The sequence below is a fragment of the Mus musculus genome, chromosome 12, assembly GCF_000001635.26.
Source record: "Mus musculus strain C57BL/6J chromosome 12, GRCm38.p6 C57BL/6J".
Lineage (NCBI taxonomy): Eukaryota > Metazoa > Chordata > Mammalia > Rodentia > Muridae > Mus > Mus musculus.
In genome coordinates this window covers 77,737,725-77,881,903 of record NC_000078.6, presented here as the reverse complement: position 1 = coordinate 77,881,903, position 144,179 = coordinate 77,737,725, and the positions used below count along the sequence as shown (strand labels likewise).

The window sequence follows — 144,179 nt, the reverse complement described above, 5'->3', positions numbered from 1 at the left end:
TTCGTCCAGGTTTTCCAGTTTTGTTGAGTATAGCCTTTTGTAGAAGGATCTGATGGTGTTTTGGATTTCTTCAGGATCTCTTGTTATGTCTCCCTTTTCAGTTCTGATTTTGTTAATTAGGATTTTGTCCCTGTGCCCTTTAGTGAGTCTAGCTAAGGGTTTATCTATCTTGTTGATTTTCTCAAAGAACCAACTCCTCGTTTGGTTAATTCTTTGAATAGTTCTTCTTGTTTCCACTTGGTTGATTTCACCCCTGAGTTTGATTATTTCCTGCCGTCTACTCCTCTTGAGTGAATTTCCTTCCTTTTTTTCTAGAGCTTTTAGATGTGTTGTCAAGCTGCTAGTATGTGCTCTCTCCCGTTTCTTCTTGGAGGCACTCAGAGCTATGAGTTTCCCTCTTAGAAATGCTTTCATTGTGTCCCAAAGGTTTGGGTACGTTGTGGCTTCATTTTCATTAAACTCTAAAAAGTCTTTAATTTCTTTCTTTATTCCTTCCTTGACCAAGGTATCATTGAGAAGAGTGTTGTTCAGTTTCCACGTGAGTGTTGGCTTTCTGTTTTTTTTTTTTTGTTATTGAAGATCAGCCTTAGTGCATGATGATCTGATAGGATACATGGGACAATTTCAATATTTTTGAATCTGTTGAGGCCTGTTTTGTGACCTATTATGTGGTCAATTTTGGAGAAGGTACCATGAGGTGCTGAGAAGAAGGTATATCCTTTTGTTTTAGGATAAAATGTTCTGTAGATATCTGTCAGATCCATTTGTTTCATCACTTCTGTTAGTTTCAGTGTGTCCCTGTTTAGTTTCTGTTTCCATGATCTGTCCATTGGTGAAAGTGGTGTGTTGAAGTCTCCCACTATTATTGTGTTAGGTGCAATGTGTGCTTTGAGCTTTACTAAAGTTTCTTTAATGAATGTGGCTGCCCTTGTATTTGGAGCATAGATATTCAGAATTGAGAGTTCCTCTTGGAGGATTTTACCTTTGATGAGAACGAAGTGCCCCTCCTTGTCTTTTTTGATGACTTTGGGTTGGAAGTCAATCTTATCAGATATTAGGATGGCTACTCCAGCTTGTTTCTTCATACCATTTGCTTGGAAAATTGTTTTCCAGCCTTTTATTCTGAGGTAGTGTCTATCTTTTTCTCTGAGATGTGTCTCCTGTAAACAGCAAAATGTTGGGTCTTGTTTGTGTAGCCAGTTTGTTAGTCTATGTCTTTTTATTGGGGAGTTGAGACCATTGATGTTAAGAGATATTAAGGAAAAGTAATTGTTGCTTCCTGTTATTTTTGTTGTTAAAGTTGGCATTCTGTTCTTGTGGCTGTCTTCTTTTAGGTTTGTTGAGGGATTACCTTCTTGTTTTTTCTAGGGCATTGTTCCCGTTCTTGTATTGGTTTTTTTCTGTTATTAACCTTTGAAGGGCTGGATTCGTGGAGAGATAATGTGTGAATTTGGTTTTGTCGTGGAATACTTTGGTTTCTCCATCTATGGTAATTGAGAGTTTGGCTGGGTATAGTAGCCTGGGCTGGAATTTGTGTTCTCTTAGTGTCTGTATAACATCTGTCCAGGCTTTTCTGGCTTTCATAGTCTCTGGTGAAAAATCTGGTGTAATTCTGATAGGCTTGCCTTTGTATGTTACTTGACCTTTTTCCCTTACTGCTTTTAGTATTCTATCTTTATTTAGTGCATTTGTTGTTCTGATTATTATGTGTCGGGAGGAATTTCTTTTCTGGTCCAGTCTATTTGGAGTTCTGTAGGCTTCTTGTATGTTCATAGGTATCTCTTTCTTTATATTTGGGAAGTTTTCTTCAATAATTTTGTTGAAGATGTTTGCTGGTCCTTTGAGTTGAAAATCTTCATTCTCATCCACTCCTATTATCCGTAGGTTTGGTCTTCTCATTGTGTCCTGGATTTCCTGGATATTTTGAGTTAGGATCTTTTTGCATTTTCCATTTTCTTTGATTGTTGTGCCGATGTTCTCTATGGAATCTTCTGCACCTGAGATTCTCTCTTCCATCTCTTGTATTCTGTTGCTGATGCTCAAATCTATGGTTCCAGATTTCTTTCCTAGGGTTTCTATCTCCAGTGTTGCCTCACTTTGAGTTTTCTTTATTGTGTCTACTTCCCTTTTTAGTTCTAGTATGGTTTTGTTCATTTCCATCACCTGTTTGGATGTTTTTTCCTCTTTTTCTGTAAGGACTTCTACCTGTTTGATTGTGTTTTCCTGTTTTTCTTTAAGGACTTGTAACTCTTTAGCAGTATTCTCCTGTATTTCTTTAAGTGATTTATTAAAGTCCTTCTTGATGTCCTCTACCATCATCATGAGATATGCTTTTAAATCTAGGTCTAGGTTTTCGGGTGTGTTGGGGTGCCCTGGACTGGGCGAAGTGGGAGTGCTGGATTCTGATGATGGTGAGTGGTCTTGGTTCCTGTTAGTAGGATTCCTACGTTTACCTTTCGCCATCTGGTAATCTCTGGAGTTAGTAGTTATAGTTGACTCTGTTTAGAGATTGTTCTTCTGGTGATTCTGTTACCGTCTCTCAGCAGACCTGGGAGACAGATTCTCTCCTCTGAGTTTCAGTGCTCAGAGCACTCTCTGCTGGCAAGCTCTCTTACAGGGAAGGTGCGCAGATATCTTGTTTTTGGACCTCCTCCTGGTCGAAGAAGAAGGCCCAAAACAGGGCCTTTCTCAGAAGCTGTGTTGCTTTGGCAGTTCCCAGAAGCTGTCAGCTTCTGTGGTGCAGACTCTCACCTGTGCAGACTAAATTCCTAAGCTCCAGGGAGTCCTGGAACCAAGATGGCGACCGCTGCTGCTGAGGCTGAGGCCGCCTCCCAAGCCAGGCGGACACCTGTCCTCTGGTCCGGATGGTGGCCGGCTGTCTGCGGCCTGCCAAGGGTGCTGCCTCAGCGGCTCTGTGCTTCCGCCTGTCCCAGAAGCTGTCTGGTTCTCTGGCGCACCCTCTAATCTGTTCAGACTAATTTCCTAAGTTCTGCTGAGTCCCAGAACCAAGATGGCGACCCAATTATGTTTTATATATGGGATTTATTAGAATGACTTACAGGCTAATGGTCCAGCTAATGAAACAATGGCTGGTTATGAATAAAATGTCCAAGGATCCAGAAGTTGCTTGATTCAAGAGCCTAGATGTCTTAGCTAGTCTTCAGTAGACACTGGAATCCCACATAAGTAGGCTCTAATGCCAGTGAAGGAACAGACTTGCTAGCAAGGCGAGAGCAAGCAGGCAAGTCTTCCCTTTTTCATGTCCTTACATAGACTTCCAGCAGAAGGCGTGGCCCAGATTAGAGGTGTGTCTTCCCACCTCAAGACCCAGATGAAAGGTGTGAGTCTTTCTGCCTCCAAGGTCTGGATTAGAAGTGGATCCACCCACTTTAAACCAAGCAAGGTGTATCTCACAGGTGGATTCCAGATGTAGTCAAGTTGACAACCAAAAATAGCCATCACAGATGAGATTAATAGTCACTATTTATACTACCAGTTTTTATTTTTCAGATCTAACGGAGGAATCTTAAACACCAAAGCCAGAGAGCTCAAGGCTACTGCTGAATAAAAGGTCAAATTAACATGGCTGGGGACCAGAAGTATAGTGATGTCTGAAAAATAAACAGCTCCTCAAAAGATAATAGGGAAGTTACAGAAAATTTCCCAGACCTGAGATCAGATCTATACAAAAGTATGCATGTTGGAGTACACACTGTTTGTAATGTACAATAAAAGACCAAATACATGTATTTATAAAGTATAAAAATCTGCCCTTAAAGCCAGATAGACTTCTGGGTTACCCAGGAACCGCATATCACCATCCCCCCAGAGCGTTTAGCTTGTCAGTCTAAATGCCTCTTTAACTGGGCTCTGCAGCTGGCCTCTTGCACCTCACCATGCCACCCCAGAGATTCACCAGCAGCTGGCCTCATAAGCCAGAAGTCATTACAGGATGCTTTACAGGATGCCCAGAGGCCAGCTGTGAGTTTGTTTCCTGTAACTCACAGAAGACTAATGAAAATCACCACGCAGGTGAAATCTCCAACACAGGAAATTCTTTACTCCTGCAACCATGGCAGGAGGGAAGTGGGGTGGGGATGGGTCGGGGAGGGGGATGTAGACTGGGGAGGGAGGCAGGATTACCGAAGTTTTAGGTCGAGGTTCTCTAAGCTGTCCACCACTGCCTTTAATTCTCTCTTCATATCTTACATGTTAACAGGAGACAAATATTAAAGTTCAAGGATAAAACAAAATAACAAGTCAACAGAACTCAACTGCACAATGACTTTCCCAGTGAGGGATGGATTTTTCTAACTCTCCCAAGCAGCTTCATGAGGCTTGTTTATGTGAGAAAGGAGTGGCTTTCTCATCCTTGCTATGAGATGAAAGACTTTGAAATCTGTGTTTAAAAAGCTCAGTTTTATGGAGTCTAACTTCTTGAGTTCTTTGTATGTTTTGGATATTAGCCCTCTATTGGATGTAGGGTTGGTAAAGATCTTTTCCCAATTTGTAGGTTGCCATTTGTTCTCTTGACAGTGTCCTTTGCCCTACAGAAGCTTTTCAATTTTAAGAGGTCCCATTTGTCAATTGTTGATCTTAAAGCCTGAGTCATTGGTGTTCTGTTCAGAAAATTTTCCCCTATGCCAATGTGTTCATGGCTCTTTCCCACTTTCTCTATTAGATTCAGAATATCTAGTTTTATGTGGCAGTCCTTGATCCATTGGACTTGAGCTTTGTACAAGGAGATAAAAACATGGATCAATTTGCATTCTTCTACATGCCAACTGCCAGTTGAAACAGCACCATTTGTTGAAAATGCTGTTCATTCCCCCAACCCCCTCCCCCACACATTGGATGGTTTTGGCTTCTTGTCAAAGAACAAGTGACCATAGGGGTGTCTGTTCATTTCTGTGTCTTCAATTCTATTCCATTGATCTACTTGTCTGTCTCTGTACCAATACCATGCAGTTTTTATCACTACTGCTCTGTAGTACAGCTTGAGGTCAGGGATAGTGATTCCTCCAGAAGTTCTTTTATTGTTAAGAATAGTTTTCACTATCCTGAGTATTTTGTTATTCCAGATGAATTTGAGAATTGCTTTCTACCTCTGTGAAGAATTGAGACTCCAGAGAACCAAATAACCCTATTAAAAATGGGGCACAGAGCTAAACAAAGAATTCTCAACTGAGGAATCTCAAATGGCCAAGAAGCACCTAAAGAAATGTTCCTTGGTCAATAGGGAAACACAAATCAAAACAGCCCTGAGATTCCACCTCACACCAATCAGAATGGCTAAGATCAAAAATTCAGGTGACAGCAGATGCTGACAAGAATGTGGAGAAAGAGGAACACTCCTCCATTGCTGGTGGGATTGCAAGCTGGTATAACCACTTTGGAAAACAATCTAGCAGTTCCTCAGAAAATGGGAAATAGTTCTACCTGAAAACTCAACTATACCACTACTGGGTATATACACAAAAGATGCTCCAACATATAACAAGGTCACATGCTCTGCTATGTTCATAACAACCTTATTTATAACAGCGAGAAGCTGGAAACAACCCAGAAGTCTCTCAAGAGAAGAATGGATAAAGAAAATGTGGTACATTTACACACTATAGTACTACTCAGCTATTAAAAACAATGACTTCATGAAATTTGCAGGCAGATGGTCCTAAAAATATCATCCTGAGTGAGGTAACCCAGGATGATACTCACTGATAAGTGGATATTAGCCCAAAGCTCATGATACCTACGACGATACAACTCACAGATCATATGAAGCTTAACAAGAAGGAAGACCAAAGTGTATATGCCCTAATACTACTTAGAAGGGGAAACAAAACAGTCACAGGAGGTATCGGGAGGGAAGGACCACAAAGAGAGAGGAGAGGAAGGGAAAAAAAGGGGTGTGTGTGGGCAGGATCAGGTATGGAAAGAGACAGGAAAGAAGTCCAGAGGGTTAGGAAAATGAATAGAAATTTGTAGCAGTGGGGGATGTGGAACTGGGGGAGCCACTAGAAAGTTCTAGACTCCAGAGAAGTGAGAGGCTCACAGGACCCAATGGGGATGACATTAGCCAAAATACCCAACAAAGGGGAGAGAGAACCTGTAGAGACCACCTCCAGTAGATAAGCATGGCCCCCAGTTGAGAAATGGGTCTACCCACCCATCTCAAAATTTTTAACCCAGAATTGTTCCTGTCTAAAGGAAAAGCAGGGACCAAAAAATGGAGTAGAGACTGAAGGAAAGGCCATCCAGAGATGGCCCCTCCTAAGAATCCATCCTAGCTGCAGACACCAAACCCCGACACTATTGCTGATGCTAAGAAGTGCTTCCTGACAGGAGCCTTGTATATCCATCACCTGAGAGGTTCTGCCAGCACCAGACTAATACAGATGCAAATATTCATAGCTAACCATCAGATTGATTCTGAGGAAGGGGAAGGACTAAAAGAGTGTAAAGGGATTGCAATCCCATAGGAAGAACAACAATATCAACTAACCAGACCACCCCACACACCCCCGCCCCGAGATCTCAGGGACCAAACCACCAACCAAAGAGTGTATGTGGATGGGTCTATGGCTCCAGCTACATACATATGGAGCAGAGAATTGCCTTATCTGGCAGCATCCGTGGGAGGGGAGGCCCTTGGTCCTATGGAGTCTTGTTGCCCCAGTGTAGAAGGATGCTAGAGGGGTAGAGGATGAGTGGGTGAGTGGGTAGGTGGGGGAGCACCCTCTTAGAGGTAAAGGGGAAGGAGATGGTATAGAGGGTTGCAGAGGGGAGACAGGGAAAGGGAACAACATTTAAAATGTAAATAAATAAAATAACCAAAAAAAGCATGGTTTTAATTTTTTTTTTTAATTGATAAACACCTGTTGAACATCCAGACAAAGGAAGACCTGAAAGCCTCTTGTTTCCTGTCACCTCCTGCTTGGTACATTTTAATTTCTTCAGGTTGTTTTAATATAAAGTTTTTAAAAAGCAGCAAAAAAGATGGGTTCTTAGAAGGATGGCTTCTTGGAGCACATGGAGGTGTAAAGTGAGACAGATAGATGGACAGGGGTCTTCAAGGCTTTCTCCAGATCTTGCTCTTCTGCTCTCTAGAGGAGCTCAGCCAGGCCCCTCTCTCACCACCACCCCCACCCCACCCCCGCTGTCTGCAGTGCACTTTCCTGTTCAACAGTTAAACCCAGGGGTCTCTGGAGAACTTAAAACACATGTAGAATCAAATTCTTCACTTCTCCAAACCTTGATTCTCTTTCAGTCTTTCCTACCAGAGAGTCTCTTTATCCAATAGTTAAATCTCAATCCTGGGAGTCCATTTCCACCTCTCCCTTCCCTCTCATTACCATTCTGTTTCCCATCCATCTATCCATCCATCATTCATCCATCCATCATCCCTCCATCCATTACCCACCCACCCACCCATCCATCCATCCATCCACCCACCCACCCATCCATCCATCCACCCACCCACCCATCCATCATCCATCCATCCACCCATCCATCCACCCCCCATCCATCCATCTATCCATCCATCCATCCATCCATCCATCCCCCATCCATCCATCTATCCATCCATCCATCCATCCATCCATCCACCCACCCATCCATCATCCATCCATCCATCCATCCATCCATCCCCCATCCATCCATCTATCCATCCATCCATCCATCCACCCACCCACCCATCCATCATCCATCCATCCATCCATCCATCCCCCATCCATCTATCCATCCATCCATCCATCCATCCATCCATCCATCCATCCATCATCCATCCATCCATCATCCATCCATCCATCCATCCATCCATCCATCATCCATCCATCCATCCATCCATCATCCATCCATCCATCCATCCATCCATCCATCCATCCATCCATCATCCATCCGTCCCAAGCTTATGTGAACTCCCACAGAGCTCTCAAAGCCACCTGATTGTGGTGGACCAGTCTGACTCCATCTTAAGATTAAAAGTCATCTGTTATAAGGTCAAATTAACTTTATTCCAGTTTTCTGTAAAACTTCAGTTTGACCAGGTCTTGACCCATATTCTGGAATTTGACATATTCCATACCCTATATACCCTGACCTCTGCCTTGATAATCAGAACACTTATCCTGACAAATAATTTTGAAATGTTCTGTCATGTAACCAAAACCCCTTGGGTACCAAACTGCCTAGCCTTGTAGTGGTGTGTGTATGTGTGTATGTGTGTGTGCGCGTTTGTGTGTGCTTGTTTGTTTTTGCTATATAAGCCCCACTATTTCCCATGTTTAATGTTATTTTCTCAAACCCTGATTTAGGGAGATAGCCCTGTTCGATAAAAAATAAAGCTTGCTTAATTTGACCAAAGATCATTCTTTGGAAAGTATTATTCTAGTAGCTTCCAAATGATGATTCTTTCATAAACTTAAAAATGCCATCCCTTGTTCTGCCTCAGGACCTATGCATGTTATTATCTTTTGAAATATTTGGACTAAATCCTCTCCTTTATAGCTACTTAATGGTCTTTCTTTGGGTATCAGACCAGACTTTCATTTCTGAGGTACATCTTCCTTTGCCTTTACTCCATTCCTGTTCAGATGTTCTTGTGACATCATACAGTACTCAGCAACACTCAACATTCTGTGTTCGTTTGTATTATTATTTAGTGTCTGTCTCCTTCACTAAGCAATAAGTGCAGTGCGTGTTTTTGATGCATAATGCATTTCAAATGTCTGCCTAACATGGACCCTGGTATACTCCAGCTGTTAGTTACATGGAATTGATTGAAAGGATGGATGGATGAATGATCCCAGCAGAATTTTTGTGAGGATTAAACAAAATAAGATGCATAAAATTCCTAAGGTGTTCCCCTTTCTCCACATCCTCGCCAGCATCTGCTGTCACCTGAGTTTTTGATCTTAGCCATTCTGACTGGAGTGAAGTGGAATCTCAGTGTTGTTTTGATTTGCATTTCCCTGATGATTAAGGATGTTGAACATTTTTTCAGGTGCTTCTCTGCCATTCGGTATTCCTCAGGTGAGAATTCTTTGTTCAGCTCTGAGCCCCATTTTTTAATGGGTTTATTTGATTTTCTGGAGTCCACCTTCTTGAGTTCTTTATATATATTGGATATTAGTCCCCTATCCGATTTGGGATAGGTAAAGATCCTTTCCCAATCTGTTGGTGGCCTTTTTGTCTTATTGACGGTGTCTTTTGCTTTGCAGAAGCTTTGCAATTTTATGAGGTCCCATTTATCGATTCTTGATCTTACAGCACAAGCCATTGCTGTTCTATTCAGGAATTTTTCCCCTGTACCCATATCTTCGAGGCTTTTCCCTACTTTCTCCTCTATAAGTTTCAGTGTCTCTGGTTTTATGTGGAGTTCCTTAATCCACTTAGATTTGACCTTAGTACAAGGAGATAGAAATGGATCAATTCGCATTCTTCTACATGATAACCGCCAGTTGTGCCAGCACCATTTGTTGAAAATGCTGTCTTTTTTCCACTGGATGGTTTTAGCTCCCTTGTCAAAGATCAAGTGACCATAGGTGTGTGGGTTCATCTCTGGGTCTTCAATTCTGTTCCATTGGTCTACTTGGAGAAAGGGGAACACTCCTCCATTGTTGGTGGGATTGCAAGCTTGTACAACCACTCTGGAAATCAGTCTGGCGGTTCCTCAGAAAATTGGACATAGTACTACCGGAGGATCCAGCAATACCTCTCCTGGGCATATATCCAGAAGATGTCCCAACCGGTAAGAAGAACACATGCTCCACTATGTTCATAGCAGCCTTATTTATAATAGCCAGAAGCTGGAAAGAACCCAGATGCCCCTCAACAGAGGAATGGATACAGAAAATGTGGTACATTTACACAATGGAATACTACTCAGCTATTAAAAAAAATGAATTTATGAAATTCCTAGGCAAATGGATGGACCTGGAGGGTATCATCCTGAGTGAAATAGCCCAATCACAAAGGAACTCGCACAATATGTACTCACTGATAAGTGGATAATAGCCCAGAAACTTAGGATACCCAAGATATAAGATACAACTTGCCAAACGCATGAAATTCAAGAAGAACGAAGACCAAAGTGTGGACACTTTACCCTTTCTTAGAAATGGGAACAAAACACCCATAGAAGGAGTTACAGAGACAAAATTTGGAGCTGTGACGAAAGGATGGACCATCTAGTGACTGCCATATGTAGGGACCCATCCCATAATCAGCTTCCAAATGCTGACACCATTGCATACACTAGCAAGATTTCGCTGAAAGGACCCAGATATAGCTCTCTCTTGTGAGACTCTGCCGGGGCCTAGCAAACACAGAAGTGGATGATCAGTCAGCTATTGGATGGGTCACACAGCCCCTAATGGAGGAGCTAGAGAAATTACCCAAGGAGCTAAAGGGAACTGCAACCCTATAGGTGGAACAACAATATGAACTAACCAGTACCTGGGAGATCTTGTCTTTAGCTGCATATGTATCAAAAGATGGCCTAGTGGGCCATCACTGCAAAGAGAGGCCCATTGGACTTGCAAACTTTATATGCCCCAGTACAGGGGAACGCCAGGGCCAAAAAGGGGGAGTGGGTGGGTAGGGGATTGGGGGGGTGGGTATGGGGGACCTTTGGGATAGCATTGAAAATGTAAACGAGGAAAATACCTAATTAAAAAAAAATTTCTAAGGTGGAGTAGAGTCTTAACAAATATTAGTGACTTCTGTGTCTTCCTGCCTCTACCTGGGACTAGGCTTTCAATAGTAGGTAAAATGTTTGTACTGAGCACAGATTTGTCCCTGAAAATGACCTATGCCGTAAAGACTGATTCCCATTTGAACTTTACTAGCGCTTCTATGCAAACCAGTTTTCAAAGAACTATAACTACAACATAAACTATATTTCTTTATTTATCTGTTGTGTGTGTGTTGAGATGAGCTTCTGTTACTTGGTTTTATAAATTAACCCCCTCTCTTCCAGCAGTTATTAATGAGCTTTCTGCAGACAATGACTCCTAGGTCTCCTAACTCTGCCATTTATCATGCTGCCATATAGCTGCTGGTGTAGCTATCTTCTTCAGGCAACTTCCACTGATGTCCCCTAGGGGCAGGCAGAGCAATATTGGTCAGATTCATATATCTCAAGATAAATGAAGGCTTCTGACTCAAGATGCCAGAGTTGTGTTCATTCGTAGGCTCCCCCATCATGAGACCCAGAGGAAGCGCTGGGACAAAGATGAAAAGGAATAAGCTGATTTCAGCAAATACTCTGGGGAGATGAACACAACATTTCAAGAAATTCCCAGAAGTAGGTAAATTAAAACCTGTTGAATGAGCAAAGCAGGGGAACCAGATTGGGGCCTGCAGGGAGGTGAGCTTCTCTGGGAGAGTTAAGAGGCTCTGGCCTCTGGGTCTCTGGGTCTATCAGGTGGAAGCAGTAAGGTACTGGAAAAGGAAGAGCTGCTGGAATGGAGTTATACAGCTCAGTGGGTGCTCCCCTCTCCCTGGCCTCCACTTACAGAACAACTAGTGGCCTGGGTTTGCTGCTAGACCAAAATCTAAGCCCAGCTCGCAACAGCAACAAAACAACAGGTGATTCCCTAAGGAAAGGGATAGATGCTTAGAGAGCAACATGTTCTTGGCATGTATCGCTGCCCCAGAGAATGTCGTGTTTTCTTGTAGCATTAGACTGTTCCTCATTGACCTTCCCAAACAAAAACTGTCATCAGATATATCCCATCCAGACACACAGAGCTTACAGTTCTGTAGGAAGAAGCCTAGATAGTTAAGAACACAGAAGATGAACCTAAGAACCCTTCAGCTATAGAGAGAGTGAGGAGATGGATGGATATAATAAAGGATTATCGCATCATTATCTTTTGCAATAAAAAACGTTTGGCTAAAAATTTAAAAATCAATATCAAGTACAAAGTCAAGGCGCTCTAACAAAATAGAGAAAATGATAAATTTTAAAGTAGCAAAAGACCAATGTAGTGCTCAACATACAACCAATAGGAGATTTATGCTATATGATATAGATTGTGTGTGTATAAAATTTCCAGGAGTCAATAAAAGTCACAGATCTTCTATTTGATGGGGTTGGTCAAATACTGCACCATACAAAAGTGAAAAGATCTATGCTTAAGAATAATTTCATCAGATTTTGAGTTGCCAAAATAAACAGAAGAAACTAACAATTTCAATAGTAAAACAAACTAGCAAAGAAGTAGCTTGCATTCTGTCTAACAAATATCCAGCTGACGTCAGCACTGCTGGATGCTACAAGCTATGGAGCATTTCTGTAAAGTTCTAAGGGAAATTGTGTTGACCTGGATTTCAGTTGACCTAGAATTCTGTATCCTACCAAACTGTCAATCTAGTGGGAGGATAAAATATATTTTTAGCCCTAAACGGACTCAGAATACTTGCCTGGGAGAACAAGAAAATAATTTTAGCAAAGTGGGGAGGGAAAAAAGCCATCAGCAAAGGAACATTGTGTCTTAGGCAATGAGTGGCGAAGGAAGACTCCAGTGTGGTGGGGATGTCCTGCCAGGAGAAGAGTTAGTCTACAGGGAACAAGAGGGATTTGAGGTCACCTCTGAGTCAAGATGGAGATTCCATCAAGTTTTTTTTTCAATAGGAGGTCGAAAGATCTCAGAGATTATTTTGCAGTAGATTAAGTAGATATCTCAGCAATTAAGATCTGCACTTGCAGAGGACCTGGGTTGAGTTCCCAGTATCCAGTGGTGGCTCCCCACTGTCTGTAACTCCAGATCCAGTGGAATCCAGGGTCTTCTGGCCTCTGTGAGGGGTATCAGGCATATACATGTTTCACATAAAAGTAAATAAACTCATAAAACAATTTCAAAGCAGTTGGAAATATCTTGGAAAACCAAACATCACGAAGTTGTGGGTGATGAGTCGTGTCCTGTGCACAAACTGGAGCAGTGCTGGGGTACAGAGATGCGGAAGCTCTCTGAGCTTGGTCTTGGTAATGTTCTTCTCCAAATGTCCCACCCGAGGGTTATGGCATTTTACCTTCAGAAAAGGGAAAGCCATTGTGTGATATCATTTAGGTGTTTGATGAACAGTATCCACATAGCAGTTTAAGTCAAAAGGCATTTAGGTTTAACTTAGAGTGTGTCCGAGGCGTAAGATCATAGATATTAAATATCAGTATTCCCAGCAAAGTACAGAATTATGAAGACACGAAGGAGCTAAGGACAGTAAGATCCCAAACTTCTGATGGGAGATGGTTGTTAGAGACAAACGTTAAATGTTGATGAAATGAAAATAGCACTTTATGTCTATTATTTAAAACTGCTCTGACAGCTGCGGTACTGTGAATAGCTGGGTGTTATTATTTATTCCTGATGGGAAACAGAAGGTACTGGAAGAAGACTGCTGTCATTTATTCAGCTCATCACTAAGCAATAAATAATCATGCTCATTTCTAAGAATATTGACTAGGGAATATTTTTAAATTAATGAGCACAGACATAGCATGCCTTTCAATTATTAAACATTTACTCTAAAGGGCCTCCCATGGGCACCGACTTTAATGCTTTCAGTGCTTGAGGCCCAAACAGAGTGAAGGGTGCAAACATTTCAGGTTTCCAACTGCCCTGATTATCTTTGGTAATCATCAAACGGCTGGAGAAATGCCCCGTTAAAAGCTGAAGAGGGCCAATTTCCAGACACACCACTGAGTACAAGTGTGCTCGCTCTGTCAGCTGGTTTGATTACAGTAGCCTCCTCTGCCTAGCTCAAGTGGATATGGGCTGGAGGCAGCAGTCCCCCTCTGAAGGCAAGGAAGGCACAGAAGCATTGGCTAGGCCTCTGCTGAGAAAGACTGCTCTTTCAGCCTGACTGTCTCCCTGTGCTGCTTGCTGGGGAGCCTGTCTTATACATGTCTTACACCACACATCACTGACCCATGTATGTGCTCTTCATTCTGACCTCCAAGACACTGAGACTAAACAAGTGCCAAATACTGTTCTTCTTGGGCAAGTTTTCTTCTGAACTGGCCTAGAAACATGAGCCCCTTGTTATAAAGGAAACTATTCGAGGAGAATACTGCTGTGCTCTTTGGTGGATCTTGAGAAGTTGTCAGACCTGCCTGCCATCCTTAAGTGGGAGGCCCTGTCTAAGTTTCTCTTCCTGATGCTTAGATAAAACAGCTCAATAAAAGCAACTTAAGGGAGAGTTTATTCTGGATCACAGTCCTTCATGACTGGATCAGAAGTCATGAAGGCAGGAGCTTCAGGGAGCTGGTGACACCGCATCCTCAGTAAAGAAACAGAGCTTCCTAGAGTTTTCACTCTCTCCATCTTAGGCTGCCTAAGACATTACTACATAGTCAAGGTGGGCCTTCCCACATCAACCCATGCAATCAAGGTAGTTTCTCAGAGGCATGCTCAGAGGCCCACCTTCCAGCTCATTACAGATTCTGTCATGTTGGCAATTGGCACTAGCTATTCTGTCTTCTACCCCACATCCAAATCTTCTTCACTGCTCCAAGATGCCTCCCATGTAGAAGTAGAAAAACCACAGCTCCCTTCCTTCTTAAAACAGAAGAAACCTTTTACAAAATAATGAGTTGCTTTATAAAAATGTTTTAGGGGTGACCACACACACACACACACACACACACACACACACACACACACACTACTCATCAGCTTCTCACATATGAAGGGCTTTCTGTTCAACTTCCAATCATCTGTAATAATTTTACAGAGGAAGGCTTTCCTTGTTAAAACTCAAAGATCGCCCAATTTGTCTAGAAAAGGAAAAGAAAACTCTTGGGTTACTGTTCCTTTCCAAGACGATGTCCCTGCCCACTAAAGGCTAGACATCAGAAGAGATACGCAGAGAAGAGATCTCACTGTGCTACCCTGCTTGTCGGCCTGAGGTGGACTTGTTCACATCATGGTAACTGTGTGCTATTCTACTTCTGTTCTTCAAACTGATCTGCCTGCTCTCTCTAATTGAAATGTTTGGCCGAGTATTAATGCCATGTGACATCACAGGCCACTGTTCAGTCAAGAGATTGGTAAGGTATACATCAGACCTCCTCTGCTAGTCCAATTGCTTTAAAATATGGAATTTCCCATCATACAGGCTTTAAGCAAGACGTCTATTGTTAAAACCAATGCAAGGGAATACCTCAGTAAGGGTCTGAGATCAAACTTTTGACACCATAGCTATTCAAATAGGTATATTTGAAGTGATTAGCTATGCATAAGAGTTATAAGATATATATGCATATAAATATGTATATATATGTATGAATGTGTGTGTAGATATATATCAGTATATCTATACTTGAGTGTGGCCTATGCACACATGTATGCTCTTGTGGGCTAAGTCTGCCTCTAAGCCCATGCTTCCTTTCTTGGAATTGGGCAATGATATTGATGGAGTGCACACGGAGCATAAAGCATCATGTTAAGTATAAATAATCTGGTGGAATTTCTGGCATTTTCCTTGCTTGAATCTCAAAGCAAAGAGGAGCAATGTAGATTAGACACACATCAAATAAATTCTGTAAAGCGAGCCAACAAACTGTGAATTCAGACCTATTAACTTCAGGGACACCCTAGGTAAGGCCTTTCCTCTTCAATGATCTGGTTTCAGGGGAAGTGAAAACCTGCAAATGTCTCCTTAATGTCTCTTGATGGTACTCAATTGCTGCCTACTTTGTGTCTAACTGAAACTCTGCAAAAGGCACAGAGTAACCCCAGGCTCTGGGGTACGATTTCATTTTGGATTCTTTCTCTTTCAGGCCCTCCTATCTGTCACCTGGAGTTGAGAGCAGTCCTCCTTTCTTTCTTCTGGTTTTCTGTTACTGGTGCTAAGAGTCTTGACATTTTAGACCTCATCAGAAAATCTTGGTTCCTGAGTTTCTAGAGTTTCTAAAATAGATGTGTAGGACTGACTCATTTCTAAGACCCCTACTTGCCACAGGGGGCTGCTACTGTACTTGATACACTTCATTTGCTTTGTATAAATGTATATGATGTATATATGTCCATGTATATATGTGTATACATTTAGTGGCCTTTGTGGAAGATGGGGGAAGACAGGGTAGAAGTCTCCTTCCTTCACTCAGCACTTCAAACTCGGGGTACCCAGGACTTCCTTACACAACATATCACCTGAACACAGAGAGCACCTCACAGAATGGTTGGGTTCTCATTTCACAAGTGTGGCAAACAGGCTCGGAGAGGTGGAAGACTTAATTCGGGGCCGTAGAGCAGAGCTGAAAATGGAAACCAGATTTCCAGTTCCTTCTCCATGGAACAACTAGTCCACAGATGTGATAACTATGAACCCATCTATCCCTATGTCAACAGAGAGAAAAGTACCAACCACATTCCTTGCCTTCAGATTCCACACAGCTTGGCTGAGTGTCCATGCCTGTTTTTGTATGGCGCCATGATAAGCAGAATCCCAGTCCCTGACCTCGGAAGTCTGCAGTATGAAGTCAGAGCCAGCCCTTCCTTCCCTTGTAAGAGTCAGAGAAAAGTAAGACCCGGTTTGTCTTTGTTCAACATTTTAACATCAGGCACAAAGTGGGATTAAAACCCCTCTTTAGGTCTTAAAGGTGACTGTGGCTTGTTTTCCACCAGCTGTAGCTCTTCTCCATGGTTTTCCTTTATTCCCTGACTATAAGCTGGCATATACAGCTTATTCTCCCTTAGTTAACACAGGAGATACTGGAAGTAGTTTGAGACTCACACTGTTGCATAGAGACATTCCCATTTCTTCCACAGTGTCCATCAGGTTTGATTTAGATGGGGGATAAAAGAAGGATTGGGTCTGGGAATAGGTGGTGAGAGGCAGAAGAGGGAGGCAATGGGCTGAGTGTAGCATCTTTCCTTGACTTGTTCTATGAACTGGCCTCGAACTCCCATAATGGATAAAAATTGCCCATGGGGATGTGTGGTGTGCAGCCAGAGGCTCACAGAAGACTCATGAATACTGAGGCTCTGAGCATTACAGGGAGTGCTTAGTTTCCCATAATGGAAGGTCCTCAACTGGGCATTAAGACACTCTCCATGACTGTACTGGATGCTGCTCCCAGCACTCTGCAGGACAGGCTGGATGATCAGATCTTGGCCCAGAAAGGGCCCCTTGTGGTGAACATAAGCTGCATCAGCTATAGGGAGGATGTGGCATAGTTGCAGTTACAGGTAGGTAGGGATAAGAGTCAAATGCTCCACAGCCCACATATCCCATCATAAAGCATCACTGGTTATCTCAGCCAGAATGGTAGACTAGGAATGAATTATTGTCACATGGTCCATGTGATATTTGAAGTATGCTGTTATAGACTATCTATCTATCTATCTATCTATCTATCTATCTATCTATCTATCTATCTATCTATCTATCATCTATCTATCTATCTATCTATCTATCCTCTTTGTAATCATCTTTCTAATTATCTATCTATCATCTACCTATCTACCTAACTATTGCTGCACTGGTGATCAAAGCCTGGCCCTTGAGCACATTCATTTATAATTGGACCTCTACATAGGAAACAGAGTAACTCTAGACTTTGGGGTATGTGTTCTTTTTGGTTCCTGGTTTTCTCTTCTTTGGCTTATTATCTAGATTAGAAGACAGCCACCCTGTTTTTCTCTATTGTCTGCATCAGTAGTATTTAAATTATAGAGCTACCCCTCTCATCAGGAGACATTGGCCCATGAGTCCCAAAGGGAGCACCCTGCCACTATGTTGCACTCCACTAATAGTCTATCTTAGTTCATGGACTCTCTGGGCACTAGTACAATACAAGTAGTTTCAAAAGATTGGGTAGAAAGTCTTGTCTATATCAGAATTTTTTTCTAATTTTATCTATTCTTTCTGAGAACCCCAAGCCCACTTCATACACTTGTCTTGTGCCTCTGCTGTATACAAAGCAACACATTCTAGTTCTGATTTTTTTCTTAGCAGGTTTGGCTTACTCTGGTCATCTCTAGATGTTCTGAGCAAGCATCACATACCACTCAACATTTTTCTCTGAGACCATTCTCAGAGACTTGACTTCCAACTCTGACTCTCCTGATGGATGTCCAAGGCAAGACTGTCCCTCTGAGGTATTATCTCCTTTCTTTTCTTCACCAAAGTAAGCCCTACCGCTCTGAGACATCAGTGAGGTGATGAAGGTATTTGTCTTTGTAAATGTCTATGTGTTACTGATTATCACTACTGTCTCTATAGGACATACGCTGCCTCTCCTGATGCATCTTCTTGCTTAAACTTTATGATCATGTACTCTGACCCCACCTCCGTGCCCCAGGTCCCCATGACCCTGAACCTATTCCCAGGTTTTGCTCTAGAAGAAATTCCCATTCTCTGCTAGGTGATCCCCCTCAACATCAGGCACATACTACAGCAGTGCCCAGCTTAAACATATTACCCTCTCTTAACCCCAATTTTCCTTTTCATTATAACCTCTATTCCCTGCCTTTCTTTGCAATTCAACTACTGGGAAAAAAAAATCTATACTCACTGTCCTGACTTCTGTTTCATTTCCTCTGGAGATCACCCTAACAGGCCTTTATCTTCCCACTCCAGCCTTCTGTAGATCACCAGAGACCCAATGTTAAGCCTTAGCCCAGCTCCTCTCATTTGACCTCCTAACAGGGTTTGACACTTCACTCACTCCTGGCCTGTTATAGCCCTTTCTTCCTTGGCCTCTGGGACACTGCTCTTCTAGGTTCTTTTTTCAGATGTTTTTGCCTAGGCCCTGCCTCCTCCAGATCTCTAACTATCACTAGCTTCAGAGCAAAGTCCCACCTCTGTTCATCCCATAGGAAATCTACCATTGTATGTGTTAGGTAATACAACAGTGCTTTCCGTCCCTATGAGCTCCAGACTTGTACTTCCAGCTGCCTACACATCATCTCCATCTCACTTTCTCCTGCATCCCACGTCTAACACATAAGCAAATCCTTTTGGTTATTATCTTCAAAATATGTTATTCAAAGACCAGATATGATGTTTCATGCTTGTAATCCCAGCACTTCTTTGTGAGTTTGTGATATATCACAGGAAAAGAAAAGAAAGGGATGTGTTCCCACAATGACAGCTTTCCTTTCTGAGTATTTTTTATATTTTAAGAGAAGGTCCCACACCATAGGCAGATGAACACAGAACTCATCACATAGTTTAGTCAGGCCTTGAACTCCCACGTGCTAAGATTACTGGTGTATGCTACCACACCCAACACTGAGTACTTTAAAAATTATCATTACTATGTAAAGTAGGTATTATTTTTAATTTTCAATACTTTTGAATAGTAAAATAGGTCATAAGAATGTTCCATGCCAAGGGCCAATCCTTATAATTTTTGTTGACTTGGTAGTATTCATTTGGAAGTATTTACTTTAACTATTCTTTTATTATTACTTTAAACTCACTTGACATTTCATTATTACAGGTAATACCTCATATATATCATTTCCCCACTGAATGATCACCCCAGAATACAGTCTCAGAATTATTATTTTAAGGTCAAAGATTATGAGTATTTTAATGAATATTGATACTGCTGAATTACTTTCCAGATGAACTTCCAAAATAGTTCATATTGCCAGCTAGCACAGGAGGGTAGGTCCATTCATTCAGTCATTCAGCAAATATTTAATGTGTACATATTATGCCCCAGCACTGTCTCCACTGCTGGAGAATGTAATTCCAAGTGAGGAGGACAAAAAAGCAAGTCAGTTACAACTGGTGGGCCCTGAAAGTTCCCCAGGAGACCATGCAGCAGATTAGCCGTCAGATGTGCTGTGGCTGTGTTTAGTAGGCAGAAACATCTGCCAATGGCTTCTACATGGTGGTTATACAGACAATGATAATTTAGAAAGTTCAGTTTGCCCATCAGTTATCAGAGGTGCCAAAACCAAAGGCTCTATGACTTACATGCGACTGAGATCCTCAGTGTTTCATTGTGAATGGGATGGGCTCATCTAAGGCGCCCACCCTGAGGTAAGGAGCTATTGACAGGTAATGGCTCCTGGTGAAGGGAGTGTCATTTTTCTTCAGTGGTATTGTCACTGGTAACTCACCCTGGCTTAAGTAAATAAACTCCCACCTAGGTCCAACTCTGATCCATCCCAGTAGATTGCTTACAAAAGCAAAATATGAATTGTTGGGACAAACAAGGGTTCTAGAGGGGGTTGGAGTGGGAGAAGAGTGGGTAATGGAGGGGTTGATATGATCAAAATAAATCACAGACAGGTATAAAATTGTCAAAGAGTAATTAAAACTGTTTTATAGGGAGGATTCCTAAAGAAAGTAACTAGAGGAAAGAGCAGGGGGCTGGGGGGGGGGGGGAAGAGGAGAAGGATCACAACTGACTTTAACGCCATTTAACAAGTTAGGAGAAAATGTTTAATCTGAAAAAAAAAAAGTCATAGTACAAACAGGAAGTATAATCAGACCATTAGGGTTGACAATTCCACACTGCAGATGGCTGATAGACTTTGGAGTCTAATTGTGACACCCGCCAGTCCTGGTCTAAGTCATATACAACCTGATGGTTAGATAATCATGTGGCCCAATTAGTATAGCTGTGGGACTCTTAATGTCTATATTCCTAATTTTCTGACTACTTAGAAATATGCCCTAAACGCTACTTGAAGCTAGCCTTTTGCATCCTGTGTATGTAGTGATTTTCCCAGCCTGCTGATGGCCTTGCGTCAGAATAGGTTCTGACCGACTGATACATTTGCTCTTACAATGCTGTCACAATTTACTGCTGCAAATGAGTGTTAGTGGCATCGAAACGCTCCCCCACAGCTTTCACCAGCTCTCTTCATAAAGCAAGGAGGTCGTAAATCAGGCAGATGTTAAACATCCACGTTGAAGCTGCATCTCTGGTTTGGGCCCAAAGTCTCTGAGCTGGCACGGATTTAAGTAGGATTGGTTTAATCGTGTCTTCCTGCTATGGCATATGGGACAGCACTAACCGAGAATTATAGACTTGGGGTCCTGAAACCCCACAACACTAATGAGCTGTAATGTTTTAACAGAGTTGAGGGAACAGAAGAAGCATAATTTAGGGAAATGGTTTGTTTTTTAGTAACGCTTTAAGCCACCATGTTGTCTGCTTCTTTATATGTGCGTGGGGGTGGAGGTCTACATGGAGTTGCCTCTGCCCCAGCTCTGCAGGGGTGGTGTGTGTCATTGCTAAGAGCCTTTCAAACTAGTGAAATGAGATTGTTGAATATTCAGGAGACTTTGATTTGACTTAAATAATTTAATGTCTTGTAAAATGAGGGGCAAGTTCAGAGAGATCAACATCTACCTAAGAGAAACCGGCATTGTCCAGACGGTTCTCTTAGCTTTCCATTAGTTTCCAACTATTTTTGTAATTTCTCCACTTTAAAGAGTTTTTTTTCCTTTTGTAATTTCTACAGCCCACACGTATTTTCTCCCGTGGGTGGCTCTTAGAGCACTGAGAACTTACTGTTTCCTAAGTCTGTCTTGGTAATTTCTGTATAGTGTTTCTACAAGTTTATACCTATCTTTCACCAGCGACAAAAGAAAGCAGGCTGGTTATTAAATATTACCCATAGTCACAAGCTGTCAGTGGCTTTGTTCGATATCAGAATGTAAATCTAACACTCTATCTGACATCTAAAATGTTATAAAATACTGTAAGTCCAGCTTATTTCCCTCAGCAATTTTGCAGCATTGATGTTTTCTCATGTCTATTTGCATACAGCACATTGTTATAGGATCTTGTCCCAAGAGTGGTGAATGCCTTGCTGGGCCTCAACCTGTGGCTCTGCTGAACCTACAGGTCTGGCTGCCAGTTTGCAGAGAGTGGACAAATCCCCTCTGCTGCAGGCTCAGACTTTGAGAAGCTTTGTTGCTGAGTCTGGATCCCGTCCTGAAGCTGAAAAACATTACGAAACATTTCTCCATCTGGCAGATGAATCTTCCTGTCATCGTACCTGTCACAGGCTGCATCTCACATGCCCTCGGCTGTCCTCTGAAGAAGGATTGCCTCTCTAGATGACTGGTAGGCCTGAATCACAACTGCATACATCACCCAGGCAAATCAGACTGCGCCAGGAGTGAATGCATACCCTGGGGAGAGATCTCTTCAGACGAAATGTGTAATGTCCTGTGGCTGCTCCAGGGCTTCCAGAGCTTATCATGGCAGCCTCACTAGCAGTGCCCTAATGGCTCCGTGGGAAGAGAAAGAACTTGTGAGAGGGGTTGAGAGTCTGCCTGTCCCAAGGAAGGATGGTTTTATCGTTTCATAGGAACTTTTGAAAACCTCCAAACTTAGGGGAAATAGGAAAAGGAAAGGTCACATAGCATCTAAATTAGATTCAACAATTATTAAAGTTTGCTTCATTTATTCCTAAAAGCCCACCTCAGAGGACATATGTGAGATATCATCTTATAGTTCTCCCAGAGAAGAGGAATGGACAAGAGTGATCTCAAACCCCCTCTGTTTTCTCAGCAAACAGATTCCTATTTTTGGTAAAGACACTAAAATTAAAACGTACCAAAAACCGTATATGAGACAATATATAAGAAAGCATGTTTGCTCTTTGGTGCTCAGTCAATGGTTTTGAACTCTATTGAAAATAATTAATCTATAATTGTTTTAATACTATCAAGATTAGGTCCTGGTCTTCCTTTAAGGATCTCTCCACCTCCCTGTGTGAAATGACATTAAAAATAACAGGTGCATTGAATGTTTCATATTCCACAGGGTCCTGCTACCAGGCCCCGAATGCAGGCCTAGAATTACCTTGTCCTGCTGGGATTTACCGTATGAAGCCACGAGCTTCCTGTTTTGTTGCCATCAGTGAAGCAGTAGGGTGGACTGGGACTTTGTGTCTCACTGATGACGCCTTAGTTTGGCAGCTCTGTGAGCTGCCTGCTTGCTGGGGTTGTTCTGATTTCTAACTCAGTGCAAATCCATAGAGTACCTCCTGCCTCGTTCCAGAAAAAATAATGCATTTTGACATCACTGTTTCTAGAATTTTGAAGAAAAGGGATTGATGATGATACCCAAAGTTCTCTTATGACAACAGATTGTTTTAATATAGACTCAAGATCAAAATATTACCAACAAAAGGTTTTCCTTTTGACACACTCAGGATGCTGGTGTATGCATGTGCATGTGTGCATGAGCACGCATGCTCACACGACAGGGGTTGTGCATGCATGTGTCCCTCAGGGTCAATGCCTGCCTGAGTCAGAAAAATATCCCTGGTTCTGCATGAGGAGAAGGATGCATAAAGTAACAGAAAAAGGCCTTCAGTTTTGTTTTCAATTAGAACAATGTTGGTTGTTCTCAGAACTGTATTTGATTTCCCTCAAAATTAAAACTAATTTTCTTTTGGATAAGGTCCTGGTCTGAGATAGTGGCATGTGAAGACAAAGAAAGAGAAACCATTAGGCAGTAAGACGAGTGGTACCCAGTGGTTTACTAGATCTCTGATTAGGATGGGAACCACAGGTACTTGAGGAAGAAGAAGGAATGGAAGAAGGTTATATGGAGTCTGAACTAGGAGAAGAGGCCATGGGTGGCATCACAAAGAATTCAGAAGGCGCAGCAAGTGCTAACTGCTCACAGGGCACTTGGCCTCACATAGCTCTGTGCATTGTCTAATCTCATTGCTGCTATATTTCAGCTTTGCAGGGAGTGTCTTGGGAATTTCATGGGTATGTGCTATTTATTTGACCACACTACCCAGTGTCCTGTTCTAGACACTGTGGATACTAATGATGCTCACTAAAGCAGAGACCCCAATGATCCAATACCATCAAAAAAGTCCATCAACTAAAAAGAAATTTCCAAATAACCGTATTTTTTTTAACTTGCTATTCTTGGTCAGTTTAAAAAGGAATCGTAGTCTCAGAAAACATTTCTCTTTTTAGAATCCTTTACTCTTCCATTCATTTTTCTCACATGTTATAAATACTCGCTCACTACTCTTAGCTATTCAAACACCAAGCTCATCTGTCTTTCAACCATGTTCAGATCCCTCGTGCTCTTCTCTAGATTCTAACTACAGAAGGGCAGAGGGCAAGAGCAGGCAGAAGCTGATCAGACAGACAAAGCCAGACCCCTCTTTAGCAAGCAGGGAGAGTGAACAGGCTGGAAATATACAATTATGATCTTGATTTCATTACACAGAGATGAATAAGCCATCTGTGATGATGGACACTTTGGTCCTCAGAGATGTGTATATCATAACCGTTTTATGTTTATTTTTGTTGTAGGCAACTTTCATCTTGTGGATGGCAATGCCAGCATTATAATGAGCCAGGAAAGCTTGCTTACTGGAAAAGGGGTTGAGGGCAGCTTGTGTTAGGGGAACTGTCTCTGCCAAGAAACTAGGACTGTCTGTGCTTAGCATTCACACTCCAAGATGATCTTGGCTGGCGCTTTAGGGTGGTGTTTGGGGGTTGGCTCTCTCGAGGGCAGAAGAATATGCAAGCAGCTGGAACGTGGCCCACAGGTAGCTCTGCCTCCCAGGCTGTCCTTGTTGCTAGTAGCCTGTGCCTGCTACCCACTCATCCCCCATTCCCAGCTTTGTCTAGTCCCTGACTTTGTCTGGCCTCTGGCTGAGCTACTTGCTCCAGTTGCTCCAGGGCCTTTGAGGGATCCTTTTCCACCCTCAATTATTTAGAGAATACATTATTAATTTCTATAATCAGACGCACATAGATAAGATTTCACACATTTAATACAGTTCATTACCCCTTTACAAATGGAAGAATTTAAGTTTAACATTTCTAGACCAATATGGCTGTTAATTTCTGTACTATGCCAACCCAGCATGATATACTGGGATATTTTTTTTTTCACAGTTGATAGCACAGCTGAAGTTTCTAAAAAATCGTGTGTGTGTGTGTGTGTGTGTGTGTGTGTGTGTGTGTGTGTGTGTGAATCCAAGGATCTCAACAGCACGTGCTGGGTACTCCTTAGCACCTAATCCCACTGCTGCTTTGATCCTGCACTCGGGATGATCTTGCCTCCCTGGAACCCGCTGCCTTCTGCTTCTGGCATCACTGTGTAGAACCAGAGAACACTTAGCCATAGGTGACAAGACAGTCGAGTGTACTATAAGGAGAAGGACCACGTGCACCAAGCTGGTCTGAAGAGAATGTAACAGTGGGAAATGTGTAGAGTGTGGGATTTTAGCCTTGGTGGCCACTGAGCTATGGAAGGAGATTTAAAATGGGGAGTCAGACAAAATGAAATGGAAATTACTGGAATTGAAACCTGGGCAGACCAGCCTTCAAAGGTGGTCCCCAGCCGTCCTTTCTACAAGTGTAGATGGTCACAGTGACTTGCTCCTGATGGATGGAATGAGATGGTAGGAACAATATATGATTGAAAGTGAGGTCATAAGAGACAGAGTGACCTGCTTCAGAAAGATCCAAATGCATTGCTGTAACCCAGCAGAGAGGCCCACATAGTGAAGACTCTGAGCATCCCAGTGTGAGTTAACCTAGAAATATAGCCTCCTAATTCAGTGGGGCTTCAGGTGACTGCAATGCAGGAGACATTGGATAACTGCAGGAGAGAATCCAATGGGTACCTCTGTGTCTGTTCCTGACAGTTACAACACTTGCCAATATCACAGTACCCTCCGAGGATCCTGGAGTTAACAGCCCCGTTTTACAAATAAAGAAACCAAGGCTTAACAAAGCAAAGTTACCAAAATTAGGAAGACATCAGACCTCATTTCATTTAGAAGCCTATTTCCTCTGCCGCCGCTTTCACGGCCTTCTGGATCCCATGAGCAAGAGCTTGGACTGCAGAGAGCACTGCGCCTTCTGCAAAGCCAGGAGCCGTAATTCGCCGGCATGTCAATTTGTATCTGGATTTGCCTTCTGCTCCAGTGGCTGCTAAGTACTCGCCAGAAGGAGAGCTGATTACATGCTCACCAGGGATGTTATGCGCAGCAACATCTAGCACTCCATAAACTTTGTGGGAGAGGCCTGAGGCGAGAGTGGTTTGGGAGGGAAGCAGCCAAGTTAGACTATGCAATCCTGTTCGTTTGACACAGAAGGGCCTCTCTCCTCAATGTCCGGAGAAGATTTGGGATCTAGTGTTCTAAGCCTTCACATCCCCCTCTGGCTGCTGTACATCACCACTATGATGATTAAACTCAAAGTATCTTCTGATTTCCCCCAGAGAGGTCCAGGTTGTACTTGGCTCCAGGCCTCTACATACATGGTGTTGAGATACCTGTCTCTGAGCCCAGGGATTAAAAACAGCTGGGCATGTAAAGATGATGGCAAGAAAACACATTGAGAAGGTGTATCTGTGCAATAACTCCTTCATTTGGACCTTACAGAAGTGTTTGTTTGTTTGTTTGTTTGTTTGTTTAAGATAGGGTCTCTCAATTCAGTATAGGCTGGCCTTGAATGAGTTAATCCTCCCATCTTTGTTCTAAAGTGTTAAGATTTCAAGTGTGTACCACAGTGCTAAGCACTCCCACTATTGTTAGGATTGGGGTATCTATACCTCATTGGTAAAGTACTTTCCTAGCATATGCAAGGCCTTGGGTTTGATCCCCAGCACACACAAAAAAGCAAACAATTAAAAAAATGAAATATTATCACCCAGGCTGCATAGTGTTCATCAGGCCTCAGCCACAAAACCATGCCTAAAAGAAACGCATTATCATAATTGAATAATCTTTAATTACTGATCCCAAAATGAAAAACAGAAAAACAAAACCCAAACCCAGCTCTTAATTTATGTTTCACGAGGATTACTTAAAGTTAATATCTCGTGGAAATAGTTCAGTAAATTTAATTACTCCGAAGTGGCGTTCCATAAATCTGGAAGCAAGTAGCTAAGTCAATTAGCTGTTCCAGTCCAGCTCGTAGTAGCCGCGTTACCTTCTCTGGCGGATCTTTAGTGACCCCAAGCTGTTTTGCCTTAGTGTTCAGCACGTGGAGCTATTCTGAAAGGCAGTGGTAGCCAGAGGCAATTCCTTCGACGGCCATCCATCACTGTGGGATGGAGGGTAACGAAGCACAGCCTACCCAAGCAACCCAGGGAACAGACTTGAAAGGAGTGGAAATCAATGAGGTGAGAGTAATATGCCCATGAGGTCAAGACCGTGTTCACTCTCGGCACCCATCTGGCCTCTGCCTCTCAAGTCTGTATACCATTCTAAAGTGTTTGTAATAATGCTAATGATATGCCATGTATGAAGGATAAAAATTAACATAGAGAAGCATAAAGAACAAAATTCAAATTGCCTGTAATTCTACACCAGGTAGATAACTACTTATCAACATTTTTGTATTTTCTGGTCTTTCATAGTATACATCTTAACAATCTGCCTTTTTGTTGGTCTTGTTTTGTTTGAAAGGAGGCCTTTCTGTGTAGCCTAGCCTGGCCTTCTGCCAGCCTGGTCCTTCTGCCTCAGCCTCAGCCTCAGCACTGGGATTACAGGTATGTATACCACCATCTGGGCGCATTTTTTTAAATGCCGGTTTTTTGTTTTTGTTTTTTAATATTGACGATTGAACCCAGGCCTGAGCTTGCTAGGAAAGCACCTATATGAAGCCTGGATCTCCACCCAAATTTCTTTTCATTTTGTTTTGAGGCAGGGTCTCTGAGCTCCTCGGGGTAGTCTTGAGGTCACTTAGTAGTCTGGGCAGCCCTTGAACTTGAGCTCCTTCTTTTCTTTCAGCCTCCAAGTAGCAGGACCACAGAGAGTACTTTGTTGCAAGGTGTAACCACGAGTCCATGAATTAGTTTTCTATTATTAGACATACAGATGGCTTTGTTGTTGTTTTCTTCTGTTTATACTATAAATACAATGGGCAGATTTTGTTTACCTATATTGTTATCTTTCCCACTGCTGGTTTTCATAAGGCAGATTCTAAGAAGTGGAGTTTCTGAGTCAAAGAACTATGTTTGTAGGTTCTTTTAGGGAGGCTATAAAATAGCCAAGCTTCTAGGTGCAGGGCTTGCCTCTTGGACAGAGAGGATTGCAAACAGCATAGAGATGCCTCACTGGGAGGATGGATTGGGGTTCCCATCCACCTTTCATTTCCCTGGCTCGCATTTCTTCCTGCAAGTGAAATCTCCCAGAAAGAGATGGGAATTCTTTCTCCTTTGCCGCAATGCTTGACCAGGCTGTGCAGGCACCTAGGTTGGAGAGTTGGAGCAACACAGCCAAATGGGATTCATCTTTCCGTTTTGCCTGCCTATGTAAGTGTCTTCTTGTAGTTTGTACATGGGTACTATAGACACTAGCTGGCTTAATTTTAAACACTGACAGGCTAATAAGCAAATATTGGTCTCTTGTTCAGATTAACTCTGGGTGTCTTTCTCAGAGACTTGGATTGCTCAAAGCTTCCCTGACAACAGCCCCCACCATTGTTCTGCATCTTTTTTATCAAAATGCCTTCCAGTAGTTTCTCTATTCTGCAAAGGTTGCTCTCTCAGTCGGAGCTGTCACTACAGCCAGATATTAGCCACACGTCTTAGCAGCACCACTCTGACTCCACCACCCACTTGGGCAGAGTCAATTATGCTGTAAAGCTAGTACACCTTTTGCTTCTGGCCCTTTCTAATACCCAAGATCTAACTTTGATAGTAATAATTTTTTTTAAGGACGGTCACTCAAATTATATAACCCTTAGACTTCTTTGTAAAACACTGAATTGTCCTTTTGGAGGAACCGCCCCTCTCAATGCCCCTCCACCCCCAGTCCTGTATTCTACTGAGTTTCTGGTAGAACAGAGGCTTTTGGAAGTTACCAATATGAGAAATAGAGTTTAAAAAATATTTTCTTCATGCCAGTCAGGCGTCTTAGTACCTACTTTTTACATTCTTCATTTTTTTTTAACCTCAAAAATAATCTGTGTCTACCAAAGTTATAAATAGAAGTATGTATATAATTTTAAAGCATGTGTTTATAACTTGGGGCTCCTTTGTTCCCCGACTGCCAGCTTGATTCTAGCAATCCGGAGTCTCACATTCCTATTCATCTACATCATCCTCTTGCCAGGATCCTCAGTCCCTCCCTGGTTAACAAAGCCGTCAATACCTTCTGATTACATTCCTGCTGACTTTCAGTCTCTTGGCAACCACAGATACCCCCGGGGTTACTTAAATACATGCACATTGCTGAACTGATTTTTTTCTGAGACATCTGTTCACATTTCAGTGGTGCTAAAGGCTCTAACTCTGCTTTGTAACTATAACCAGGGAGAGATGTTGATTCTAAAGGTGTTTTAATCAAACTGTCTAGTGTTATATCCTGTCTTTACCTCTCTCCAGTTTGAATAAATTCCTTGGACTTTCCAATGGTCCTATTTGCAAAATAAGGCTAATATCAATGCTTAGCTCACTGAGTTTCCTTAAAATGTAATGACAAAACATATAACATATTTAGAGCTGGACTTTTCACTTATATAGTTATTCTTAGTAATTATACAATAGTTTTGAAGGAGAAAATAGACCTCGAACTTAGGATAAGGTCTGTTTTATTGTTTCCACATTTCTGATACTAAGTACAGCGCCTGGCATTAGATGCTCAATGGCTATTGGTGCTTAACTGAGTGAAAAAATGAAGTGCATATCTCTAGAACTTCTTGCCTCTGAGTTCAAGGGCCCCAAAGAAATTGAGGTTTGGCTCAAGAGATGGAAGCAGCAGATGGCGGATGCAGTGTTTTATGATTTAATCAGGGATTATCATGAAAATGTTCAAGTAGAGAAAATCAATAACTAAGGGTTTGCTTCAGGGAATTTAGCTGTTTCCAGCAGACCCAGAAAACAACTACTGATCTGTCCATGGTGTCACGTCAACTGGCCCAATCATGTACTGAAGCCAGCTAGTAGGGGAAGGCAGGAAGAAGTAGGGGAAGAGGGAGTAATTGTCCAGGGTGATGCTATTGAGAGGTATTAGCAGTGGAGGACCTGTCTGGAACAGGGTTTCTAAACCTTGAACCCACAGACCCTGGTCTATAGATTCTAGTGGCTGGAGATAGGAGCCCCCTTAAAAATACATTAAAAATAGGGAGGGTTATCTAATTGTATATTTGTATTTATATCATTCTGACGATCTTGGTATTTTACAATTCTCAAAATGTTCCAAGATCCTCAAAGGATTGAGATGAGATAGAGGAAGATGGTGGAGGAGTCAGAGTGACAGCTATGATGGATATGGAAAGGGAAGCAATGGCAATGTGAGCATCCTGTGTTCTGCCTCTGAGACCGGAGGAACACACACTCAGCCATCTCTCCAGTGTTACACTTTGGATGCTCAGCAAGCATTAGCAAATCCTTTCTTCTCATATTGTCAACTTGCTGTTCCCCTTTTTCAGGGGCTCTTTCCAGGGCAGGAGGTGAGCTCTAAGGAGACACACACACACACACACACACACACACACACACACACACACACATCACAGGACAGGCACCTGGACAGTGTGGAAACCACACACCCTTTTCCTTTTCTTTAGTGGTTTCACACAGGAGAGCTGGAAGGAAGAGTTCCTGAGTAAAGACGTGGAATTTGAGGAAGAGGTTATCAAGATGAGTAGCTCCTGACTTTGTTGTAAGAATCATAAGCTCTCTCTCTTCAACCATCAGGAGAAACTTGAGTGATCCTGTCTTTACTGCCTGGCTTTGATGGAGGTGAAATGGTCACTTTAGAGCCAGCAGATAGCATTCAGCAGATATAAAAAGCTATAAACTGGGTGTCAGAATACGTTCCTATAGGTCCAGTCTAACCTGTATTTGGGGTCCTTTACATCTGGCAGGCTTGTGTGATTTATTGGTTTTGTCTTAAACTCTCTGAGGTAGTTCAGATTTGGCCAAGGGTGTCTGGACTGCATGATCTGTCACCTTCTACCATGTGGGGGTTTTCTTTGAAACTGTAAAATGAACAAATATTCTCTTTATTTATTTTTGATCAAAGGTTTTGCTATTGTGTAAGTCAGTCTCCAGGGTGCTGGGATTATAGACATGTGCCATTATACCTGGTTCTTACTTGGTTTTGAGAACTTTGAAATACTTTTTTTTTTTTGAAATAAGTAGCTTTTTTCATTACAACTTTTTTGAAGCTAATTACTGTTATTTATTTTTGTTGGGCTGGGATTGAACACAGGGCAGCTCAAATGCCAGGCAAGTGTTCTACCACTGAATACACACTCCAACACAAAAGCTGTTTTTCAATGAGGCATGAATAAGTGCCCATATTCTACCAGGACCACTCTGACTTCCAACTTCTTGATTTTACCATCATCCCAACCTCATTCTCCAAGTAGACTTGTTATTTATATAAGAAATTCTATATTATATGATTTGCCTATATATGAATGAAGAGCAACATGTCAGGTACTCTGGTGATAATTTTTTTTAACACTGTGAGAATGAATGTGGGGGAAGGGGTATTTTATAGATCAGGACCTGGCTATTACGTAGCAACAGCATAACTTTGACAATATCAGTTTTTGCCCATTTTTTATTGAGAATCTCATACATGCTGATCTATGATCAGCATGATCAGCGTGATGCAGGCTGAGTAAAGACACAGAATCCGAGGAAGCTCAGTTTTCCAGTTATGACTTCCACAATAGAAAAACCTTTGATCAAAAATAAAGAAAGAAAACAGTTGTTCATTTTTCAGTTTCAAAGAAAGCCTCCACGTGGTAGAAGGGGACAGGTCATGCAGTCCAGACATCCTTGGCCAACTGCTGGGCTCTTGTTTGATCAATACATTGAACAACCCTCAGGGATTTTTTTTTAAAGACAGTACCAATAAATAACACAAACCAAGTCCACCTCTCATTTCCTCTTCACCAGTCCCTTTCCCCTCATCATGATTCCCTCCTAATTCTATGTGTTCTTCTTTTTTAAACCCACTGTCCAGTCAGAGCAGCCAGTATGTGTATGAGTGTAGGGTCATCTTATTGGCCCGTAGGTGGCCTCTCAGGATCACACCCCAGAGGAAAACTATCTCCTTCTGTGCCAGCAGCCTTGAGCTGTCAAAGCTCTTCAGGTAGTGGTGGGACATTTTGACCACCTCCCCACTCCATGCTCAGATTTTTGCCTGCTTGACTTTGTCTAGGTGTTGTGTGTGTTGTCAACTACTGTGAGTTCACATACGCAACTGCTGTGTTGTGTCAGGAAAATGCTGTTTTGCAGTAGTTATCCACTGCCTCTGACTTTTCAATCTGTCTGCCCCTTTCTCTGCAACCACCCTTTTGCACAGTCACTATCCTTCAGTTTTCCAGCAACTCCAGAAAAGCTTTCCACATAGAAAACAGTCACTTAACGTCCCAACAACCTAATTTCAACTCTGTGATTGGACTCACTCTATCCATGAGACTAGTCAGTACCTTAATCTCCACTCAGAAAGTTGATGTTTCCGCATTGATGCTATAAAGCCAGGAATTGGCAACTGCCTGCCTTTGAGATCCTGCTCTTTTGTCCACTCATCCTGTGAGCAGATCACAAACTGCCCTTTCCTATGCTACAAAGGCTAAAGGAGCAGAGAGCAGGATCAGGAGTCAGGAAAAGGGAACACTATTTCTTGGAGTAGTTGTGATGAGTAGCCACACTCATCCGTAGACCTCACAGGCACTACCTGTGCCTACTACTACTACTTCTTATGTAGCCCTGGCCCATGTGTTATGGTAAATCTGGCTTACGCCTGCACATCTGCATATAAGAACTGTTTGGGGGCTGGAGAGATGACTCAGCAGTTAAGAGCACTGACTGTTCTTCTAAAGGTCCTGAGTTCAATTCCCAGCAACCACATGGTGACTCACAACCATCTGTAATGGGATTTGATACCCACTTCTGGTGTGTTTGAAGGCAGCTACAGTATATTCATATAAATAAAGTAAATAAGTCTTTCTTTTTCTTTCTTTCTTTCTTTCTTTCTTTCTTTCTTTCTTTCTTTCTTTCTTTCTTTCTTTCTTTCTTTCTTTCTTCCTGTCTGTCTGTCTGTCTGTCTGTCTGTCTTTCTTTCTTTCTTTCTTTCTTTCTTTCTTTCTTTCTTTCTTTCTTTCTTCCTTCCTTCCTTCCTTCCTTCCTTCCTTCCTTCCTTCCTTCCTTCCTTTCTTTCTTTCTTTCTTTCTTTCTTTCTTTCTTTCTTTCTTTCTAAAAAGAACTGTTTAGGCCTGTATCAATTCCTAACTCTAAATTCAGGGACTTCAAACTGGCAGCTGGAAATTACTCATGGTAGAAATATTTATACTTAGAAAGTTAGTTCATGCATATACACATAAATGTTAAATCACATTTATGATGCGCCTGTGTATGTATGTGTGTGTGTGTGTGTGTGTGTGTGTGTGTGTGTGTGTGTGTTCAAGTTTTCTTTTTTCTAGAGAGTTATGGTGTTACAGCCCAACATTTCCCAGCATACCGCTGGGTCCACTCTGCCCCCGGTTTATGCTGCAGGTGACTTCTTACTCTTGCCTGTACTTTTAGGTAGAATTTAACCAATTTTGGTTTGTTTCTTCTCCAGTGCCTTCAGAAACCCTTCCTCCTAACAAACTTGGAGATAGATCAGGTGGTGACAAGCAGTTTTTCCAAAGAGCCACTTCCTGACACTCCTGAATCTCACTGGCTAAAGGGCAAGAATCGTATCAATCGATTGTTTTCTTTTAAAACCCTTAATCGAGGCTGTCTCTCACATGTTTTAGTATTTTATGCATATGAGCCTAGTTTAATGCTTCTTCATCATCATCTATTTGTCACTGTGGACTGAGTTATTCTCCTAGGGCTTTTTAAGTGCCAGGAAAGCAAGTGCTGTCCCATATCATGAGCACTTAGCATTTGTGATACCCAATCTGGTAGCAGCTGACCTTCTGTGGATCAATTTTTTTGTCTTTGTTTTTTATATATTTTTAAAATTTTGTACTTTTGAGATTATTTAAAAATGAATGTATTAAGTTGGTTTTTTGTTTGTTTGATTTTTTTTTTTTTTACAGTAGGCTGGGTTGGGGTTATTTAAAGAAACATGAGCAACTTATCAGTGGCTACACCACTGAAAATGCCCCCTCCCCATAACTACTAATTACCTATAGACCTACAAGGAGGCCTGAGGCCTCCAGTTTCTCCACCCTCCATGACAGAACATTGGTGGGCTCACTTTTGCACAACTCTTGTATCATTTCTGTTCCCTCTTCCTCTACGTTCCCTGAGCCATGGAGGGAGTGGTATTCATACTCCATTTATGCCAGAGCATTCAACAGTTTCTTATTCTCAGCTTTTGACCAGTTACGAGCCTCTGCAGCAACTGCTTCTTACTGCAAAATGCAGCTTCTCTGACCAGAGCAGACAGCAGCACCAATCTGAAGAATTCACACTTAAAGCAAACGCAATTTAGTAGCTCAGTTGTTCTGTCACATGCTGTGTGGTGAACAGCCGTATGTAGTTGATGGCTTTCCTTTCATTCCCCCAACATAATATTTTTATTAATTACTTGGGAATTTCTTACAATGCCCCCCTGATCACACTCACTTTCCCGTCCTCCCAGGTCCACTCTCCCACCCCTGCACCGCTCCCCCACAAAACCCCACTAAGTCCCATTTGTATTGCCCATATACTCGCTGGAGCACGGCTCCCAGGGGCCAACCCCTTAAAGATAACGGATTCCTTTCCCTACCCGATCCCCCTGCCGCCCTGCTCCCCTGTACCCGAAGCCACCCACTGTGAAGAGCGTTGCTTCAGCATCCTTATCTCAACTTTTAAGAGTTCTTTTCAATGGCTTCCTATCTAGACTATTTCTTTTTTTGAAGGTGTCACCAGAAGCTTTCTATGTCTCTCATTCTCAACTGTGTCTTCGGTCATCAATACCACTGCAAAAGAAGCTGCCTTGACCTTTCTACATGGTTTCTGGATACATCATGGACCTCTGCATCGCTATCTGTAGTTCTGCCATTCTACCCCCACTCACCTGGCTCCGTTCTGCCATCTTTCCTTCCAATTTCATGAGTCCACTTTTTTTTTTTTTTTATCACTTAACAGTTTATTTTTTTTTTCCATTTTTTATTAGGTATTTAACTCATTTACATTTCCAATGCTATACCAAAAGTCCCCCATATCCACCCACCCCCACTCCCCTGCCCACCCACTCCCCCTTTTTGGCCCTGGTATTCCCCTGTACTGGGGCATATAAAGTTTGCAAGTCCAATGGGCCTCTCTTTCCAGTGATGGCCGACTAGGCCATCTTTTGATATATATGCAGCTAGAGTCAAGAGCTCCGGGGTACTGGTTAGCTCATAATGTTGTTCCACCTATAGGGTTGCAGATCCCTTTAGCTCCTTGGCTACTTTCTCTAGCTCCTCCATTGGGAGCCCTATGATCCATCCATTAGCTGACTGTGAGCATCCACTTCTGTGTTTGCTGGGCCCCGGCATAGTCTCACAAGAGACAGCTACATCTGCGTCCTTTCAATAAAATCTTGCTAGTGTATGCAATGGTGTCAGCGTTTGGATGCTGATTATGGGGTGGATCCCTGGCTATGGCAGTCTCTACATGGTCCATCCTTTCATCTCAGCTCCATGAGTCCACTTTTTAAAAGTGTCTTCCTGAGGAACTGCCCTTCTCTGATTTTTTTTTTCTGGGGACCCGTGGGCTCTGTAGACTCATCTACTGCCGTCTCCCTTTGAAACCTCCATGGGTCTCTTAGGCTCCTTGGAGGTGCTCTGTGATGGCGGGGCGCTGGCTTCAAGCACAGCCATGCTTCAGATTTTCATTCTCAATGCCGATGACTTGTTCCTGGATCTGCAACACTGGATCCTCCACCCTCTCCAGGAACTCATAGATGGAATAGATGTTGGGGTGGATCAACTCAATTTGCTGGATCCGAACCCAGATGGCAACCAAGTTGGTCAGCCCGTGCATGGTTTGTCTCAGCTAATGGAAATAATTGGAAAGAACATTGCCAATGTTGCAAAGGTTGTTTTGGCCTGAGGTAATTTATATGGGCATAGGATGAGACATTTAAACTGGTGGGGATGTGACATGATAATGAAGGAGAGCTCTAATTCAAAATAGAGGCCACTGCATATCAAATCGAGCACTCTGGAGTCTCAATTCAGTCTGTGCAGGCTTCACAAAATTTCACAATTAATATCCCACCATAAGGCACCAGAGAGGAATATGAGACTGGGATTGGCTTGCCCTATAGCTACTGATTATATCACCACAGAAAGTGGTACTGGCTAATGTCACATAAGCCTGGGAGGTTTTGTATGTTTACTCTGATGGTGTCACTTGCTTTTAAAATATTAATGCCCATTTGACCGTGTCAACCTTATCTTCAACTTCTTCTAGTCTGCCTTGAGGTGGAACTTGGGGTGTGAATCTCAGAGGTCCTGGCCAAAGACAATCAAAAGTTGATAACTTCAATAGACTGCAAGTCGATTGAAAGATGGTCTTTCTATATGAGAATTTTCAGGGTAATTATATGTGACCTGAGAGTCTTGATTTAAACCATCATAAACTAGTGAGCGGATTCTTGCAGTGTAGGCTGTGGGTTTTCTCTAATCCAGAGGAAGGAGGGGTCATTTGTGTTTCAGTGGATAGAGATGAGGGAGTTTGTGTTTGGAGGTTGTTATGCTGGATCTGATCACTAGTTTTGAGATCTAAGCGATGGGCCATGCTTGGGTAATATCTCAGAGCCATCACCATCCAAGTTGCTGTGCAGCAGTTTGAGGCTCCTGTAGATAGAGATCTTGAGTAAAAAATGGCTTTGGTCTTGGAAGTGGCCTTCTGAGGGTGTCAAGTCCACAGCTTGAGGGGCCTTTGTGAACTGTGAGAAATCTTTATAGCCCAGAGCAGAGACAGCAGTGAGGCAGTTTTGCTGAAGTATGGAGGCTTAATGGTCTCTATATTGTCATGCTGAGTTATGAGGCTATCCCAAGGCTGATGGCAATGCAAAGCCTGATGGAGAAATACAAGACCCCAAAGGTAAATCAGAGAGCCCACCCTCTGGACATGGGAGGGCTGGGCTTGTCCTGAGAAGGCCTGTTTCTCCTGAAACACACAAGAGAAATCGTTAAACCACCAAGAACAAGAGGGAAATGGCTGTAAAGACTTACAGGTTGGTGGGTGTATGGATATTTTTTAAGATGCAAATGTGGAATGATTGATAGAATACAAAAGTAGCCTTATCTCTCCACATTTATGATCTGGAAATGCAGTACTCTCCTGTCTTTTTTTTTTCTTCAGGAGAGAGGGTAGTATAGAAAGATCATATGGCTATTCTTAGAGAAGTCCAAAATTAAAAAAGATTATATGTCTCAGAAGGGTTTCTGGTTTTGTGTTGTTTTGACTAAACTGTTAAACTTTTTATCAATTTTATTTTATGGGTATGAGTGTTTGTCATAATGCCTGCCTGGTACCTCAGGAGGTCTTATGAGGGCTTTGGAATTATGGGTGGTGGTGAGCCACCACGTGAGTGCTAGGTACTGGGTCATCTGCAAGAGTAATGTGTGCTCTTAAATGCTGGGCCATCATCTCTCCAACCCCTTGCTTACTTAGTTTTTAGAGAAGAACATGCGTCTATTTACCTGGAAGAAGTTTAGGATACACACCTTAGCCAGACGCTTTGGATTCCTACTTACCCTGATAGTCAGATGACAGTTGATGCCTAACTCCATAGATTCCAAATAAATGCCTGGATGTGGACTCAGAAGACCTGATCTTGTTAAAAGACATTCTTGTCACTGGTCTCTGAGCCTTTAGGGGTCTTTCATAGACTCTTCTCTTTTCCATTGGGAATGAAAACAAAACAGAAACAACAAACAAACAAACAAACAAACCTAGTCTGTGTTACAGATCTTTTTTTTTCTGCTGCATTTTTAATATGTAATACAGAGTCCATATGTCAATTCTCAATATCTGGTCCACTGGTCATCTGGTATTAAATGGAAGACACTTACTATGGACACAAACAGAAGCTTACTGTCCTTTTGCTAATAATTTGGAAATACTAAGCAAAATGACCCTATTTCAAATGTTACCTTGATCCTTAGTTAGAATTATTTCATAGATACTTATACAATTAATATGTGAAAAATGTAAAAATTCATGAGGCTAAACTCTATTTTTAACTAACTTAGACTTCAAATACACAAAATAAGAACATAAGAATAAATATAAATAGCAGCATATAAAACACCCATTTTGGGCCAAATGACTTGTCGGTGTTTAAATCTTCAAAATTGTTCGATAAAAGTTTGATTTCCTGATTTTAATAGATAAGGACCCCAAGTGATAAAGAAGGAACAGAACCCTCCGAAAATCCATTTGGTATCAGTGGTAACACCAGTACCTGTCTCACAAACCGGATCTCTTTCTTCTAATGCATCGTCTTTCATCATCTAAGCAAGGGCGAAAATAATCTCCATGCACAGTATTGATGCTTAGTTTAAAAAAAATTACTTAAAAAAGCATTCTGAAGATGGAGAGAGTTCTGTGGTGTGAGGGAGTCGGGGAAGAGGTTGAGTAGAGGTGAACTGATTTGATGCAAGGTCCAGAAGTGAGTGGTGCTGCTCAGGAAAGGAAAGAGGAATCAGCTCATGCATAGGACGAGTGGTTTCAGCCCCAGCATCCTCTGGTGAGCTTGAGGCAAACTCTACAAGAGACAGCCTAGTCCTAGCTCAGCTAAACTGAGGTTGGGGGCATTCTGGAAATAGGAAAACCTTGTAAGTCATTGCCAGGGTTTGGTCACTCTTCAGTGTCCACATTGGCTCCTGGAAGGATCAGATACCTGTTTTCTGTGGACTGATTCCAGGTGGCCTGAGAAAAAGAAATTTGGGGGTGTCAAACTGTTGTCAGCTCACTTTTTGGTAATGCAAGTCTGGAGAATTGCCTTAGAAATCGAAAGGCTGGTAGTAGTCTCAGGAGTTTTGGAGTTTGGGGTTCCCTTAAAATTCTTTAGGCTTTGGGTCCATTTGTACACAGCTGGTCCAGTCAAAGCTGCTAATAACACACTACTATTTTGAGTCTAAAAATTGCTGGTTCCCACTCAAGGACTTGGACTTTGGTACCTCCCAGATTGCGAGATTAAGAGTTTGGGTCACCTCAGAATATCAAGTTACTCATCAGACACCTCAAGAAGTAGGCAATATTGTCATCCTGATTTCACAAATGCTGAGACTGATAACAGTTAAAACACATAAAAAGGGTGCAGAGGTACCACTTAGGTGGCAGAAGTTTGCCTTGTATGCTTGAGGCCCTGCATTCCTGGCATTGCCCACAAACACCTTTGACTTTTGAGCATGTTGATGTCTGTCTGTATTCCCAGAACTCAAGAAAGGGATCAGGAGTTCAAGGTCAACATGAATTACATAGTGAACTTAAGGTCTATAAGACCCCACCTAAAAAGAAAAAGAAAAAAAAAAAAAGGAGCAGAGATCTTTAAGGTTCTTTGTCCTTTCCAGGTTGAGACAAGCATCTGGCACACAAGTACTTCACGCTCTCTCCAAGCACATGATGTCTAATCTCGATCTATCATTCTCAGCAAGCTACATCCCTGTAGACGGTCTTTCATGGCTTTTCCCTGTCCTTGATTTGAGAAACAACAGAAGTTGAACTTCCTGGCTTCGGGCCTTCTGTCTCCTGGAGCTTCCCCCTTAGCAGTGCTCAACAGTGTGCAAATCTCACAGAGTGCACCTGATCCCCTGTGCCTGTCGGAACCACAGGGAATAAAGCCCCTCTCGGGCCAGCAATAATCAGCTCACACCTTGGAGCGTGAAATTTGATTAGCCCTTTTATCTCAGCTGCATCGCTTGGACTGTTATTATGAATCATAAAATGCACTAAGCTCCCATGTGGTCCACTGTTTTGTCAGTGTGACCCTGGTGTAGGATTGGGTGACCTCATGGAACAACAGGCCCAAGGCTGACTGCCTACCATGTGAGGAGCTTTGCTCTTTTTCTATTTTTTTTTTTTTTTCATACACAGACCAAGGTAATGCTTCCAAAGAAGGGAGCTCATTTCTCAAGGAAATCTGAGAGCTTTTGAGATAGTTTTTTTTTGCACCCTTGATAGACTGTTTATATGGAGGAAGGAGATGATACAGTTATATGCAAACAAGACATGCCTTGTACTTGCAATGCAAATTTTTCCCCAAATTATAAAAAAGAGCCCCATTTAAGTTCTAAAATGAGTTGAGGGACTGCTTCTGAAATAGTAGTCTATGTGATTTCCCAAGCTGCTTTGCAAATAAGAGTCTAGGGAGCTGTTAAAAGCACACCTCCCCAGTCACCTACTCTTTTTTTTTTTTTTACATTGTCCAACCATATCTTTATCACCAAAAGTAAAACACGTATCAGAGTTGGCCTTGATCTTGCTACTTGTCTAATCCATAGCCTGCTTGTAGTGCTTTATGAATGACTACACAGGTCATAATACACAGTAAATATTGGGGAGAAAGAACAGAGAAGAGATTGTCTTACACCTATATCCTAGACTGAGCTCAGGCTTTCTACTAAAGACTTGCCTAATGAATGCCTGGGAAATTTCAGTGAGGCAGTCACCTACTCTTATTTCTGGATTCAGCTCTGGAATCTATCTACACTTACCACTTAGATCAGTGTCTGGAATGCACTAGTGTGTCTCAATCTAATGTCCCATAAATGTCCTGCATAGCAGGGCTTGGGTATATCCTGGTTTAAAGATGGGAATTCAATGAACAGGGAGTTCCTCAAACTTGAATGGGGGGAGGTGGTATTTTGAGGAAAGAGACTCTCTGGAAACATCTAGGAACTTGAATTTGCAATTAAGACTCAGGACAGAGATTGTTCTCTTACTCTTCAAAAGCTATGGATTCCTATTGGGCCTCTCTGTGTGTGTCTCTCTCTGCCTGTGTACAACCTAACGTATTCCAGTTAGGTGCCCATCACAATGAATGTTTCAGTGTTTTGTGACCTAAAGTCTAGAGTGACAGTCAACAGTCATTTGCTTGCTCAAGGTCTTGCTCCCGCCACCCTCAAGTCTCAAGTTTCATTCAGTGAAGCTAACTGGAACTAAGAACGCAAGGTCCATTAAACGTCTATATTTCTTTCTCCCAAGTCTTTGAAGATTTTCTCCAGTAATGTATGGAAATAAATAAGCACATCGCAAACATGTTTCTTATACCACAAAAGGCTGCCAGAGCAGTTTAGCAACAGACAAGTCCTATATAGACCAGCTGCAGTTCTGCTGGTTCTTTCCAAATAGTCCTTTCTTGACACCTGATGCAAGGAAGATGAAGGCTGAGCTAGGCTTTTGATTGACTGACTGTTTATTGATTCATTAATCTAGCCTTTATTGGCACATATCATATGCCAGCTAATTTGGAAACCTTAGTACTGTTTAGATGTTTGGAATACTTTTGTAAGCAAAAGAAACTAAGATAGTATTTTTCAGTGGCTTGGGTTTTAGGGGAGAGGCTAGAAGAGGATTGACAATAAGCAATGAACAACAGAAACAAATGATTAAAATAAAAAATAAGCTAATTGTTCACTGTGCTAGAACATGGTCACTTCTTTCAGGGGAAAATACACGAGGACAGAGGATGCTGAGAGTGACAGGAACAGGAAGGTGAGTTACAGGTCTAAGTAGACCGGCAGCATGGTTCATTGAGATGGTGACTGAGCAGAGCTGGAGGAGATGGCAGTGCATTTGGGCAGAGAAAATAGCCTATGCAAAACCCCAGCTGTGAGAAGGGCACTGGGATGGATGAGTGAGGAAGACAGCAGAAGCTATAGAGAAAGCAGGCTGGTCTGCTGTAGCCATCGTAAGGGATGAGGTAGGTGTCACTGACAAGCATCAAGCAAAAGCATGAAAGGATTTGAGAAACTTTTATTAATTTCTGTTTACTCTAAACTTTGTATTACTGTAATGTGAGACTAAAGAAACAAACAGAAACCCACCGACAACAAAAATTCTCATATTCTATCACCCAATTTTCTCATTATCTATCTACCATTTTTTTATAACTATGCATCCTGTCTATTTCAAATCTTTCCTGAATTATAGAGAGAATATAATTTGATTAGTAAGCATTTTGGGTGCATTTTTTTATTACCAAACAGGCAGATTGTGTTTGTTTTCATATGCATTTGTCTTGTGACCGTCATCCAGATTATGATGTGAGCTATTGCTTGTTCTCAACATTGACCTTGTCATTTCCCAATCTATAACCTCACAATAATTTCCAAAGTAACTACTATTCAGGCATTGAATCACTGATTAATTTTGTCTGTTCTTTAAGTTATTCTAAAAGGATTAATGTGTGGGCTTCTGTGTCTGGCTACTTCAGCTCATAATTTGTTTGTATGATTTATTAATGTGGTTATGTGGGAGAAATCTTGTCTTATTGTATTTTAGTCTTTTATCATGGGCATACACTACCATCTCTCCACTCCCCCGATTATAGTTGAATTGTTTCTAAAGTCTGTCTACTGTGAACATCCCTGTGAGATTCTTTTGGTAGATATCCCACGCACTCCTCTAGGATGAACTTGGCATATTTCATCAGAGTGCAAGGGGCGGTACACATGGCTCAGTCTGTATAACAGTGTGCCCGCACTAGTTTTGCACACTCCTGCAATGCATGAAGGCTGCAATCACTCCATGTTATCATACACACTTAGTATCAACAGTTTTACATTGTCAGCCATTTTGATGAGTACCAGAATGTGTGCCCTCTGTGCTTCATCATGGTTTTACTGGCGATTTGAATTAGTCTGTCTGTCTGTCTGTCTGTCTGTCTGCCTGTCTGTCTGTCTGTCTGCCTGCCTGTCTGTCTTTCTGTCTGTCTGTCTGCCTGCCTGCCTTTCTTTCTGTCTGTCTGTCTGTCTTTCTTTCTTTCTTTTTTTCTTTCTTTCTTTCTTTCTTTCTTTCTTTCTTTCTTTCTTTCTTTCTTTCTTTCTTTCTTTCTTTCTTTTTTTCTTCCTTCCTTCCTTTCTTCCTTCCTTCCTTCCTTCCTTCCTTCCTTCCTTCCTTCCTTCCTTCCTTCCTGTCTGCCTGCCTGCCTGACTGCCTTCCTTCCTTCCTTCCTTCCTTCCTTCCTTCCTTCCTTCCTTCCTTCCTGCCTGCCTGCCTGCCTGCGTTTGTTTGTTTGTTTGTTTGTTTCTTTCTTTCTTTCTCTTTCTTTCTGTGAAATGCCTATATAAATATTTTTTCTTGTTTAAAATTGTTTATTGATCTGGTCTGTTTTGTATGAAATCTTTAAGCATTTTTAAGCTTCTAAATCTTTGCAAAATGTTTGTATTGTAGATATTTCTTGCAGTTATGGTTTATTTATAGCCTTTTAAAAGAATATATTTTTAAAGCTTTATTGCATTCTACTTAGTGTGTGTGTGTGTGTGTGTGTGTGTGTGTGTGTGTGTGTGTGTGATTTGTGTGTGTGATTGTGTGCATGTAGAAATCAGAGGATAATGTTTGGAAGTTGGTTCTTTCCTTGCACCATTTAGGTTCTGGGGATTAAACGCTGGTCGTCAGGCTTATCAACAAGTGCCTTCACTTGCTGAGCCATGTTGCCTGCCTTGCTGGCTTGAAATTTCTTTTTCATCCTTGAATTCTGTGTTTTCTCTCTTTCCCTCCCTCTGCCTTCCCTCCACACATGTGCAGGTCTCTCAGCTTTGCTTTACTGACCCACTTGTCTGCAGGTGTGCCCACGTCATACTGCCCTAACTGCCATAACAGCTCTGCATTTTCTTGAAATTTGGTAACATGAAGTCCTCCAAGTTGGTTATTCTTCTTCAATGCTGTTTTGATTATACAAGTTTCTTTATATATTTATAAATTTTAGAACTACCTTGTCAATTGCTAGAAACAATTATTTCTTTGATTTTTATTAGAGAACTGAACTTATAGTTCAATTTAGCAAAACTTAACATCCAGTATTGGACCTTCTATCAATGTACATATTTCCCCATTTATTTGGGTCTTTAATCATTTCCAGCAATTTACAGATTTTCATGTAGAAGACATTCTTAGATTTTATTAGACTTTTGATGATTTTATATTACTGTAAATCATAACTTTTTCATTTAACTTGAATTTATTTAAGATGCAATCTCAAGTAGCCTAGACTGACCTTGAACTCAGTGTATAGGTGAAGATGACCTTGAATTTCTGATCCACCTGGCAGCACACCCTGAGGGGATGATAGGCATAATCTACCATCCCCAGATTACAAGGTATTGGAGCTCAAGACCAGGTCTGTGTGTATGATAAGCACTCTATCAACTAATTTACACTAGTAGTTCCTTAATTTGAGATTGTTGTAAAAGTATAGAAACAGAAAAATAACTTTTTATATTCACGTGGTATCTGAGTCCTTGCTCAGTTAACCTGTTCTAATAGTTTGTAGATCCTTTGGGTGAGAATTCAACATATATTATTATAGAATTTTTGAGTGGAAGTGCTTTACATATTTCTTACTAATCTTTAAGCTTTCTCCTTCATGTTATCTTGTTGGACCTCTAGTACCATATTCAAAAGAAGCATAATAATGAGTGTTATTATCTTGCTCCTGACTTAAACTAGGGGAGAAAGAATCCAGCAGTGTATATTTGAGTATCATGTTATGTATTCTTTATGTTTCTTCACGTTTGTAGATAACCTGTGTTTCCCCTTTTTATTAATCATTTATTCATTTACATTTCAAATGATATCCCCCTTCCTGGTTACCCCTCTACAAGCCCCCATCCCATCCCCCCTCTCCTGCCACCTTTTGCCTCTATGAGGGTGCTCCTCCACCCACTCAAACACACCCATCTCCCTGCTCTAGCATCCCCCTACCCTGGGGCATCAAGCCTCCATAGGACCAAGGACCTCCCCTCCCATTGATGTCTTTCAAATATAGTTTTAATACGCTTCATTTTTTATTTTACTAAAAAGTTTTTTTAACCAAGTATTGTTTTTTTTTTTAAAAATTATTGGATGGAGTTTTATCATCCATTGAGATTATGTGGTCTTTATCTTTATTCTGCTAATGTAATGCATTACATTAACAGAATTTCAGATATTAAATCATTTTGTCATGTTTTTAAAAAGGTTTCTCTGGGAAATAAATTAGAGAGGCCACAGACAGAAGAACAGAGAGAGAGAGAAAGAGAGAGAGGGAGAGAGAGAGAGAGAGAGAGAGAGAGAGAGAGAGAGAGAGAGAGAGAGGAGAGAGAGAGAGAGAACAGCAGTTTAGTCCAATGTGAAGGTAGTAAAATGAGCAGACAAATTATGGTTATATTTTGAAACACAGAGTTTCCAGACATATGGTATGTAGGGAATGTGAGAAAAACACTGGAGTCAATAATGAATTCAAAGTTTTTGACTTGGGCAGCTGGAAAGATAAAGTTGTCATCAACTGAGCTAGGGATGGAGGCCCTTGAAACATCTGGGAATCAGGAAGTAGGTTTTGGACATGTTAGATGGCATTTTGTAATAGGCAGTGGACAACTAACTGGATCTACAGCCGGGGAGGGAGGTCTGGGCTGCAGACACAATACTGGATGAGATCATTAAGGGAATGAGTACAGATGAAGGGGCTGGGTAGTCAAGAACAAAGAAAGTTTAGAAGAGGAGACAGAGAAAGCAGACCAGCCTGAAAGTCAATGGAGGATTGCGAATGGGGGCAGAATGTACAACTGGTCTCACCAAATGCTGCTGGGAGATGAAGTTAGGTCAGACCTGACATTTGATCATTGACCTTAGGAACAGAGGTAACGAAGAAAAGCAGTGAGAGCAATTTGGGGAGCAAGAACTCGATTTGAAGTGGTTAAAAGTCAATGGGGGCAGAGATTGACTCCTACATAAAGTACTTTCTAAGAGTTTGATAGAAAATGGACCAAGAATGAGGGAGAGAGGGAAGTACAAATGACATTGTATACTTAAAAGGTGAAAAGATGAGAGAAATAATACTTGCACACTCACAGGGATGATCCAAGAGAAAAGCCAATGATGAAGAAGGAAGAGAATTACTAGTGCAAACATTTAGGGAAATGAAAGGCTTAGAACTTGGACATTTAGTATGTGTGTGTGTGTGGGAGGGGTGGTGGTTCTAAAATGAAAAAGGAAATGAACAAGGTATGAACAGAGAAAGCAATGCCTTAGGACTGAGTGTCTACATGGTGGTGAGAGCTAAGCACATCTACTCCAGATGACCTTGGCATTGGATATAGCTCAGCATGGCTCAAGCCTTATTCTAAGCAGTGAACCATCTCTCAACAGCTGTTACTGCTTCTTTCAAGCTTGCTTTCTCTCATTGGTCTCTCTGATCCTCATCAAACTCGAGCATGATGGGAATGAGACAAAGATCCCAAGAAGATATTTGTCTTTGGACACTAGAATGTGTAGGCACTAGAAACTCACTAACTGAAATTACAGCCTTGTGAGAACAGAGAAGGGGAGGAAGGACCCAAGGACACTGCATTGACCTCTGTACACTATGTCTTTGCTCTACTACACACCAAATACTATCACTTACTAAGTCCACCAGCATGTTCTTTATAAGTGAACTCCAGGACTGGACACTTTAATTTCAGTGACTTCTCAGACTTTATATTATGAGGGCTAAAAATAGATATGCAGGTTGGTCTTCTTAAATCTTCCCAGCTCTTATGGATTCAATGTCTATAGGCTCTGAGTAAGAAATGCTTTATTAAGTATGTGATGGCATGGGGCTGAGATAGTTATAAGGATCTTTCACAAGGATGTCAGGATCACTTACATCACCCTCTTTTCAGGACACTGCCGATGTGGGTGCTGCCAATGGATGCCCATAAAAGCCTTTTCCCCACTGTGAGTATTATAACTGAGCAGCCCTTCTTGGCAGCTCACTGAGCCTCCTTTACTCACATTAATTAAATTAAAGATGTGCTGGCCAAGTTGTGCTGGCCAAGTTGTCCAAGAGTTTAGAAATGACCTAACTCATCAAATTCTGGAATTTTAAATTAATAACACAGATGAAAGTGTTTTGTTGGACAGAAATTGATGAGGCTTGTAAAACTCACCATAGGAGGGGTTCAGTGCTCCTTAACACCCCATGCACATGCTCCGAATGGACCACGAATCTAATCTGTCAATGGAATTCAATTGATTTTCTCTAAGTGAACTTGTCAATCCACTCTTTTCTGTATTCCAAAGATATTAACATAGTGTAACATAAATTATAGGACTGCAATGCTCTAACACTTCTCAGAGATGACTATGGGCAAGGTGTGTATTAATCTGGCCTTGGGCACTATTCGTATTGCACTCAATGGTACCTGCCTCTTTCTGCTATTTGGTGTTTACCCTTGAATTGCTCAGATATTCTGTATTCTTGGTCGATGTAGGAGGTAAGGATGATCAGGGCTCCAACTATCCGGAGACCATAGCAACCATCCTTATTGTGTGAGCAGGAATTCTGCTGTACTACTGAGTCCAGAACTGGATCCTACTGGTTTAGCTCTAGAAATCCCACCACAGTGCAGGAACAGGTCACCATGATAGCCATATGACAGCTCCATGGATGAAGGACTGAGACAGGAGATTAGCACCTCTTCATCTCCTATCTCAGCCTAGAAGGAAGGACTGAGATGTGCTGTAACTCTACTGTCTTCCAGTCTCTTCTAAATACATCTTCATCTGCACATCCTGACAGCCAACAGTTGAGGAAAGAAGCCAGCATGGACTCAAATTCAGTTTTTCCACTTACCCTGTCACATTGGGAACATTTTGTTCTTTATGGGTTTCAATGTCCTCATCAGTTTAAAAAAAAAAAGCAGTAATAATATGTTCTTCACAGTCTTAAATGAAACTGGGAAGAGAAGTTGGCACATGGTTCAGGCTAAATAAATGTCTGTGTCCTTTTCACTGAGAAATTGCAATCACCCAAGATAATATACCTAAATGGGATCCTACAGCTCAATTTCTAGCTCTCTTGGATATTGTGAACATGCAGAGCTGTTTTGTCTGGTGCTGGCTGGTGTGGTGATGAAGCACAGAGCACATCTGCCTGGTCATAAAAGCTGGCCCTGATCCATCCCTGTGTCTCTATGTCTCTGTGATGTATGTCTTGGTGCCTCACATGGAAGACCCTTAGTGAATATTTGTGGAATGAATAATTCAGAATCACCCAGATTTGAAAGTTCAGACTCAGTGATATTGCAGTGTTTTGATCTGAACTCATGTGTCCATGCACAGTCCAGTAGAGAAATAGTCTCTGGGAGTTTAAAACAATACTTTACATGGGAATGATTATTAGAATAGGTGCGGAAGCAGAAGTGGAAGCAGAAGCGCAGAAGCGGAAGCGGAAGCGCAGAAGCAGAAGCAGAAGCGGAAGCGCGGAAGCAGAAGCAGAAGCAGAAGCAGGAGTCCCTGCCACAATCCTAGGAGGCTGTCCACGACATTCCAGTTCTATAACATGGAATGGCTACTTGGGCAAGGACAAAAGGCAGGACCAAGCTTTTCTATACAGAGCAGTGAAATTAGATCTTGTCCCAGGCCTCATGGATACTCAAAGTTTTGTTATATTTTTATTGTATGTTGCGGTGAGCACCCACTGAGTGTTTTTTCTTGAAATCTTGAAGAACCAGTGTTTCCCCAGTGGGGTGGTTTTATCCACCAGGGGACATTTGGCAACATAGAGAGATAATTTTGATTGCACTGTTGTAGGGTAAAATGTTTATGGTGCCTAGTGGGTCCTGGATGACTCTTTACCCTTCAAACATCTGATGAGTATAAAAAAACAGGGTACTGCCGGACATGGTGGTGCACGCCTGTAATCCCAGCACTCGGGAGGCAGAGGCAGGCAGATTTCTGAGTTCAAGGCCAGCCTGGTCTACAGAGTGAGTTCCAGGACAGCCAAGGCTACACAGAGAAACCCTGTCTCAAAACAAAACAAAACGAAAACCAAAAAGCAAAAACAAAAAACAGGGTACCACAGCAAGAGTCATCAAGCCAAAAACTTCACAGTGAGGAGGATGTGGCTGGAGAGATGGCTCAGTGGCTACAGACACTTGCTGCTCTTTCATAGAACCTAGGTTCAGTTTCTTAGCACCCAGATGGTGGCTCACAACTGTCTATAACTCCAGTTTCAGGAAATCTAGTACTCTTTTCTGGCCTCCACAGGCATCAGATATACATATGATGTATACAAAACATTCAGGCACTTACACACACACACACACACACACACACACACACACACACACACACACACCACACACTGTTCATGGTGCCAAAGCTGAGAATGACAAGTGCTTAATCTCTTTCTGGCGTGCAATGACATTTAGCTATCAGCAATCCATTGTTGAATTTCTATTTTTTAAAAAAATATATCATATTTTTTAAAAATGTGATGTATTATCATATATCAGTTACACTGAAAACATGGGTAAAGAAGACCTGAGACTGTGCAGGAGATCCATGGAGACAGTTTCTAAGGAGGCAGGGCATGACTAAGATTTAAAGAGAAGGGGGTTGTGAGGGGGACCAGCAGGTTGAGGGCATCTCTGAAAAAGAAGACAGTAAACATGAGAGTGATGAGACCTGGGAAGGCTTGTGTGTTTATGCAAATAAGCATAGTGTCTAATTACTCCTGTCTAATGAAAGGCAGGAAAGAGAGAGCATAGGGTATATCAGTAAGGACAGATCACAGGCTCTGGTCAGTATACCTTATAGGGTGTGTAAAGCATTGGATTGTTCTGGTAAAAAGTGAGACATGGTGTAGTTTTCTGGTTGTCTTAGTAGTCATGGGAGGAGAAACAATAAAAGGAGGAAGAAAGCAGATAGCTCAGTGAGGAGAGCACAAGGAACATCAAGGAGAGATACAGTCAACAAAGACCGTCTAGAAGGCAGAACCAGGATGGGTCTGTGCCTGATCTCATGAGAGTGAAAGAACCCTGCAAGACTCCCCAAGGTAAGGTAGAAGTAGGTGATGGTATTCTAAGATGGGAACAGTGAATGAAGTGGCTGCTTTTACAGGGAATGGTATATGAAGTCAGTAGTAAGGTGATAGCTCCCAGTGAGATAGGTGTGTCAATCATAGGCAAAGGCATACTTAGTGGGAGAAATGTAGAGGAATGTGAAATGGTCCAGCTTTGGGAAGATTCATAGGAAAACTAAAGAGAAGCCTATGAAAACAATGACATAAGAGTGGCCAGTGAATGAGAAAATGAGAACAACAGACACTATTCACAGACCAGAAAACGTCCCCCAGTGTCAACACCACAGAGATGTGGAGTACCAGGAGACCCAACAGGTTTTCATCTGTCAGAAGATGGTATTGCTAACCTTGGAGACAGTAGGTGATGGGACCAGTAGCCACATTGTGCTTAGTGATACATTTAAGTAAAGACACTGGAAAATCTAAAGAGAAATTATGTTTTGGAATGATTTTATTTCAAAACTATCTGTAAATGCAAGGTGACCAACAGGGACACTACTGCAACCACTGTGAACAGGAGCTCAACAAGTAGGAAACTCTTGGTAGACAGTTTTAAGTGAACCTCTATTGCATTCATAAAATGAACAACCTTACAAGCAATTTTATAAAAAGAGAGGAATATACTAGAAGTTGTTTACATATTCATGAGCTCTAACCACAAGAACACCCTATTGTAGGACGTACAATGTCTAAGGACTTACTTGGGTTATTAGATGTCCTCAGAGTATGGTTCATGTCTTTTTTTATATAAAACTTTCAATACATGTATTTTTCAGTAGGGCTGTAGTTTATGGACACCTGGCATCAAAATCTCCATATTTCAAACCAGAATCCGTCTAGAATCAGATCCTCATACACATTATACATTGTTTCAAAATTCATAGATTCACATAAATTTGCTTCTCTTGGTATGTGACAGTAGGCTCATATTTTGCATGGCACATTCAGAATTCTCTTTAATCTTGAATCCTCATAACAGTACCAAAGGTAGTACTCACTTGAGACACAGAATATGTATTAGTTTTTATTGTGTGTGGGGGTGGGGGACAGCTGAAATTGCTTTTTTTTGTTAAAAATGAAGTAGGATTAATAAATAAATAAATTTTAAAAATGGAAAAATATAGTAGGAGCTTGGAGTGCAAGCAGATGGTAGATGGTATAGTTTCCACGCACAAGGCTCTGGGTTTAACCCCTGGCACCCCAAACAAGAACAATAGAAAAGAAAGGCAACAGCAGACTATCAGAGAGCCCAGGAAACAAGCCTCATATCTGGAGGCTCCTTTAGGGATCAACAGTGATCCCCAAATCAACCGTCAGCCGCTCCACATTGAGGCATCTCTATGAAGAAGGGCTGTTTTTACATTAACATTGAAGAATGACTGGGGTTTTGATGGAGCAAAAAACCACCCAAGTGAAGGGAGCAGCTCAGGGGAAGGGAAGCCCCGAGTCTGAAGTGCAAGAAATGAATCTATCTAAAAGATAGAGATGTAAAACATGGCACTTATGAAGGAAGATTTTTGAAAAGAGGTGATAAAGGTAAGAATAGGAAAAAGGATTAAGAGCAGAGTTTTAAAAATCAAACGATGGTTTGGGAATTGAGGGAACCAAGAGCCATGCAGTTATATTAGTAGGGAGGGGATTAGTTTTGTTTTGATCTATTTTGCATTCTCAATCAGATTATAAAAATGGCTCCCATAGCTTGATGAAGCAGTAACTAAACTTAGTAGGGCAGGATTATCTTAGACCCCTCAGCAATATAAATAATGATACAGAGGCTTTTTAATATTTTTATACTTAAGCCTTTAGCTTGGGCAGTCTCCCATCTACTCTAAACTTAACTTGACTAACTAGCTTACGTCTTACCATGTGGCTACCTCTACCTCTCTGTTCTGGTCTTCTCCGTTTGCTCGCCTCCGTGTTCTACAGTCAAAACAATGGACATTTTGATATCTAGAATTATTGATCATTGCTTGTCCAATTACGTAGTCATTAGGGTTGATATCAACAGTAGTTCTAACCCATTCATCCATGGGTGCTGACTGAGCTTTTAAAGGTCTAAGAACTTTTCTATATGCCAAATTTACATTTTTGAAAGCTAAAATTTCAATTAGTCCTTGCTTCACACCTGGATTTGATATAGCTCTGTATATGGCAGATGTTAGCCCATGAAGGGAGTCAGGAAAAGTCTCTCTGGGGCTTTGCATAATCTTTTTGAATGACATAGATCTTTTCCTTGTTTTTCTACTTTATCTCAGCATTTAACTAATAAAGTGCATTGTATAATAATAGAGTCATCAAATTGCATCTACTGTCATAAATCAGCAAATTGTCCTTCACCTAACAATTGATTTTTCATGACATCAACAGCTTTCAACCTACTACAATTTCCCATGACTGCAGCTTCTTCTCACCACCGTGTCAGCCATTGCAATTGAGAACTAGCTTCCAGTACAGCTGCTGCTAAATCTTTCCAGCCTTGGAGGATAATCCTGCTTTGGGTAGCCCAGATATTTAACATTTGTCTCACATAGGGTGAGCGCATTCAATAAATTGCTATTGATTCTTTAAAATGTTTAAGATCTTGTATTTTAACAGGATTCTAGGCTAGTTAGTTGGGTTAAGTTTAGAGTAGATGGGATACTGCCTAAGCAAAAGGCCTAAGCATAAAAATGTTTAAAAGCCTCCATGCCATTATTTATACTGCTGGGTGTCCAAGATAGTCCCACCATACTTGGTACCCAAAATGGGGTTCCAGATATAAATGTGACTTTTATTCACCAGGTGTAATCTGAGAATGTCATCTCAGAGGTTTACTGCTGGATAAGCTCGCCTTTTCTAGTTCTTTCTGAACTCTGGTTGGCTGGTTCTACTCAGTTGTTCTGGCCCAAAACTCTTCCCAAACTTGACTGTATTTTAGTTATCATACTTTCTACTCATTCGCTTACTGAACTCATTATACAGAGAGAAAAAAAAATATTTTAGAATGGATCATCTTACTCATAAACAGAGTAACAAACTAAAAATGTATGTTGAAAAGGTTTTTGATCTAATTGTAAGAGGAAGAAAATGGAGGTCATAAAAATGCAAGTAGTGCTAGAAAGATGGTTCAATGTTAAGAGCACTGTCTGTTCTTCCAGAGGTCCTGAGCTTAATTCCCAGCAACCATATATATACTGGGATCTTGTGCCCTCTTCTGGCATGCAGACAACAGAAGGCAGGTCCAGACTGAGAAGTTCATAGCGACCCTCTGATCACATGGTGGCTGAAAACAAAACAAAACCAGCGAAAACAAACAAACAAACAATAAACTCTCAAAACCAGTACAATATGCTTGGAACTAGTAATCCCCAAAAGATAGAGTTTATAGAAACTTAGGTACGAAAATAAACATTAAGTTTGGAGGTGGTAAAAGAGAAATAAATAAATGTGCATAGAAAAGAGTCTATGAAGGAACGAGGAAGAAAAATAAATTAAAATGTTTTGAAATATGTCTAGATGCTAAAAGAAAAAAACCGAATATATACAGTCTTAGAAAGAAGTATTGAATTTAAAAATAGTAAAATGAAGTCTTCAAAGTAAGGAGAGTAAGGACTGGAGGGCAGTTCAGTTGAGCCGAGTTCAGTGCAGTATGGTGCAGCTCAGTTAAATGCAGTCAAGTTCACTTGAGCTCATGCAGTTGGTTCAGTTCTGTTTAGTTCCTGTCAGTGCAGTTCAGTTTGTAAAATTCAGAGGCAACTTTTCGAAGCAGAGCAATTCAGTGAGAAGCCAAGAGAAGTCAGTTTGAGTCAGCAGTCAGCTTGGAGAACAGTTTTGAGCCAGAACAGCTGTGTTGAACCAGCTGTCATGAGACCCATTCAGAAAGAATTAGAAAGGTTGAGCCTATTCAGCAGTAAGCCTCCTAGATGACAATTACATCTGATGAGTAAAAGTTACATTTACAACTTAGCCTCCAGAAGGACACGCCAAATTCCCATTAATGGAACCTGGGAAGAGGACGAAGCCAGGGAGCCGGCATCTGTGGCTGATTCTGGAAACTAGTGACGAGGAGCTGAGGTTCCAGGGAGGTGGGCTATGTTGGGGGTCATGAGACAAGCATGCACTTGGGTAGCACTCTCACTTTGATGTTGATAGAGCTCCAAACACCCTGGAATCCTAGAAAAATGGATGTTCTTTTTAGACCTCTATCATAATTCCCTCCTAGGAAACAAAGATTTCTCTGGGTGGGGCAAGGGAGACGGTACAACAGGTAGAGGTACTTGCTCAGAGGACCTGAGTCTGCCCTTTGGCAACCATGTAAGGTGGAAGGAGAGAAGTGACTAGACAGAGTTGTCCTCTCACCTCCGTATGTGCATGTTTGTTTCACACATGTGCACACATATACATTCGGATAATACATAAAACCAACATTTCTCTGCATGTGACAGGCACTCTTTGGGGCTATCTTCACTCGACATGAAATCTGGACATAGATAAATCTGCCACTATCATAAGGCCAGGAAAAAAGTTGCTGCTTGGAAGTTGAAGAAAATCATCAAAGAGGTTTGGGGCAGTGATTATTGTCTCATCTGCCTCGCTCCTTCTGAGCTCTTGAAATCACCATGTTGGAGCCTGCTCTCCAGTGCCCCCCTCTTTTTCTTGACTCACTTTGAGTTGTACATTAGTTGTGTCAACAACAAGTCGTGGGTGTTACTTGCTTTTCTTTGCATTCATAGTTTCCCTGACCCAAGTCAGCCAGTGGAGGAGGCTTCTGAGGTGAGCCCTTCCACAGTGTCAGCTTAAGTTTAGTCCAGATGGTGTCTTTATAGGTGTAATGCCTTTTAGCATCGAGTAACACTTTATTTCCAAGCCACAAATTCATGCATCCCCAAAGAAACCAGAAAATAACTGTCTGTGGCTGGAAAGAGAGCTCAGAAATGAAGAGCACATGTTTTTGCAGAGGACTAGGGTTGCTGTCCCAACACCTACATGATGATTGGCAACCATCTATAACTCCAGATCCAGGGGATCTGACACATTATTCTAACCTCCGTGGATACCAGACACACATGTAGTGCACATACATACATATAGGCAAACCACCCATGCATATATGATAAAATAAATCTAAATGAAAAAAATCCTTGTTTGTGACATACAGAGGGACAGGGGAATTTTTGATATCAGGTTTAGTCTTACAACAGTTAAAATAGGTTTTGCCAAATATTTTTGAGAAATGGATAAAGTGTTGGTAAAAAAAAATTACATTACATAGTAAAGAGAAAAGTGTTTCTGGAAAAAAAAAAAAGGCCTTCTTGCTAAGAGTACCATTAAAGTGTTTTATTATATGGCAAACAAGATGCAGCTTCACATCCTATAAATTTATGTTTCAGAGTTGTGTGTGTGTGTGTGAGCTTTAGTAACAAAGAGTTCTCAAAGTGTTCTAGCAATACACTTGCTGGTCAAAAATACTGCTGTTCAAATGCAAGTCGGCTTAGCTGTTAATGAATTGGAACAAATGGGAAGGGGAGACTAGAAAAGAATTCCCGAAATTGAGACCACATGAATTAATCATCACTCAAAGAGAGTGCCTCTGGGGGGCTAAGGTGTAGGATTAGTGACAACACACTGGGTTCTGCAGTATCGGCTCTATAGTTTGATACCTGGAGCAAGATGCTTACTTTATGCCTGCGTGAAGCTGGCTTAGCACAGCAACAGCAGGAGAAAATAGTGGGCCAGGGAAAAGCAAGACAGGACCCAAAGTGCAGTTCTTCCCTGCAGTGCTGAGGCCTCTCACTGTACATAGGAAGTCAAACTCATCGTGGTATGTTCAACATCTTAACCAACCTTCACTGTAGAACCATACTCTGGAATGGTCCTGTCTCCTTGGAGAGGAAGGTTGAGGTCATCTCAGAGATTGGTGGCTTTCACACCTTGAGGTGCTTGATGCAGTGAGGACAATATGGATGCTGCCCTGGAAGAGTAGATGGTGACTCCTTATCAAGAACTTGGGATCAGGACTGACCTGGTGCACTCTATGCTCTGCCCTCAGCTTTTGTAGAAATCCAAGCCCGAGAACACATGTTCACTGGGTAGTGAGAGGCTGGAGTAGGACATGACTGGAGGACAGCCTCTTCCGGGTTCTCAGCTAATTATCAGTTTTGAGGCAGAGTCCATTATCCCCATTTTATAGATGAGAAAGCGAAGTCACAGGGAGGTTAACTTGTTCATGGTGACACAGGGGACACCTTTGCATTCTAAGACTCTTGTCTTCTTTTTACACTGGCTTACTTAGGTGTGTATCGATGTGTCTATCACATAGAAGGCCTCAAACCTCAAATAATGCCACCAACAGAGTAGTTTCCACATTGATGTTGGTTGTGAGGAACCAAATTGTGTCTGGTTTAAGCATGAGGCAAATGTGGCACCCCCACCCCCCCGCACCCCCCAACTCTCTCTGGCCTATTTCTTTATTATATATAAGTACACTGTAGCTATCTTCAGACACTCCAGAAGAGGGCATCAGATCTCATTACAGATGTTTGTGAGCTACCATGTAGTTGCTGGCATTTGAACTCATGACCTCTGGAAGAGCAGTCAGTGCTGATCCATCTCTCCAGCCCTCAAATGCAGCACTTTCTAATACAGAATCAGATTCTCCCGTGTGTGTGGACTCACTGACCTCTCTGCACCTCCTCTCTTTCAGGTCCTTGCCCTGCTGCTCTTTCTTTGAAGGATAGAGAACATAAAGGTGAGATTCCCAGGAGGAAAAGAAGATTTTTTTTTCTCTCTCTCAAACTTCATACTTTTTGGAGAAGTTTGAGGTCCTGGTGAAGTTGGCTGTTTGTGAAGCTGCTAGTTTCATGATTCCTCCCCTGACCCCCTTTGGATTTGTGTAGGAGAGAATTGGCTTCAGGCAGTAATGGAAAAGAGATGTTGCATCATCACAGTGCCTGAAGGGAACCAAATTAGAGAGGGGAATCAAGTGGAGTGTGTTCTCTTCACTCCCATTGATCTTCCTTTCCATCAAGATGTCGCCTGCAGACTTCACTTAAAGATATAGAATTATAGGAATTAGATATGTTACCCTCTCTACAGCAATGGCAGGATCATCTGTCAATGAAAAAAATTCAATTGTAAAGTTTCCAGAACACTCTTTATGCTTGACTTGTTTCTGAGATCTTTTTAATTGGACTCAAGTTTCTCATTTTGTTTCGTTGGACAAAGTCATTAGCCCCATGTTCCACTGGCTGAGAGAAGAAATGAAGAGCAGTTCTGATTGTCGGAGAATCTTGAATAAAGGCAGGAACCCTAATGCCTGCCCTATGTAGTGTGGAAGTCTATGCCTCCTCTCCTCCAGTGTCCTTGGAACCACCAGGAGGAGAGGATAGTGTGGTCCATTGTGATCCTATTATGACTAGAAGTTTTCTGGGAAACGCTGCATCAAAACAAAGGACTCAAGGCTGGGAAATAGCTCAGCTGGTAAAGTGTTTGCCATGCAAGCACAAGGACCTGGGTTTGACCCCCAGGTCCCCACTTTTAAAAAAAGGCCAGGCATTTAAAAGTACTTGTGGTCACAGTGCTGGCAAGGTGGAGACAAGCAGATGCCCGGGGCTCACTAGCTAAGCAGCCAGGGCTACTTGGTGCATCTCACGTCCTACTGAGAGATACTGTCCAGCTCAAGGCAATGTTGTGGGCATTGGAAAGGTGCTTGTCTAGTGAGAAGTGTGCAGATGGAGAAATGGGTCTGCTTTCTAGTTCAGCCTCTGTTATCGTACCAAAGATCCAGAGAAGTCAATGAGTGGGTGTTGCAAGTACTTTCTTGTTGATAAATCAGGTGTTTCCTGGGTGCCAAGCTGGGTTCTAGTTTGGAATATCAGGGCTGCAGTCAATTGTAGGCAGAGATTTTACTCTTTATTCCTCAGTCCTTCCCCATCTATGCCTCACTCCTTAATTTCTTCCTTGTTTAAGCCTCTGATGTGAGTTGAGTCTGCAAAATGCATGATGGATGAAGATGATCAAGATGACAGCCATGTTAATATTAGCAAGAGAACTCCCAATCTTTCCAGTCCACCTCATGAAGAAACAGCAGCCTTGCTTCCCACAGACTGTCCTCATGCCTTCCTAGCTTGGTCTTTTGCCAACCCTAACTTGACCCCAAGCCACTGAACTGAAAAATGACCCTTAACTTGAGAACAAGCCCTAATTTAGCTTCTTGTCATACACTTCCAAACGCCTGAGCACTAAGGCCACAAGGAAGCTTTCTCCCAGCTGGAAACTGCCCCATGCCAAATGTCTCTTTACAAGAGATGAAAACATTCCACAGTGTAGATTGCATTCGAAGTGATTTCCTAAGAAAAGATGTCCCAGGGTCCAGACCCAGATGAGTCTTCTAGAGCTAGAGTGATCTTTCCCACCCTACACTGGTGCTTTTCTGCTCAGGCAGCCAGCACCTCTCCCCCTTTCTCTGTGGTATTGCACTGAGCTTGTTTCCCTGGAGCCTAATCTCAAATGCTGATGTCACTGATGGAGCAGAGTACAGGATGCAGCTGCAAATGAAGTTGAGAATGTGTGCCTTTCAAACGACCTTTTAACCTCAAGAAGCTTCACAAAGCTTCACAGGAAGGCAACCACTGCTGAGATAGTAGCTGATGGATAAAACTTACCCACAAGTAGCCACACTGCTATGTTTGGGGAGAAATATAAGTATTGTGATTTTTTTATTGTCTCTCAAAAATAATATAATTACTTATATGGCACTTTGAGATTATTACTTCTTTCACTAAAAATGTCGTTAAAGCTATATAATACTTTTATAATTTGTATTGAGTGCCTAATGTTGCTAGACATTATGCTAAACACTTTGCACAACGATCATGCAACCATCTGGATCATCAGCCATGGTTGTTACCATTTTACACACTTGAAAACAAAGGCACAGGGAAGTTTGTTCAAGGTGAAGTCTAATAAGTAGCTAAGTCAAGATCTGAACAGACAGTCCAGCTTTGCATCTCATGCCATAGCTTTGTAAATTCCTAAGACAGAGAACTCAACCTGAACAGTGATGTTCACATTCTGTATCACAAAGAAACCGTGTGCATTAACTAGAGGCTGATTTATATCTTAAGAAAAAGCCCAGGGAGATAGTTTTCTTCATTACAGATGTGTGGGAACCATGATACATGGACTAAGGCTTAGTGCTGTAATTTGACTCTGTGTTGACTGCTTCATTTGATTTGTTTCATTACTATAACCCAGGAACACTTATCAAGCATTTTATATGTATCAGGCATTATGTAAAAGATTAATAGAAGCACAAATAAAACAAAACTTTCTTCCTGTCTCCCTGGAGGGGTAAACTTTATTAGAAAAAATTATTAAGCTAGTATAATAATTAAAGATTCCAGAAGTAACCCTTTATTTGACTGAACGAGTCACTTAGAGAACTAGTTCAAATGTCTTTCAGCTTGAAGAGTAAAGGTGGGATAACTGGAGTAGTCATTCCCAAAGGACTTGTCTTTTAAGAATGAGGACCCAAGTTCTATCCCCAGAACCTATGTAAATTATAAAAAAAAAAAAGAAAAGAAATACTGCATGTGATGGCACATGGTGGTAACCCAAGTGCTAGAAAGGCAGAGACAAGTGCATCCCTGGGGCTCATTAGTCAGTCAGCTTATCATATTGTGTGATTTCCAGTCAATAAGATGCTTTGTTTAAAAAAAAAACTGAGGAACAAAAGCTGAAGATGTCCACTGGACTCCACATGTATGAGTGCACCATGCACACATACATAAGAACACACACACAAACACCACATACACACATGTAAAGGAAGAAATAAAAGACACCAAATCTCAGAGTAAGTTTTAACTCGGAGTGAACTCATAGGAGAATAATAGTTTATAGCTCTGTTGGGGTAGAGTGCTGGAGAATAGAATTTCTCCACACCATAATTGCTAAGAAGGTAACAGATAATGTTAAGGGGTTTTCAAAATCCATCTCTTCCATTGATACCATTGATCACCACACCAGAACAAGTCCTCAGGAGTGAGCCAACTTGAAGAAATCCCAGGTAAAACTACTGGAATACTTGGAAGAGAAAATAAGAAAAAAATCTTAAACTGCCTAATTAAAGTTGAGTGGACACCCAATACATGAATGCTTACATGGGAGAAACTGTTGACTTGGGCTAATGTCAGTTCAATGTTGGGGGAAAATCCTAATTGGCCTAATTGGAAGAATTTTATCTGAACTGAGAAGGTAATAATTTTTCTAAAATGAAAATCTAACATAAAATTCATTCTGGCATGCCAAGTCCTCCTAAAGTATACCCAACAGCTGTAAACTGCACCATGTCCCCTGCACGTCATTTCCCACCCACAACTCTACCTGCCTTCCAGGAGGCCACTCTGGCACCAGGGATCCCAGGCTCTGGAGGTACTAAGAGTTCCATTGGCAAAGTTAGCACAAAAAACCCCAGAGGTTGTTCAGGCAACAAAATCCCCAGGGGAGAGACTCTTCTGAACCTGAAGACATTCTAGTCATCAGAATTCTAGGCCACTCAGACCAGAAGACAGAAAGGAAACAGAAACAAAAGGAAACACATCCAAAAGCCAGCCAGCCAGCCAGCCAACAAAGCTAAACTCAGAAGTCAGCATCTAAACCTATAATATATGCAAAACCAGATGGCTAAAGGCTAGCATAAGAACACAATCAACAAGAGCCAGAAAAATACGGTATCAACAGAACACAGCTATTCTACTACAGCAAGACCTGGGTACCCTAACCCAGCTGAAACACAAGAAAATGACTTTAAATTCAATATCATAAAGATGATAGAGTCCTTTAAAGAGGAAATACATAAATCCCTTAAAGAGATACAGGAAAATAAAACTGAACAGGTGAAGGAAATGAAGAAAACTGTTCAAGGTCTGAAAATGGAAATAGCAGCAACTAAATGAACAAAGAACCTCTACCCCTGCTACATACAAAATGAGGGAGACCTGGAGATGGAAAATCTAGGTAAGAGAAAAGAAACTACAGACCTGGCCATCAGGCATCACCAACAGCATACAAGAGATGGAAGAGAGAATCTCAGGCATAGAAGATACAATACAAGAAAGTGATGCATCCATCAAAGAAAATGTTAAAACTAAAAAGTTTCTGACATAAACAATCTATCAAATTTGGGACACTATGAAAACAGCAAACCTAAGAATAAGAGGAATAGAAGGAGATTGAAGGCCCAGAAAATATTTTCAACAAAATCATAGAAGAAAATTTCCCTAACTTAAAGAAGGAAATGCCTATAAGCATACAAGTTTATAGAACACCAAATAGATTGGAACAAAAAAGAAAATCCTCCTGCCACATAATAATCAAAACTCTAAATGTAAACAACAACAACGAAATATTGGAAGTTACAAGGGAAAAAGTCCAAGTAACATGGAAAGGTACACCTATTAGAATTATATCTGACTTCTCAACAGAGACTCTAAAAAACCAGAATGGCCTGGGCAGCTGTCTTGCAGTTTCTTTCTTTCTTTCTTTCTTTCTTTCTTTCTTTCTTTCTTTCTTTCTTCCTTCCTCCCTCCCTCCCTCCCTCCCTTTCTTTCTCTCTCTCTCTCTCTCTCTCTCTCTCTCTCTCTCTCTCTCTCTCTCTTTCTTTCTTTCTTTCTTTCTTTCTTTCTTTTTAATATTTTAACCATTTGTTGCCATTAAGTTACAGATCTGAGTTACATATGGAAAACACCGATACTTGTTATCACTGGAAATTATGTGTAGACATGTGACCAACTGAGGGTTTACTGTTGTCATTAAAGAAAAAGTCAAGAATTTTGAGTACTTAAGTGCTTTTAGTTATAAAATTTTGTTCCCTTAGATTTTTTATTACACAAATCCCAATAGATAATATACATATTACTACAGATTGCTATAGATAAAACCATCATTCAGAATTATTAAATTAGTTGCATATTTTGAATTACTCTTGATGAAGACAAATAAAGTTTAGCATTGATAAGGCAGAAGAGAGTTGGTTTAGGGACTCCTGGCTATTCAATAATGTTGGCATGGTCATTAAAGATAGCATTCTGTGTTTTCCCCTCAGCACGACTATTCATGCTGACATGATCTGTGGCTGCAGCAGTGGCTGGAGCACTGTCTCTTTCAAGAGCTGGTCCTTGTACCGCTACGCAGATGGCCGCTTACTCATCTCGTAGTTGATATGTCGTCCTCCCTGAATGAGCTGAGCTACTTCGTTTGTTACGTGGCATGCAAACAGAAGCCAGTTTCGAGGTTGTACCTTGTAGGCAAATCTCATGAATGTCAGAGAATAGCAACAGAGGGTGAAAGTCATCTGCCAACTGATAATCTCTGGAGAGTTCCTCATGTCATTGATAGCAGCAATGGGGAGACCCCAGTTGTCAACTCATGAGATAGTCCCGGAAGTCCTTGCTCCGGACATAGTTCGCCGCTTTGCGCACCAGCGCTCCAGCCATGGCCATGCTGTTGGCAGTAAAGCCGCTACCTAGACAGATGACACTACTGTCGACTGTCTTGCAGTTTCTAAGAGACCACAGATACCATAGCAGACTATTATACCCAACAAAGCTTTCAAATCACCATAGATGGAGAAAACTAGATATTTCACAACAAAGCCAAATGTAAACAATATCTATCTATAAATCCAGCCTTACAGAAGATATTAGAAGGAAAACTCCAGCCCAAGGCTGTTAACTACACCCAAGAAAATACAAGAAATAAATAATAATTTATTTATTTATTTGCAATAATTCCAACTGGTTGCAATGGTGCAAAAGATGCAAATGAATTCACACCAGCAAAACCAAAAGAAGGGAAACACACACATACCACTATCACCACCAATATCAAAATAATAGGAATTAACAGTTATTGATCTTTATCTCTCAAATTCAATGAATTCAATTCTCCTAATAAAAAGATGCCTATTATCAAAATGGTTGCAAAAATTGGATCCATCATTTGGCTGCATACAAGAAACATACCTGAACATCAAAGATAGACATTAACTCAGAGTGAAGGCTTGGAAAAGGAGTTTCCAAGCAAGTAGACTCAAGAAGAAACCTGGAATAGCCATTCTAAAATAAATTGAATATTCTCAAAGAGACTTACATAAATGAAAATAAGTTAAGAAAAATACACAATGGAGTACTACTGAGCTATTAAAAACAATGACTTCGTGGAATTCTCAGGCAAATGGATGGAAATAGAAAATGTTATCTTGAGTGAGGTAATCCAGTCACAAAAGAACACACATGGAACATACCCACTGATAAGTGGATATTAGGCAAAAAGCTTGGAATACCCACAATACAATTCGCAGACCATATGAAGCTCAAGAATAAGAAAGACCAAAGTGTGGGTGCTTCAGTCCTACTTAGAAGGGGAAACAAAAAAAATCAAGGGAGGTAGAGGGTGGGAGGGACTTGGGAGGAAGAGAGGAAGAGGAGAGGGAAAAGGGGGCAGGGTCAGGTATGGGAAGAGACAGGGGTCAGGAAATTGAACAGAGGTATGTAGCAATGGGGGATGGGGAAATGAGGGTAGCCACCAGAAAGTCCCAGAAGCCAGGAAAGCAAGAGGCTCCCAGGACCCAATGGGAATGAGATTAGCTGAAATACCCAACAAAAGGGAGAGAGAACCTGTAGAGACCATATAGAGAGGCTAGGCATGGACCCAGTTGAGGGATGGGGCCACCCACACATCTCCAAATTTTAACCCAAAATTGTTCCTGTCTAAAGGAAATACAGGGACAAAGAGTGGAGCAGAGACTGAAGGAAAGGCTATCCAGAGACTGCCCCACCTGGGGATCCATCCCATATGCAGCCACCAAACTCAGACACTATTGCTGATGCCAAGAAGTGCTTGCTGGTCGGAGCCTGATATAGCTGTCTCCCGAGAGGCTTTGCCAGAGCCTTACCTATAAAGATGCGGATGCTCAAAGCCAACCATCAGTCTGAGCATGGGGACCGACAGAAGTTAGGGGAAGGACTGAAGGCACTGAAGGGGTTTGCAACCCACAGGAAGAACAACAATATCAACCAACCAGAACCCCCTGAGCTCCCAGGGACTAAACCACCAACCAAAGAGTTCACATGGAGGGACCCAGGCCCTTGGTCCTGTGAAGGCTTGATGCCCCAATGTAGGTGAATGCTAGGGCAGTGAGATGAGATTGGGTGGGTGGGTAGGGGAGCACCCTCATAGAAGCAGGAGGATGGGGATGGGATAGGGGTTTTGCAGAGGGGAAGCTGGGAAAGGGGATAACATTTGAAATGTAAATAAATAAAATATCCAATTAAAAAGAAAGTGGGGAATAACCTTGAGCACATTGGCACAGATCATCCTGAGTAAGGTAACCCATTGTTTTATTTTTTAAACCCGATTTTTAATGATGGTTCTTAAACAACACCGACAGCTCAGGCACTAAGATCAACAATTAATAGATGGGACGTCATGAAACTGAAAAGCTTCCATAAGACAAAGGACACTCTCCAAGGGACAAAACAGTAACGTACAGAATGGGGAAAGATTTTCACCAACTCCACATCTGGCAAAGTTCTGATGTCTAAAATATATAAAGAACTCAAGAACTAGACATCAACAAAATCAAATAACCCAATTTCAAAATGAGGCACAGCTCTAAACAGACACTTCTTGACAGAGAAACCTCTAATGGTTGAAAAATACTTAATAAAATGCTCAACGTCCTTAGTCATCAGGGAAATGCAAATGAAAATGACTCTGAGATCACATCTTAACACCTATCAGAATGGCTAAGATACAAAACTCAAGTGACGGGTCAAGCTGGTGAAGATGTGGAACAAGGGGCACAGTTTTTCCTTGCTACTGGGAGTGAAGACTTGTACAACCATTTTGGAAATCAAATTGGTGTTTTCTCAGGAAACTGGGAATAAATCTACCTCAAGACTCACCTATATCACTCCTCGCATATGCCCTAAAGATGCTCCACCATAGCATAAGAACACTTATTCAACTATGTTCATAGCAGCTTTATTTACAATACCCAGAAACTTGAAATAAAATAGATGTCCCTAAGCCAAAGAATGGATAAAAAATGTGGTACATTTACACAATGGAGTATTACTCAGCCATCAAAAGCAATGACAACATGAAATTTGTAGGCAAATGGATTGAACTCAAAGATCATCCTGAGTAAGGTAACCTGTTGTTTTATTTTTCTTAAATCCCATTTTTAATGATTGTTCTTAAACGTTTAACCTCTCTTCTAGCCCACCACTCACCAGTGGTAGTAAAAAAGAAAGGACACAGGGGAATTGGACCTGTTTAGAAATGTTCTTTTGGAACAAATTCCATCTGCATTGTCAGGAAACCAGCAGTTCAGTTCACAGATCAGCAGTGACAGCTTGCTCCACTTGCAAACACATCATGATTATACTAACAGTCCAGTTCGGTAGTGTCAGGATAGCAACGTCAGTGGCACAACCTAGCAGAGACAGCCAGGCCTCAGCCTGATTGGCATGAGTCAGCAGGAGGGATTCGGATCACCAGGAATGTGAGGAGAAGTTCTTGGCTGTGCCTCTCTCAAAGAAGAGAAGACCAGTGAAGACTTGAGATGAACAAACATTGTAGATCTAGCTCTACCAGCAAGCCCCTTTCACAACCCATTGAATCCTATTATAGTCCCCGTATCTTCCATGGGTCTTGCCTTTCCACTGTCTTGCCTCAGCATGAGCATCTGTCTCAGCTGATGTCACTCTGCCAATCAGCCAGAGTCCAAGGAAACGGTTAGAAGCTGCAGTATACTACCAGAAGTTTTTTGGTGTGTTTCTCTCTATCTGAGTCCCTGCAAATGGAGCTCAACTATACAATGTAAGGCAGACCAATACATGCATGTTGTTAGCAAAGAATTCTTCATCACATGTCCTTTCTTATGCTTGCTTTACCAAAACATCCTTTCACCTGTGTCTGCTTTAGCAAAACATCCTTTCACTTTTGTCCACTTCAGGAAAACACTTCTTCATGTGTTTGCCTCAGCAAAATACCATCTGACTTTCCAAATAACCCTTAAGTTTCCACTTTAGAAGCCCTAGCCCAGAAAGACAAACATGGTATTATGTATTCACTTATAAGTGGATATTGGCCATAAAGTACAGAATAGCTATTCTACAAACCACAGACCTAAAGAAGCTAAGTAACAAGGAGAAACTGAGGGGGTTGGGGTGGGACACACTTGAATCTCACTGAGAAAGGGAAATAGATTAGACACAGGGGGTGAATAAAGGGAGGGGCTGGGTGGGGGAGGTTTGGGGATGGGAACAGGAGGGATGACTTGGGGAAAGGATGGAGGGAGAGAGTACTGGGAGAGACAACTTTATGGGGCGGGGCACATCTCTGGGATAAGCTAGAAACTTAGAACAATGGAAACTCCCAAGAGTCTATGAGGGTGATTCTAGCTAAGACTCCTAGCAATGGAGACTTAAGGGCCCTGAACCAGCCATCTCCTATAACTAGGGAAGACTTCTAGTGAAGGGACTGGGGCATCAACCCAGCCACAAAACCTTAGACCCACAGTTTGTCCTGCGTACAAGATATGCAGGGGTAAAAGATGGAGTAGGATTTGAGGGAGTGGCCAACCAATGACTGGTCCAGCTTGAGCCCCATGCCCTGAGAGGGAGCCCAGTCCTAACACTGTTAGTGAATTCTTGCTATACTTGCAGACAGGTACCTAGCACAGCTGTCATCAGAGGCTTTACTTAGCATCTGATGGAAACTGATGCAGAGATCCACAGCCAAACTTAAGTGGAGCTTTAGGGAATCCTGTGGAAGAGAGGAACTGTTACATATGTAACAGTTGTGCAGCTGGGTCTTCATGTGGGACTCCTAAAGTGCGAGCAGGGTCTGTGTCTGACTATATTGGTTGCCTTTGGATTCCTTCCCCCTAACTGGGCTGCCTCATCTCTAGTTTCAATAGAAGATGCACCTGGTCTTCCTGAAACTTGATATGCCAAGGCTGGTTGACATCCAAGGGAGGCCTCCTCTTTTCTGAGGAGAAGGGGAGGAGGGGTGGGTGTTGGGGAGGGGAGAGGAGAGAGAGGGACTGAGAGAAAGGAGGGAGGGGAAGCTGAGATCTGCATGTAAAGTAAATAATAATTTAAATAATAAAAAAATAGAAAAATTAATCTTGCTTCTAGAGGCATTGCAGATATGGCTGCTGTGTCACATATACATGAATAGGTGGCAGAGAGGAAAGAGGTCATGTCTATGCTCAGTTCTGACCTGTGAACATCTGAATGATCAATGGCCTAACATTCCCTGAGATACGAAAGCCTGAAATGACCAACAGTCCAGCGCCATCCAGGCCTGGAGTTCTCCCAGGGCAGGGGCACAAGCCAGAGACTAGGAGAACCCTGCATGGGCCTCTGGGCCCCAGACGGGAGTAAGCCTGAAACAGAGGACCCCAGATACTCAGAGACCCCTGGTGCCACTAAGAGGAGCAAGTAAGTGGTAGAGAAATGGAAGAGAAACAGAAACAGAAGGATGTGTGCACAATGGAGAGAGGCAGAACTAGAGACTCGAGGGTAGTGAGGAACAGCCTGATGTGAGTAGCTGATTGACCCCACCTGGGACCTTGGTGGGGTCCTGGCTTGTGCTGCCACCCAGGCCCACATCTGGGTCCATGGCCCCTCAACAGCAGGGACCTGTTACCACCAAAGGCCACACAGATGTCCCTGGTCTGTGCTGCCATCTGAGGGTGTATTGATGTCTGAGGGTTGTGCATAACTGACCCCACCATTCACCTGGGCATTGTGGGAGAGCTAGCCCTGGGGGTGTGAAAGCTGACTAACCCCTGGCCAGCTGCAGTACTCAGGAAGGGTGGGGGTGGAGGGAGCTGGGCCTTCCACTCCTTTGCTTTGTGGTGACATGGATTAGAGAGAGATACCTTCCTTCCCTCCCTCATCCCTTGCCATCTACTGCAGGCAGGAGAGCTGGCCCTGGGGTCATAAGAATGGAAAAACTGGCCATATCCCTTATCAGTTGCAACACTTGGTAGAGTGGGCCCTGCACCTCACCTGGGCAGCAGGGTAGGGCTGGCCCTGATTGGGGTGGGGGTGTGTTGCGTGTGAGCCAGCCCCAAGGGCGTGAGAGTGGGAGAGCTAGCAGTCTGGCCAGCTTAGATACCTCTCAGGCCCAGATCCAGGGCTTTGAGTTGGTCCACCCCAACATCCACCCTATTGATGAACTGCTGGAGTGTGTGAAGGGGCAGTCCTACAGATCCCAAACTGCAGAGGCTCCATGACACTGGACAGCACCAGGATATCTGAGAGTGGGTGTGGCTCATTTTGATAGTAGTGTAGAGTCTGGATGTGAGGGAAGAAGCTACTTGGCCAGCTTCCATCGACAGCTGAGCACTAGGGTAGGTCCAATGCTTAGTGTCATTGTGAATGTTAGACACTTTTTGACTCGGGACACTCGGGTACTAGGTGGAAAGAGTACAAATTGGAGATGGATGCTGTTAATGTTCATCTAACCATTTGACTGTGCCTAGAAGAAGGACCACATTGGCACCGTCAGCCTGGAGCCATCTGCTCGGAGGGCGAGGGCTCATCTTCCTAACTTACATGAAGGTAATATACAGCTACTCTGTAAAGCTCATTCCAAAGACAGACAGAAGTGTACATGCCTTTCCAAGGTGTCCTCTGTGCTGTGAGTTCAGAATCATAGCTACCTTTCCTTCCTCTTTATGTGCAATGGGAATGTAAGATGGCTCCCATCACATGGGAACCTGTGGACTTAGAGACCACCAGTCTTGGAAACTGGGAGACATTAGTATCAAGAAACATCTAGGTAGACGACAGAATGGAGGCCAATCTGAACAGGAGTGGGAATGCACAGAGCTTTCTCCTTTAGGCCTCACCTGTGTCCTCACATCATCCATCCCTTACACAATGCTGTTAGAAACTAGAGGAGATGTACTTCTGGGGTCCCACATAACAGAGAGAAGGTTTCCATTTCAGACATCCCTGTTAAACACCTTTGAATGCAAACAAAACTATTACTTGAAGAGAGGTTGAGCAGTGAGCTGGTGCCCATGGATCGTATCTTTACAAAAACATCCTTCCTCCTGCCATCCCAAGGCAAACGGCAGTTGGGGCTGGAATCTCTGCCCTGACTCCTGACACCATTCACGAAGTAAGGCCATTGAGAACAAGCTCTGGGAAACTAAGTTGGGTATGATCTGGTTACAATTTAACATATCTTGAGCAGAAAATGGCAAGGTTTGATTGAAAACCCCTTTTGGATTGATGTGTGCCTCTTTCTGAACATTTCTGTCACCGCCTGATAAAAGGAATATTATTGAGTCAGGGCTTGGCAGAGGGGAGTGGTCAACCAAAAAAAATTTTTTTTTGGTAAGGAGAACAAGGCTTTTTAGAAAACCTTTTCAGACACCCCAAGTCTTCTTTTATGTCTGGTGCTTGTCATTTGGTCTCTTTCATGTGTTCCACTGGGTGTTTTAGTGGGCTTTTTCATCTTTACCGTGTCCTGTGGTATTCGATACCCCTTGATGGTCATGCCTCCTTCATGGCTCTTTTTTGAAATTTCAAAGATAATAATTTTTAGACATTGGATTTCCTGGACTAACCTCTAACTTACTTAAAACCTTTTCCTTCATAATTTCACTGTCTTAATATATTTCTGATTAATTTTAAAAGTGTTTTAATTAAGTGTATGTGGCTGTGTGTGGGAGTGTGTGGGAGTGCAGGTGCCCATTAGATCCCCTAGAAGTGGGGTTACAGGTGGGTGAGAGTCACCAACTGGGGTGCTGGGAACTCCCCCAAAACAACACAGACTGTTAACTACTGAGCATCTTCCCAGCCCCTTGTCAATCAATTTTTTAAAATTTAAAACAAAGATTTACAGGAAAATAGGTGTAAAAGAAAGAACTTTCTGGAAACCATTTACAAACAAATGTAAACATGATAAATTGTGGTATCTAAACGCTTAGGTGTATATTTTCTACAAATGAGTACCTTTGCCCATAAAACACTAGGAAACGATAAAAATCAGATTAATACTGCTGTATCACTCTGGTCAAATTGTTAAACTTGTCAAGTTTTTCCACTTTCTTTAATAACTTCTGCCATAGCAAAAAGACCCAGTTCCTATTGCTGTGTCATAGTCTTAACTTCTCCCCAGTTTCCCTCAATGTAGTCTTTCCTTTAAGACCTTGAAAGATTTGACAGTACAAGTTAGTTACTTTGTAGATTTTTCCCTCTGATGTCTTCTCAATTAGCTTCAGATCGTTGATCTTTCAAAGAAAGAATATCAGAGGAGAGCCGCCGTGGGCTTCATATTGTCTCCCACTGTGTGGTATAGGACATCTTTTTAATTTTTTTTTTTAACTATTATTACTTTGATCATTTGGCTGTGGAAGTATCTTCCTCCTCCTGTGCTCAGAGTCCCCTACTGTCTTGCTTGCTATTCTCCTATACTGCAACCCTCCTGCAGGGGGCACCCTTACAGTCCCAAACCTCTATTCCTTACAAGCTTCAGTTACTGCTTTGAGCCACCAAGGACCCTCCTCTAAGCTCCACACAGTGAGGAACTTTTCTTAGACCCCATTAATGGCTTCCAGAATGAATTGTACAGTAAAAGAAAAAGAAGAAATTCTCTTGCTGCTTTCTGAAGTCTTTCCTTTCTTTGACTTTCCATCAGTTTTGTTAAACTTTAAAAACTTTATACATTATATTTCCCATCCCCAAGACCCCGTTATTATTATCATCTGCTTGTTTTAAATAACATTCCAATCTTGTTTAGTCGGGTATGTTTTTTTAATTTTGTTTTTGAGTTTGTTTGTTTTTTTTTTATCTTTCGTGGGTTTGCTTTGTAGGTTTTAAGTATCATCCCTCAGGTGTTTGTTTGTTTAAAAAACCGTAAAAAGGATTTCTTGCAGAAACAGATTATTCAAGGCTATGGTTTTAAAAACTTACAGTGTGATTTTGAAATAGGTTACGGTACCAGGAAGTAAAAGAGTCCTCGAACAATTGGGGGTACATGTCAAAAAGGGGGGAACTTACTTTAAAAAGCCTTCTCTGGTGAAATCTAGGATAAAATTAGTCAACAAAAAATACAATAAAGTATATTCCATAAACTAGAATATCGATCCAAGAGTCCATACTAATATGAATAAAAAAAAATAAGTATACTCTCACTGTAGAGTCTGCATTTAAACTCGGAATGAGTGGTGGAGAAAACCAACCACCGTTTGGCAATTACCTGGTAGTAACTGTGATAAGACCAGATGCATCCGTGGATGGCTACAACTCATGAATCAAACATGAATGGAAAATATAGTATTTACTTTCTATAATAGATGTTCATTGCAAATGCAACCTTAGAGTGGAGGGGGTTGGGGGAAGCCTGGCTGGTATTCCTTTCCTTAAATGATCAGCGTTTACCGCGGTGGTGCTAAGACGTATGGATAAGCTGTGCTTCCTGGTGTGGCGCAATAGGAAGAAACAGCCTCCAACGTAATTGACTAATAGTCTTTTTACGGTATCAGAGTCATTCAATACAAAGTAATAATGAAAATCTGTCCTAAAGGAAAGCTAAGAGGATGTGACAGATAAATGCAGTTCACGAGCCTGGATTAATCCCGGATGAGGGAAGGAAAGTCGGTTGCTTGACTGAGGACTATAAATTCATAGTTTTGTGGCAGTGCTATTTCATTGGTTTGATACATTTGAGGAATCTGGGTAGAGGATATATGGTAAATACACAGTTTATATAATGTTTGTATATAAATATATATGACCTGCCACCTTGTTTGAGTAAGTCAAATTCTTCTGGAACACAGAAGTTAAACTTCCAATAAACCTAATGAGTCAGGGCTCTGATTTTCTGCTGAGGGTCTGAAAGGCACTGAAATGTCACTTTACGTAGGTTTTTCTTTGTTGGTGGTCTTTGTCTCCTAAGAACTCATCAGTCTTCTGGGAGAGCATGGTGGAAGGGCTTGGGCTTTCTTTACTCAGTATTTAGATTGGATGCAATGCTCTACCTTTCCTTGAAACGTGGGTCTCTAAGCCTGAAATGTTGGCCTAGTTTCCCTGTAATGGGTAGAAGAAGGTCGGCCCTCTGAAGCATGGGGCTGGAGAAAGGATGGCCTGAGCAATCATTATTCTCAAGATGAAGCCTTCACCTAGCCTGTTGTTTCCAGCCTCACTCCCTGCCCTAGTCTTTAGACGGATCTGCTACCTCAAAATCCAAAGACGTTCAGAGCTGCATGGCACAGAGCACCCGGTTTGTCATTAGTCATGCCTCTCCAGGCAGCTGAGTTTTGATTTTCTCCGCCGAGTTGTCTGTCCTCCAGTGACTTTTCTTCATCCTGATTTGCACAGCCTTCTTTCTCTGTGCATATACTTTCTGTGATTTCATTTTAGAGTCCTCCAGCTGGACGTGAACACAAACACATTCTTTTAATTTCCAAACATTATTAGAAGCTCTCAGAAATACTTCAGACCATTTCTCTGGGTGGGCCCAATGTGATCCGCATGCAAAATAGACTGAGTCTGACAATAGCCTTCAGAAGATGAGGTACTTCCTTCAGACCCTCCAACCCTGAGACCCTGGATCTTTGAAAGGCCATTTGTTTGTGTGATTTAGAACAATGTAGGTTTCATTTCAACACACAGTACTCATAAAGTATTCATTCAAGCCCTAGACCTCAAGGTGTGTTGTGTAGGTTCTTTTTTCCTGGGTGTTTGGCATGGCTCATTTGTTTGAGGGTGAAGATGCAGCTGCTACTCCAGAAAGTCAGAGCAAGGGAAAATTGAAGAGGGAAGATAACAGGGCTAAAACTATGCACATCAGAGCTTTCCCATCTGGGTTCAAACCCCACCTCAGGCATTCGCTCTCTGCATATCCTTAATTCTGAATTCTGAATGCTACAGTGGCAGACTCTGGTTCATTTTGCATGAGGATCAGGTGGACCTGCTAGAGAAATGATCCCAAATATTTTGAGAACTCGTAGTAAAGCCTGGGAGTTCAGAGCATGCATTGGTATTCACTTAATGTCTTTGAGTTACTCACCTACTAAATGAATGCAGTGATAGCCCATTGGTTCATTGTGGAGATTAAACAATATAATATACATTTAAAAGCATAAATGGTCTAACTTTTATTACTATGGCCTAATAAAATGTTTTACTTACTGGTTCTTCCATGGTTGGCAGAAGCAAATAGTACAAGCAAAGTGTCTGGTGTGCATTCGGAAAGATGAGCTATGGTAATCGTGCCCTTTAGAACTGAGCTCTAAAGCGTGCACATAAAACTGCACCCCTCCGAATGCTTTGAGTTGGCTTTGGTGTCTGAGTCATGTAAGCTTTTGTTGTGGCAAAGCCCCTCTGAGCTCCTCCCTGTGATAATGTTTCCTTAGCAGACCAGAGAGTCTGATGAGGCTCCTGTTGGAAGGTCTGTTTCTGTTCTTTGGAGTCTGTACAGCAAACAGTCCCTGCTTTGTTCATTTGGAGCATCTTTGGCATAAATGTGGATGCCTTGCTCAAGGCCTTCCTCGTATTCCAGATGGGAAGCAGTGCCTACAGAAACCAGCAGTATGTCTGGCCTGGACAGCTGCTGCAAAGTGGGACTATTGAATAGCTAGCTAGAAATTTTGTGAAGAGCCTCAGGGACTCTTTCTCTACACCCCTCTCTCTGTCCCCTTTCTCCTCTCCCCCTTCCTCCCTCCATCTTTCTATTTCACTTCCTGATTATTCAACCCACAGAAGGCGCAAGCCCCAGCCTTCAAGGTTAGCTGGTCCTGTCAGGAGTCTTCTGGATCATATAGAAGCCAAGGCTTTGTAACCTCCGCTCCTGGATTTCAGTACTTCCCTCCAGGGATGTTATAAGATGTAGCTCAGCATTGCCAAGAAAGTTTGTTACGATAAGAAAGAGCAGCTGGTACCTCCAGGACCATTGTTTTAGAAACTCATAACAACAAGCGCCTTGATTTTAATATTCTTTTATAGAGGGGATTGGAGAAGACATTTACAGCTGGCAAATGCTTTCAACTATAACGGGGTGCATGCTCACCAAGGAACACTGCAGAAACCAAGGAGGGTGCTAAGTATAACCGGAAGCCTTGTGATTGCTTCAGAGAGCAAAGAGATGTTGCCTTAGGAGAGGAAAGCGTCCAAATAGCTTATTTTAAGAGCATATTTGGGGTAATAAGATTATTTTTATGAATGCACAAATCTTGTATAGTACGTGCTCTTCCCTCTAGCCTATGGATAAAACCTAAAGCAAACAGAACCTGCGTGTGCAGGGGCCAGGTCCAAAAATACCTCTTGTGGTGCTTTTTTAGCTCCAGCTGACGTTTTTGCAGGGCTGCTTTCAAGCCGTAGTAGTCTCCTTGGTTGCAAATGGGCATGTAAGTCTCGGTGTGCAGTGTGAATGAAGGACCTGATCTCAAGCTTTGAGCTTTGCAGCTTTACCACAGTCCCTCCACTTATGGGAAACCACTGGGTAGGGGCTACCAAATAGCTGACAGCATGGAAGAAGAATCCAGGCTGGATATGCTGGTTTGTGACTGTGACGACAGACAGGCCTTAGAGGACTGAAGCAGGAGGGTTGCTGAGAGTTCCGGGCCAGCCTCGGTTACAGAGTGAGACTCTGCCTCGAAAGATTAACGACATTCCGAAATAAAGGAAGAGCAAACCTCCAACACTGTTATTAAAAAACCTGGCGCGATAAAGCAAATGAATCCATTGCATTGAATATAGCCCCCCAAAAGGCATGAACCTAAGGGGCATCTTGAGTTAAATAGATGGAACTTGTACAATTTAACATGTAATGTGTGATTTTTTTTAGAGATAAGATCCAGCTAGAATTGCTTCAAGGAAGCATTTAAATGCTCAGTGGATGGTCCAAGAAGGCTCCCCGGAGTGGCTCCTCATGAGATTGTCTTTGTGTGCAGAACAGCACCTGGCTCCACAGCATGGAGGAACAAACGTTCTCCAGACTCATAAAGCACTGCTTTAGAAACACATTTCCAAAGGATTTTTGTATTGAGAGACCCTGCATTGCAATAGACGGAGCCTCGTGCTCACCCCTTTGGATCCCTTCCTGCCCAGTCTTCCCTGGAAACCATGAGGTCCTGGTGAACTTACAGTAAGAGTGAGGATTGTCTGGTCTCCTGGGAATACAGTGAGAAGCCAGAAGAATTGTCCCAGATCCACTGAAAGGGACCCTCCTAATTAGATACACTTATAAAACCCTGGCTTGGGTTCTCTGTCTCCTGTCTCTGGGTTCTTTGCAGAGCAGAGGTTCTCAACCTGTTGTTCTTGATCCCCTTGGGAATCAAACAGCCCTTTTACAGGGGTCACCTAACACCCTTGCATATCAGACAGTTACATTACAGTTCATAACAGTAGCCAAATTATAGTTGTGAAGTAACAATGAAAATCATTTTATGGTTGGGGGTTGCTACATGGGATGTATTAAAGTGTCACAACATTAGGAAGGTTAGAACCACTGCTAGTTGCATGCTGTCCCCTGAGGTCCATTGTCTGGCCACCACTCTCAGCCTCCAACAGACCCACAGAACAAGGAACACCCAGATTAGATCCCTTCTCTCAGTTCCCCAGATGCCTTGTAAGAGCTGCTTGCTGTCCCCCTGAGCTCCCTTGTCTGGCCACTGCTCTGATAGCCTCTGCCACACTTACCTCACAAGGAACATCCAGTCTAAGGCTGCCCACCTGAGGCCTGCTGCAAGAGGAACAGTCTGATTAGGCCCACCTTCTAGATACATGCCACACCAGGAATATCCAGGGACAACAAGATGGCGAAAGGCCAGAGTAAGAACACAAACAAGAGCCAGGGAAATATGGCATCTTCAGGAGCATGGCTAGTATTCCACTGCAGCAAGCCCTGGATAGTCTAACACAACCGAAGTAAAAGAAAATGACCTTAAATCCTTATAAAGTTGATAGATGCCTTTAAAGAGGAAATGAATAAATTCCTAAAGAAATACAGGAAAATATGATCAAACATGTAGAAGCCTTTAAAGAGGAAACTAATAAAGCTCTAACAAAATCAAGAAAAAAAAATCAAGTAGGCTACATCCCTGAGATGCAGGAATGGTTCAACATATAAAAATTCAGCAATGTCATCTACCATATAAACAAACTGGGGAAAAAAATCACATGATCATCTCACTAGATGCTGAAAAAACCTTTGACAAAATCCAACACCCCTTCATGTTAAAAGTCTTGGAGAGATCAGGGATACAGGCACATGCCTAAACATAATCAAAGCAATCTACAACAAGCCAATAGCCAACATCAAAGACAAAGCTGCTCACTTTCTCCCTATCTGTTCAATACAGTACTCAAAGTTCTAGCTAGAACAATAAGACAGCTAAGGAGACCAAGGGATACAAATAGGAAGAGCAGAAAAACTCAAAGTATCTATATTCACAGATGATATGATAGTATAAGTGACACCTAAAATTCTACCAGGTGATAAATACCTTCAGCTATGTGGCTAGATACAAAATTAACTTTAAAAAAATCAGTAGTCCTCATTTATACAAACGATAAATGGGCTGAGAAAGAAATTAGGAAAACAACACCCTTCACAGTACCTCCAAATAATATAAAAATATCTTGGTGTAACTCTACCAGGTGAAAGACCTTTTGACAAGAACTTCAAGTCACTGAAGAAAGAAATTGAGGAAGATATCAGAAAATGGAAAGATCTTCCATGCTCATGGATCAGTAGGATTAACATAACAAAAATAGCCATCTTACTAAAAGCAATTTACAGATTCAATACAATTCCCATAAAAATTCCAAAACAATTCTTTACAGACCTTGTAAGAGCAACTCTCAACTCCATGTGGAAAAACAAAAAACCCAAATTAGCCAAAGCAATCCTGAATAAAAGAACTTCTGGGGGTTTCACCATCCTTGATTTCAAACTGTACTTCAGAGCAATAGTAAGAAGACCACATGGTGTTGGCATAAAAACAGACAGATTGATCAACTGAATAGAACTGAAGACCTAGAAATAAATACACACACCTATAGACACTTGATATTTGATAAAGAAGCCAAAACCATACAACAGAAAAAGGAAAGAAAGCATCTTCAACAGATGGTGCTGGTCTAACTGCATGTAGATGTCTGTATGGAGAAAAATGCAAATAGACCCATATCTATTACCCTGCACAAAACTCAAGTCCAAGTAGATCAAAAACCTCAACATAAAACTGGACACATTAAATCTAATAGAAGAGGAAGTGGGGTATTGCCTTGAACTAATTGACACAGGAGACCATTTCCTGAACAGAAAAGGTACTAAGATCAAAAATTAATAAATAGGACCTATTGAAACTGAAAAGACTAAGGACACCATCAATAGGACAAAATGGCAGCCTACGGAATAGGAAAAGATTTCCACCAGCCCTATGTCTGACAGATGACTAATATCTAAAATATGTAAATAATTCAAGATATTAGACATCAACAAACAACGTAATGCAACTGAAAAAAGGGGTCAAGTGCCAAACAGAGAATTCTCAGCAGAGTTATCTCGAATGGCCAAGAAGCACTTAAAGAAATCACCATCCTTCGCCATTAGGGAAAGCAAATCAAAACAACTCTGAGACTCTGAGATTCCACCTTATGCTGTCAGAACGGTTAAGATAAAAAACAAACAAACAAACAAAAACAAACAAACAATCAAACAAACAAACAAAACCACCACAAGTGACAGCCCATGCTGTCTAGGATGGAACTAGGGGAACACTTCATTGCTGGTGAGAGTGCAAACTTGTACATCTCTTGCACGCGCTCAACTGGCCAGGAAGAACGACGCTGCTACAGGATCCTTCTGCACACATTTATTCAGTCCTGTTTCTTCTTTCTCCATATATCTCCCTTGTTTATATCTCCCTTGTTTATATCTCCCCTGTTTATATCTCCCCTGTTTATATCTCCCTTGTTTTTATATCTCCCCTGTTTATATCTCCCTTGTTTTTATATCTCTCTTGAACCCTGGGCCTCTCACTCTCTTATACTCTCAGTTCCCATCCACGCACAGCAGGCCACGCCACCTCACCAGGCATGCAGCTTCAGCTAATCAGGGCAGCAGGGGCAAATCTCCACCAAATTGGATTCATCTGTATCCTGGTACACCTGCGCAGCACTCAAGATGTTTGTGTCTTGTATGAGGAAGTCAGGTGCAAGTCATATGACTTAGCTGCAGTCCCTGGCGCCTTTGGGACTGCCGCCACACCCGCTCCCCACAATTCCCCCTTTTTTCTTTTTTGGCAGAGAGAATGTCTGTAGATAGCCCCCAGCAGCCATGCCCCTTACCCGTCCTTGGGTGACAAACAGCATTGGTTTGATCCCTGTCTTAGGTTGGTGACATGCCCAGGGAGTCTTATCACTGACTACCTCTCAATCATGCCAAGCCACTCCTGGGGAGATTGTGTTTTGCTTGCGGCAGGTGCATCAAAAGGCCAGGATGTTAATTAACTTATGGCCAGATCTTAATTGCTGCAAGCAAGCCTCATGGGTGAAGGTAGAGGTCTGATCCCCAGTGTGCAAGCATAGGGGCCCTACACAAAACCATCCCTTAGGCTCATCACCCAGAGAGGTCTTGGCCAGCTCCCGTGTCGTTTTTCCTGGGGGAAGGGAACTAGGACACTGAACCTTCATGCAATCAGACGTGCCTTCCACAGGATGCCAACAGCAAGCTATCCTCTGTGCAGTGCTTAGCCTCGCACCCCACGGCATAACGCAGCATAATTTCTTTTAGAGCGGCAAACCGAATCTGAGGAGATTGTCCCGCCTCCACTGCAGCAAAAGCCTATGCTACCATGGCGAAAGTGCGGACCCGCACACTCTGCACCTAACACATGTGCCAAACACAAAACACACACACACTATAACAAGCATACATCCCAGGGCTCTCATCCCCACTCATCTTCCCTGAAGCAAGGGATAGATAGCCAGAGGGGCTATCTCTTTAAGGGAAATTCAGGGATCAAAAAGCGTGGAAAAATTTGAACGTCATGTCGAGCTGGTATCGGCTTCTGGAACACCGAAAGGATCTCCCATCTCGGCTCCATCCTTTGTGCTTGTGGGATCATCCACCACATCCACAGGGGCAACTGGATCAGGATCCTCATTCTTGCAGCATCTCACCAACCTCTCCGGCACCCAAAGAGGTTCCGTCTGGTCCCTGCCGGCAACCACTGACTGCTGAAAGTTCTGAACTCGGTGGGGGAGTCGGTTCCCCGTACGGGCCACCAATTGTCGCGCCTGCTCTCGACCAGCAAGAACGACGTGACCACCAGTCCTTCTAACAACAGTTTATTCCGTCCTCATCTTTCTTCTTTCTCTTCATCAGTACCGTTCCCCAGCTGAAGAGTTCTGAATCCACGCCGGATCCTTCTCAACAGTCTGTTTTACAGGAACTTTTATTAACCACTCCTTCCCCGTGATGCAGTTCTGAATCCTCCCTGTAGCAGGGGGTCTTCGCTCATGCCTGAAGATGTTTCTTTTCCCGTCCCGGGTTTCGGCACCACTTCTTGCGCGCGCTCAACTGGCCAGGAAGAACGACGCTGCTACAGGATCCTTCTGCACACATTTATTCAGTCCTGTTTCTTCTTTCTCCATATATCTCCCTTGTTTATATCTCCCTTGTTTATATCTCCCCTGTTTATATCTCCCCTGTTTATATCTCCCTTGTTTTTATATCTCCCCTGTTTATATCTCCCTTGTTTTTATATCTCTCTTGAACCCTGGGCCTCTCACTCTCTTATACTCTCAGTTCCCATCCACGCACAGCAGGCCACGCCACCTCACCAGGCATGCAGCTTCAGCTAATCAGGGCAGCAGGGGCAAATCTCCACCAAATTGGATTCATCTGTATCCTGGTACACCTGCGCAGCACTCAAGATGTTTGTGTCTTGTATGAGGAAGTCAGGTGCAAGTCATATGACTTAGCTGCAGTCCCTGGCGCCTTTGGGACTGCCGCCACACCCGCTCCCCACATACATCCACTTTGGAAATCAGTTTGGTGGTTTCTCAGAAAATTGGGAATAGGTCAACCTCAAGACCCAGCTATACCACTCCTGGGCATATACCCAAAGATGCCCCGCTATTCCAGAGGGTCACTTGCTCAACTATGCTCACAGCAGCTTTATTCATAAGAGCTAGAAACTAGAAACAACCTGAGCAAGCTGGAGGGGTCAAGGACACCACAAGAAGACCCACAGAGTCAAATAACCTAGGACCGTGGGAGCTCAAAGAGACTGAACCACTAACCAAAGACCATGCAGAACTGGACCTAGGCCCTCACACATGTGTGGCAGATGTGCAGCTTGGTCTTTATGTGGATCCCCTAACAATCGAAGCAGAGAGTGTCTTTGACTCAGTTGCCTACTTTTGGATCCCCTTCCTCTAACTGGACTACCTAGTTGGGGCTCAGTGGGAGGATGCTCTTGGGCCCATGACAGTGATTATGGGATGTTCCAGGGTGTGTGTGTGGGGACACCCAAGAGGGGCTTCCCCTTCTCTAAAGAGAAGGGGAGGAGGTGATGGCAGGGGGGGCGGGGATTTGTAAGGGTGGGACTGGGAGAAGAGGAGGGACAGGAAGCCATGATTGAGATATAAAGTGAATTAAAAATATATATATACAGTATTCAGAACTGTGGCTTATCTCATTAAGCTAAAGTCCATTTGAAATAAGGAGTTTTTATGGAGACACAGAAGAATCTGGGACTGCTTATGGGCTGCCGGAGACTCCAGCTTGCTGTGGTGGAAGGCTGAGAGTGGATGAACAACTGAGTATTGGAGCATACTGATTTTTTGCAATTTTTGGTTTTCCAAGACATCATTTCCTGACCCTGTTTCTAAATTCTAGTACTAAATTTAGGAACTTCAGACTATGGAGAAGATTTTTTTTTCCTTATAGTCTATCTCCCAGGTCATAGGTGAAGCAGCTTGTTATAATTCTACTTAAGAGAGCTGTATGCATCCAGAATCAATAAGAAGCTATAAAACAATTCCATGCCGTGCCCCTGTCAATGTGATTCACGGGACTGCAGCTTCTCTAGATTTGTCTCCCACTGGGCATGGTGCTACATGCCTTCAATCCTAACCACAACGAAGCTCAAGGATCAACATGTGTTCGAGACCTGCCGGTGTTACATAGTATTCCGACCTGCTTCCTCTGACCAGAGTTGTGCTTACCACTGATATTTTTAGGAAAATCTTTCCTTGATCAGAAGAAAATCCAAGAACACTGACCTTAAACATACGTAAGAATATGTTACAGAATGTTGAGAATCTTTAAGGAAAAACATTTTGTGTGTGTGTATGTGTGTGTGTGTTTTCTGTTTGTTTTGCTTTGTTTTTGTTTGTTTTTTAAGACAGGGTTTCTCTGTGTAGTCTGGCTGTCCTGGAACTCACTTTGTAGAGCAGGCTGGCCTCAAACTCAGAAATCCGCCTGCCTCTGCCTCCCAAGTGCTGGAATTAAAAACGTGCACCACCCACCGCCCAGCTAAAAAAAGGCGTTATTTTCAAAGCTTTTTACTGCTTCTGTGTATTAGTAAGGATTAAAAGAAAAAAATCATTTTGACTCTTCGTTGGCTTCAAAACAAAAGGAACTAGAGGCTAAAGAGATGGCTCAGTGAGTCAAAGTGTTTGCTGTACTACTATAAAGAACTAAACTCTAATCCCCATCACCCACACAAAAGGCAGGCATCAGCTGTGCATGTCTGTGACCCCAGCACTGGCAGGAAGAGACACTCAGATCCTGGGAGCTCTCTGGCCAGCAAGCTGAGCCAACGGTGAAGTTCTAGTTTAATTGGAGACTCTATCTCAAGGCAATAAGGCAGACTATTTGATCTGGTGTTTGGCCAGTCTGTGACCTCTGTCTGGAGACTCTGTGACCTTACCACAAAGCTCCCTTGAGTCTGTGATTAACCACTGAGGTGGATGAAGGCCTGATAGAAATAGTCAAGTGTGCAGCGTCAGAAAAGCTGGGTTAAGGTGTGGGCAACAGAGAGCCCAGGACGGAGACGTGCATTTCTTCTGCTACCCTGAGTCAGGGCTGTGTCTGCCTCTGATAGTTTTTAGGAAAATCTGTCTTTGCCCTGGCAAAAAACCAAGAACACTGACTTTAAACTCTATGTAAGAATATGGGGCAGAATATTGGAAAGGCTTTAAGGAAAAGCTTTCTTTTCAAAGCTTTTACCACCTCTGTGTATTGTTAAAGGTTTAGGAGAGGAAAAAAAAAATCACTCTGATTCTTTTCGCTTCGGTGATTTAAAAACCAAAACAACTTTAGGATGGTGAAGTATCTCCGTCTGTGTTCTTAGTGTGGACAAGACCAAAAGGGGTCCCAGCACCCTAAAATGAGTAAGATTGTTCAGAATGATTTTCGGATAAGTAAAGCTATGACTGCTTGGGCTTCTCCTGGTGGTGACAGTTTGTAAACAGGTCCCTGTGTTTGTGCCCCTGGCTTTTTTTGCAGTGTAGTTGGTAGGCCCCTCCTCCACTGTTCTTTGTCTGATGTTTTAGGATTAGACAGGGGTGTGGATTCTGTGGATAATCACAGAGGCTAACTCTCATTTCATCGCATCAAATCCTGGTTACCCGGCACCGTGACTTGCTGTTTGGATGTTGAGCCTGATGACAAGACTGAGCTGTGCTTGTCAGTTTTCTGCCATGCGGAGCCTCTCTTCCTTCTTTCTTCTGTATCCCCACGTTGTTGCACCTTGGAGGGCAGCCAGGAAGCACAGGCGCACTTAAGGAATACGGCGTTAAGATCCTTGAGGGCAGAGAAGGCAAGTTAATGATTTAGGATGCTTCTGTGTGAGAAATTTATCTCTCTTCTCCCCCTGCATACATTAATTTACCCATTCATTTTTATCACTATGGACTCACGGATATATTTGTAATCTGGGACAGCTTTGTTTTATTATTCAAATTTTCCAGCACCAGTCTCTGTTGTGTTCGTTGGGTCCTAGGTTTCTTTGACACGCTCCCATCAAGGTGGATTTTTAAAAAGCCTTGGAAAGTATTTTTGTTAATTCTATTAGAATTCCATGCCATGAATTTTTATCATTTCACTCCAGCTCCCCTCGGATGCACTCCCACCTCCATGCCACCCAAACCTCATGTATTTCTGTAAGTAATTCGCCAGCTCTAATCTGTGTTCCTCGTATGCCCTCCTAAGTGTGGAGCCATGCACTGGGATGTGCTTAGCACTGTCTTCTGCTGTCTTCCCTGAGCCTGGCAAGGAAGGAATGTGATATAGATGTCTGGTCCCTGAGCAGTCTACCCCAAGTGGATTTTTAAAAACTGCAGTTATCGCTAATTAGTGCCATTTTAGTCAACAATAGATAGCATCTATTATGGTGGGCCATGAGTCTAAAATGGAGCTGAAAATTCCTACCTCATTATTATACTGTGGGCATTCTAATAAAACAAAATACATTGCCCATGTGTTTGTGAGGAAGTATTTAAGCAAAATTACTACAGCCATATCAAAGTACAAATTATATATAATATATGTTACTTGATAATGATAAGTAGCTATTATCAGTATCCATTTTATACCGACAACAGAGTCCATCTTTTGGTGTTTTCTACATCTCTCAACTACATTAAACGGTCACTTAAAGTGGTTGGCCTATAGCATTTAAGTTTATGTAAGTACATTCTATAATGTTTATACAATGACAAATTCCCTAATGACACTCGACAAATGTGTATCTGTCATTAAGTATCACATGACTCTGTTTCCTTTCTTTCTAGCATCACAAGATTTTCTGCCCCCATCTTAGAACCAGCCATTTCTCCAAGGAGCCCGCCTTCCTTTCACTGGGGAAAAACACTGACTGAAATAAAAATGTACAGTATTTAGTACATTCATTTCATTGCATGCACTGTAGTATTGCATAAATACATCACAATGTATTCTCTTGTTGATGGACATCAGAGTTGTTTGCAATGGAAGTGTAATACTAATACAACAATAGTACTGGCACTGTGACTATTCCTATACATGTATGTCCCAGTGAGTGTATATGTAGGAATAGAATTTCTGCATAATACATTCTGCATGTAATCCATTAAAAAATTATTTCCCAAGCTAGAGAGATGGTTTAGTGGTTAAAAGTGCATATTGCTTATGCAGAGAAGAGAGTTCAGTTCTAAGCACCCCTGTTGACAGCACACAAATGCCTGTAAGGAGAACCATAGCTCCAGAGAATCTGATGTTCTCCCCTGACATCTACAGTGTTCATATACACAGCCCTCCCATGCATATACACACATAATTAAAAGTTGTTTTGTTTTAAAAGGAAGTACTCTTCAATAGAATAAAGAAGAGAGAGAGAGAGAGAGAGAGAGAGAGAGAGAGAGAAGGAGAGAGGGAGGGAGGGAGGAAGGAAGGGAGAGAGGGAGGGAGGGAGGGAGGGAGGGAGGAAGGAAGGAAGGAAGGAAGGAAGGAAGGAAGGAAGGAAGGAAGGAAGGAAAGAAGGAAAGAAGGAAAGAAGGAAAGAAGGAAAGAAGGAAAGAAGGAAGGAAGAAGTAGAGAAAGAAAGAGAAAAGAAAGAAGACGGAAAATATATCATAATAGTCTGAGTGTTAAAGTCACACCTTATTGTGGGAATATCATGCCTTCCAGGCCTTCAGTTGACAGAGCACATTTATGTGTGTATATCAATCTGCAAGTATATAGGGATCTATAAATATTTCAATATGGAGCCATCTGCATCTCTATAAGCTAAACACGAGCTCATACTGATGACTCCAAATCTAACCTCTTAGCATATGGCTCATCATAGCCTTGTCCCATTGCTTATCTGTAAATTCCCACTCCAACAGGGAGAAATCTGCCTTTGTGGGAAATTTATATGTAGATAAGCCAGCGCTAACATTTTGATATAAATTTTTCAGGCATCTCTGCCTTTGTGTCTATGTTCTTGCCTTTCTGCCAATATTTTTCTAAGCTTATGTGTATGTACATATGATTATGCATACATCTATCTCTATCTATGTATATATTTCCTTATTTTCACATAAATGATATATAGTCTCCCTGCTTTAGACCATGCAATTTTCCCCATGAAACTGTAGACTAAAGCATCTTTTTGTGTTAGTCGATTATGATGTGCATCTTGGTTTTGAAACGTGTGTATGCTATAGCTATAGCTATTCTCTTAATAATGAATGCTTTCCTTGATCCCACAGTTGACACAATTACAAATGATGCAACAATGATCTCTGTGGGAAACAATCCTAGAAATAGGATTTATCTTGTGGAGCTAAGAGCCTGCCTTTCTTTCTTTTCTTTCTTTCTTTCACTTTCTTTCTTTCTTTCTTTCTTTCTTTCTTTCTTTCTTTCTTTCTTTCTTTCTTTCTTTCTTCCTTCCTTCCTTCCTTCCTTCCTTCCTTCCTTCCTTCCTTTCTTTCTTTCTTTCTTTTAGAACTTGCCCAGGATTTAGCATTTCATTTAGCTTGGACTTCCAAGTTAAAATCTGACGGTTATTTGGAGGTGCGCTGAGTGGGGGTTGAGTGGTTCTGTCTTGGTGTCATGTAGAGAGCGGCTGTCAGAGGGGCTGTGGGATCACAGGGCTGATGCTTTCCATAGTGTCACCATCAGCTCCTAGATCTCCCCAGTGACAGGCTCTGTGTCATTGTACTTCATTACTCTTTGACATGGTCTGACCTTGTTCAGGGACAACTGTTCTGGTCTTCTGTAACCTAGTATTTTCTTCCCAAGCTCCTCTCCCTATGGATTTCTGGGTCAATCCAATCCTGACCTAATTGACCACTGAATGCTCTGTGCACCGCGGCCTCTGCTCTACCTCCAACACTCCATTAACACATTTCCTGAAGGATCTAGGATGGGTGAGCCAGGTTGCCGATCAAGACAGAAGAGTGGAAATGAGATTATATCTTCGCTCAGAACTTGGGGGAGAAGCCAGCGCAAGACCTGCTGGGAAGTGGGAGGCAGAGGCTGCCCATTTGTGCCCTGTTGTACTGATTTCCATAAGCTCTCCCTGAGTCTTAGTTGTTAAGGCACTGACACCTTCTAAATTTAAGGCCAGGAAGCTACGATAAAGCAGTTGAACAGCTGGCCTTGGGCCTCGGAGCCTCTGAAATGCTTACCTGGGGCAGGGGGAGTGCTCACTCCTCATGCATTTGTTGTAAGGGTTAAAGGAGATAGTAGAACAGTGGCTCATGGGAGATACTCAATAAATAGCAACAGTCTTAAGTAGCTGATACTTTCTTATACCTCGACAAGTTGTCGAGTGTTTTAAATGTGCTAATTCATTGTACATGTAGTAGTACTGTGAACTGGGTACAGACGAGGAAACTCAGGAACAAAGGGAAAACAACTGGCCATCTAAGGGTAATAAGGAGAAAGGTCAAGACTGAGCATGTCGCCAGGGCTTAAATGCATGCCAAACTCCATCCCACTCCACCCACTTGCCAATTCCCTCCCCTCCCCCACCCCACTATTCCGTTCACTGTAGCCTACTCCGCCCATCCCATCCTACTCCATTCCTCTCTATCCACCCTGCCCCACTTCATGTTACTCCACCCCACCCTGTCTTACCTGATTCTATCTGTCTTGCTCCATCCCACTTCACCTCACTCCATCCCGCTGCACTGGGTCTCTGGAGGCAGATTCCTTTGAAACTCATAGCAGACACTGCTGATGCCTTCCCAATGGCCAATTCTTCCTTCTCTCTCTTTTGTAATGTTCATTTGAAAAGGAAAACCTACCTCAGATTTCTTTGTAGCCAGGATGGGCATGTGACATGGTTCTGGCCTGTGAGATGTACCCAAAGGGACAGACTCAGGTGACATCCACACTTCTGCACCACTTCCTCCTCCTGCCTGACTGTGGTCACGATGCCTGGAGGTGTGGGACCCTTCTTGTGAACCAGAAGATGAAAGTCACGTGTATGGAAAACCACTCAGTCCTACACTGCTCACCTGAACCTTTCAGAGGAAGAGAAGTTAATCCATTCTGAGTCTTTTCTGTTATCTACAGCCAGTAGCTGTTGTTATTGAAAGAAAATCTCACTGTCCTTGAAGGTTCTTCAGGGTGTGTGTGTGTGTGTGTGTGTGTGTGTGTGTGTGTGGTGTTATTGTTGCTTCATTTTATTTTACCATTCACATTTCTCATTTTCTTCCTCACTGCATCTGGACAGGTAAAAATGTAGGACATTAGAAACAAGAAGATAAAGAAGAGATAGAAGGGAAGGGAGAGTGAAGGAAGAGGAAGGAAGAAATAGCTAGGAGCCACCCATGGGCATGCAGTGTCTAGAGGACCATGGTTTCCCATCACCTACACACACAGTCAGCCTTGAATGGATTCTATAGTCTTATCTCTGCTCCCTCACTAGCCTTTTCTTTCTCTCAGTCTCCTGCATTATCTTGTCCATGTTCCCTATGGTCAAAGTCAAAGAGACTCTCCATTTTTATTCTATCCTCCAAGGGTGCAGGAAGGAATCCCCCAAACTGTCGGTGTGGACATTGCTCAGGAGCTTCTGAGATTTGCTAAAACTGACAATAGTAAAAACATACAGGAGTCAAACTACATGGTTCCCAGCCACTGTGTGAGTAGCCAGCTGTGTGTGTGATCTTAGAGAAGTAAGCCCAGCAGGGACAAACGTGGTTCATCCTTAGAAAGGAACTAACACAGTGATACACGCCATAGAATTAGGTGAGTTTCTATGTAAAGTGTTTAGGAGAGTGATTCTTGGCTGGAGGGAATTTCTTCATCATCTCCTCTACCCAGGAGACATTTGTTAATGTCTGGAGATAGTTTTGGTTACCATGTGTAGAGGGAGTGCCTTTGGCTTCTTCACAGTAGCTAGACCTCAGGGATGCTTTAGCACAACCCCATCACAAAGAATTCTTCTCTAGCTTCAAGTATCCATCAAAGTCAAGAGGTTCTGACTGCAAATAGTGCCTTGCTCATGAAGGTGCTATGTCATTCGTATAACCTTGATGTTATGCTAAAGATTCCCTTTTGACTCTGCAAAGAGAGAAGTAGATAAATACTAGGGGAGCGATGCCACGTTTGTGAAGAGAACACTGGTGGAAACTTTGAAGAGGAGTCTGAGGGTTTGAGACATTTCTTTAGCATGGTGCTTAGTAGATGAGACCTTTGGGAACTGTTACTCCTTTATCCTTGGTCACAGGAAGCACTGTCAAGTTTTTGTGAGTCAGAGTCACATTGTCTTTTCCTGGAGATGCTTAATGGCAGGATATGAGACGTGGGGAGATCGGGGGTGGAGGGGTTGGAGGCTGAGAGTATTGAATCCAGGGAGCAGAGAAGTTATCACAGCAGCTAAGGAATGTGGCCTGTACAGCCTTGAGTGGGTTGCTAGAGTGAGACATGGGGGATTGTGTTGGGGAGCTCGGTCCTGGGGTAGGGAACCGGTTGCTAGGGTGGGATGGGAAAACTAACTACATCATCCTAAGGTTGTTTGCAGAAAGAGTTGGCAATGTGCTTCTGTGAAAGGCCACATAATAGATACTAAAAGCTTTTGGCACAAAGACGAAAATTTAAAGACATAATGAACATAATTATGTAACAAGAGGGAAAGAAAATTCTATAAAAAATTTTATCATAAAAATTAATACTTTATGAAGCCTAAACTTGAATTTTGCATAATTTTCACATATTGTTTGTTTTTTAAAACTTTTAGAAAATATGAACTCCACTCTCATATTTTAGATCACCCCCCGAAACAGGTGGCAGGCTGGGTCTGGCCACAGGCTGCATAATGCACTCCTGTGGCATCAGCTGGTGGCCTATGGATGGTTCCCTCCTTTGGGCTCTGTAATGTTTTCCACAAGGCCAGACCTCCCTGTCCACACCACCCCTGCACTCCCACTTCTACCTCAGTGAAGAGGAGTCCAGGTCACTCATTTCCTGAAGATCTTAAACATCTGATTCCTAATGTCCAGACCTTTCCTGTAGGCTTTGTGCAAACTCATCTCATCAGTTGGCAACAGACGCGAATGGGAAAATGGTCTGACTGCTGATGTCCACCGCTGTGCTGCCAGCAGCCTCCGTGTGGGGCAAGATCTAGCCGATGAGCGTGCCGGCCTATGACGTCACTGCTCCCCATCACTTTCAAGCTCAATGAGGAGAAAAAGCAAGTCCAAATCCCGTGGGCAAGAAGGAGAGGACACAGGTCAGATTCCTTGTCACCAAACATTGGTTGTTTATTTTTCTCTTTAGGAGCCAACAGGACTAGAGATTGATTCCCCTGGGTTGGGCAGAGGAGACCACAGAGCATAGGAAGGCTGGGTGTCAACAGGCTAGTTGTGTCCAGTCAGTTTTTGAGAGAGGGTTTCTCCATGTAGCCCTGGCTGTTCTGAAACTTGTCTTGAAGACTGACCTCCAGCTCAGAGATTAGCCTGTCACTCAGAGATCAGCCTGTCTCTGCCTCCCGAGTGCTGGGATTAAAGGCGTGCACCACCTCCCAGCGAGTTATGTGACTTTCAGGAGATGTATACAGCGCAGCCTCAGAGCATAGGGCCGGGAAGCCAGAAGCTGACAAAGGACAGACAAGAGCAAAACAAGATCTTGGCAGGCCCAAGGGGCAAGCGCAGGGGCCTTTGCATTCTCTCCTCTGCCTGCTGGTCCAGCTTCACAGCCTTTCTTTCCTTTTCCTCAGGGGAAATGCCAGCAATAGAAAAAGAGCACCTTGGCTTAGACCTCCAAGCCTAAGTGCCTGTAGTTCCTTCACTTCTTGTATCCTTCCACCATTAACATATGCTGTTTCCACAGACTGAAATATTCTCCAGGTCCAGTCTCAAGCATCATACCTCCATCAAGCTTCACCGACAGCCTCTAACGTGCTCCTCCTTTCAGACCCTTGCCCTGTAGCAACAGGATGACGCCATCTTCTGTCTCCCCTGCTGAATGGTGAGCAAGGCCAGGACAGAAGCAATCTGTGTCTAGTGCTCTAGGAGTTGATAGCTGCCTTGCTGTAAGGTCTGGTTCATGGGTTCAGAGTCTAAATCTGAGGTCTTAGCAAGATTTCCAAAGCAATGGGCACCTCAAAAATGGGGGGTGGGTGGTGAAAATGGGGTTCCTCAAAAAAACTAAATAAACATCTGATCATTTCAAACCTTAGCTATGTACTCAAGAGAAGTGAAAAAGCGTTCACACAAAAACTTGTCTCCAAATGTTCATAGCTGCAAAGTGAAACCAATCTCCATGTCCATTAGTTGATGGCTGATAAACAAATGCACTGCATCCTCACAGTGGGTTATCAATCAGCCACAAAATATAAGGAATATAGCTGGTACACGCTGTACACTACAGGTGAGCCTCAAGACTTTAAGTGAAGGAAGCTGGGCCCCAAAGGTCAGAGATTATATAAGTCTATCTATATAAAGAAATAGCCGGAACAGGGCAATAGATAGAGATAGGAAGTAGATCTACGGCTCTGGGAGCCAGCCGGAAGAAGAGGGAAGTGGGGAGTGTCTACTTAATCAACACAGATGTCCTTTTGGTACAGTAAGCTCTGGAATAGAAACTGGTGATAATTGCACAATAAAACACACTCAGCTCTTCTAAACCTGCAGGTTTTAGATGATTATTACCTCAATAATAATAAATTTTTAAAAACGAAAGTGAGATCAGCTTTCAGCTTCCTGCGCATTAGAGCCTGGAGCAGCGGCAATGCTTCCGATGTCCTCGTCCCCTGACTCTCACAGCTCCTGAGGCCTGGTGGCCTGAGTCCAAGGCTGGCCTCTCTCCAGAGAAGGGCAAAAACGCAATGCTGGCTGCTCTCCAGTCCCGAAACAGGCAGTAACTTCTGTCCCGTGACACCACAGAGACTGAGATGTACATTTTTATAGTCCATTTGTTATTCTGATGGATTTCATTGTTGGCCTTCAGCTTGTCCCCTTGATCTGGAGGCCTGGGACTAATCTGGGCAGATGCTGCAGGGCCCTGAGGAAAAGCATCACTCCCCCTTCACGTCACCAAGTCCCCAAGTCCCATACTCCCTAGATATTTGCAGGTTCCCATTACAGCCTGTCATGAGGACCCACAGGCTCACACATTCCAAGGTCATTGATTTAGGGTTTTCTGCCAGGCACTGTCCTAGGCTCTAAGGATTCAGGGTTGAACAAGACACAGTCAGTGGTCTCCAAAAGCCAGCGGAAAAGGCAGGAAAAAAATGAGCGTGACCATTGACAGTTGGTAGAAAGTCCAAGGGGAGACACAGGAGCAGGGTCTGAAAGGGATTAGAACTGATCATGAGACAAAGAAAAGAGATCTTTGAAAGCCAAGGGTGTGGAAAATGGCCTGGAACTTCAGAGAAGGTTTTAGGAATGGGGCAGGATAGGAATGGCCACTAGATAGCAAGGCATCATTAGATAACTAACTAGGGACAAGATACGGAACGCCTTCTCTGCCAGCTTGAGTTTGGAAGCTATTTTGATAGTGGAGAGAAAACCCTTAAAGGTTATAAGCAGAGCGAGGGGTGGAATGTCCTTCCACCAGCAGGTTTGTGAGGGAAAGAGCCTGGATGAGAGGTGGAGAGGGTCCAGGGATTCTAAGACAGTCCGTGCAAGAGACGGAGATGGGAACTGGGTGATGGTCCGAGTGATGGAAATGGAGCGCACAGACAGAGACATTGCTGAGTGACTGCGGGGAGTGAAGAGGGGCGGAGAGAGACGAGGAGGAGAGAGCAGCTCTGCCTTCTTGCTTGGGCGAGGATCATTCTGTGCGAATGATTCCATTCCAGAGAATGGGCTCTGGAAGAAAGAAGTCAGGGTGAGTTTGGGGCTCGGTGAGGTATGAATTCCAGTCAGGCCTGGGGGAAGAGGGAAGCAGACCACTATGGCTCGTGGCTGAGCTGGGGGGCAGAAGTCTACACATGTGAACACATCCCGTTTCTCATCAGGACTTCGGCTTTGGGAGCCGTGACCCGGAAGCTGCTGATGCCTGCCCCTGTCAAGGTTATTCTGGTTTAAGCTTTCTCTCCCCGATGGCGTGGGATTTCATGCTTTTCAACTCTCCCTTTAAACGGAAATGAATAAAATGATTTTCGTCCTCCGGTGGGGATTGAGAATTTTTCCTCTTTCAGCTCTGACACCTGCTACTGTTTCGCTAGCTATTAAAGGTCTGTGTGACCGGGTGGCATGCCTCTGGCAGCGCTAAATGAGTACAGGAGAGCCTAGAGAAATGTCAGGAGACAGGTGTTAAAAAGTGACGCCCAACAGCAGGAAGCAAGTAGAAGCACCGTCGCCTGTGCCCTGCCTCCTGCACAGCGCCACCTCTGTTACAGGCTCTGCAGCTCTGCTGCCCCCCTCCCCCCAAGCCTGCTCGAAGCTCCTCTCCACAGACTGCTTCTGTGTGCTGAGTGCTGGCTTTGCAGGGTCCCTCCCTAGGGGAGGCTGCCCTCCTTGCTGCCTCACCACCTGTACCAGTTTCTACAGTGCTGTAGCAAATTGCTGCATGTGCAGGCTAAGACAATACAGATTATTTATTATCTATTATATCTATTACCTGTTTTGAAATTATCAATTGATAGTCTCAATTTTGAAATCAGAAGTGTGGCACAGGTTTTCCTGGGCTAAAATTCAGGTTCTGGGAGGATGTGTTCTTCTTGAAAGTTCTGTGTGAGGAATTGTGAGGAATGTCTTTTTTTTTTTTTTTTTTTTTTTTTTTTTTTTTTTTTTGGTTTTTGTTTTTGTTTTTTCCTTTTTCTAAGCTAGAAATCTCCCTTGTCCCTTGGCTCTGAGTCCCTTTTCATCATCAAGCCAGCTCTAGCAGGTCAAGGCCATCTCATCTAGTATGGCTCAGGCCTCCCCTCCTACCTCCGTTGTGTGGTTTTGAAAGGCCTGCATTTCTTCCTCTGTTTTGTGTTACGGTAGCAGAGTACCTTCTGGCTGGGTGCTGATTTCTAATGAGCATGAATTTATTTGGCTCGTGTCTTTGGAGACTGAGAAGTCCAAGGTCAAGGATCCACAGCTAATGAAGGCTTTCTTGCTGATCACAGCCTGATTGAAGGCACCACATGACAAGAAGCCATGCAAGTGTGACCCCCACTATGAGAAAGTCAAACTCACTTTTGAAACAAGCCCATACTCCTGATAAACCCAGTCCCTGGATGTCAACATTAATTCATTCATGAAAAGAGAGCCCTTGGGATCTAGTCAACTGTAAAGATAGCACCTCTCTACATGGCTGCAAGGGGGGGAGGGTTACGTTTCCACACATGGGACTGGAGAATGGAGCACAATGAAACTACAGCATGATGTGATCAGATTGGGCCCATTTGAGAACCCAGACTCATTCCTCTAGCTTAAGATCAGATGACATGGTTGGCCATGTAATGTGTTCTTAGGGACAGGAAGTGTGATGTGTGTGCCTTTGGGGACTCCATTGTCTCCATTCTGTCGACCTTTCAAAGGGTAACTCAGGCTTATTTCCTTCCAGTAACCACACCAGACTCACAGCATTTACTTTAAAACCACAGTGTGGTGATTTTGCTTTCCTGTTTCTCTGCCTTGTCTTATGATGGTTTGGATCTTAAGCGTTCTCCCACAGCCCATATGTTAAAGGCTTGGTTGCCAGCCCATGGTGCTATTGGGAGATGATGGAACCATACTGAGGTAGACCTTAGTGAATGAAGTTAGGTTATTGTAGGTGTGCCTTTGAAGAAGACATTGGGGTTTTAACCCCTTCCTCAGCCAAAAAAAGGCCTCTACTGGGGTCTCCTGCTGTGATGTACTTATGATACAACCATACCCCCAATGTGACAGAGCTAAGTGACTATGAACTCCCTGAAACTGTGAGCCACAGTAAGTTTCTCCTTCTGTTGCTTTGTCTCCAGCATTTTGCACCATTGATAGAAAGCTGATGGCAGCATTTTGTTCCAGGCTCTGTTGAAGACTGGGGCCAAGGCTCTCTACATCCGAGTTTCCCTGCCCCCTAGCAGATCCTCGCCTTCCTCACAGAGGATAGGGTATTGTGAAAATGTGAGAACTGATCAACTGAGGGGTCTATTTACCTCTCACCATCGGTCCATTCCAGAATGGAAGAAATAACCGAGTTGATAATTAAAAAATAATAATAATTACTTGTCTATTCAAAACACTCAAAGGAAAAAATTCCAAAATGTAATTTACAAACATGGCCAAAAAAAAAAATTAGTAAATACAATGTCAGGATACGAGGTGATCAGAACTGTGGTGGCCAATATAGGAGCCACTGGGCACAGGTGGCTGTTTACATTTAGAGTTTAATAAATTAAATTTAATTTATTAAGTGTTCACTTGCCTATATTAACTGCATTTCAATTACTCTGAGCTATATGTGATAGGTAATTACTATACTGCACAACCCTGCATACATCACAGAGTTCCTGGAAGTCCTTTGCACAGTATAGGTTTAGATCTAATGAAAACTCTGCAGGCTATGCTTGAACTTGTATGTTTATGTTGGAAGAGTCAGAAGTAGTTGTGTCTGGCAGCGGGCATGGGGGAATAAAAGGGGTGGAAGAGAACCCGTGTCCCGCCAGAGTTCCGGTGCTCTGGGCGGGAGTGGGGGTGCAGAGGACTGCTGAGCACTCTCCACGCGGACCCCCAAGTGGGTGTCTGGCTGTGGGAAGGACCCAGTCCTCTGGGGTAGGGGTGGGGTAGTGGACAGGGGGCAATCTTGGACACCCCAGATGCCACTGTATGTGGAGGAAGAGCTGAAAACAAAGTGGGGGCCCCCCATGGGCAGCGCAGCCAGCCTCAGGGCCGAAGGGAGGAGGCAAGGGGAGATGGGGCACTGGGTGGTTCCCACACGGGCAAGAGTTTAAGCACATTTAAGCACAGTGGGCCTTGATGAGCAGAGATAGTCTATGGTTTAGAGCTTTATTGTAAAAAGGCAAAGAGAAAGAGAGAAGGTAAGAAGAAAGAGAGGCCAGCCATGGCCACATGGAGAGAAGGGGGCGGGGCGAGGGGAGGGAAAGAGAAAAGGAAAGCTAGAGATGAGAGTAAGAGGAAGCCAAAGGCTGTGTTGATGTCTGTGGCCTGTGTTACCACTGAAGCCCAGACAGATGTCCGTGGTCTGAGCTTCTACCATGGTGACGTCAGTGGGAGTGGGAGAGTTGTGCTTACCCCTCACAAGAGAGCTGGCCCCACCCACTGCCAGCAGCTGCAAGCCTTTCCTCAATTGATGGCTTTTTCCTAAGTCTTTCTCCTAAGACTAGGAATGCTTCAGTGAGGATATAGACAACACAAAATGGACTCCCATCCCCTCCTTCTTTTATTGGCAGGGAGATCTCAGGAGAGGCAGGACAGACATGGGTGGACTAGGAGATAGGTGTGATTAAATATGTGATGTGAGAATCCCAAATAGTCAATAAAAAGTAAATAAATGAACAGACAGACAGACAGACAGATTAACCCTACAGTCTTAATGAATCAGGGTCCCACCCTCATTTAATTCCAGTTAATTTCCTATAGTCATGTCTCTAAATCCTTTTAGGAGAGACGCCTTTGTGTCTATGGTTAATATTGGTTGAATAAATAAAAGGATGGAATGAACTTGGAAAAGACTATGTATGTTGAGATGTGGCTGTGTTTTAGTCAATGCCACGTGGATAACATTGGATCTGTGGAAAGAGCATTAATTCACAGATTCCTGTTGTTATAACAAGGTTGACGCTGCTCGGTTCTCTAAGGAAGAAAGCATTAACACATACTGGTTGACCTACATACATAAGACATGATCTAAGGATGTAACATTAGGGGCTGTTCATGTCAGTTCGTATTTTAAGGACTATGCTTACACTCATGCATGGAGGCTTTTGTTAGGGAATCTTAAGTGTAGTCATACTGACTAACATTTATTGAGCAATTGACCTACTGAATTCTTAGAGTTGCCAGAAGAAGTGAGTGTTCTTACACCCTTCTTACGGCAGTTAGTCAGAGGTTACAGTGAGCAGTAAAGACTTCAAAGTTGGCTTTTGGATGGCAATCTGCTCCATTTATCCCTGCTCAGCACCACCACCCACCTGCTACGCCAACCTAGTTCCAGCCACAAATGCCTGGAGAGTTGGTTCCATCTGTAAGGCAAACCATGAGGAGAAAACTGTGGGTTCACTTCGGTGCAGCCCCGTGTTCTGGCTTCCATGAGCCTTGGGTTTGTCTTCCTCTGGCTCTGCTAAGGTGCAGCATCAGACAGAACCGTCTTCCAGACCCAGCAGGTTTGCCAATTTGTTATTGTGCAAACAAATCCTGCCTAGTGGTGTCGTTGCTGTAATGGGAAAGAAGTGCATTCATTTCCAGTTCTGCGATGTGGGCAGACTTCTAAAGGCTCTGTTTTCCATTCACATATTAATGTCCTTCCTGCCACAGCTCCAAACGACTTCTGCTCCTAAACACGAGCCATTTTGCTCTGGCTGGGGGTGGGGTGGGGAGTAATATTTTGCTGTGCATCTTTCCAAATGAGACAAGGCTAAAGGAACTCATTCCTGTCTCGTTTCCAGGCAATACCTGAAGGAAGCTAGAAAAGATAAAAATCTAAATCCTTCCTCAATAGCACTCTCTGTTCAGCAGAGCTGATAGGAATGTACTGTATGTGGGGTGTGTGTGTGTGTATGTGTGTTGTGTTTATGTGTGAATATATGTGTATGTGTGTGTTTATGTGTGTATATGTGTGTGAATATATATGTGTATATGTAAATGTGTATATGTATGCATATGTGTATACATATGTGCATGTGTGCATGTATGTGTGTATATATATGTGTGTGTGAATATATATATATATGTCTGTGTATACATATATATGTATATGTATGCATATGTGTGTATATATATGCATGTGTGCATGTATGTGTGTATATGTATGTGTGTGTATATGTGTGTGAATATATATGTGTATATGTAAATGTGTATATGTATGCATATGTGTATACATATGTGCATGTGTGCATGTATGTTTGTGTATATATATATGTGTGTGTGTGAATATATATATATGTGTGTATGTGTGTATACATATATTTGTGTATATGTATGCATATGTGTGTGTATATATATGCATGTGTGCATGTATGTGTGTGTGTGTGTGTGTGTGTGTGTGTGTTGTATACACACAATAGAGCTATGAGATCTTAGGACCTTCCTGGAACATGATCTGTATGTTTCCTTTCTTTCTTGAAACAATACAGGTCTAAGAAGAACACAGTTGAAGATATGATGTCCTTTGTGTGCTCTTGAGGCTGAGCCAGAACACATGTTTCATAGTCTTTTCCCATTTCCCTCAAAAATCTCTAGGCTGAAGCCCTGCCATTTGGCCATCCTATATCACAAGGCTTTGGCTGATGTTCTGTCCCCCTAGTTAGACTGGTGCTATGGCATTATCTCATGCTTGAAATGGAGACAGCATGTCTTCTTGGCCTCAGTGGGTAGATTCTGTCAGAGTTAAGCTGTTGGGAAGCCAAGGGATAAAACCCCTGAATGGATCTAGGCCATCTACAGCCTCTGCCCTCCACCCACCCCCACCACCACCCCCTTTGAGAGTAAGAATGAGGACTTCCAACCCAGGAAAGGAGATATAAATGCCCTTCTCTGCCCGGACACATAGTTCATTAAAACCCTAATGTTTTAATCCTTTTTGCAGATTGCTTTTCCTGATTTATCTCCCCCTCCCTATTCTGGAAGCGAGTGACTTTCAATTACTATTATCTGAGAGGGGCTGGCTTTGTGTACATAGCCAGCGGCTGAGATGCGTTTATTATTTGCAGAGCATTTTTTTGTGCTCTCTCGCGCTTGCTACGTGATACTACTTAAAATCCACTGTGTGATCTTCACACTTTGGGTCCCATTTACTTGCAGGCATCTGGGCCTTCAGACCTGTGTGTCAACTGCCAGGCTATGAATTATTCATAGACATTCATGTTCTTGAGCTTAGAAAAAAAGTCAATTTATTTTAACGTGCGGGGTGGGCTTAAAGATGGATAGGTAATGTTAGAACTGACTTGTAAGCCCAATGCCCTGTTTACTCACACGTTATTCCAGAAACATCACTGGAAAACCTTTCTAGAACAAAAGGGCCCACCTCTTGTCCAAAGGGAACTCAAGAGTCTCACTGGGGCACATCTTATAATCTCTGAGGCTAGACATATTTTCTCTGCCTGGCAGGAATGGTCATCAATGACATTAGGCTGTATCCACGGGATGCATTCCACATTGTGATGGAACATTTTCAGATGTGGAACATGAACCAAGTTGAATTTGACGACAGAATTAAAAACAACCGTTATTATTGGGTTTTAGTCAATTGCTTGGGCCCCAAAATTTGTTTGAAGTTACCTTGCGGCCGTCGCTTGGAATCGGGCTTCTTGCTCGTCTTGGAGTTGGAACAGCACCTGGTCCTGTGGTTGATTCCGCTCACAAATGAATCAGCTACAATGTGATGACGAGGAATGCAGCATGAGAGTCAGAGAAACCAGGAGCGTGTCTGACAGGAAGCGAATATTTGGACATTAAAAAGACTACAGAGCTGTTCACAGTTGTGTGATATAGTTTAAGTGTCTTAATGTGAAAGCTCTCTGGTTAGGAAAAATCCAGCCCACACATCAGCTAATTGTCTTTGGGAAAGTTATTTAATATCTCTAAACCTAAATGGCCTCGTATGGACAGAAGGAGGAGAAAGAGAGACACAAAGGACTTTTAAATGAGATAGTCCATGTACACCAACCACCTTAAATAGGATTATTACCATAGGGTCTATGAACCAAGTCTTACAAATAAGACATTGAATGGGAGATAATTAGTAATTGGAGATTATGTGTAGCTAGATGTTCAGGGTGATTGCTAGTGAATGAAGCCATCTCCATGACAACCATGGTGTGTTTTACTTCACACCCCCTCCCCCTCCCATGGATCACCTAAGGCCCTGTTTTACTTTTTAGCTGCAAGACCCTCTGACCATTCTGAGTGCATTAATAGGATAAACAAAAAAGTTTCTTCTTTTAAAAGTAGCTTTTAGTCATTTCAAGTAATCTATGAAGGCATCCTCTTTAAAAAATCAACATTACAGAGAAGACAGACATCTGTCATTTCTATTCTCATTTTTATTCCAGAGGTAGCTCTCCCTATCAGTTAAATGAGCCTCATGCATTTTGCAATGCATTAAACATGTATGTTACCTTACCTGTAGAGAAACACACTGTGTTGTATGGTTAGGCTTTTTACATATGTCATGATAGCATGTGTCACTCCGTGGCTTCATCGTCTTTGCTCAGTCAGTAGTAGTTTCTGAGTTCTTTACCTGTCAGTACACATAATACATTATTTTAAAGTCTACCTTAAGTGTCTGGGAGCGGGCTGGTGAGATGGCTCAGTGGGTAAGAGCACCCGACTGCTCTTACCGAAGAGTCCAGAGTTCAAATCCCAGCAACCACATGGTGGCTCACAGCCATCTGTAACGAGATCTGACTCCCTCTTCTGGAGTGTCTGAAGGCAGCTACAGTGTACTTACATATAATCAATAAATAAATCTTAAAAAAAAAAAGTGTCTGGGAGCATAGCTCAGTGGCACGGTGGTGGTGTGGCTTGCATAGAGCCCCTGGTGGTGTGGCTTGCATAGAGCCCCTGGTTTCACGCCCTGCACTGCACTAAGCAAACAAAGACGTTGCTCTGTATCTGTGTTTTTGGATGAGCCGATGTACTTAGCCAGCTCCGTTTAGGCGGCCATGTAAGTCACTTCACATTTTAGTAGCTGCTGTCAAGTCACTCTACAAAGCTTGTATCCCTGACAGCAGAATATGGAAATAAGCTGGCTTAGCTTTTGTAGATGTTTTCTAGGGTTTGGGAGTCCATTTTCCTGCTTGACCATGAAACTGAGTACGTTTGCTGTGTATTTATGGGCTATTTGTACTTCTTTGTCTGTGAACTGGCATTTTGTATCTTTGCAATATTTTCCTATTAGATTTTTTCATTTCTTTTTATTAAAGAGATTCTTTATATATTCTAGATACTGATCCTATATTGAAAGCATTTTGCCCCTTTGTCTCTTAAGTTTTTATGTTTTTTTTTTCAGCCATAAAGATGTTCTTGGTGTTAACATAGTCCAATTTATTAGTCTTATATACCCTAGGGATTTTTGCACATTGTTTAGAAATCTCTATTATGACAAATCGGGGGGGGGTGTCTTCCTCAATTCTATGGTTTCTTTGTGCATCTTGGTTATTAAGGACTGAGGTGTTCTAGGCAAAAAAAAAAAAAAAAGGTCGCACACACATTTCAGGTGTCTCAACAACCCAGCTGTGACTGCCACCTTGACAGGTCAGAACTGGCCCGGCCCTCCAGGCACGCGCGATCCCAGAAGTGTCCAGCAGAGGGCGCTGTCTGAGCAGGTCTGCCAGTCTCCACTAGGGCCCCGGAAGGATTCTGTCTCACCAAAGAGAACATTTTAACTGCTCAGAAATTAGTAAATTCCAGTGAGAGAGGCTGTAGCTGAGCCAGGAAAAAGACCAGGAGCAAAGTCTGTTTCTCTGTGTACTCCACAGTGGGAAGTGAATCGGGCCAAGGGGAAAGTGTCCTGGCGGCCTCTGTGTTTTCATGGCAGCCGAGAGCGCGCAGATCAAAGCGCTCCAGCATCACAGAAGGTTTTCTCCAAGGGAAGCTTCCATGTCTGTTTAAGTCTGGTCCACACTCCTGAGATGAAAGCTCCAGTTTTACAGAGGAAATGCTATTTACTGGACAAACAACAGGCGGGATGGAGACATGTAATCCCCAAATTTAGTCTGATTTCATCAATAATTCAAAATCCTGGCTCCTTTTGCATGAGGGGTGGGGCAAAAAGAGGCCAGTGGCCAGAGGCACAGCTGACTTCAGAAGGGAAGTCCAGGAATTACCAAACAATTCGCTTCAGTACAGCTCCCTTCCAGCCTCGCCAGCGCCGCCGTGTACTGAGCTAACAGGGCTGGTTTCGTTGGCTTGTTTAGTATTGTTGATGTGGGTTCAACTGCATCATGGAACCAGAGGAGCATTGACAATGAAGCCCATAGATCAGCATAAATATATTGATCCAAATGAATGTACGATTCTGAACAAGCCTCTGTGTTCACGGGTGGGTTTTTCCTGCTTGCCACTCAGAAACTTTGAGCCTTCCTCTGCACCTAGCTGTGTGGCTGGCTCAGGAAGGCTTGGTGAGAGAGTGTGGCTCCTTTGTCTTTCAGAATCAGGGAAGCACTGGGCCACCTGAATACACAGCCCTTTTCCCCACAGATGCCTGGGAGTGTTAGAGATTTTCAGATGGGCGAGGGTTTCCATAACCCCTTTTGCCTTCCATTAACACTGCTTAGAAACAGCCCCTGCATTAATTATCTTCAGCCATTTCTTTTGAGCATACTCTTTGATCTCTGCCCCAACCTTGACTAACACAGAAACCTAGATCCATCTTAATTCCTCGTGCTTAAAACAGGTCAAATGTAGTCAATGTTTACTGTAGGTTTGGACTTCATCGTCGACACAAATAATTTGTTAAGTCCAATAGTGGCTGCTGTCTCCATGCCTTTTCCAGACACAGATCAAGACAATGTAAATATGCCTTTAAAAACCCTGCTGGGGAGGGACAGGGTATATAGCTGGGCTGGGAGAGCTTGTGTCCAGTATGTTTGATCCCTGGCATTGCTCTCGTCCCCCATCCCCACGTCCCCAATGCCATCTAGATACATCTTCTGCCATTCTCTACCATTGGTTTATCAGAGCCCCTTCCCCCAGGCTCACAGAAATGTCTCATTTGCTGTAAATAGTCTCCAATTCAGTCATAAACTTTGAAAGCAAGAACCTGGAAGCTGAAAGGATCAGAGGACCCAATTTGGAGGCCCATGATGGTCTGACTGATTCATTAAGGGAAGGCTGTAGGTAGTTGCCAGAGACGTAAATTGCATTTATATGCTGCCCTCCCCTTCAGGGAGGGGATTGCTGTCTTGTAAGCTAAACAGGCAATAAACTGCCACTCTAAGTAGGTAAAGCCATTTAGTCTTCATCTCTCCGGCAGATATACATGACGAAGTGAGGTGCTCCACCAGCCCCCTTCTCCTCACCTTCCACCTGCAAGCTGCAAGCCTAAACAAAGCAACAAAACCCAGAAATGGTGACAGGAGAGAGACCCCAGTCTATATATAGGGTAACCCCCAATAACAGAGAGCTTTTAGACACCTGCTTTAATTAAACCCTGAGCCCGTTTGGTGGCCCCCTTTCTTTTCCTTGCGCTACTGAGGATTGAACCCAGGCCCTGCATGTGCTACCGCTGGGCTATATCCATTGCTCTTTTTAAATTTTATTTTGATACAAGGTTTCATTGTATAACCCAAGCTGGCCTCAAACTTGAAACTTTCCTGCCTCAGTCTCTCTACCTGGCTGAGGGTATAGCCCTGTGCCACCGTGTCCAACTACTGAGCCTTGTCCCACAGACTCCCCTAGATTTTTTCACCTCTCCTTCCTGGCTGTTCCTCTTCATCTGTGGACTCTTGCCCAGACCACTTTCCATCTCGTTTTCAGCCCTTATGCACTGACACCTTGATCATCTACATTTTAGGACTGTTAAAAATCTCTGTGTTTGCATTCAGTTGCCACCTCTGTCCCCTTGCTTTGAGTCCCCTGGGCCACCACAGTACCTTTACAATGTGCTGACACTCCTGCCATCAGTATGGCCTGCAAACCGGTGTGGCCCAATCCTCCCACCACTTCTGTGTCCTCTGACGCCATGCCCCCGTATGCTGTTTGGGTTTCTTGCTTTCTCCGTGTAACCCAGAGGCTCTCAAGCCTTCCAGTGCTGTGACCCTTAATACGGTTCCTCATGTTGTGATGACCCTTATCACAAAATTATTTTCATTGCTACTTCATAACTGTCATTTTGCTACTGTTATGAATCATAATGTGAATATCTATGTTTTCTGGTGGTCTTGGGTGACCCCGGTAAAAAGGTTGTTCAACCCCAAAAGAGATCATTACCCAGCAGTGCCAGTCCTTAAATCCACCATCTTCTAGGGACCATGACTCACCAGTACCAATCTTAATCCACCATCTTCCATCTCCATCCACCTCTTTCTTTTGCCTATGAAATTCTCTTAAACTAGAATACCTACTTGTACCCGAATAATTCCAAGGTATTTCTTCAGACTCCAACAAAAACTAACTCTTTCTTCATAGGCCCCATTCCTTATCTGAGACTAGGCCAGGTATCCCATTACATACTCTCCTAATGTGGCTACTGGTTGTAATTATACACTCAACCAAAAACCCACGGACTGTATACTGTGTGGGGTTGGGAGTAGTGTCTGCTTTTGTGTGCCAAGCACTGAGCCTGTAATATATTACAACCTCAACCAAGGCTTGTGACTAAATGAACACTGCCATGCTCTTCCTGTCCTGATTCATGGACACTGATGATACCACCACAGAGTAAAGAAATAGATGCTCTTGGCCTAGAGAGAAGGAGCTTGATAATATTTAGAGTGGACAGTGACAGGCAGAGGCTCTGCGATCCTCTTCTAGTTCTATCTTGCGCCAGTGATGTATACATCTTTACTCCCAACCCGACCTTTGACCTGGAAGAATACCTCTTCCTTTAGGCTTCCTGCCCTGTTGACTCTTGGGGCAATAAGCTGGGATATCCTGGCTTCTGTTCCTAACTGTGCCTCCGGTCAGATGCAGCCACGGAACTTGAATGCTAGCAGTCTCCCGGGATGTCTTTCTCGCTGTTAATTATTGGCAATGCAAATGAAGCATTAAATTACAGAGAAGAAGAGATTTCGTTCAGAAGCTTGAGTTTTAAGAACCATTCTATAGGAAATCAAATGGAAAAGAGAAAGCCAACTACACGGGTCTTCCTTCCACTCTATCAAGTGCTGGCCAAGACTGCAGCTCACAGCTTAGGGGCTGTCGAGCCAGGGCCTGCGGAGGGAGGTTAAGGAGCTACACGAGGCTTTCCCAGCCTTCCCAGGATGCAGATTGCCATAGAGATTCTTTGTGTACCAGACAAGCACCTCAGTAATTGCACTACATCCCTAACTCCCGGTGGAGGCTTTCATCTGAGCTACAACAGAAGACTGCTTTCCGATTTTCTTCTTTGCTGGGGAGCCCTTGGCCCAGGAGGCTAAGGAGGGTGAAGCAGAAATTCAGAGATGGCTCGGCTCCACTGGGACAACTGCAGAGATGCAGTGTCTCTACTGGGTGCCCAGCTTCATGGATGCTGCAGGAAGGGACTCTGTGAACTGGCCATTTTATATCTTTACAGTACCCCCCCCCCCCACCGACGCCACCTTATTAAAGAGCCACTTGGCTATAGCATATGGTTTGAAAGAATAAAGTCTGGATTAAGAAATGAGAATTTCAAGCCTCAGGTGAAAGTGTAGGGACAGTTTGTCACCACACTGTGCCACTGAGAATTTAGTGAATGACACCAGTTGTCATTTTTTTTTAAGGAGGAAGTTATTAGTTATGGTAGAATCAGAATTTATGTGAAAATAAAGTTGCTATTTTGACAGACTAGAAAATACTATTAAAATGTCAACATTGAGCTTTCAGTGTCCCTTAGCTCACAGAGACAAGCATGGCTTGTAGGTTGTGTCGGTGGAAGCCCAGGAGGGCTGGCAAATGAGGGACATATGAGTTTATGGAAATATTCCACAGGAAAGGACTTGTGGAACAGCTGACTTCTTAAATATGAGACTCTCATAGGCTGTGTAATTTTGCTTGCTTCGTTTATTAAATTGGCAGCTACTATTCTCTATGGAAATGTTCAGTGTGTGTCGGCCTATATGTGCAATACACGGTCAACTGTATTACATAGATCAATGTTCTTTTTAACGAAGTTGAATGGTTGCCTGGTGATTGGTTGGACTATGTCAACGTCAGTGATGAACCTGAGAATGAAAATTCTTGGGTTATACGTTGCATTTATCTTGTAGCCTTGATGAGACAGGCTGACTTCATGCCAGGCTTCAAATTGGCAGTTGAGGAGATAAGGCCTAAAAACCCAGGCTTCAGGCAGCCAGTCGAAAACTGCACCACCACCTGGCCTGAAGCGAGAGCAATGGGCCAGCCGTTTCCAGCCAGCTTCCCACCTAGGTAATGGAATTTCCTTAGAGATAGAGTAAGACAAAGCCCACCTACCCTGGGCATCCCCTAAGGTGCTTTAAATAGGACCTGTGAGCTCATTTCGGGGGTTCTCTATCTTGGTAATGGGAGACCCCAACATGCTGGACTTCTGCAGAATAAAATACTCTTTGCACTTGCATATCATTTGAGTCCAGCGTGTCACTCTTCTGCAAATCATGGACCCTTACAGCCTGACCCTTTGTCTGCTAAAAAAAAAGTCTCTGGGATTTTAATTATTATTTGACAAATGGGATGTGAGCCTCATCAAAAAGTTGAGTCCAGATGGAGTCCAGGTAAGGCCTCCTGAGTTGGACTCACCTTGGCTGACCAGACGGGAGCCTGTGAGCTTGGCTGAAAAAGAACAAGACTCCCGTCTCCCTCCCAATCTGATCCTCAGTCTAATGCATCTCATTTATTGTTAATGCTGTTGCTGCTGGCTCATTTGCAAATAGCCTGAATAAAACATCAGAACAGAGTGGGAGGGGTCCTCACTGCCTCCCATTGCCGCCTCTGCTACATCCCTGCTCCCCGCTTTCCTCTGGTCCCTTCGTTACTCTGATTAACAATCTTTATCTAATTGGTTTGTCTTGAAACAGCCAGATAGGACTCCAGGGCTCTTGTGGGATGGTGAGGAAACACCTCCAGTAAGCACCAGCTTTGTCCCTGTGCTTTTGTTTGTACGGACAGAGGAGGGAGAAGCAAGCATTGAATTTGCCCCTGATCTGGAGAGTAGCTGGCTGCTCAGGTCACCTCAGCAGGTTAGAAGAAAGCCATTCAGTTCTACTGATGTTAAACTGGCTAGGAAGCAAGCCTACGCATAATTCCAAATAAAGCAGATTAGATAAAGCACCACTATGGGCTTAGTAAAGTGCTCTCCCTGCAAGCGTGAGGACTTGAGTTCAATCCCCACCAGCCATAGAAAAATTGGACCGCGGTAACAGGCACTTATAACCCCAGCACTGAGGAAGCAGAAACACGATCAGTGGGACTCACTGGTCACTCCACTTAGCTAAGCAATAGGCTGCGGGTTCCACTGAGAGACCCTGTCTCAAAAAACAAGGCAGACATCTCTTGAGAAATAACTCCGGAGGTTACATTTGGCGACTACATATGCAGCCACACACACACACACATGTGCGCACACACGCGTGCACACACACACACACACACACACACACAACTAAAACAAAGAAAAAGCATTGCTATTGCTGTTTTTAAGAACAGTCCGGTTGGTCCGGGACCCGCCGAACTTGGGAAATTGGTCTGAACAGGTGAGAGGGTGCGCCAGAGAACCTGACAGCCTCTGGAACAGGCAGAAGCACAGAGGCGCTGAGGCAGCACCCTGTGTGGGCCGGGGACAGCCGGCCACCTTCCGGACCAGAGGACAGGTGCCCACCCAGCTGGGGAGGCGGCCTAAGCCACAGCAGCAGCGGTCGCCATCTTGGTCCGGGACCCGCCGAACTTAGGAAATTAGTCTGAACAGGTGAGAGGGTGCGCCAGAGAACCTGACAGCTTCTGGAACAGGCGGAAGCACAGAGGCACTGAGGCAGCACCCTTTGTGGGCCGGGGACAGCCAGCCACCGTCTGGACCGGAGGACAGGTGCCCGCCCGGCTGGGGAGGCGGCCTAAGCCACAGCAGCAGCGGTCGCCATCTTGGTCCGGGACCCGCCGAACTTAGGAAATTAGTCTGAACAGGTGAGAGGGTGCGCCAGAGAACCTGACAGCCTCTGGAACAGGCAGAAGCACAGAGGGGCTGAGGCAGCACCCTGTGTGGGTCGGGGACAGCCAGCCACCTTCCGGACCGGAGGACAGGTGCCCGCCCGGCTGGGGAGGCGACCTAAGCCACAGCAGCAGCGGTCGCCATCTTGGTCCCGGGACTCCAAGGAACTTAGGAATTTAGTCTGCTTAGGTGAGAGTCTATACCACCTGGGAACTGCCAAAGCAACACAGTGTCTGAGAAAGGTCCTGTTTTGGGCCTTCTTCTTCGGCCAGGAGGAGGTCCAAATACAAGATATCTGCGCACCTTCCCTGTAAGAGAGCTTGCCAGCAGAGAGTGCTCTGAGCACTGAAACTCAGAGGAGAGAATCTGTCTCCCAGGTCTGCTGATAGACGGTAACAGAATCACCAGAAGAACAATCTCTAAACAGAGTCAACTATAACTACTAACTCCAGAGATTACCAGATGGCAAAAGGTAAACGGAGGAATCTTACTAACAGGAACCAAGACCACTCACCATCACCAGAACCCAGCACACCCACTTCGCCCAGTCCAGGGAACCCCAACACACCTGAGAACCTAGACCTAGATTTAAAAGCATATCTCATGATGATGGTAGAGGACATCAAGAAGGACTTTAATAAATCACTTAAAGAAATACAGGAGAACACTGCTAAAGAGTTACAAGTCCTTAAAGAAAAACAGGAAAACACAATCAAACAGGTAGAAGTCCTTACAGAAAAAGAGGAAAAAACATACAAACAGGTGATGGAAATGAACAAAACCATACTAGACCTAAAAACGGAAGTAGACACAATAAAGAAAACTCAAAGCGAGGCAACACTAGAGATAGAAACCCTAGGAAAGAAATCTGGAACCATAGATTTGAGCATCAGCAACAGAATACAAGAGATGGAAGAGAGAATCTCAGGTGCAGAAGATTCCATAGAGAACATTGGCACAACAATCAAAGAGAATGGAAAATGCAAAAAGATCCTAACTCAAAATATCCAGGAAATCCAGGACACAATAAGAAGACCAAACGTACGGATAATAGGAGTGGATGAGAATGAAGATTTTCAACTCAAAGGTCCAGCAAACATCTTCAACAAAATTATTGAAGAAAACTTCCCAAATCTAAAGAATGAGATGCATATGAACATACAAGAAGCCTACAGAACTCCAAATAGACTGGACCAGAAAAGAAATTCCTCCCGACACATAATAATCAGAACATCAAATGCACTAAATAAAGATAGAATACTAAAAGCAGTAAGGGAAAAAGGTCAAGTAACATATAAAGGCAAGCCTATCAGAATTACACCAGATTTTTCACCAGAGACTATGAAAGCCAGAAGAGCCTGGACAGATGTTATACAGACACTAAGAGAACACAAACTGCAGCCCAGGCTACTATACCCAGCCAAACTCTCAATTATCATAGAGGGAGAAACCAAAGTATTCCACGACAAAACCAAATTCACGCATTATCTCTCCACGAATCCAGCCCTTCAAAGGATAATAACAGAAAAAAACCAATACAAGAACGGGAACAACGCCCTAGAAAAAACAAGAAGGTAATCCCTCAACAAACCTAAAAGAAGACAGCCACAAGAACAGAATGCCACCTTTAACAACTAAAATAACAGGAAGCAACAATTACTTTTCCTTAATATCTCTTAACATCAATGGTCTCAACTCGCCAATAAAAAGACATAGACTAACAAACTGGCTACACAAACAAGACCCAACATTTTGCTGCTTACAGGAAACTCATCTCAGAGAAAAAGATAGACACTACCTCAGAATGAAAGGCTGGAAAACAATTTTCCAAGCAAATGGTATGAAGAAACAAGCAGGAGTAGCCATCCTAATATCTGATAAGATTGACTTCCAACCCAAAGTCATCAAAAAAGACAAGGAGGGACACTTCATTCTCATCAAAGGTAAAATCCTCCAAGAGGAACTCTCAATTCTGAATATCTATGCTCCAAATACAAGAGCAGCCACATTCACTAAAGAAACTTTAGTAAAGCTCAAAGCACACATTGCACCTCACACAATAATAGTGGGAGACTTCAACACACCACTTTCACCAATGGACAGATCATGGAAACAGAAACTAAACAGGGACACACTGAAACTAACAGAAGTGATGAAACAAATGGATCTGACAGATATCTACAGAACATTTTATCCTAAAACAAAAGGATATACCTTCTTCTCAGCACCTCATGGTACCTTCTCCAAAATTGACCACATAATAGGTCACAAATCAGGCCTCAACAGATTCAAAAATATTGAAATTGTCCCATGTATCCTATCAGACCACCATGCACTAAGGCTGATCTTCAATAACAAAATAAATAACAGAAAGCCAACATTCACATGGAAACTGAACAACACTCTTCTCAATGATACCTTGGTCAAGGAAGGAATAAAGAAAGAAATTAAAGACTTTTTAGAGTTTAATGACAATGAAGCCACAACGTACCCAAACCTTTGGGACACAATGAAAGCATTTCTAAGAGGGAAACTCATAGCTATGAGTGCCTTCAAGAAAAAACGGGAGAGAGCACATACTAGCAGCTTGACAACACATCTAAAAGCTCTAGAAAAAAAGGAAGCAAATTCACCCAAGAGGAGTAGACGGCAGGAAATAATCAAACTCAGGGGTGAAATCAACCAAGTGGAAACAAGAAGAACTATTCAAAGAATTAACCAAACGAGGAGTTGGTTCTTTGAGAAAATCAACAAGATAGATAAACCCTTAGCTAGACTCACTAAAGGGCACAGGGACAAAATCCTAATTAACAAAATCAGAAATGAAAAGGGAGACATAACAACAGATCCTGAAGAAATCCAAAACACCATCAGATCCTTCTACAAAAGGCTATACTCAACAAAACTGGAAAACCTGGACGAAATGGACAAATTTCTGGACAGATACCAGGTACCAAAGTTGAATCAGGATCAAGTTGACCTTCTAAACAGTCCCATATCCCCTAAAGAAATAGAAGCAGTTATTAATAGTCTCCCAGCCAAAAAAAGCCCAGGACCAGACGGGTTTAGTGCAGAGTTCTATCAGACCTTCAAAGAAGATCTAACTCCAGTTCTGCACAAACTTTTTCACAAGATAGAAGTAGAAGGTATTCTACCCAACTCATTTTATGAAGCCACTATTACTCTGATACCTAAACCACAGAAAGATCCAACAAAGATAGAGAACTTCAGACCAATTTCTCTTATGAACATCGATGCAAAAATTCTTAATAAAATTCTCGCTAACCAAATCCAAGAACACATTAAAGCAATCATCCATCCTGACCAAGTAGGTTTTATTCCAGGGATGCAGGGATGGTTTAATATACGAAAATCCATCAATGTAATCCATTATATAAACAAACTCAAAGACAAAAACCACATGATCATCTCGTTAGATGCAGAAAAAGCATTTGACAAGATCCAACACCCATTCATGATAAAAGTTCTGGAAAGATCAGGAATTCAAGGCCAATACCTAAACATGATAAAAGCAATCTACAGCAAACCAGTAGCCAACATCAAAGTAAATGGAGAGAAGCTGGAAGCAATCCCACTAAAATCAGGGACTAGACAAGGCTGCCCACTTTCTCCCTACCTTTTCAACATAGTACTTGAAGTATTAGCCAGAGCAATTCGACAACAAAAGGAGATCAAGGGGATACAAATTGGAAAAGAGGAAGTCAAAATATCACTTTTTGCAGATGATATGATAGTATATATAAGTGACCCTAAAAATTCCAACAGAGAACTCCTAAACCTGATAAACAGCTTCGGTGAAGTAGCTGGATATAAAATTAACTCAAACAAGTCAATGGCCTTTCTCTACACAAAGAATAAACAGGCTGAGAAAGAAATTAGGGAAACAACACCCTTCTCAATAGCCACAAATAATATAAAATATCTCGGCGTGACTCTAACGAAGGAAGTGAAAGATCTGTATGATAAAAACTTCAAGTCCCTGAAGAAAGAAATTAAAGAAGATCTCAGAAGATGGAAAGATCTCCCATGCTCATGGATTGGCAGGACCAACATTGTAAAAATGGCTATCTTGCCAAAAGCAATCTACAGATTCAATGCAATCCCCATTAAAATTCCAACTCAATTCTTCAACGAATTAGAAGGAGCAATTTGCAAATTCATCTGGAATAACAAAAAACCGAGGATAGCAAAAACTCTTCTCAAGGATAAAAGAACCTCTGGTGGAATCACCATGCCTGACCTAAAGCTTTACTACAGAGCAATTGTGATAAAAACTGCATGGTACTGGTATAGAGACAGACAAGTGGACCAATGGAATAGAATTGAAGACCCAGAAATGAACCCACACACCTATGGTCACTTGATCTTCGACAAGGGAGCCAAAACCATCCAGTGGAAGAAAGACAGCATTTTCAACAATTGGTGCTGGCACAACTGGTTGTTATCATGTAGAAGAATGCGAATCGATCCATACTTATCTCCTTGTACTAAGGTCAAATCTAAGTGGATCAAGGAACTTCACATAAAACCAGAGACACTGAAACTTATAGAGGAGAAAGTGGGGAAAAGCCTTGAAGATATGGGCACAGGGGAAAAATTCCTGAACAGAACAGCAATGGCTTGTACTGTAAGATCGAGAATTGACAAATGGGACCTAATGAAACTCCAAAGTTTCTGCAAGGCAAAAGACACTGTCTATAAGACAAAAAGACCACCAACAGACTGGGAAAGGATCTTTACCTATCCTAAATCAGATAGGGGACTAATATCCAACATATATAAAGAACTCAAGAAGGTGGACCTCAGAAAATCAAATAACCCCCTTAAAAGATGGGGCTCAGAACTGAACAAAGAATTCTCACCTGAGGAATACCGAATGGCAGAGAAGCACCTGAAAAAATGTTCAACATCCTTAATCATCAGGGAAATGCAAATCAAAACAACCCTGAGATTCCACCTCACACCAGTGAGAATGGCTAAGATCAAAAATTCAGGTGACAGCAGATGCTGGCGAGGATGTGGAGAAAGAGGAACACTCCTCCATTGTTGGTGGGATTGCAGGCTTGTACAACCACTCTGGAAATCAGTCTGGCGGTTCCTCAGAAAATTGGACATAGTACTACCGGAGGATCCAGCAATACCTCTCCTGGGCATATATCCAGAAGAAGCCCCAACTGGTAAGAAGGACACATGCTCCACTATGTTCATAGCAGCCTTATTTATAATAGCCAGAAACTGGAAAGAACCCAGATGCCCCTCAACAGAGGAATGGATACAGAAAATGTGGTACATCTACACAATGGAGTACTACTCAGCTATTAAAAAGAATGAATTTATGAAATTCCTAGCCAAATGGATGGACCTGGAGAGCATCATCCTGAGTGAGGTAACACAATCACAAAGGAACTCACACAATATGTACTCACTGATAAGTGGATACTAGCCCAAAACCTAGGATACCCACGATATAAGATACAATTTCCTAAACACATGAAACTCAAGAAAAATGAAGACTGAAGTGTGGACACTATGCCCCTCCTTAGAAGTGGGAACAAAACACCCATGGAAGGAGTTACAGAAACAAAGTATGGAGCTGAGATGAAAGGATGGACCATGTAGAGACTGCCATATCCAGGGATCCACCCCATAATCAGCTTCCAAATGCTGACACCATTGCATACACTAGCAAGATTTTACTGAAAGGACCCAGATGTAGCTGTCTCTTGTGAGACTATGCCGGGGCCTAGCAAACACAGAAGTGGATGCTCACAGTCAGCTAATGGATGGATCACAGGGCTCCCAATGGAGGAGCTAGAGAAAGTACCCAAGGAGCTAAAGGGATCTTCAACCCTATAGGTGGAACAACATTATGAACTAACCAGTACCCCTGAGCTCTTGACTCTAGCTGCATATGTATCAAAAGACGGCCTAGTCGGCCATCACTGGAAAGAGAGGCCCATTGGACACGCAGACTTTGTGTGCCCCGGTACAGGGGAACGCCAGGGCCAAAGGGGGGGAGTGGGTGGGTAGGGGAGTGGGGGTGGGTGGGTAAGGGGGACTTTTGGTATAGCATTGGAAATGTAAATGAGCTAAATACCTAATAAAAAATGGAAAAAAAAAAAAAGAACAGTCCGATACTTTCCTTGGAGCCTGTGCCTCTGCGGATAGATAGCTAGATTCATGGCCTTGCTTAGATTTAAATCTGGTCCCTTTAACAAGATTGTAAATGGTGTGGTGTTTTCATTAGGAGGCAATTCTTGCCTGCTCGGCTCCCTTTTGGTGACGTTAGCAGCTGTTGATGTTTGATGCCCGTATTCAGTAATTCACCGAGGGTGTTGAGAGATGGTGACACTGCCTCGGCCATTTCATTGTATTAGTGGGAGCCCTTCCATAAAGAGCTGTCACTCAGCTATGACTCTGTTATCAGGGGGAAGGCAGTGCAAATGGCTTTACCAATTTTCAAAATAATGAATAAGAGCTTTTCATCCTCCAAAAGTGGCCAGTTGGTTTTTTCCACCAAATATCACTGGGAACCTGTGGATTTAAATACATTTGAACATAGTTTTTCTTTTGCCTCTTCTAGGGATTGTACCTAGGGCACCGCACATACTAGACAAGCTCTACCACTAAGCTATCTCCCGTGCACCTTTGTACTTTGTATTTTGGGATAGGGTCTCACTAAATCTCCTCCAGTGGTCTTCGACTCACTCTGTGATGCAGACAGGACTTAAACTTTCAGTTCTCCTGCCTCAGCTTCCTGGGATTACAGACCTGTACTACCAAGCCCAGCATGGACAGATTTAAAATGCTTAAATGCAGTTATAGAATTTGGGGGGGGGAGGTGGAGGAAGCCCCAAGTGTGTGGAGTGTGTGTATGTGAATGAATGTGTGTCGTTGACATAGGCATGGCCATGCTGTGCACTTCAGAGCTCCAGACCTGTGGAGAGATGGCAGAGCTGTCCTCCTGGGGTGAGGTTCAGAGGTGTGGCAAAGCTTTACCGAGGGCACTGAGTCTAAGTGTTGACAGTGTGTGTAGAAGATGCCTACCATAGCTCTGTCTCGCCCTGGATATTTACAGCCTGGAGACTGCTCCCCTACAGAGACTGCTCCTACCAAGATTGGTTAAACCTGTCTCCATAATCCAGCTGTATACCATAAGCCTTGCTTGGATATGTAGTAAGATGACTCCTTGTCCAGTGGGATGCAATGACTCTGCCACTCTGCTCTATATAATAAACACACTGCATTTCTGGGATGCTGCAGGTTCTCCCACAGAGAGCCCAGACCACCTGACCCAACGTTCAGTGTTTCTGTCTTTTCTTCGTTCCTTCATTGTCCCTTTCAGGTCTGTGTCCTGGAGCCATGAAAGGGCACAGCAGTGTTGATCCCATTTTTAGTACTGGGAGCATCTTTTGATCCCAGCAATCCGTGATAGATTCCCTGCTACCTGGAATAACAAAACAAGCCAGGCTCATCTTCTACCCCTGAAAGTAGCCATGGAGACTTCTTGTCTATTGCTGGGCTCTTGTCTTTCGGGAACTCTGTTCACTGCCATTGATGTGTATTGCTCCTCTGCTGTGAGCTTAGTGACTGCTTTCTGTTGGACACACACAGCCAAGGAGGAAGAAGAGTCTGAACACAGCCTGTTCTGCTATAGTGCAGATTTCCAAAGTCCCAATTTGTTTAAACACAACCGACATATTAGGGTGTGAGTGGAGCGTAACACAAAGTGTCCATTTGGCTATGCACAGATTCTGTACAGGAGAAAGACTGGGTGTGTGCAAAAAATTGGATCCAGTCAAGTCAAGCCACATAAGGAGAATGGGAGGAAACAGTAATTTTTTATTTCAAAGCCAAAGGGAAAACTCAGACTACTTATAAAGCCTTCAACAGAAATGGCCAAATCCTGCAGAAATGGCACCTTTAAAACTGCAGGGTGACTAGTTTGGTGGCTTTAAACATTAGTTCAATTTCCAGAGTTTACTGGCAGGTGAGGTTTGAAGAGCAGAGGTGAAAGCAACAGAAATTTACTGAGAGAGAAGCCTGGATGGTAGATCAGACACAGGATTCTGATGGAACGGGTTATCTGCCAAATGCATGCTTCAAAAGACTCCATCTTTCAAAATGTGACCCAGGACCCAGAACTCCTGTAAGCAAACACACTCATGAGTCCATTAGTGCATTACAGTTTAGAGCACTGAGGACTTCAAGATGACCACTTCTGTCCTCCTTGCTGTGTGTCTACATCGGAGGCTCCAGCCTTGGAGGGGTGAAAGGACTCTCTCAGCAAGCTTGTCTGCAAATGATCATGACACTCTTGAGTTTAGTGTGGATGCCCAACAGAAGAAAGTGAACTACACCCAACCAATTTCTTAAGATGTGTGTCATCCATTTGATTTATTGAGGGTCTACTCAAATCTAACGAAAGCGTTATAGGAATGGGGTCAATGCTATTTCTCTTCTTGAGCTCAACCGTTCCCATTCTGTTGCCTTTGAAGACCAGAGCTGCCATCATCCAGGCCTTCAGACTCCAGATTTATGCTAATGCAAGTGCTTTCTACAACTTCTACTGTATTATGCACTGCTGGCTGGCTGCTTGGCACTGCAGCTGTGACATCAGGCCATGGGACAGAACTAATAGGATTGCATGGATTACAAGTCCACAGTCTTGATCTCTCAAGGTTTCTGAAGCCAGCTGCACTCACAGTTCTAAATTGGTGGTAGCAACATAATACATTCACATCCTGAATTGTTTATCTTCCAACGGCTTTCGGCCCTGACCTTGTCTAGCCCTTCCAAGACAAAATCAAAATCAACTAACATGCCCAATAAGCGGGACAGAAATATACCCATCTTATAAGTGAACTTAGAAAATAATCCGGAATACCTCGTAAATTGTCAGCCTCATTTGATAGTCAACAGGTTTTATTTTATGTACAGCCTGTTGTATGGGGATAGAAGTCAAAGAGTAAAACCCAGCCTTCAGGAAGATGCAGAGACACTAAACGGAAGCAGTCAGCTTGTGTCTGTTGGCAGTGAACCCTCCAGGGAAACTGGCCCATTCATCTTTCCTTCCTCTTCCTCCTCCTCCTCCTCTTCCTCTTCCTCCTCCTCCTCCTCCTCCCCCTCCTCCTTCACCTCTTCCCCCTCCCCTTCCTCTTCTCCTTCTTTTTCTTTCCTCTTCAGTAGTCAGGACCTTCAAAACTCCTTTAAGCAAACACATTCACTGATCCATGAGTGCATTGCAATTTAGAGTAATGAGGACTTCAGAATGACCACTTCCATCTGCCTTGCTTGCTGCATGTGTAGACCAAAGGCTCCAGTTTGGAGGGGTGAAAGGACTCTCTCAGCAAGCTTGTCTGCAGAAAAAAAATCAGAACCTTCCAGGTCATTGCTGTAAATCGGCAGTTGTGTGCAACAGACTTCACAAACTTCTTATTTTACAGATGAGTCGAATGAAGTCAAGTGCAGGGAGACTGTCTCCTCAAATTACAAAGGGTATTCTAGAAGTCTACTAGTAGGAAAGGTGTTAAGGACAGGGAGACGGCTCAGTGGCTGAAGTGTGTGCATACTGTGCAAGGATGAGAACAGATTGCCAGCACTCACATGAAAACAAAGCAGGATGTGGTAGTAGCGGTGGGGTGTGGCTGTGATCTGTGCTGGGAGGTGGATACAAGAAGATCCCAGGGCCTCCTAGCCAATTCTAATGAGCTGTGTTCAGTGAGAGACCCTGTTGCAAAAGATAATGTGGAATTGAAACGAAGAAGAAGACATCAACCCCTGACCTCCCACACATGCATACATGGACATATGATCCCTCAAACACACTTGCACACATACAACATGCATACACGCATGCGCACACACGCACATGCACACCACAGCAGAAAAGGAAAAAGAAAAATGTAAAAAAAAAAAAGAATCAGGTTGCATGTACCAGAGCTAGCATGTGGCTGCTTTTGCATAAATTGCCTGCTGTGATCTCAGAGGATGCAATCCTCCAAACAGACACAATGGAACAAGTAAATGGTGTGTCTCAATTACCTAAAGAACACAAGGAGGAACAATTTTAAGCGAGGAGGGCTGCCATAACACCCTAAGAAAAGTCAATAACTTGCTTAATACACAAATTAATTAGTATTTAAATAATAGAAATGACTATCAATTATAAAACACTGCCACAAATTACTTGCTGTACTAACAGCTTCTCTTGCTATTATTAATAATTCCAGACACAATCTTCCTCTGGATGAAAAGTCAGGGAAGTTTACAATTCTAAGTCCCATTCCCATCAACATCAGTAAAAGGGTTCCCAGAAAGGGTCCCCGGAATCCCTTTCTCTTCTGTTGTCTCTTCAGAGCTAGCTGCTCCCAGCCTCTGTTCTCTGCTGTCAGGGAAACCTGAGAGAATCGATCATTTCGTATTTGCCCATTATGGGTAGAACTAACCTTAATATTAAATTCAAACACCCAAGAAAATGCCTGAAGCGACATTTTCTGTTTCTATGCATGGCTTGCTCCAATGAAATTATTCTGCCTTGTACAACCAGCTTATGAGGGTGGGAGGCAGGTTGCTGGGTAGTGCCTGACAGGAGTGAGGTAAGGTAATTTATTAGGATGCCTGAGCCCCCAGTTTAGGTTCTAGTCTTTCAATATGGGATTTGAGACAAGTCATTTAATTAACTTGAGACATTTCACAAACCAATACACATGGGCTGCAGTGGCTTTTACTTCCCTAAACAGGCGAGATGATAAAAGAAAAACTTGTGCTCTATTTTTCTCTTATGAAATTAAATTCTCTGTTAATTCTTGGGCTGATTATGAACAGGGCCCGGGAATGGCAGTACAAGCCCCGGGTGTACCACACCCTCTTTGTCTTTTTGAAAACTAAAGAAATGGAAATCTAGAAAGTTAAGGGTTAATGAGCCAAGGAATGATACAGCCAGTGTATCAATCCAGGAGATTCTGTGTTGATGGTTCATTTTAATTTTTGATTATGTGAATACGCGTCCAGTCTGTGTGGGGCTATGTGCAGATGAGTGCAGGTGCCACTTCAGAGACCAGAGGTGTTTTCCCCCTGGAACTGGAGTGGCAGGCAGCTGTGAGCTGCCTGATGTTCATACTAGGAATTAAACTCAGGTCCTCCCAAAGAGCCCCCTCTCCCCCCGTGTGTGTGCTCTTGACTGATGAGCCGTCTAGATTGTTAAACACACTATTAAACTGCCAAATATACACCTGTCACTCTTTGACCCTAAGCATCTGCATCCTTGTTTGTCTTTTAATCTGGGCTTAAAAAGCTGGAAGACAGTTGTCTCGCACCCAAGGGGCCTTCTACAGAAGCAAGCCCAGACTCCACATCCTAGGAAGCCTTCTACAGGATGCTCAGAGAGCCCCAGGCTCATTCTATCCTCAGTGACCCCCACAGGACTGGAGTCTTCTGGAACCCAGAGACAATTCATTATTAGGTCCCTTAATCCCATTCTAGGCAAATATTTGTGCAACAAATAAGTCTCTTTCTCATATACAAACTATTGAAGAGCAAAGTTCTCCAAGCGTTACAGACATTACCATCCCCATCAGAACAGCTGTGATGACTCCCAAGAGACCTTCACTATTGGGATTGTAGATATTCCCTCATGGAAGAAGTGGAAAAGAATGTCAGAACCTCATCTAAGATCTTAGCCATCCGTTCTTCCCTGCAACCTGTATGCACTTCTGCCCCAACTACAGGTGGCCTCATGATCTTAGCAAGTGCTTACATATATAGACAGTAGAATATTAACAGAAGGGAACTTCATCCATACATCTATAGAGAAATTGTCATCCATGCTGGTGGCTGCTTTGGCCTCACCCAATGCTCCTGTAAGTTATGCCTGCCCCCCCCCCCCCCCCAGTGCTCTATATGAAGATCCGTTAACACACTGTTTGCCAAGACGGACTTTGATGGAATCCTACTTTGTCCTGTCATTGATGTCCTCTTTACGGTGAGTGGATACTTGTTCATATCTCCCTAGGAATACGTAATACATACTCACAAAGGCTGAACCACAAAGGCTCTCCTCTCCAGAGTCCCAGAATGCATTTCCTGAACTCTTGGGTCTATGACCTCATCCCCCTCATCAAGAGCCTCTTCTATAAAGAGGTGGCAGAGGGTAGCTGTTTCCATCTGACTCTTCAGGGTTCATCTCTGACATGACATGGAGTTTCTGTTGTTTCTCTAATCACTGCCTTCTGTACCTTTCTCTCCAGGGGCCCTTTATACCTTTCTCTTGAATCCTTTCCCTAAGAGACTGGTGAAGCACCAGAGCAGAGTCCATGTGAACACAGATACCCTCGTCTCCACTGAGCTGCATGGCTTGCTGGTGCCCAGGAACTATTCCACTCTGCCAACTACCTCTCCCCCTCGATCTGTAAAGGTGACTGCAGTAAAACAGGAAATAAAGAGCAGAAAACCCGTATTCTTTAGCTGATCAATCTTTGTAATAAATGCTGTAAGGTGGAACAGAAATAAATTTATGAACTATCTGAGCTGCAATTTCTTGATTTCAAAGTAATCCAATCGTGGGGAAATGTCAGTTCCAATTGAAGAGGAAAGCAAACTTCTGAGTCCCTGGCATTCCTCAACGTGGGCAGCCTCTGAGGTGACAAATGTGACAGTTGTTTGAGAGCTCCTGTGTTTGCCTTTGAGGACTCTGTGTCAGTGTGCGTGTTGTAGCAAGCCTTGCATGCAACAGCTTGTGTTCTACCTGTCCTCCAGTGTGCTCCCTGCCCAGTTGGGATGGGGTGCGGGTAGGACAGCCATAGCTTATCATCAGAACTCAGACTCCAAAACACAGGGAACCCTCCATTCTGTAGAAAACAGGCGCCACAGTGATACTAATAGAGAGCCAGGTGGGATGGTGTAGAGGGCACCAGAGCATTTGAAGAGTTTACTCAGACCAGTAAGAAATGAGTCAAAACTACAGTCCTCTGGGTCCCTGATGGGTGCTGCTTCCTATGGAATCAACAGGGGGCCAGCCTCAGAGCAGAGGAGCCAAGATGACATGGATTTGCTGTAGGACAGAATCAGGACAGGATAGTGTTCGAAGATGTCCAGAAATTTGCTTTTATTCGGTTTTGGACATCTCAACACACACCAGTGTCTGAGTTTGTGCCTAATGGGGATTGTCTCCAGGTCCTTGAGCAGGGCTCCTTCTCTTTTCCTTCATTGGACTGTAAGTTCTTTGCCTCCTTCTTTCTAAGCTCCCTGAAGAGTTGAACATACTTCACCTTCCAGGACTCTCTTTTGCTGTCAGTCACTATGCTTCCTGGGCCTCCACTCTTCTCTCAGCAGTGATTTTGTTGTTGGATGCTGGCTTCTTTAGGGGCTTCTCACATATTTCCGGCTTTATACTGTCTTTCTGCATCTCTCTATCCAAATCTATTGCTTCATGGTCTACATGTGTGTCCATGCATGACCCCAACCATGCCTGCCCTTCCTAGCCCATGTCTACTGGACATGTCTATTTGGATGTCTTGAAGGCCTCAGACCCAACACAACAGTACATCTTTTCCTCATGTTCCCCATTTCAGTGAAGAGGTATCCAATTAAGACACCCACAGGCATTCTTAACTTCTTAGCAAGCTTCTTCGGTGTCCTGATACTTCTGAGTTCTGGATCTCTGTCAATCACAGCAGTCTCTTGCTCATTCTCTTTCTAGTGTGGCTGTCTCTTCAGTTAGCCATGGCTACAATAACATGTAGATGCTGCAGAACTCAACATCACAGAGGCATCCAAACCAAAACATCTCGTTCTCCCTTATGGTTTTGGGAGCAGCTGGGCTCTGCTTCAGGCTGCACAGCTGGGGTGGCTCTGTTCCATTTGTTTCCAATCTTCCTACTGTGCTCAGCATGTTGGCTGAGGCCTGTTGTTCTCATGGCAAATGCAGAGGTGCAGGGAACAAATGGAAATACTCAAAATCTCTTAAGCTGGGCTTCGGGTGGCACATGGTTACTTCTACATACTCGCCAATGACCAAGACAAACAGTGTGGCCTGGCCCAGAGTCAAGAGCTAGAGGAGCACACTTGTCTGACTATGGAGCCAGGGCAAGAGTATGGCTGTCAGGGACACGGAGACCAATAATGCCTGGATCCCCACATCAGATGAATCATTTTACCCTGAGACATTGTCCTGACCTCTGACCTTTCACACCAATAGTCACATGCTACCCCTGCTATACCGAAATCTATTTACTTTGACAATTTGCTTGAACTTTTCTTCCAGATTTTACAAAGCTGGTCCCCTTGCCTGCAGCACACACTTCCTCTTCCCAGCCCCTCACTAGTTCCCATCCTGCGGATTATCTACATGCTTCTCTTTCCCCCTCGGCTCTCTCTTTAAGTATTTCTTCTTCCCCTAAACTTCTCCTGACCCCAAGGTGAGGCTATTTGACCTCCTGAGAGGTGCCCCCTCATTCCTGACTCCCCGATATGCTTGACCACCCATACTGTCATCATTCAACCAGAGGAACATCTTGGATTTGCAAATTAACTTTGCTTCTCATATTCATGCATTAAAACATTGAAAATAATCATGAGAGCTGGAGAGATAGCTCAGCTGGTCAAGGGCCAGAAACAATTCTTAGCACCCGCTAATAAGCCAGGCACATGGTAAAACTCAGATGAGAAAGGGGCCTCTTCCTCATGACCTTCTTTGTGGAAGATGTTTGTTAAGAATTCCTATAACTACGGCATTCATTTTTACTAATTTGAAGGGGACACTGACCGGCTGAGAAATAGTGAAGAGAGACGAAAAAGCTGGGATCTTTACTGTTCCTGGAGTTGCTGCCCCACTCCTGACCCCACTTGCTTCTGAGCTTTGTTACAAGAAATGATTAAATGTCTTTGTTACATGGGCCACTGTTATGTGGTTACCTTTGTTCTTTGTAGTTGAAATAATTCCGGATACAAACAGCATTGAAGTTTACCTCTCAATATCCCAAATTTCTCATTAACAAATATCAGAAACCATACCACTGCAATCTGTTATTTAACGCCATCTTCTCTGGGACCTGAAATGTTTTCACAGCTGGATTTATTGACTGTCATGGCTGATATAATGGAGAGTAGAACTCCGAGGACTGAGGGTCTGCCACTTGCTTTTAATCTGTGTTCTAATCCCCACTCCCCTCTACATTCCCCAACTCTTCAGAGAAACCGGCGGAGGTGGAACTAGACCTAATCACCTGATTTTTGAGATATGTCTTGGGAAGAATTTAGATACAGAGTGGGAGTGAAAATAATATCCCCCATGGATTCTGGTCCGTTCCCTAAAAACTGGCAGAGGCTTTGCTATGTTAGTGATCGAAGGTCTTCAAGAAGGGTCTGAGTGTCCTAGCATAGTCCCTAGAGGTGAAAATGGTTGGAGCTGGAGAGGGCTCAGCCATGATGTGTACTGCTCTTACAAAGTTTCTAGCAACATGACTGGCTCACAATCACCTGTAACTTTAGATGCATGGGATCCAACACCTCTGACTTCATTGGGCACCCACTAGGCACCAATAAGATATATCTATATCTGTCTGTCTATCTATCTATCTATCTATCTATCTATCTATCTATCTATATCTATAATCTTATTGGTAAGGGATATGTGTCGGAAAGGATGGCCAGAGGTAGAATGTGGTCATCTTTGAAGAGAGACCAAGCAGACACTGAGGACTGCAGGCAGCTTCGGGAGAATAGAAAGGATGAGAACAGAGGCAAGTCAATGGAGCAGGCAGGTGGGCCAGGGGGAACAGGGCATGGGGAAAGCTAGTGTCTCATAGAAGGCTTTGGCTGTTTTGACCTAATATTTTAAGTTTCCTTTGCAAGCTTTCTATAGAAACTATAGATATCAGCTTATTGCAAAGAAACAAGTATAAACCAAGACTTGGGTCTCCATGTTTCCAGCCTGCTGTTTCCCTGGAGAATGAATCACAGGGCAGGCAGGCCAGCAGCACACACATCACGGTGGCTGTATCTTTCTTCGTGGGCTAACTTCTTTGCAGTGACCTCCAGAGCTTTCAAAATTAGAATCATTACCTAGATGGGAAGGCTGCAATGGAAATCAAATGAGGGGCGGCAGCAGGCTAATGAAGGCCAGTGATCTGGCAATTTAATGAAAGTGAGGGACTCTGGAAGTTAAAGGAAGGCACTGCGTCATAACAGCAAAGCTGGGTCTTTACTGTGCTTTCTTGAGAAAGCAAAGTTTAAATATGTGTGTACATGCATATGTGTTGTGCATGTGTATTTATGCATACATTATGCATGCATGTGTGTGTGCACGCACGCTCGTGCCCAAGTGCGTAAGCTTATTTATCTACCTATCCACTCATCCAAGTGGCAGGAAAAATGAATAATATTTAGGTGCCTTGGCTAGCACTAGGCAAAGTGCTGTTCTTCTATGACCACATTAACTTACTTCCCCCACCCCACCCCCAGTCCAGCTTCAGTCAATGAGATTGGTGAAGTGTCAGGACCTCTAGAGACAAATGATGACATGCACCTCTGAGCAGCCAAACCCAGTGTCCACATTCAAACTGAGAAAAGAAGTTAGACATAAGCAAAATAGGACAAAATTGTGTACACCTAACCATGTATACAAATCATATAATGCTAATTCACTTAAAATCATTTCTTGAAAATATGTTATATGTCAGAAACTATTTTCTGACTAGAACTGACTGTTTTTTTTTTCTCAGTCTTAGACATTTGCAAAAACACAGGTTGTTTCTGAATGTTATCTGTCTCTGAGTTTTGTGACAGTTTTGCAACGTGGGTGTCCCATCCTCCTCGGCCCATGCTAATGGGATGTCCTGTTTGTGTGGGTCCCCGTTTATGTTGTGCAGCTCCAAAATATCTGTCTCCTGGATTTTCATTCACTCAAGAAATACTAATAAATCTAAGGATAAGAGGCCAGGATATTAAGGTCAAGATAGCAGTGAGGCCCAGAGCTCTCAGGATGCTGCAATCACCTGGGAATCAGGGACCAAGTCATATTAGGCAATTCCAAGAGACTCCTGTGTGCTCAGAACCAGGAAAGCCAGTGGCTCAGAGGATTCCAATGGAGCTTGATTTTCTCAGCTCCTCCAGCGTGGATAGAAGCTTTTGGTGGTTCGCATTTATGAAAATTCAACTTCTGCTTTTGTTGTCAATAAGCTAATAGACTCTGTTTTTATGTCTTTTTATTCTGGTACATAATTCTTTATGTTCACAGATCAACACTGGGGAAAATTTCTCTACCGAGTAATGATCACTGTGGCCATAATGGAAGGACACATTTCCAAAGGTTTCCAAGGCCCCAGAAGAATGACTACAGAGTTGAATGGTTCTATAATTGTGTTGTCCAAAAGTCCCACCAAATTTATTGGCCATTTTCAGGTCTTTTGTGATTGAGAACAAACTCCTAGGTAACTAAGGACAGAAAATAATCAGTTGCATTTTCAAAATGGATGACATCTTAGAGACTGTATACTCCAGTGTGCACACTGACTAAGGACAGCCTGCTGACAGCTCCCTCCCACTCAAAATCTTCTAGGTCATGGTCAGTGGTTTCACAAACTGCAGGCAGGAGTCCTGCTGAACCATGTCTTTGAGCATTTCTGCCAGTTTATATTGCTTTTTGAGAAGGGCCGATGCCAAAAGAAAATTTGTTTCAGATAACACAGTAGACAAAAGACTGAGACAAGAACTTAAGTCTCCCCTACATTTCAGGACTGGTTCCCACACAACCAGGTAGATGATAAATAAGCAGGGCTGTAGCTCGGTGAGGCTTCCTCTTCCTTTCCGGGACATTTATCTTTCTGATGCACTTTGATACTTTTCTATCTACAGACAAGTCTCTGTTGCTTCTCTGAGCCATAGATTTGAGCCATTGGTTCGTGTTTGGAAGACACTAAGTCTCTCATTCTTCCTGGGCATTTCTGGAAGGAGACTTTAGCTATTTGGGCCTCTGGAAAGAGGTCAGCATTGACTTTTATAGAAAATGGGAAAGGATTAGACAGTTATCCGACAATATGAACTAAACTCCTACCCACCATATGGTCTGAAATACTGGCAGATAAAGAGTATTTAACAAAACAGATAGGCTTCTCCTCTTCTCCCTCTAAATTCTTCTTATTGAGAGGCAGATGCTAGCCTAAAACTCGACAAATAAATGCATAACCCTTAAGGTGTGTGATGGTGGGGGAATGGGTTGCTAAGAATTACACAGGGGGAAATGCTGGGTAAAGTCTCAGGTCCAGGAACCAATGAATGTTCCAAGGCAAGAGAGGGGTGTTTTGTGTGTCTTAGAGAAGTCACATGACCTGAAAGTCAATGGGCTCATTCCCTGGCTGTCCTGTAGTGCAGTCTCTTCCTTTCCATAGGCATCGCTACATCTATTGAAATTCTAAGCTCTAACTGCCATGTGACATGTCCCTATAGCATGCCAGACTTCCCTCATTTGGGAGCTGCAGGAGTTAACAAACACGCCTCCCCTTCAGGTGGTCAGAGAGTTACCTGGATCTCTAAAAGTTGGGGCCCTTTTAGTCTGTGACGTTTGTGGGGAGGCAGAGGGTATGAATTCAGGGCCTGTGTGCCCGTGCCCAGATGTGGCAGTGTGCAGTGAAGCTGGCAGGTGTGAGCCATCATCAGCTTGCTCTGCTGCTCCGCAGCCTCTGCACACAGGTTGCAAACTCAGAAAGAAGGCTTCCCAGACAAGGCCGATCGATGGGTCTGAACTAACATGCTCAAGTGCTCAGAACACAGACCATCTGAAAGCAGCCGAGGCGCTTAGATTCAGCTCCTGCCTCTCATCCTTTCTTATCTGCTGCTGTCAGCCATGTGTCTGCAGCTGGAAGCGCTTAATCCACAACCTCAAAGTCTCTCCCATTTCCTTTTGGGACCCAGAAGGATTAGACTAACTTCCAAATAGACCTGGCCAACTCGTATGAGGCTAGGCCACTTGTCAGAGCATCTGCCTGGGCTGATGAGCCCCTCTGTTCTCTACAGAGCAGGTTGCAAGGACTGATTCCTTCCTGGGGCCATCTGATCAGAAGGCTCATTATGAGCCCCATTCTGGGGCCAGCTTGTAACTAACAGCCATTAGTCCTCTCCCCTACCACTTTCCCTTTTTTCTCCTCTCCAAGGGAGACGATGGTGCTGCATATTTGTCTCTGCCATTAAACAGTCCCTGTCCTTTTGAATCCCCAGCTGCTCCATGTCCCTTTCAGCTCATGGTTCATCATGTTAAGTAAATTAGCACAGAGCTCCCAGACGCTGTGTGGAAAGGCATAGGGCCCCAAGTAGCCATCCTGCCCTGTGCCCACTTTCATAAAGGTCAGAGCACATACTGAATTGTGATAGGGAATCAACCAACAGCCTCATTTCTCCTCAGGGCTGCTCTTTCCCCTTGACCATACATCCACTTCTAAAAACTGTGTAGAAGTCTCTTGAAACCATCCCAGCCCCAAGCTTTTCTTCCCCACCTTTACACAGGTCCTGAAGCCTGCGTGTGAAGAGGACTTGACTCTTCCAAACTCTAAACCACAACCTCATGGCCTCGAATCCCATCCCAAGTGTGGTTGAAGCACTTCCTGTCGTTTTAGGCTTCTCCAGACACCATGCCCAACAGCAGAAGTCTAGACAGAGCACCCAAGAGGAACCTCACACACTGGCATAGCCTCTACAGGGTTCTCAAGCCCCCAATGCCTCCTCCCCAATCCTTGCTCTACACAGATGATCTTACTTCTAATACTTGAGAAAACTGAAGCAATCAGACATCTTCCGCAGTTTCCTGCTGCCACAGCTGCCTCCCACAGGATCCATACCCTCTGCCTCTGAGGATATTAGCCACTATGAATATCCATTCTCCTTTGTGTTTTTCAAGGACACCCTTCCAGCAGTTTATCTTTCTCTCTCCTACATCACCAGTTTTCTCTCAACCGAGTCATTCCAATGAGTATACACACAAGAAGTTATTTATCTCATCTAAAAAAAAATTAAAGTTAAAAAAAAAAACAATCCAATAGTCTTTAAGAAAAAAAAATGGAAAAAGAAAAATCAACTCTGCTTTTTTTTTCACTGTTCCCATTTCTTTGCTCCAGTTTGCAGCAGAACTGCTTGGAAGAGACGGGCACTGGTTGCTCCAATTCATATCCTCCTTGTCTCTCATAAATCTTCTAACTTCAAAAAATATCATCCACAGTCTTCATTTTCCATATCTTCTATTACGGTTTGACACAGTTGACCCTTCATCTTTCTCACCATCTCTTCACAGGTTTCCAACGACATAGTAGCCCAATACTCTCTGGCTTTTCTTCCTAGCCCAATGGACGCTTCTCAACCCTTCTTATCCATACTCCTTTCTGCTCCTGCTGGAGCATCCTGGTGCTCAGCCTGAATCTCTGTGCCTGATGTCACTTCCTTAGTGGTCTCACCATATGTCATCTGTTTTTAGACAGAGTTACTTTTCTTATTGCTGGGACTAACTACTAAATATCTGACTGGAAGCAACCTAAAGGAGGAAGGGCTTGCTTCAGCTCACACTCCATCACGATGGGAAAGGCATGGCAGCAGGGGGCTGACACAGCTCATCACACTGTCGCCACAGTCAGGATGCAAAGAGAGGTCAGGGATTTTTCTCCTTTTTATTTGGTCTGTGACCTCAGACCATAGAGAGGTGCCACTCACTTCAGGTTGCTCTTCCTTTCTCTGGGAATATCCTTATGACACCCAGAGGTGTGTCTCCTAGGTGATTCTAAATTCTCTCTAGTTGACAATGTAGACCAACTATCATTCAGAGCCCTATTATGTAACCTAGGCTGGCCTTGAACTTGACATCCTCCTGCCTCAGCTTCCTAGGTATGAATGTTGGAATTCCAGGTAGGTATTACCACCTGGTCAACTGAGTAATTATTAAATAATGTAAGTTTCTTTCCTATAGTTCTAGAAACTGAACTGCAGATCTGAGGTACTGGCAGACTGAATGGCTGATCAATGCTGGTACCTGCTTCGGAGCTGTGTCCTTATTTGACAGACTGGGGGAGGCAGCATCCTTCATCATATTTTTGAAAGATATTAACTCCAAATTTTGGGATGACATCAGCAGTCAGACTATAGAGCAGTGTTTGTTTCTCAGGCTTCCTGACCCTGTGACCCTTTAATATGGTTCCTCACATTGTGGTGACCCCCAACCATAAAATTATTTCATTGATACTTCGTAACTGTGATTTTCATATTGTTATGAATCATAATAATGTAAATATCTGTTTTTTTTCCAATGGTCTCAGGTGATCCCAGTGAAAGAGTTATTCCACCCTCAAAGGGGTCCTGACCCACAGTGTGAGAACTACTGATCTAGAGCAAGACCTAACTGCACCTCATACCTGTCCCAAACTATCTGGTTTTGCCACCACAGCTCTGCTCTTCTCAGAAAAAGTGACTACCTTTTTCTAGTTATTCAAGTCCCAAGCTTTTGAGGAACTGCACTCTTGTCCCTCAACTTCCTTACCAAATCTTTTAATGGGGATATTACTTCCATCCTCAGAAATACTCAGAACTGACCCTGTCTCACCAACACCACCAATTGCTCACTCACCTGAGTTAAGATGGTCTCTCACAGGGGTCATTAGCACAGCCTTCCCACTGGAACCTTATTCTGCTGTATTTTTTTTCTTGTTATTGAAAAGATCCTTGTATCATTTGTAAAGGTAAGTGATGTCAGGTTTGCTCAGGAGCAAAGGGTCTCTACCAGTGGGTAGCCGTGAAAGGCTGAAAAAAATAGTCCAAGGGAGGAGATCCAGGTTCTAATCCTAGGAACCTATCTTGACTTTTGTGTCTTGGTGGAGATAATTCAGAATCCTGATGTGGGAAGCTTGTCTCAGATCGCCCCTAAGTGTGATCACAGATATCCACATAAAAGGGAGTGGATAGACATTTACTCAGTAGAGGAAGAAGAGAAGACAGTGGGACCATGGAGGCAGAAACTCGAGTGGCATGCCCCAAGCTACCAGACCCTGAAAAAGCAGGAACAGATTTCTCCCACCCCCAACCCCCAGAGCCTCTTAAGCATTGATCTTATTCACACCTTCATTTCAGCCCAGTTAAAGTGACTTTAGCCTACAATTGTGAAAGAATACATTTTGCTGTGTTGAGCCATCATCACATTTGCGGTAATTTGTTACAGCAACAGGAGGAAACTAACACTTTGCTCACAATCATTCGGAGTCTGTAAACTCAATGTGACCCAGCCCTGTTAAGTCCCTGACTATATCCTTTTTCTGCCACCCTCCCCTCCCGCCTCGTATTCTAGGTACCTTGGCCTTGGCCTGTTTCTGCTCCCACACAAACCTTCACCTCTGCCTCTGGCACAGCCCTTTGATCTAGTTGTTCCCTCAACCTGATACTCAGGTCCCTCCCTCCCTTCCTTGGTCCTGGCTTGGAACCTTGCATGAGGTCTCTCTTCACCACACAGATCCTCACCCTGCTCTGCCCTCTGCCACATCCCTGGGCCTCTGCATCCTGACCCCTCTCTGTATTTTTCTTCACACACATCCCCTCCAAACGCAACGAGATTCACTTTTTGCTATATTATTTTCTTGGATTGTTATCCTCTGGCCAATTTGAAGACTCTCAAGGGCAGAACTGTTCTGTATCATTTCCCGGTCACTAAATTAGACCTGACAGTGCAAGCATTCAAGCGATTGTCGGCAAGTGTGGAAAGCCATAGAGTTTCTAGGGTGATGATGCAAATTAAGGACAAGCCCCCTGCTCCATCCTCTGAACCCTGGCCTGACACTCACTGTGCTGGCAAAGCAAATAACATAGAGGAGGCAACAGGGGTTTCCATCTAAAAATATGTTTTATAGCTTCTCTAAATATCTTGTGTCCCCTTCTTCTTCTTCTTCTTCTTCTTCTTCTTCTTCTTCTTCTTCTTCTTCTTCTTCTTCTTCTTCTTCTTCCTCTTCCTCTTCCTCTTCCTCTTCCTCTTCCTCTTCCTCTTCCTCTTCCTCTTCCTCTTCCTCTTCCTCTTCCTCTTCCTCTTCCTCTTCCTCTTCCTCTTCCTCTTCCTCCTCCTCCTCCTCCTCCTCCTCCTCCTCCTCCTCCTCCTCCTCCTCCTCCTCCTCCTCCTCTTCTTCTTCTTCTTCTTCTTCTTCTTCTTCTTCTTCTTCTTCTTCTTCTTCTTCTTTAATTTATGTAGTTGCAACTAGTCTTGAACTCCTGATCCTGTTGCCTCTACCTCCAGAGTGCTAGGATTACAAGCATGTGCCACCACTGCTGACTTTCTCCTGTTTCATTTTCATGGGGTCAGGGAACAGCTGGGGTCAACTGATGCACTTAAGGTTATTTTTTCCTCCCTTGCCCAGCCTGGGGCCTTGCCTAACTGGGCTAACATGGTGCTGTGGATCTAGATCCTGGCACAGAGGGAGCTGACCAAAGTACCGACTTGGCTTTTCCTTTGGAAGACATTAATGTCTTTCTTTTGAAAGATATTAACTCTCCAAAGATTGTAGTTTGTATAAGTTCCAATGAACACTATCTTCTTTCTTCAGTTAAGAGACCAAATCCAAAATAAAATATCATATTTGAGCCATACTTGGGCTGCCTTGGCTTAGCTGCCTGAGCCATTAGGAGATTTGAAGATTTTTAAGAAGCACCACTAAGTTCCAGGCTCTGGGAAGTTTGAGAGTTAAGACTATCTGCCCTATGGATTTATATTCTGGAGAAAAATCAAAGTCATAGATACAAAACCAAGCAAATGTAGAAGGTTATGTAGGCTGCTGGGCAGGGAACCAGAGCAAGAGGAGGGTCTTTCTAAAGGTACAGTGATGGGGTTGAGATAGAAAGATGAGGAAGCAGTCATGCAAAAAAAATCTGGAGAAACAGATTTATAAGGGGAAGAGACAGAAGTTCTGGGCTTGAGACAGGGATGAGTGTGGCCTACTGCCTGCGTTGGAAGGAGACTACTAGGGTAGTGTAAAGAAGGGAGTGTGGCCAAGCTACTGGGGTGCAGCCAGGTCAATCAGGATCTTCCTCCTGGCTGATGCGTATGCCAAGATCCTAGGAAGCCATCTCTCCCCACCTCTGCATCTGCTTATGGTCTATGCTTCCACCCCAAGGAGGATTGTCCCAACTGTTGTCTGTCCTTCCAGTCCCCAAACCCTCTGGTGTTTTTATCTTGCCCACCTTTGTGTTTAGCTGGGGATGGGGCAGAATGAAAAGTCCTCCCTTAGGGACACATTAAAATTTTATGCCTGGCCCAGAAAGCCTGTGAAAGACTTAGGGAAGGAGAAGGTCAACTAGTGGGCATCCTAGTAAGAAAACCCTTCTAGATCATCATAATGAGCTACCAAACTATTTACAACACTGTCGAGATATAGAATTCAAGGTCTCAGCCAAGTGACTCTTACCCATAGAATCTCAAACCCTGCTTAGGAAAAGAAAGTTGATAGTTGACTAGAGTCAACCACTTCTATATTTATGTATACATGCATATATATGTGTGTGTGTGTGTGTGTGTGTGTGTGTGTATCAGCATTCTTATTATCTGTACACATGCATTAATAAAAACCTTCCTTTGAACTAGTAATGTCTTACTGGTCTCCTCATTACTAAGCACATACATACATTTTTGCCTAGCAAACACATAAGTAGATGCTCACAGTCAGCTATTGGATGGAGCACAGGGCCCCCAATGGAGGAGCTAGAGAAAGTATCCAAGGAGCTAAAGAGATCTGCAACCCTGTAGGTGCAACAACATTATGAACTAACCAGTACCCCGGAGCTCTTGACTCTAGCTGCATATGTATCAAAAGATGGCCTAGTTGGCCATCACTGGAAAGAGAGGCCCATTGGACACACAAACTTTATATGCCCCAGTACAGGGGAATGCCAGGGCCAAAAAATGGGAATGGGTGGGTAGGGAAGTGGGGGGGGGGAGGGTATGGGGGACTTTTGGGATAGCATTCTAAATGTAATTGAGGAAAATACGTAATAATAAAAAATATTTTTTAAAAAAGTTGAGCTTTACCATTTTACGAGAAATCTCCTTCAGCGGCTTTACTGGCGATCCCTCTATTTTTCTCCGCTCCCTCTTCTGTCTATCCCCTTGTTTTGATCAAACATAAAACCTGGAGGGAAGGCAGCACAGAGGGCATCCTCTGCTTGTACATGGGGAAACAGGAAAGTGGAGTCACCCCTAGATTCCTGGCTCCAGTTCTAGAGACACATACCAGGCAGGAGGGGAGCAATGTCTAGGATACTTGGAAAAAGAGAGGTTTGTTTCCAGGAAAGTAAATGTCCTGTGGTGCCCAATTCAGTTCTCTAAAACGAAGACCATTCAAATGCTAGAAGCAGCCAAGGGAGGAAACATTGAACACCTTCAGTCTGAAGACTCTTGCTTTTGGGTACCTTATTGACTATTCCTCCAGCATCCTGCTGGGACCCAGACAAGCAGCCCATTCATTCATCACATCCCCAAACCTCACTTAGTTTCATGCTCTTTCCATAGCACCCTTCCTGGAGACAACAAAGGAAAATAAATAAATAAATGAAAGAATAAATAAATAAATAGGCAAATAAAGGCCTGTAGCCTTCAGTAAAGCTTTTCTACTAAAAGGCTTTTCTACTGATAACTGAATTAGGTATATATTGTTTTTAATCTCTAACTTCCTCCAGTAAGATTTATATTCTTGTTTTGCTTAAGATTCACATTTTAATGTGGTAATAAAAACAAGTGAGAAGGTCTCCTTGTGAAAGATCCTATTTAGTTAATTATAAGACCCCATGCTGCAAATCACCGCACTGAGCTTCTCAGACACAAAGAAAGCTGCTGTTGCTTCCCCCTCCCCCTCACATGGGCCACAGGAGCCTGAGAGCCATGTTGAAGGAGAAGGGCTGGGCCAGAGGTGGTGGGAAAGAGAGAGCAGGTCAAGATACCTGCCATGTGTTATGGAACCCTAAAAGCAAGCACCTGCCCAGGGGATGGTGAGTGGAAAGGGTCCAGAGTCTGGAGTCAGACCTTGTCCCCTCATTCCTGACATCTACCAACTCTGTGACCCTGTTCTTGGGTACATCATTTAACAACTCTGAAGTTCTCTTCTTCCCCATATTGATAATGATGCACTTTCAACCTGAGTTTGTTTTGAAAACTAAATTAGGTAATAGATTTAAAGAAGTAGACAAACATATACACAGCACCAAATATACTCTGGATCTTTCCCAGACAAAGGCTGACAACCTTGAGAGACATCTAACACAATGCACCTGACTTGCCATCAGTCATTGGAACTACAGGCAAGTAGTTAGAGACCTGCAAACAGACACTGGAGGAGGGGAGGGGATGTGGACTTAGCAAGTGTCTAAGAGAATGTGGTAGAATTTGGGCCCCATAGACTCATGTGTTTGAACAAACCTTTGGGGAACAGGGAATGGAATGTGGTGTTTTGAATATGCTTGGCCCATAGGAAATGGTGCTATCAGAAGGTGTGGCCTGGTTGAAGTAGGTGTGATCTTGTTAGAGAAAGTGCATCACTATGTAGGTGGGCTTTGAGGCCTTCTGTGGTAAGGCTCCACACCGAGGAAGAAAGGATCCTTCTGGCTGCCTGAAGAAAACTGTCTCCTCCTGACTACCTTCAGATCAAGATGTAGAACCCTTGGCTCGTCCAGCACCATGTCTGCCTGCAGGCCGCCATGCTTCCTGCCACAAAAATAATGGATTGAACCTCTGAAACTGTAAGCAAGCCTCAGTTAAGTGTTTTCCTTTATAAGAGTTGCTTTGGTCATAGTATCTCTTCATAGCAATGAAACCCTAACTAGGACAGTAAGACCCAGGTGGAGGAAAGCCAACTGAAGTCAGAAGCAAGGTGGAGAGATTTTAACACATGTCTAAGGCAAGTCAAGGAAGTGCATAGACTACAGTAAGAATAGGCTTTGTCATCTGAGAAGAACAACAATGAGGATGAAGACTACCAGACAGAAAATAGAGAAATAAAACCCTCTGCAGCACCATTCAGTGTAGAGACAGCATGGCCTGACTTTAAGGAGACCTTGGTTTTGGACTGTTCTCCCACTCCTGTTTAGGTGGGTAGTACTAGGGGAAGGGTAGCCCCAACAATCCGAGGTAGTGCGGCTATCATGCCTTCATGCCTTAAACATCAGCTCAAGGGAGCATTTATGCCTTAACAATTATTTAGAAACCCTTGAGGGCTTTATGCCTGGTGTAAATGCTAAACAATTGATAGTGGCTGCCTGGAACATTGCCTTATGAGATATTTTGAAGGTCATGCTGTAGACAAATGCTGTGATTGATTATTCATGTCTGCCAAGGGTCCAGGAATGATGAGCGAAGACACACTCACTATCTTTTTATCTTGAGACAGTCCATCCAGTTTCTTCTAGTTAATAGGCATCGGGGGGGGGGGGGGCGTGCCTATAAGGTGCTTGAGTTTGAGTTTATTCGTTGATGTATTCCTTCATTGAATAGCCCTGGCATACCATGCACCCTTTATCACTGCTGCAATGGAAGTAAGGCTTTCCTGTGGGACAAAGTTCTAAGGATCCAGAGCTCTTTTCCAGACTTCTTTGTACTTCATGTAGATTCAACATCAATGAGTAGTCCTCTAAAGAAGAAACTGTCAGCTAAGCTGTTGTAGGCAAGGAAATCGAGTTTCATCTGAATTTTGGAAGCAATGAGTGAAGTAATTCCTATTATCATTGCAAGTGTAGACTTTTGGATCTTTTACTAAAGGCACTGAGAAGAAGGGGACCATGCTAGTGGTAAGCCATCTGCCCTCTTTGTCATTTAAGAGAAACCTTCCTGACATTGGCCTTACTTCAGCCAAGCTCTGAGCATTACCAAAAATAGGGGTAATGTGTCTGCAGCGAATTGCCCCATATTTTACCTCTCTGCAAAATAGCTATTTAAATATCTACCGAGTCTGCACTTTCTGAATCATTAAGGCTTCAGGGTGCATCAATTACACTAATTTGGGAAAGTGATCAAATTCATGCAAGGTTGTTATTTTTAAAGAAAAGACATTTCAGCATATTGATGGGGAATTGGTGTCCGGAGTACATAGATTTCCAGTTATGTCCTGTCATGGCAAGAGTCCATCGGTTTCCTTTAAAAGATGGAGAACACATTATGCCTGGTATTAACAAAGATCAATTTCAGTAAAGGAAGCCATTCAACACAAGGGAATTGAGCTGAGCTGGGAATAAATGACGTAATGCTTGAAGCGATAAGGGATAAGTCATACCAGCCAGCAAGTTCTTGTGTAAATGATGATTGAGTGGAATTTTTGTCCTGGCTTTTCTACAGGAGGTGATTTTTCTTTACTGTAAAGTATAATATATCTATTTGGCATTGCCCATGAAGTATGCAGTTCATAATTAGCCTTCTTAAGGATTTCAGGTTTCTTTGGTCCTAACGTGAAGGGAGGGTCTTATCTCACCCACCACCTCGGCCCTGCTCTTCAAACCCCAGTGACAGCCCTTTATAAGAATTTTGCTTCTGCTGTTATCTTTCAAGAAAACTGCATTCTAAACTTCAATGCAGTGAATAGTCACAAAGACACTACGAGGATAATGTGGAAGATGTTGGAAATGGAGTGGAGATAAGCTTGCTGCTGAGATGTGAGATGAAATGAAAAACAGAAAAAGAAAAATGAGACGAATGGGGGCAGCTCAGGCGCAGAGTTTCTGTCAGCGTCTCTGGGAAAGAGCAGAATGAAACCCCGGGATTTTTTTGTTGGTGGTGGTTTTCAGGGGTTTTTTGGGTTTGGTTTGGTTTTTTTTGTTTTTGTTTTTGTTGGTTTTTGTTTGTCGTTTCTCTGTGAATTAATTTAAGTTCTACAAAAGTTACTGAGCTATTTGAGTATATTCATTTTAACATTTACAATTGGGAGACTGAGGTTTCTTAACAAGCTAAACTAGTGCCTGACTCATGGAAGTCCCCTCTTCCTTGTGCCTTATTGCTCAGTAGCTAATTTAGAAAATTTTAATTTTTTAAAAGGAACATTATTTCAATTATCTCAATTTTGATTTTCAGAAATATATATATATATATATATATATATATATATATATATATATTCCCCCTGTGTTAAGAGAAAAACTAGCAATACAAGTAGATTCTAAAAAGTGCCTTCCTGGTGTGATTTGGACAGTTTACATCAGTCAGGCTGTGATTTGGAGCCCATGCTTGTTGGGAACAGCACAGTAGAGATACAGAAAGTTCATTTTCACAGAGTAAAAGGGGGCCAGACAAGAGAAAAGCCACACAGAAAGGTTAGTTTGAGTTAAAGAAATAATGGCTCTTTCCTTATGGGCACCCTCTCTAGTCAGAAGGTAGAGAAAGACGGCTGCATTACCTAAATGCTGGGATCTGTGACCTTTCCAGCTCACGGATAGACGGCATCAGATCCTCTGGAACTGAAGTTACAGATGGCTGTGAGCCACCTTGGAGGTGCTGCAAACTGAACACAGGTTCTCTGCAAGAGCCATGAGTGTACCTAACCACTGAGCCATCTCTCCACTCCTACTATGTATTCTTCATAGTTACTTGTTCCAGTGACACCCTTTCCAATGCTCTTCTCTGCCCTCTGAGCTGACCTTCACTGACATCACACACTGGCCAACCAGAGTACAAGTGGATCCAAGTATCCTCTGTCTTGGGTCCTGTGAATGAGTATGACCGTGAAAACACCACAGTGCAGTCCTATCAAGTTAGAGATATCAACCTTTGACCCTTGACCATTCTTTTTTGCTCTGACATATCTGCTCTAACCTTCAGTGCTCTCCTCAAGCCCTCCAGTCTACTTCCTGTTCCCTGAGCTGGAGATTAGTAGGGAGTGGGATGAGAATTTCATCGAATCCGAATGTCTTGAACTGGGAGACTAGAGATCAAGCCAGACCAGAGCATGAGCCAGAGGTGCCACAGCAGATGAGATGGCCACTGATTAGTCCAGGTGGGAGTGCTCAGTGCAGGAGCCCCTGCGGCAGAGGAAGAGGGGGACTTTAGATTCTCTTCCACAGGGAGACCTCACTGGATTTCTAGGTTTGTTTGTTTCTTTGCTTGCTTTTTGTTTTTTCCAAATCTCAACTAAAAATGTCTAGCTTTATCTCTCCTTGAAACATACATTGTCCAAATCACAAATGAATTTACTTTGGGAGGCAATTTGCGATAAAGAATGAAGAAAAGATGCTAAATAATAGGATTTTGAGGGGTTGTTGTTGTTGTTATTTAACATTACGTTAGGCTAAAGTAGCTCTTTTCTGGAAGTTTGAAATTTAAATAGAGTACTGGCCCAATTCTTTTCCCTTCAGTTTCCATCACTCAATTTCTCAGCAGGTGTAGACTTCTAGCCTGAAGAAAGGCTCTTGGTCAGGGAGCACACTGACCAATAGAGTTGGGGGTTTTTGTTTGTTTGTTTTATTTTTATTTATTTATTTTTTTCGAGACAGGGTTTCTCTGTGTAGCCCTGGATGTCCTGGAACTCACTTTGTAGACCAGGCTGGCCTCGAACTCAGAAATCTGCCTGCCTCTGCCTCTGCCTCTGCCTCTGCCTCTGCCTCTGCCTCTGCCTCTGCCTCTGCCTCTGCCTCTGCCTCTGCCTCTGCCTCTGCCTCTGCCTCTGCCTCTGCCTCTGCCTCCCGAGTGCTGGGATTAAAGGCCTTCGCCACCACGCCCGGCCAATAGAGTTATAAAGAATGGCTGTGTTTAGCTTCTCCACCTCAGCTTGCTTTTATACAGCTTGATAGTGTGTGTGTGTGTGTGTGTGTGTGTGTGTGTGTGTGTGTGTGTGTGTGTATTATGAAGATTTAAGTGAGATGGAAAAAAGGGATGACCCAGAGCAAAGAATATCCAGTTATTTTACTTCTAATATTTTAATGTCTATCAACCTTGCCCTATGAGAGAAGGTAATCAATAGTAAGGGCTTTTATTTGCTGTTTTTTCATGCAGTTCTTAAGAATCAATTCCTTATTATAAAAGTCAGTAGATCCTTGTGGTCAAGCAGACCACAAAGACCCCATAGCCAATGAGACAGGGTTTAGTCAAAGTGCAACTATGGAGTCCTCTTTCTTAAGTCAGATACTCTCAGAAGGGAATAGACCTTGAACAATGGTCAGTGGGCAGATGCACCCCCAAAGCCTAGAGCTATTGGCGGATGGGAGAGCTGTGGCTAGGGCATCTCTTCAGACATAGTCACTGAGCTAGTCAGATGTTTAAATTAGATGTAGTGAAAAGATGGAAGAGATAATTCTTTAAATGTGTTTCTATTCTTTGAAGAGCCAGAATTGTTGAAGTTTGCTCTGTTGCTATGTATTGAAATGCTAAGTGCAGACCCCCAAGAACTGGTTTCCCTAGAGACAGAGTCCACAGTAGAGCCCCAAGTGATGCTATGTGACTGTGCCCCCAAGTTATTTCTATTGGTGAATAAAGATGCCAACAGCTATTATCTGGGCAGAAGAGACATAGTAGGGGGTTTAGGGTTCCATGGCCTAGGATTTGGGGAGAACCAGGAAGAGGGAGAAAGTGGACAGAGGAGGAAGCCACCGTGGGTTCAGTGAACCATGAACTAATGCCCATGTGTGTAGGCTAATTAGAGTTTAGAGCAGTCTAAACAAAACATGGCAAAATACACAATGGGATTATTGGCTGGAAATAGACACAATAGTAGAAAGGATAGATATCTGCCCAGTTCTTGTACTGATTAAAGCTTATTATAAAGGCTTATTATTGTATGTGTCTTTTATCCAGAAACTAAATGGTTAAAGACAGGGTTAAAAAAAAACCCAGATTGGGGTTAAGCAACTTCTGCAACACAGAATGCTTATTTCTAAAAGCCTGACAAATTATTCTAAAGTAAAAATTACTAACATTTGTTTTGTTAGTATCCGTTTAGTCACTGGATTATTTATGATAAATAAATATTTATTTCTGAAAGAGGAATTAAGGGACTAAGAAGTGAGCATCCTGTACTTAGCAAAGGGCAAGAGCTCTCATTCAATCACTGCAGTCATTTCTCTCCTTCCCTTTCCTGCACTTTGCCCCTGTCTTCCTGCTTCTCCGTGAGAGAGCCTTTCTCCCCTACTTTCCTCACCCTTCCCTTTCATAAGCCTTGAGTTGGTGCCCAGAAACTACTAACTGTGCAAAGCCATTCCCACCCCTGACCCTGCCCAGCTTCATCTATATTCATGAGGCAGGGTCATTCAGTCCCTGCCAGATGGATGACGCTGAAGCAAGGACCCCCTGATTCCTGGGTTTTTTTTTCTTCAACCCCCTACTCTTTCTTCTGTTTTCGGATCTCTGATAGTACTTCCCATTGGCACAAACCAACTATAGGCCAGAGGGCAAAGGGGTCTTGGTACCACCTCTAGGAGGTTTCTTTGGGTGTGTGTGCGATTATTTAATGGAGGTTAGAGGATGAGTGGAAGAAGTGTTAAGGGAAGGAAACATACAGACTTAACAGAGAGATGACCCCACCTACGAACATCATAAGCCTGGTCAGCTGAACAAATGACAGATGTTTTAGCCCTTTTACTTCAGCCCTTCGCTGACCTCCAAATGGCCGAGGAGATTCCTTTCTTGGTGAAGTGTAGAGGGCAGGACCCAGTGTCACGCTGAAAGCTCATTTTTCTCATCCTCTTCTCCTTTGTGGGTGGTTCGTTGTCCAGAGCAGTCAACAGATGCCTCACCTCCCATGCCTGCCTAACTGGCAGCTCCATCTCCTGACTCCTCCCATCTCCTCCTCCTCCAAATGCTAAAAAGGAATAAAAGTTTCCATGAATGATCTTCTGAATGAACCCTGGCAGAGGTCTACCTGCTCAGACTGTGACAGAGCAAGACAGAGCAAGGGTCCTCCATCTTGTATTCTTGCTGAGGCCATTGTTGGTTCAACTAGAATTTGATCTCCCTGATGATTAATCTCATGGAGAAATACCAAACTCTGCTCTCAGAACTCAAGATCAGGATATCTTAGCTGACTTAGCTTCTGTTAAGCTGCCTGCTTGTGTGATGCCCCTTTCCCCCACTTGCAGTGAGATACCAGGATGTGGTTTTGCCTTAAAAAACAAAAAAACAAAAAAACAAATCTGTTTTCTGGACAGTAGGAACTATGCCCTGGTCCCTGAATACCTGGGTGTGGTCCCAGCAGCTGGAATAAAGGCTTTCAATTGGCTATCACCTTCACCTGAATGGTCATCTGTAACAAAATGGCATCTATATCTGGGACATTCTTCTTCCACGCCTGTTACCAAGTGCAAGTGACACGAAGTTGGTCTTCAGCATCTCCTCCCTTATTCACAGAGACTCTAACAAGTGCCTAGAAATGTCACTTTCACCACTTTTTATTGGGTTTGGGTTTTTTTTGTTTGTTTGTTTGTTTTGTTTTTTTATGAAGGGCCCTCAAAATAGAGCAACCTACAAAATCCCAACTTGTCCTTTGCTCTATGTCTGTCTACATTGACATCTTTCTTGCCTGTGAATGGCTGGGAATGTTTGCAACAACTCAAAGGAGAGTTCAATCATATATGATAGACCTATTGGCCGAGACATACTGTCTAGTCAATGGACCCAAACCAAGAACAATTGCAGGGTGTTACACATCCTAGTAACCCTGTGACCATGAGCATAGTGGGTGACACTGATGACAGAGATAGACTCGGAGTCTGGCCAGTCACAGAGATCTCTGCTCCCAAGTTTAATAAACCTCTCACCACGTGACCCTGTGACATAGTCATCTCAGTAGCTGGCAGGCCAACATACACACCTGATTTTGTGGGAGGTGTGATATAGAAACTTCTGGACAGACACTTCCATTATGGAACTTTCCAGACTGTGGACAAGGAAGCCCAAACCTTTGCACCTGGATGTATTTAGAGATGTCAGGCTTTGGACAGCCCTAGATGTGTCTCCAGAGTTGGGTCACAAAGATGAAGTGATGGCTCATTAACTCCATAATTCCTAAGCCCTAAGTCACACCGCCAGGTTTCCTGTCATCCATAGCATGCCTGCTATGTCTCTTGTCATTAGCTTCAAGAACAAATGCTTTAATCAGAATCTTCCTTCCTAAAAAAGCAAGCCAGAAAGACCCAACCTAGACTATGAACCCACTATATGCATGCACTGGGGATCAAGGAAACATTATTTGCCACTGAAAATATTTGCCTATATTTTAGAACCTCCCAGGCCCTTGTTTAGAGAGGAGGGGGGAAAGAGGAAAGGAGAGGTGACAGGCATGGAGGAGATAAGAAAGGACAAAAGAAAATACAAAAGAGATTAAGGGCAACAGCTCCGTTAGATGTATGATCTGGGACAAGAAACTATCTCTGTCAAAGTGCTAGTTTCCAATCTGTAGAATGAGAATAAGATGATACCCATTCGCTAGGGCTTCTGTGAGGGTTGGCTATGCAAACAAGTGGGAACCCCTTGAGTACCATCCCCTGGCTCACAAGGAGAGTTTAGCAGGTCTGAACCAATGTTATCCTACATTTTCCTGGGTTGCCTCTCAGGTTGTCTTTGAATGAAAAAAGGACTAGAAACCTGAGCTTTGGGGTCATGGGACTCCTGTTGCTTGATTGTTCCCCTCCATGTCTCCATCTGTAGAACAGGGATGCTGACAGTGTCTACTTTATCAAGTATATTCTATGTAACAAATGAGTCTGGCTCCATGTATGAACTTTCATTCTCTGTGATGGACAGTGGAAGGGTTGTATCGTTTAAAAATTATAAATTATACAGCTTAGGGTTGCCTGTATGCTTGTTCATATTTGAACCTCTGTCAATACTCGTCCTCCATCCTGAGATAAAAGTTTACCATCATAGATGGTGTCGTAGTCAGGGTTTCTGTTCCTACGCAAACATCATGACCTAGAAGCAAGTTGTAGAGGAAAGGATTTATTCAGCTTACACTTCCACACTACTGTTCATCACCACAGGAAGTCAGGACTGGAACTCAAGCAGGTCAGGAAAGAGGAGCTGATGCAGAGGCCATGGTGGGATGTTCTTTACTGGCTTGCTTCCCCTGGCTTGCTCAGCTTGCTTTCTTGTAGAACTCAGGACCACCAACCCAGAGATGACACCACCCACAATGGGCCCTCGCACCTTGATCACTAATTGAGAAAATGCCTTACAGCTGGATCTCATGGAAACATTTCCTCAAGGGAGGCTCCTTTCTCTGTGATAACTCCAGCTTGTGCCAAGTTGACACACAAAATCAGCCAGGACAGATGGTCAAGACCCTGAAGAAAAGTCAATCCAACCTCCATAGTCCACATGATGCTACAAAGATTTCCTTCTGGAACATTCACTGCAGGGTTGGCACTCCTATGTGGGAAGGGGGTGCTGAGGACTCCCCGGAACTCTTGGCTTCACTGAGACACTTGACAAACTGGTCCCCCAGGGCCACCAGGAAGGGAAGAAAGAATGACTGTGTTCCAGGCCTGGAGGACAGGCCCACTCTGGCATACACTCTGCCTGCTCCTTTCCAGCTGGCGGGTCTGCTTAATGAACTGTGCTGCAGCCACATTGAAAGGGGCTTTTTGATGGGCAGAGTTATTAGCACTTCATTTTAATTATGCCTCCTGGTGTTTTCCCCATTGCTTTTCTTTCACTTTACCTGACAGTGCTATTAGTGGCTTCCAAATACCAAATGGTAACAAGTAAATTGAACTACTGTAAATGGGGATGAATTATTAGGCCGGTTGGAAAACAAAGGACATTAATCTCGTTCCTGTGTCAAGTGAACAGGCCCTGCCTCCTTGAGAGCCCAGGAAGAGAGAGCCATCCTATCTGGGAGTCACTTGTGTAGGAATAGAGTCTAATTCTTCACATCGGGTGAGGACAGCCTACTCTAAAAGTACAGAGAACGCCTCCATAGCTTCTCAATGCAGCTTCTACATGAGGTAGAAGAGAGGGGGCAGCACACTGGTCCAGGGAACCCTGAGAACACAGAACTAACAAATACAGAAGAGCTGGGAGTGTTGGAGAGAGAAGGCTGTTTATTTATGGAGAAATTCCATTTGGTGCACCTGATGGCCAGTGTCCTGCCTGAGATCTATTCTCTGGGGAGAAGGAGGGTTCACAGGAGAGATTATTTAGGAAGTTCTACTGGCAGCAAACTCTCCTGACATTTCTTTGAAAGATACTTTTCCCTTTTCTGTTTCCCAAAAACATGGTTTCACAGATAGACTACGCTTCAGGGCCCTTAGTTTCTCCCAGCCCTTTAGAGACAGGGTCTCTTGCTGCTGGCTTCCCCTGTGGCTGCAGAGGAGGTGATCTCAGTCCATTACTGTGGCTAAGATCTGAATCTCTCCTCCAGCTACTTTTGAGATCTTCTCTTTGCTTTTGGTGTTCCAATGTTAAAGACGGTTCACCACAATGTGGCAAAGTGTGGATTTCTTTTTATTATCCTGCTTGGAATTTGTTACAGTTGCAAATCCAGAAACTTCTCAGTATATATTCTTCTCATGGGATCTCTCTCCTATCTGTTTGTTTTCTCTGTTGTCTCTCTCTGGAACTGTATTTAGACTCTTATCTGGTTTCTCTGTATCTGTCTCAGTACTTTACCTGTGGGAATCCCTGGAGGGAGAGAGAGAGGGAGGGAGGGAGAGAGAGAGAGAGAGAGAGAGAGAGAGAGAGAGAGAGAGAGAGAGAAACCTATTTCTTCAGAGATGGTTCTCATTGGCCTCTGCTTTCCATGCTGGGCTGTTTAACTGACTGCTCACTAATTAGTCCTTTTGTTTTGGGCGTACATACAAGTGTGTAAAATCAAATCCCAAATTTCCCTGGGACTCAGACCTTAGCCACAAACCTTCATCCACCTTGTTTGTGCAGTTTCCCCTGGTTCACCCCTTCGTTGAGGGTAGTGCATGTAGAGACGCATGTCATTCCATCTCCTTACTCTGTGGGGACCTAGTGCCTGTACACACCTGCCCCAACATGGCCATGGAAACCCAAGGCTCTAGAAAGGAGAGCAGCTGCTGGCTTTCGTGGCGGTGTTATTTTCAAAGCCCTTCTGTACTGTCTCAGGTTTATGAGTTTTTAAGAACATTTTATTCCGTCTTTAAAGGTTATTTCTTGTTTGGTTTGGAAAGGAAGGAGATTGCTAGAAACAAGAAGTCCAAGTAAATTTCCTCTCCTAACCATTTTCTAGCTTCTGACCTTTCCTCTGCTCAGTATGCCTACACATATATCTTTAAAGAAGTTTCTCTTCTTGTTTATGACTCACCTCCATAACAGCAAAACTAGCAGGCAATGGGGAGTCTTATCAAAAGAAAACAGTGTTTGATTATCTGTCTCCTATTACTTAAGCTTCTGTTTTTATATATGCTTCATAT

The 144,179-nt window shown here is 43.1% G+C and overlaps 2 long non-coding RNA genes, 1 other non-coding gene and 1 pseudogene across 4 annotated transcripts; 2 read left to right on the top strand and 2 right to left on the bottom strand.

The window, feature by feature from the left end:
- On the bottom strand, nt 61,587-62,447 carry Gm8219 (predicted gene 8219; annotated as a pseudogene).
- Gm24070 lies at nt 67,095-67,224 on the top strand. The gene has a single exon (XR_003950357.1). It is a non-coding gene; the product is annotated as a small nucleolar RNA SNORA17 (small nucleolar RNA).
- Nucleotides 67,225-69,068: 1,844 nt separating this feature from the next.
- On the top strand, nt 69,069-92,036 carry Gm35488. Of its 2 annotated transcripts, none has more exons than XR_381712.4 (4): nt 69,069-69,104; nt 88,938-89,154; nt 89,754-89,891; nt 91,885-92,036. It is a non-coding gene; the product is annotated as a predicted gene, 35488 (long non-coding RNA). The 2 variants fall into 2 exon arrangements; XR_872840.3 differs by having other exon boundaries at nt 69,085-69,143.
- A 3,239-nt stretch (nt 92,037-95,275) lies between these two features.
- Gm35440 lies at nt 95,276-132,005 on the bottom strand. Its single transcript, XR_381711.3, has 4 exons — nt 131,869-132,005; nt 99,141-99,257; nt 98,297-98,389; nt 95,276-96,233 (listed from the first exon to the last, which is right to left on the bottom strand). It is a non-coding gene; the product is annotated as a predicted gene, 35440 (long non-coding RNA).
- Nucleotides 132,006-144,179: the final 12,174 nt, after the last annotated feature.